At 41.6% G+C, this 144179-nt stretch overlaps 2 protein-coding genes and 3 long non-coding RNA genes across 8 annotated transcripts; 2 read left to right on the top strand and 3 right to left on the bottom strand.

Annotated features, from left to right (window-relative positions):
• Window positions 1–7986: 7986 nt before the first annotated feature.
• Window positions 7987–15201, bottom strand: LOC147756072 (uncharacterized). Its single transcript, XR_015326464.1, has 3 exons — window positions 14920–15201; window positions 8724–8855; window positions 7987–8513 (listed from the first exon to the last, which is right to left on the bottom strand). It is a non-coding gene; the product is annotated as an uncharacterized LOC147756072 (long non-coding RNA).
• LOC111249570 (uncharacterized) lies at window positions 15201–28505 on the top strand. The gene is made up of 4 exons (XR_002672978.2): window positions 15201–15332; window positions 23576–23747; window positions 25436–25799; window positions 27658–28505. It is a non-coding gene; the product is annotated as an uncharacterized LOC111249570 (long non-coding RNA).
• A 9007-nt stretch (window positions 28506–37512) lies between these two features.
• LOC111248947 (uncharacterized) lies at window positions 37513–47949 on the bottom strand. Of its 2 annotated transcripts, none has more exons than XM_022802090.2 (5): window positions 47641–47949; window positions 45460–45603; window positions 44854–45318; window positions 42603–43065; window positions 37513–41466 (listed from the first exon to the last, which is right to left on the bottom strand). In XM_022802090.2, exons 1-5 carry the CDS (start codon window positions 47947–47949, stop codon window positions 41084–41086), a joined length of 1764 nt encoding a protein of 587 aa, XP_022657825.1. In that variant the 3' UTR covers window positions 37513–41083. The 2 variants fall into 2 exon arrangements, with proteins under 2 accessions (XP_022657825.1, XP_022657826.1); XM_022802091.2 differs by having other exon boundaries at window positions 45478–45603.
• Window positions 47950–47969: 20 nt separating this feature from the next.
• LOC111248948 (potassium channel subfamily K member 18-like) lies at window positions 47970–91049 on the bottom strand. 2 transcript variants are annotated; one of them, XM_022802092.2, is made up of 7 exons: window positions 84079–91048; window positions 58610–58751; window positions 56085–56205; window positions 53815–53936; window positions 48933–49000; window positions 48621–48785; window positions 47970–48110 (listed from the first exon to the last, which is right to left on the bottom strand). In XM_022802092.2, exons 1-7 carry the CDS (start codon window positions 84530–84532, stop codon window positions 47986–47988), a joined length of 1197 nt encoding a protein of 398 aa, XP_022657827.1. In that variant the 5' UTR covers window positions 84533–91048; the 3' UTR covers window positions 47970–47985. The 2 variants fall into 2 exon arrangements, with proteins under 2 accessions (XP_022657827.1, XP_022657828.1); XM_022802093.2 differs by lacking the exon at window positions 53815–53936 and having other exon boundaries at window positions 84079–91049.
• Window positions 91050–91144: 95 nt separating this feature from the next.
• On the top strand, window positions 91145–122037 carry LOC147756071 (uncharacterized). Of its 2 annotated transcripts, XR_015326042.1 has the most exons (6): window positions 91145–91651; window positions 92210–92297; window positions 104491–104578; window positions 105923–106168; window positions 114033–114144; window positions 121903–122037. It is a non-coding gene; the product is annotated as an uncharacterized LOC147756071 (long non-coding RNA). The 2 variants fall into 2 exon arrangements; XR_015326041.1 differs by lacking the exon at window positions 92210–92297 and having other exon boundaries at window positions 91153–91651.
• The last annotated feature ends 22142 nt before the right edge of the window (window positions 122038–144179 follow it).

Here is a 144179-nt window from a genome sequence, read left to right as displayed (position 1 = left end):
TATCACCAATCGTTTGACCCATATTTATAACGTACTCGTGGTGTTAGTTATATTTGTAGCACCATACTTTCTTTTACCTAGGCTAAACCTCTATGGTTCGAGTTTTACGTCCTATATCGCCATTAAGCATTTCGCCAGACGGCTGGCTTCCAGCGTGAAACAAAAGCTCGGGTTCGAACCTAAACCACAGCGTGTTTCCTTACGTACGTTGGCTTCGTGCTGGGAGCTATCCAGCCGTCTGATGGAAACCCGAAACACCGAGAATCTGAACCTAATTCGTCTTGTCTGGCCGTGTCACGCGACTCGAGCTTTTTCTTCGTTCGACTTGAGATGTAAATGGCGCATCTTTTCATCAAATCTTTTTCTTGTTTTTTGAAAGGCGTTGGTTGGGTCTCTACGGGCCGCCGAAAGCTCTGCTACCAGCTTTGCTGTCTGTTCCTTCAAATTGCAAACCCCTTACCCATCAACCTAAGAACTTACGGGGGTTGCTGGACAGATCTCCTGTCTGGATTCAGACAGAGTCTTGCCGGACAGGGACTAATAGTCTGCAGGACTCGGTGCGGACCTCTTTTACATTGCGCAGCTGTTCCGCAGCGAAGGTTGGCGTAACTAGCCAACCGAGAGCAAATAATCAAAAAACAGAATCATTAGGAATCGTTGACGCAGGCTTCGGAGCGAATGACTTAACGAGCAATGGATTTCAGTGTGAAACAAATATATAGACGCGCCCGTACATATGAAGAGTGAGATCGCAATGAAACGACAAAGAATTACTATTACGATGTACACAAACGGAAATCCTTTGTCCTTTTTGTCTTTAAAATATATTTAACTTAGAACAAAAAATGGCATATAAAGTAAGTTTACTTGCGCACAAATACCGGAATTTATTTAGCATAATTCATTCCGATAGTGTCTGACGTTGCTATGCGCCGTTTTCAATGCGATCCATTTTCTGTAGAATAACTTCTTTCGAAGAGAACGGGAAAAAGCAATATCCAATTGCAGTTTCTCTAAGGTGGTTTACCGTTTTAGATCCGTTCCAGCTCGTCGCATTGTCACGCTATTGCCTTGTGCCCGAAGCTTTGCGGACGCATATCAATACGTTATACGCCGAAAAATTGTAATTTATGGAATAGTGTTGTTTTGCCAGTATCGTCCATTTATCGCTGTGATCGTGTCATCAGTCAAAATATATGTTGCATACTTTATGCCTGTCCATAAAGTAGGAACGAAAAGGACACTAGAAAAAGCAGGCCCATAACCAACGTCTATTGTTGGCTGCACTATTTTATAGCTAATCGTATATGTTCTTGTTAAATATCAATAAAGAACAATAGTTCTAGGGATGTTTTTACTGAACTTTGATAACGTCTTTATATACATCTGCATTCATACTGATGTTGTATCTAAGGGGTCGACGTAGTGGCGCCGCAATGTGCGACTACTCGGAAAATATGTTTTTTGCGTTTGCCGTACGAGGGGAACTAACGACTGTAGGATATTAGTGTTTACGTGAATGAAGTAATTGTGCGCGGTAGGGGACGCTTTCCGTTCAATTCTAATAATTTACCAAACAAAACGTTTTCAATACTGCCGTCAAACATTACTTCAGATTTTAGTATGCTATTTTACAGAACTATTAGATATTATATTAGGTATAGTGTTATGTTTTTAACACCTTTACGATTTAGCTTTAAAATTTCTTTTAACCCCATAGTTACTGTATCAGAGAATGAGCGTACAACAGGTAAAGGGCTGATTTGATGGCCCTGGAAAACCTACCCTACAACCACTCTGTAGGAAGAACTTCAAGATTCCTTCGATATCAATGAGTATTTAATGGAAAGAATAGCATGTTGGAGTTTTGTTATGGATTCAGCGTATCGCATTGTTGTGCATAACCTGAGGCAGTCTGAATCGATTGCGACGGAGATTCTGCACTGCCGTTTAGAGGAATCTTCTACCGGGCAGTGTAGTAAATAATCTTTGACATAACACCAAAATCTTATTACTGCAAAAACAAGGCGGATATTTTCGTATCCCCTTATGGAAACTATATGAACACCAACCACCAGCGACGCCATCATCAGAGTTTTCTCGATCTTTGCCGGGTAATTATGGCCTGTATGTGATCTGACATGGCCATGGCAGAAGGTGACATCTTCTCTGTTCGTTTTAATTTTTTACACAATTTTTAGTAATTGCCTAGTTTAATCTTATCAGTTGTTGACTTCGATCATTTTGTTAGAATGCAGCAATCCATCATGCACGATTGTTGTCTTCTAATCCTCTAAAACATAACAGGCATCGGTCCAGGCTCTACCGTAGACTGTGTAGCGTTTCCTAGCTTTAACAGTGATCTTCTTTGTACGTGACTATCGTCATCCAGTTTCCGTCACCCGTGATCAACTGCTTCATAAACGGTTCAACTTCGTCGAGTTTTACGTATCTAAGTATAATAGAGTAGATTTGCTTATGTAGATTCGTGTCACACCCAAATATTGAGCATTTTAACGATGTTTATTTCGTTGGTGATGCCATAGCTTTACGTAACTTCCGAAGTAACTTCATCAACTTGTTTTTTTCATAAGTGGTCGATTACTAAAGCGTTTTCAGAACAATTTCAGAGCAAGCAGATAGTGCATTTTGCGTCGTAAATAGCTGTTTTTGAAGGTGGTGTTTTATATGTGCGTTTTTTATCGTAACAAATATAAAGTGATCATTTACAAGAATTTCACCCGTCTTCAAGGCACCGTATCGTAAGTCTGAATAAAGGCTGTTAGCGCATAAGCAGTGACGCCGACCCGTCACGACCCATATGACCTGATCTGTATGTCTTTAAAGTAACTTAGCTACACGTTTATTATCTAGTATTATAATATAATTAATGTGCAGTTTGCAAGTGCACGACGTCTCATAAACAGCGTATAGGTACATCTCTGTAACCAGTATCTGTGTAGCTAATTATTTAACTGTCAAATCTAAAAAAAAAAAAACACGTGCTCCCTAGTAACAATTGCAGAAATTTTAGTAGTTTTCAAAGCCTATTACCATCATTTCGACAACCTGAAGTTTGTTACGAGAATTTGTTTTAGGCTGCGCAGACAGATGACAGGATGATACAACAAGGCCCACTATAGACCTGAAGTATGAAATGTAAAGCTCTTATATATACACACCTTTCATATGCTAGAAGAAGACTGACTGTGTTGATAAAGTGAAATGTCTAATGGGCCCAAAGTGAAGATGCAATTAAGCTTGTCATTTTTATTCAGGCATGACCATATCTGAGTGCTATAATAAGTTCGAAAGGTCGCCTGAATCCTATAACCTATTTTTATTTGTTCGACTGACTCCATCTGACTACCAAGCTGATTCAGCAACGAAAAGCGAAGCAGACCTTACTTAAACTACAAGCATTTGACTACTTGTAACCTATATGTTTCCTTGCCATTATCGAACCATTATCGTTTAGAGAAAGCTTAGTAAGCTCCAAGCCATGCTTGAAGACCTGTGACGGGTCGCTTTCTAGTTCTGCATGATAGAGCTGCTCGAATGTGCTAGCTAAAAAAAAAGAACCAGAATCTAAAGTAGACCAACGCCGCGGCCAATACTTTCCATTTCAGCCATCTCTTTAAAGATATTTGTCTCAAAAGCAAAGCTTTCCGTATAATGCGATACCATTCCGCTTCTTTCATCGCCAACAGTATTAGTATTATGATTATTTCTCTAACTACTATGGCTGCTATCGATATGAACAGATGCCTTGCAATTCGATGAAGGCCTACGAAAATAGTTCCATCTGTCAAACCTGAATAAAATAAAATCCAATTGTAAGTAAAAGGCGCATGGACAAGCGTGTTCGTTCCAGCCGTTCGAGTACACTGAAACGCTACTGAGTACATCAGGATCTAATAAAAGTACAATGTAAATTTTTATATCTATTTATACTGTCGGCTTAGCTAGTATAGAACGTTTTTAATTAGAGTAGCAAGGTAAATTTGTCTTGTTGACAGTTGGGTGACGTATGTATCTACTCCTAATGTAGAAGAAGCTGCGAGTCATATATGATATTTGTATATGTTGCACCGATATTAGTTAGTTGCATGGGTCTGACGTTCTTGACACGATCATAAACGTAGATAGATGAACAGACAAATCAAAATAAATATCGGCAATGACTCGAAAAGCGATATTCTAAATGTTACAAGTTGTCATTCATCACATAAACAGGTTTTTTTACGTTACTCATACAAAATCCAGATCATCCCACTTGATTGACGAATAGGGCATTTCAGATCGGAAAACGTATTTGTCTATTGGGGGTAGATAGCACTAATATAGATACCGGACGCACCTGTCCTTGTTTTTTTTTTTTTTTTAGCGTAAAGTGTGCAAAAAAAACGAATTCAGACATGCCGTGTCCAATCCAATGTATAGGAAGATTGATACGGACCCATATTTTCAGTTGTCTCTTCTTTACCAGCTGGTACATGGCGTCCTGAAAAAGTTCTAGTAATACTAGTGATTTTTAGCATCAGCATTGCAGACGAGGCCATTAATATTCTTTGCCCATGCTAATGCTAAGAAGTTAGTGGTATACATGTTTTGTGGGGCAAATAACTGTGCAGGCAGGCCATGCACTTCGTAGTATAAACGTGTGCCGCACACAATGATCTAACTGTTGAGTTTTTTTGTTCGAAGTTTTCGGTTCAGCGTGTACGTATACAGACCATCTGAGAGGATAATAGTCACGGGCCATTTTTAGCAACTGTGTAATGTGTTTTTTTACACCGATCTTGCTGAACAGCCGTTGCTAGTACCGGTTTATAGGTTGGAGGGATTCTACTGGGTTGCCCTTAACAAGACAATGTAAGCCATTACATGTCATGAGAATCATATAGTGGGAAATTCCTTCATTATTTATTTCCTCTATTTGAAACAGAGAGTGCTGCTTCCAGAGCCATCTGAATTAGTCAGAGAACGCCTTAGAAGACATCCGCTGTGCAGGTCTTTTACAGCTATGCTCGAGCAGCTATGAATCGAGAAACCTGCTTTTTCCCTTGTAAAAACCATTTCGCATGGGCCTAAGCGGTACGTGGCTGAGCTACTGCATGGCTGCGTCGGTCCTGCAAACGAGACCCCTCAAGCCTTCGAGTGATGATGACCAGCTGGGACGTTCCTAGAGAGCGTCGTCTCCTTCCTTTCTGAGCAGATGCAAATTAATATCCAGAATCAACCTTCTTTAGAATATTCATTCTTAGAAAAGGAAATCATTATTTTGTTGTTGAGAGGCTGAAAGGAAAACAGGACTCAGAATGGAAAAGATGTATGTTGTAGCATAAAACCCGACACAATTATCGCCACGAGAAGGCTTTTATCATTGTCTTTTTGCTTTCAGTCTCCCAATAATTTCGCAGTAATTTGCCTGACGGTGGGCAATATCAATAGATAATTGCTAATACTATATTTGAATGAATTGTTACTGCTTTATGATAAACAACACAACCGAGTCAGTCAGCATCGCTTTCAGTTTGCCTTACCGTGCGGTCTAATCACATTAAATTGACGGTATCAAACGGGAAAAATTGATCGATGCTGTCCAAGTTGAAAAATTAGAACAATATCACGTTTTCTGACGATTTGAACGCTTTCTCATTTTTATTCGCAAAACACAATGTTCTTATTTTTTTTTTTTGGAAATCCGGCATTCAATTATGGGCCTAAGTCGGTGGGGCGGAAAAATGGGAAAGAACGGTGGACCGCGGTGCCGATACGCGCTCCAAGCAGAAATGAGGTCCTCATTCAGTAGCGAAAACTGCTTGATGAAATAAAAGTGGCATCTAAACGTTTTCGATGTTTTTTGGGTTGCTGTGGCTAACAAACTGCAGCAAATTTAATATTAAAGCTAATCGAAGTTCGTGTCTTCTGCGATTCGAAATGCCGGCGTAAGCTGCATTCTATCGAAGTAAATACCCAGATACGAGGCTTGGTGGGCTTACCTTATACATATATCTAAGCCCCTTAGACAATACACAGTGCGGCCAAATAGTGTCTAGGACCAGGTTATTTTTTATGCATAAATAGTTTAATGATATCTAACAGTTTTCGAAACTACGCGTAGGCACATAGTTTTTTTCGTATACTCTGTACTGTTTTGCTATTTTCGATATTAGAAAAACCGCGAACTGCCCTTTCTGGAGATCAAATTTTCCCCTTATATATGAATATTATCCGCATTCAATGAGTGCTTGTTACTCAGATGTATAGTTACAACAATGGCCGCTATCAGGTCAAGCATCTTCGCATAGAAATCATGTTACACAATATACGATACAACGATATTACTAAAGATTCCTTTAGTAGACGTAGCAGTCGTGTGTCGATTGTTAATGAATATATTTCGTGCATATGTGTTTTTTGTTTCTTACTACCCCTTGTCATTTCTTACCCCGCTGCCCTTTGTTCAACCAAACTCTTCCCCTTCCCTAGAAATCCATAACGTACTCGTGCAATGAATATTTCAGCTGAAAAATAGCGCACTCTTGACGCTTGCCCTATCACCCAGCTACCAAGCAGCATGCGGCCATAGGGACAGGTTCGCCCACATTGCTAAGTAAACACAGAGTTGAAAATTACAAGAGTCTTAAAAACTAGCACTACCGATTGCTTGACACTGAAGCCCGAAATCCTATGGTAAGACAGAGGAGAAATTGTTTGAAGGTTAGAAAAACATCGTACAAATAAACAAATTCATAACAAATCCGTTTGTCGTTATAACGCGACTCAAGATGCTCAAGAAAAGTAATTAAAGGACGGGCATTGATCATACGGTAACTAGTACTTTTCTTATAGCAGAAACGTTCCTGTATGAGTAAAATGGCAAAAAAATCTAGAAGCAGCCTAGGTAAGCTAGGTAAAAATACCGGCCTCGATCATGGGCATCCCAGAGTGCTCCCTGCAGATGTCATCACTGCATACAGCCGCGAAGTCTGCATGTTGTTTCATTCGTACAGTTTACCATACGAGCATACGCTGTTTATTTACAATTAACATAGAAATAGTTGAGCCATCGGTATACAATATGTAGGGTACTCTATTCGAAACGACTTCCCGCATATCAGTCATGAGGATTTCAGTAAAGCGTACCTGATTCGAAACGTTTACTACAATTTTCAATTCGCTGAGGCAACTACGGCTACTCTGTGACGTGCGATAATTCCAAAAGGTCAGATAGTGATAAAAATGGATGCTTTAGAAAAGGACTAGGCCTGCGTACCACAATAATACGGCGGTAACTGCACTATGCTTTCGGCCTCAGGCCAATAAGCTGTATAAAAATCCTTGATAATAGGCAGCGTCCGGTTAACAACCAACCTATTTTGATATGGCATCTTAGGTCTATTTTGCAAACGATAAAAACTATCAATCACACCATCCTGGAACATAGCTCTGACGTCATCTGTTCTATGGTAATGTGTTGAAATAATAGTTTTCATCAACCTAGGTTCGACATAGATTAGATATCAGTACGCATATACATACCCTATGCTAATTCAATGCAGCCACCGCTCTCAGTCTCGGTCCAGCCAATGTAATTACAAATATCGAATGCATTCGATTGTAATCCTGTTTTTTTTTTTAATCTGTAGCATTCGTCTGCTGGAACTTTCTACCGAATATCGAACAGCGGTGCTACGTGTCTACTTTCAGGACAGGAACGGGTCTGCCGCCACCATCGGCACTAGGATCGCCGATAGAGTGCCGACATTCAGATAGGTACTGCCACGTCTTTAAATGTCGGCCGACGCCCCTGTTGTTCGATTTCCCGCCCTCATTCCGCTCCAACCTGCTTCCAACCGATTATGTACCCCTTCCTCTGATAGAGCAGTAGCAACAAAAGCTTTAAGCATTCATATCCCAGTTTAATTATCGTTAAAACAAGTGAGCACTTCTATTAGGTCAGTCGAGCATGGAGTTTCTATGGAGAGGTGTTCTTCTTTTTGGTTTTATTTCGGGGCGACAAGCATACATGTGCTTGATACTTGTAGCTAGCTCTATACCACATGGAGAAACCTTTATGGGCCAAGTTTTCTCGACTGCTAGCCTTTCTGGGTGCTATTATTGTTATTACTAACTGTTCATTTTTATCAACGAAATGAAAGAGGTAGCCACATTGTCTAGAAAAACAATTCTGCGTAAGTACAGGAGACTGAAAAAATGATAGTAAAGAAGAGCGTATCCATTTCTCTGCTCTGCGTCTGCTGCCGTGTCCTCCGTCTTTGCGAACAGTTGAGGCTGTAAATGGTGAACCGGTAATCTTCAAAAGAATCATCCGTTTCGCTTTCACGACAGTCGCTACGAATATTTCCCTTTGTCGCGGTACGGACGCTGGATGGGTGACATTCGTGTCGTCTCTTTTTCGTTACTGGAACTTCGAAGCTTCGTTACTGGAACTTTCCTCTGTGTGTTTCGGTGCGTCCTCAAAATTAAAATAGCGATGGCATACCCTAAAAAACCAAGGCATTCATGGATGCTTCGTGAAATGTCTGCTTCATTTGCGAAGACATGTATAACTCAGGATATTATGTAGACGATGACTGTACTAACTACACATGAGTCTCTTGAAGCGGGCCGCATTCACTGCTTCATTTTCGATGAGTACCTTATAGTAACAGGTGCTCCTGCTATCACTATTATCACTTTACGTCCAAACTTACTTGAAACTGCCACCGAAGTCAATTTCCCTCGAGGGCGACCCACTGGTTACTCTCTAGCTGGCAACAGAAATTGAACCATGCCTGGTCCATGGCGATCGTGTACTCTAGGCAGGTTTTTTGTTAATTAAACTTCTGAAAATTGCACGTGAAAGACACCAAACGCATTCTTAGCTTATCTGAAGTTAATTCGCAAAGCCGAGTTTTAGTCAGCTCGGCATTTTCGGTACTTGGGTAATAAATCTGTAAGACGTTACATGTAAAATACCAGCTTTAGCTTACAGAGCCATGAGACTCTAAGTTTTCCTTTTGTGAATAATTTTCCCGATTGCAACAATGCATTTTTATCCTTACGGTCCTGACATCAAGTTACCTTCTCGCCGGTATTCAACACTCCAATCTTGACATATTTGCGCTATTTACTTGCTTTTGCACTTGCCTAATGTATTCGCAGGTTTTCGTAACTAACAAATGTTCTTCCTTCTGAACTTATTCCTTCTGGAGTAAACTCAACCGCCTTTCACTCGCAAGTTTCTGAAGGCGAAAGGGATATATTACCCCCCAATTTTATCTGTTAGCGACGCGTAGTTCAAAAATAATTTAATAAGAAATGGTAGCTCTGTTGTAGCAGTTACGCGTGTGCGTGAACTACATATCGACAAGTGGTGGGGTGAAAAAGCTATTATCTAAATTAGCGAACCAACACGAGTCGGGAGACTGTTTCCGGCTAGAAGATCTGCCTTACCGTCAAAAGCATCGTGTAAAACACTACAAGAGCTCTCTGTTTTAGTGAAAACACACAACCACGTTGGCGATCATTAATTAGACATTAAGTTTCCTAAGATTTATAAAAAAGAATTGGGAGGAAACATTCGTAAACGTTCTCGCCGTTATATTAGGTCGGGTGTATAAGGTCAAGAAATGTTAAGTTCTTGTCAGTGGTTTGACTTATGGAAAAAGGGAACTGTTATACCAAGCTTGTGAAAAGGTCTTTTAAATGCAATATCCGTAATTGCCCTATCTCTGGAATGATTTTGTACCCAGACTAGAAGATTCTTTCGTTAGATCGAATTCGTCGATCTTAGCGTATGCAAGAGGTAGGTCCAGTAGCATTATGAATCGTCGAATACGTGTGCTATGTCATGGTCATTACCAGGAGTTATTCTGTGGAACCGTCGAAGTCTGAACTCTTCCGATAATATCGTTTTTAGCTTCAAACCGAATGTATAATCGGCCCACCACTCGAAAGAACCTTGCGCTTCGAACTAATAAACCATCTTCGCCAAGGTTAGGTCTGGTGATGACGTATTGGCCTGTTGACCTTGAAAGACACGTAGCAGTCTGGGTTGGAATCCTACTGCGGGCACACTTCGTATCGCGGTGCTACCCAACCGCCTGGTAGAATTGCTAACGGCTCTACTATACATAAGACTTGAAACATGTAAGCTTAAGTAGAACTGAAAAGTAAGCTCAATTGTCTGATTCAGCATTAATTGTATGCTATTTTAAGCAGGGCCGCTTCTAAGGGTGTGGCATAATACGTGGCAAACGTATTTTGCTCATCGAGGTGATTATCGTGATCCGATCGAAACCATAGCCAAAACACAACGAATTCTGCCTAAAAGCTCAATGGCGTTCCTATTGTAGTAAGGAAGGATTAAAAAAAAATTTGAAAAAAAATGGTTGATCGACGAACCCGTGCTTTTTCCCAATAAATTCATTGTCCATTTAAGTGCGACAATAAAGCCTAGATGGACCAATGTTTTGATAAGAGACGTCGTCGGAAATTTGGACAAGACGATGACGAGGTTCTAGGACGAGGAATATTCTGTGATAATTTACCACCCTCAGAAGCAACATATACGTTATTATTATTATATGAATTAAGTACAAAAAGTCTAACGCATCTATCGAATCTGTTAAGTCGATTTAACATGTGTAGCTAAAACAACCTGTTATAGTGAACATGAGCTGTTAAAACAATATAACTACATTAGATCAACGCTTCAGTATTTAGTGCTTCATCTAAATATATCAGATATACGATGACATAACTAGAATATGCTAACGTGTCTGGCTGGCCGTAGCATCTGTGTAGTCGTATAATGCCAATGCCTGAAGTTATTTACGGTCCTAACTCCCTAACCCTTGGACACTACCCTAGGCAGAATGCCAAGCTGACCTTCCACGATGATAGGCGGACCGACGCCGACCTATCGCGCAGTCTTATGTGCGGTAAAGTTATGTGCAAGTCAGCGGGCAAAACTCGAACGTAAAACGTAGGAGATAGTCCTACGTTTTACGTTCGAGCTTTACGTTTGATGTTACTATTGAACTTGAATGGCTCGCAGACAATGCCCACAATCTGTCCGTTTGTTTCGTTCGTTCCCTGTCTCACATCGGCCCGATCTTCTATGAATAAGCAAATATCGGCGGCCTATTCTGGAATCAAGTATGAACAAAGGGGAAGAGGAGAAGCCAATTATCTCTGCTGCCATTTAAGCCATTCATGCTGAATAGCAAGAAGTGACTGGTAAACGATGTAGCTTGCGTATGATAGCAATTACGCAACGTTTTATAATACATCATATATGAGTAGTCGTTTACCGTCGAAGACGTCACACCTCACGTTGCATGATTACTAATATTTATTTAAGTCACTACTTGTTTGAGTGTGTATAATTAAGAGGTAGCAGAAGATCTATGTATGACGAAGTGTATATATATACAAATGCAGCGTTTTCTTGCACAGTATATTCAGCAGTATCATCAGGTGTGGGGTAAGAATCAAGGGCATTCGTTCATAGTCGCCGTGTTTGATATGAAAAGCTTAAACGATTCGGTTTCAAGTTAACCGTTAGAGACAAGTTGAGCTATCAAAAAAAAGTTTTGCTATGTTCAAGTTATTCATATGCGAAGACAAAATAATCAAACTCTTGCCTCAAGTTATCTAAAAAAAAAAAAAAAAAAAAAAAACCTAGAATTTTCAGTTCAATTCATACGAAACCGAATATAGTAAAAGAACGGTTGTAGTAACATTTATCATGCGCAGCAAATCTGCAGGAATCGGACGCATCCGAACAACTACGGGTTTGATAGTATCAATCTCTTCATCTGACGGTGAACGTGGAAACGAATAGCCGACAGAATGGACTTAGCAGGCCGTAGTTTTCTTTTACAACAACGACGACGGCGATTTGGCCTAAACCTAAAAGAATATACAGATCAAATGCAGCAAGATCAAACGATCCTTTACAATTGGGTTGTATGATGATTGATTATTTCAACTCGTTCGTTTTTCCTTCAAGTCGTAACGTTCCTGTCACACGGCATGAAGTCTTCCGAAACCTCGCTATGCCATTCGAATCGGTGTTGATGTTCTTCGCCCGAGTGGTATTTTCGTCGCAAACGGCTCCAAACCGAGAGCTCAAACTGATCGATTCACAATATCATTTTAGTAAAGGATTTCAAGGTTTGATGTGGCGTGCTGGTGTCGAATGGACGTCGCCTGAGAAGGTTAGCGAGTACGGTTGAACGAAGATTGGGTCGCCAACAACGATGACAGGCGAGATCAAGGAGCTCGCTTGAAAGCGGATAGTAGAGAGCGGCGCGACTTCTCTTAACGCAAACAAATGGATTCAAAAATATAGTTGCTGCAGGTCGCGCTGTACCACTTGAGGAAAAATTTTGATAATGGTGACTTGTGATAGAGGGTTATGTTCGTTTCATACGACTGTCTGTCGATGTCAGCGTGTGCTCGTGCTCCATAAACCTTTCTTCATCCACTGCTGTTGAACTTTTATGTCGTTGCGAACCGGGCCTCGGGTTCTTTTGCGCGGTTGAGAATGTTCCGACGTACCATCACGCTACCTCACCATACTATGAGGTAGTTTTGTGCGGCGTTCAACACTGGCCGGCGAAAAAAGCTTCCGTGACGTGTGCTAAGCTGAACAACGGAACAGGAAGTGACAGGCTTTCTCAGGGACAGCCACTGGCATACATCTCCGATAGATGTCTTCGAGGTTGAGTGGCCTTCTCCAGCAGTAAAAATCCCCAGAGAAAACAGATAGAACCGTATTGTTTGTTCCGTATAGGCGCGCCGATGCACGGCGCTCGAAAGTGTATATGACGGATTCCGAATGCGTTGGGGCTACCCTGTAGTGGTAACACAATTAACCCTTCCATCTTCGTGCTTTCAATAGTTGAATACTGTACTGTTTCAAAATACATGCCCCCTGCTTTTTGCCATTGTCTACTATAGTTGTCTCTCTTCCTTATGCGTGCTACTTCATGGCGTGCAACGAATAGATCTAGCAAATGATACTATACTTGTAGACTATATGGCCGTAATCGCTTGGGTAGCGTATATACCGCGGAAGTGGTATTTCACACCGCGAATTGCGGGTAATTAGCTGATATATGTACATAAATGGGCGACGTAGACGGTTATCTTTTAAAGAGCGCGTAAAAATGATGACCCGTAAAGGTCCGTATACTGAAACGTCTTACTTCACGATGACTGGTATTTTATAAAGCAATCTGTAATAATATAAAGATGACGCAGCACTATCGCATTTTCCTATCAAACTTGAGGACATGTGAAATGGTCTAGGTTCAAGGCTGGGCGTAATCAGGTTTCGTGCAGGGAATATGCCGTCTGTACGTAAAATGCAAAACATTTAAAACAATCACAGAAGTTTATTCTGTATAACTACCAACATGAGAAGGTCTCTTTCATTCAAGGGGTTTGCATACTGGTTAGAATATAAGGGCGGCCATAATCTTGTCACTCCAGGAACCCAGGAAACCATTTTGTTAACAATGTTATGAGTGGCTTCTTCTAAAACAACTAAAAGTTAAGGCAAAATAAATTTCAGAGAAGCTACTAAGAAAGTTATGTTTGCGCAGTTTGCGGAGCATTCGCAGACTATTGGTTCGTGAAGAGATGCAATGTTTTGCAGTTCAATAGATTTACAGAAGACCATATTTCCACGATAGAAAGTTATCATGAACACCTTGTAAGCTGTTCTTATGATGAAATGGGGCCGGTCTTCTGAGCAATGTAACATTCAGGAATAAGCAAGGCGTGATAAAGGTTCAAGTAAAACCTAAAAATCTATATATATATATATAAAATAAGAGTTCAGAGTAAAATTGCATAGTCATGATGCAGCTTTTAAACATTTAACAGAGCTCTCAACTTGATAATAAATAAATGTTTATATCCAGTACACACGGCTTCTGATCGTCGTCTAGAAAATCAATGGTATTATTTGACGTAGATGACATCATTTTGTCTTTTCATCCAGGATGCAACTTATACAGCCGGCTCTGGGACGGTAAGTACACCTGCTGTCCTATTCATCTCGAAATAAGTTTTAAGGTCATTGGTGTTACGTTTAGTCTGGTAGGGACGTTTCCGAATAGGAGCTTGAAAACCCAATAAAATGTGTAGGAGGCCAAGAGAAATGCGTTTCGGGACTCCGGACGAAGGCTTTGCAGAGGCTAACAGGGAGTGCTGAATTTTCACTTTGAATAAGCCAATCGTGAGAAAGGCAACATAAGTTTATAGTTCTGGGGCCTATATACCAAGAGCACATGCATAACTAAACCCTTAAGCTTAATAGGCCGTGATTCACTGTAAAATGCATGGAAAGAATCAAAATCACCCTGCTGGAGTGCAGCGTAATCGTTTTTGGCGTGTACTGAATCGTGGGCTACCCCTAGCACTTGAATGCAGGTTGATTTCATTCTGATAAACCTATGTTGGTCTAAACCCGAGAGTCGGTTTAGGTAGATATGTGATTTACAAAGATGCTTGCCATGGCAACGCAGAACAAAAATTAAATAGAACGCTCCATAAAACCGCGAATTGAAGTAGACCCCTGAGCACTGACCACTATTACATCACCATTATGGTAGAGTAATAAATTGTGCAGTACCCACAATTTGCAAATCGTTTCTCGATGTGAATTACTGTCGGCTAAACTATAAGCTTATTTTTGCTTCTTCCTAAATATGAAACAGCGCCTTTTATCACAGATGATACTCGACAATCCCAATTTGTAGCTTCTTATTGGGTTACCTACTCACCACAGCAGAATTTCGTTAAGGGTATATATTCATGTTTAGGTTAGCGCATTTTCAAGCAAGCATTGTAAGGCAAAGAAATCCGTATGTGAGTGATGCCAATACATACCATCTAGGCGTATACTTCACTTTTCCACCAGCCTAATCCAAAGCGCCTAGACATTGAGATAGACATTGTAAACAAGCGCGTGAACTTTACTAGATATAGGCCACAGTGAACGAATGGATCAATCAAAGAACATGCCCGTCAAGTAGACAGACATAGCTGGCTTGTTGCAGAAGTCTATAAACGGTATAAGTCGGGCCCACTTTTCTTCCCACCAATCAAAAAGCCCTTAGCCAGCGTCTTGAGATTATATCTCGATCACCCAATTCACTGTTACCTATATACGATAACCGACAAGACGATAGCTGGATCGACTTGAAAAGCTTGCTCGAGAAAATAGCTGGTCCATATATTTGATTAAGCTGTCTGATCTATATCGTGATCATGGTAAACAACGATCTGCAGGACTAAATGTGGTAAGTTTTCAGTGGATATTTGAGCTTCAGGCAGCAGCAGATATAGGCGCACAAGCCTTTTCTCCCACATTTTCAATCTTGAATACGAGTGCATTTAGTGTGGCGGCGAACACAAAACGAAGGCCTCGTGCGATGGGTATTACGCGAAAAATAAAGTGACTTATTAGTGATATTGTAGAACGCTTTATAAGCCATCCTTGAGTGAAATATACATACTTAGCATAAGTAATAATAAAAGCGACCATATTCTATTTTTTTTGCCGAGGAATCTAACATGGATGCCGCATTATTAGACAGCTGCGGTTAAGCAGTACTGGACGTAATCTTTCAGTAAAGCTTCAAGACAAACAAGCAATGTAGAACGGGGGTTGCATCGCAAAAACTAGTTTTGTGTCTCAGGTCAAGTAAACCTAGGAAGACGAGAACTCGCTCATTTATAGGAGCTGAGTAGGGCTAAAATGGTATTCAAGCTAAGCTGACTAAGATGGTCGTTTGTTCCTTGTACCTTTGGTGCCTTAAGCTATTTACCCTGGCCTTAGGTTACCCTCTTAGGCCATTTAGCAATAATGGTAGCGTAAAAAATGTGATTGTATACCATTCTGAGGCAGCAAACCATACCTTTATTGACAAAATATTAACGATCTGACTTCAAATGCGATGTCTTTTTCTAAAGCGGAACATTACAAATCTATTCTATGTGAAAGAAGCCTTCTTTCATAATTTTCATTGGGCTACAAATAACTTCGCTGGTACATTGTCTCTGGCATAACCGTTTCGTTTATTTCGGACGGTGTTTAGATCAGTGAGCGTGTTTGTTTTTCGATAGAATTCCAAATTAGGCAATGAGCCTCGTTTTTGTGCTCAGGTTGACTTTCCCTGTAAACTTTGCGACGTCATGTAACGCTCGTCAATCTCTAAGGAGAACCTTGCCGATTAACGCAATCAGAAGATGCGTGCGTACTATATTTCAAGCCCCGTTTCCGCCAACAAGCTTCATGACTGGCAAGGGTTAACTTATAGCTTATGTAAAGACAATCGCTAAAACATCTGTAAAGATGGGTAGACGACGTTCGTTTCGGAGACGTTTGCGAGATTCATCGATCTTTCAGATAAGCATCTTTATACCGAATTGATATAATAGCTATTAAGGCATAGCGCCGCGATAGATCGGCCTTTAACGATTATGTCCCCATACAATCGCTGCCAGCGTCGCCACTGCTGCGCTTGCCGTCCAGACAGCCGGCCTTTCTCCAGTAGTCAGGACTGTATCTGCTCGGTAATTATTAATCCTTCAACGTTCAAGTTTGTTCGTACCGAAGGGCGCAGCTAGAGTGGGAATGGACAGGGCACTTACAGTATGGTTTTCGGTCAATTACAATGGTCCTTCCTTCGAGCCTGATATTGCGTGTCATATGTATACTTGATACGTTGTACATATTTAAAATTATATTTTACTAAGTAGTCTTATGTGTCGTATGTATACGATAAAAATGTAGAATAGGATTTAATATCACATGTGTCGGTCTCAAAACAATAGCCCCGTTAATATCGCTTTCATTGACTCCGTCTACTTATATGCCAGTAGAATGGCTCTGCGCATGGTCTATTATCTGTATTATCCTGTGTACGATCAGAAAGATAAATACGGGATACATTTCGAAGTTGTATTTTCTCCGTTCCGTTTTTCCCACCCTAATGTATGCACGTAGTTTACTCCGATAGCATTTTTTTGCGAATCCAGCAACCGGATACAGGTATAAATGTCAAGTAAGATGGAAACGTTAGAGAATGTCACTGCTCACTTAGATTTTGCGTAATTGACGGAATCACACCTGTATAGGGATGAATGTGATTTGTGTCTGAAGCGTAGAATATAAGGATATTCGAATTACTGGACTAGTGTATCTCTATAGAACTTTCGTTTTCGTTAAACAACAAACAAATTGTCCGTTAGTACAAAGCGCAAACGCAGTCTTTTTTTTGCTTTTTGGCGTAACAACGATCTCTTGTTTTTTTTCCTTGAGAACCTCAGTGTGCTTTCGGACAGACAGCCTTGCAGCAAGCAAAAATCAAAAGGTTCTAGTAATACAACAACGCCGAAGTAAATGGGTACGCGCAGTGTCGGCAACGCACACAAGAAAGCACCAAAAGGCCATCGGATTGTGCACACCCTTTACATGCGGCCAGCTCGACCAAGGGACTGTTATTAGCTAGCAACTCTTGATGAGTTTCTCTACCTTGTAGTAATAGTTGTAGCAGCAGCAGCAGCAGTTACTTATCTACGAAGGAAGCTGTTTTAGTGTTTCGGCTCAATGTCAGTGCCTCCTCACTTCACTAGATCTTCACCTCAGCCGTTATCAAGGTCTCAATTGCTACACTATCCTACTTGGTCCGCGTCCGCTTTTCTGAGGCAGTCCAACTTCGCAAACCAGCGAGACACGAGCCCAAGCCAGATGGTAGAGAGGAACACCTGAAATTATTCCACTGCACGCGGATCTGAACACATGCCTAAACTGCTTAGCCAAAGATTACTACTTTACCACGTCAATCTCCTACTATCTGTCTTCTTCGAAAAATTTCTACGGGTTATGCTCTCTACCTGGGTCCCAGTTAACCAGCACGGGGCAACGGTTTAAGCAAGGCGTCCTTGCATTGCCACCCGGGTCTGTCCACCATCCCTTTTTTACATTTCTCGCTATCCACTCAAGTAGAATCTCCATTGTTACACATTTCACGTATCTGCAGCGTGAGCTATATTCATCGCGGCAAGAGCTGCAGCCTTACATGCCACATGCATCTGTTGGAGGAAAATTCGTTGGGGTTGTTAGGGGGTGCGGTGCGCATATCCACTGTCGGCTGTATCTTTCTTCAAAGTATACGTTGTCATTGCAAAACTTCTTGAATAGGAGCTAGCCTGTTCCGAACACGGTACACAGGGCTGTCCCGCGACGTAGAGTATTCAGCACGCTATAAAACTAGGACAGCAAGAATTGCAAGCAATAATCAGCCTTGCAAAGAACAAGTTTGTACCCGAATACTATAAGAAAATAAGCTCCTGTTCCTTTGGGCCTGTATTTGTTTGGCCGAATAACTTGTGCTAAGTAAAATAAGTGCTTAACACCTTTCTAAGGTTCGTAGAATCTAATTGTTATGTCTTATATTCATTTACATGTCCCAAAACAAATGTTTACATCCGATTCTGTCGTGAAGCGTTGTTTCAAACTGTTTTATAGCTGGACTACCATATTAAGTGTCTTTGTGCGTAAAAGCCAAATCCATCACCACTGCATCATCACAGCGACTCTTACCTAATTCCAAGTTAAGATTGATAATATTGAGTTTTGTGAGTTCCTTTATATAATATACCGTAATAAGTTTACGGTTTTGCTTTAAGCGAGACTGGCTTTTCAGCGCATGGACTCTTGTTTGCTCAACGACAGCCCTTGAAAAGTGTATCCGAATTTATTTCGAAAACTCTGTACCCAAAATTCAATTGCTTTAACTTTAACACTGGCGACTGTTTTCAAATCGAATCCCACATATGCCAAAAATCCTTTGCAACGAGTTCCTAAAATCATCAATAGTAAGCACTGCGCCTAAGCCCTACGTATGCTATCGTTTATACCTCTAGACAGACTTTAATAGAATACGTCATACCTGGTCAAAACGCTTTATTAAGGTCATACGTAGCATTGAATTGTTCCAATGGGTAAGCGTTAAAATAACTTTGTTGACATGTCCTAATTTTCCCTAGTTTTGATTCAATCTGGAACTCGTGTTATCGTACGAGTTTTAACTGATCTGTTGATATAGTGATTTTTACGTATAGGGCTGTTCTCCGTCTGCGGACACCACACAGGCGTTGCTCTATATTTAGGCAATTCTTCCCTAAACATAGCAGCCGTCTGTTAGCTACACACTGACAAATTTTTTTAGATGGCAAATGCATCATGTATGACATATATGGTTGGGCAACTGTGTGTCCCTCAAAAATGATTTCCTTTTACAGCCGATACGGGCAGACAACGCAGACCGAAAATCGTCGTGGTTACGTGGCTAACAATATGTTAAGGAATTCTACCATGGCGAATTTGGGTTCACCTATGCATTGTGCTGCCTCTCGTTATGTTATTTCTCGTTTTACTCGTTTCTCTCTGCTGGCCGCGTCTTGTTGTTGGGATGTAGCCAGTGAAAATATGCGTGAGAGTCATATAATTTTGAGAACGGCCAACTACCACAGTCAAATAGCCCGTAATGGCGGTGCCTGTGTGTGGATAGTTGCGTTTTCCCCTCTACGGCCAGGCCCCGGCTATTAGGTCATAGAAGCGTTAGTTCCTCGGACGTTGTTGAAACCCCGGCAAAACGCGTGTGGTTCAACCTTAACGTAGGCTAGCTCTGATTCTGTACGCAAAGCGTAAACGGGCAGAATAGAATACAATAAAAATATGTTGATAGATCATGGTAGCGAATGCGTCGGCACTGGCGGTATAGTATGAAAGAACGACACAATTTGTGACTCAAAAGGCCCGGCGGTTTTATGCCGTTTCAACGTCAAGACTAGACGTCTACCCTAGGAAGCAAAGTCCTTGTACACCCATGGCTGTTTAGCGTCTGCGGCCAAACGAAGTGTGGCCGCTTCCATTCATAAAGTAAAAAAGCCAAGATCCTGTCCCACGTGGAACGTTCCATCTCTTGCCTAACCATTTTTTCCCTTATTTTTTTGCTGTGTGTTGACATACCCTGAATGAGTGGCTAGCCTTTGCGATGACAGCGGAAGGAGGCGACAGTCGAACGACAGACCGTGATCAAACAAACAACACAGAACAGAAGTTTTTGCCAGCTAAAACAGAAAGTCCTCACTTGACGCTATCTTTTAAAACACAGCCTTCCTTTCCGTGCTAACGCGCAATGAAGAAAAACTTTACTGGATGACATTAACAAGTTATTCTTGGAGCAGTTGAACAAACGAAGAAGGAATAATGGAACATCAAATGACTTGCAAACAACTAAAATTATCGCCGTTCTTCTCTTACTTGTATTCAAAACAGGGATAATAATGGGTTTCCTTCCATTCATTGGCTTAGTAGCGCAAGTGGTAAAAGAAAGTAGATTTTTCCCTGTAAAAGGCTACAAATAGAAGGTCTACGAGGACGTGGAAAGTAGCCACACGTAACAGTCGAAAAAGACCCTTATTTATAGGCTTATCAAGTTTTTGTGTTTGTTTGAGACAATGTGATGTTCCAACTGGATAGTCTACAAATGGTTTTAATGCCAGAGTCCAAATGTACATTTTGATAGAACTCATGGCTAAAGTTACGTAAATATGGCTAAATTCTTATTAAGGACGGCTGCTGACAAAGGCTCCGCAACAGCACGCCAAGGACTCATTATCAATTCTTGTTCCTCGATAGCAGCAGCTCCGCTATTTTTGGCTGACAGATCCATTATTTATGCGTCATGTTAGGTATTACAGTTGAGGAAATAAAAAGACGCATATTGTTATGGTTTGTTATTTGCTGTTTTACAGCATGTATTGATTACTTACACAGTTGTAACGTATGCATGCGATCTTTCTTGATTCCAAATTTGTGATTTCGCAGACTTCTGTGATAAACACCGTTAAGCCAGTGTACCAAACCTTCCTCCGCTGTTTTTCCGCGCGCACAATTTAAGTTTATTACTAATGTTACGCCCTTTTACTCTGTTAGATTTGTTTAGGCTTACGCTTGGCACTGTTTTGTTCAGGTTCCTCCCTCACGTTCTTTCAGCAAATCCACTGAATTATTCGAGTCAACTACCTTACTGTATTGTACTATCACCTTGTTACCTTACAGAAAAAAACAGATAAAACGAACCTGTTCATATCATTTTGAAATCATCAGAAAATCCTATTTCGTTAAGTAACCTAATATAATAACTAGTAATTTTAAATTTTCCTGCAATAAAATAAAAGTAGATAGTTTCCTTCAAACCGAAAGATGGTCATCGTTCTGTTCTACTGTAGTTCTTGTCACCCCTTCACATTCACTCGCAGTCAACATATCTATCCAGAATATTTTTTTATCCAGAATTTTTACAAAGAGTTGTAAAAGTAAATTTCTCGATTTGAAGTATTCTAAGTGCTTATCAATAGTTGCATAAGCGGCTTATAGAAAACAATTGGAAGCAGGCAGGAGGATCATATGATACGAGGTTTGTTACACTAACTACTAATACCTACTAAAAGACAGATTACCGATAAAAGCGTTAGAGGAATTGCGTAAACGCGGGGCCTGTACTATAGTATGAAGCACTGACGCGTTTAAGACTATAGGTATCTTACATACCGACCCTACATAGATAGGTATAAAAGGTTACGTACATGTCTAGTGTCTATGTCAAGTAACTTCTCGATCACTTTTTTAATTGACTGGTCCTGTTTTTTTTGTTTGTAACATATAGACTTAAGAGGCTAAGTCAGCCACGTTTGTGTTCGGGCATATTTTTGTAGCAGGGGAGAACGGCGAAGAAAGGCCAAGGAAGGAAAAGCAGTCAGATTAGCAGAGGAGAGAGCGAAAGATCTGATATGAGAGCGCGGGAGATCTCTAAGCCAAATGGAATGTTAGACGGCGAAAAAGCCATTACATGTTAGACCATCCGGTCAGCACAACTGGATTCCTAAAACGACAGAAGAGAGAGCAGCAGGCAACTAGGGGGCAGAAAGCCCCAAGTCCAACATAGACACGATCGAAGGACCCGCCAACCCAGCGACGACCGACTGCAGAGAAAGCGCTAAAAGCGCTAGTTGGTTCCCTCATCATGGTCGCTTTCGGTCAATCAACGGCCTCAAGAGCCCATTGCTGACAGAGAGAAGGCACGAAAAAGAAAGCAAAGGTTGAAATGACGAGGCAAACGAGGATAAACGAAGTACGTCCAATACTGCTGCTCGCCCAATGACTCAGTTACGTGCCTGGGCTCACGACAGCGTCAAGCCTGCCTCTCTCGCCCTTTTTCGAAACCCCTACTAAATATTACGCGCTTATCCATGTTTTCCTCCTAACGTGCCACTCAGACCTCCTCGTTCCTCCTCAATAACAGAGTCTGACTAACGAGGGGAAGCCGGATGAGATCTTATTCGATCGGTGGGAACAGCTTCTCTGACTGGCTCTTTGGCGGCTTGATGGACAAGGTCAATTTTACCGGAGGTGCCCGCAGGCTTTCCTTGTTTCGGCAAACTCGAGTGGCCTGCGGGAGGACATAACATGAAGACTTGCCTCCGACTGATGATCGAGGGCCCGGTTTTGTACCGTACTGTCCACGACGAATTAGATGATCGCATCTACGATTTGCTTTTACGCCGCTGCTGCTTTCCCTGCTCGAAAACAGGGACGATAAAAGCGGAGGAAGTAAAAGCGATGGAAGGAAAAAAGAGATGTAAATTTTGATAGAGTTTTCGAAAGACCTCTAAGCGTCCGTTTCCTTATTAAGTATGTTGAAGCTTTTGGATGAACAAACCTGTTGTGCCAAGCATACGAACCTGGCACTACTGTGTCGATGTGGAGGGTGTGATACTGGCGAACTTTTGGGATTATTCTGGGAACTATTGGGAAGTAGAACTTGCCTTTCATGGTGTATTTTTGGTTATTTTTTCTGCAGCTATATAATAACTGCATATTGAATTCACAACAATTCGACAAAGCATAGGATTTAGAAAAAAATTTTATTACCATTTCTTTGGTGGTATGCATCGACAACTCGTTGAGATTCAGACGAAATCTATCTAAAGATAATATCACGATGTCAAAAGGAGTGTAAGCTAGTACCCAGCAATGATGAGTAGATCTTGAAAAATAAATGAAGTTCGGGATTATGACATCGCTAAAAACTAGCACGTGATCAACCCGATCAAACAAATGATTACACGCATGACAAACGTGTGCTTCGAAAAGGGGTCAAGCCATTTCTACGTTGGGCCCCGAAAATGATCCGACTGTTCAGGCTTGCTCGTATCGTAAAAGCGTATCTGGTGCTTCTTGTTTTAATGGCAACATGCTCTCATCGGGTGATGCCATAGGAAATATCTAAGAGCAGGAGTAGTTTTACTGCCTTAACAGTATACACGACTCCATTTTCGGGTTTATGTGCCTGTGACTAAATTGTTATTTAGTAACAAAGCGCCAATGTGGCAATTGCCATTATATACGCATTCATGCGTTGGTGAAGTTTCTACCGTTATAATTTTTGTTTTTTTACTTCTGTAACAGCGTCATACACCTACCCTGCCACATAACAAAAGCGTAATCTCAGACAAGACAAAATGTCTTGAGTTTTATGTTTGGCACCGCCGTCAGACGTTTCACTATACGGCTGGCTCCTAGCACACGATAAAGTGTATATGTATCCGGATTCGAGCGTAGACCTTCACGCGTTTCAACGGTAAGGCGTTCGCATATATATTTTTTTTATTTACAGTTACTCGAAAAAAACCAATAGTGAGATGTGTTTGCCCATCTGTTTCTCTTTTTAAGGTATAAAAATCCCTGTGATCAGACCAACTGAAATTAGAAAGGTAAAACAGTTGGAGCTGACGCTAAATATTCCTTGGCTTAATCCAGAAGGTAATTAGGGCATGGCATATGGAATCTGACATTGTCGTCGAGTAACCAGACTACTTGCTTTCGATTGCCGCGTCAAGGGTCCATGAGCCTTTTGAGAAACTTGGGGTACCTGTAGATTGTTTCGTTTTTGACTAGTACCTTATATGATACCTATATATAGATGACACTAGGCTTATTTAACGTTCGAAGACCGCTACCAAACTCGATTTCTCTCTCTAGAACGACGCCATCCTCTAGTTTAGTCTGTTTTGGGCTCGCCATAGAGGTTGAAGCATGCCTCGCTTAGAACGGGGCCGGGGCAAATACAGCCGGGCTTTTTGTTAATTAAAGTTGCGCAAACTGCACATAAACTATACCACACACATTTCCACCTGACCTAGAGTTAATTTTCTGGCTACTAATTCTTAATCAGTTCCGCATTTTCAGCATTTGGATCATAACACTAGAAGACGCTGCATGTGACATACCAGTTTTGACCGACGAAGCCTTTAGACTCAAAGATTTTCTTTCGTGAGGAACCTTTTCGGTTGCGGCTATGCGTTCTTAGTTTTCGGGTCCCGACATTTGGTCGCTTCGTTGCTGGTCTTTGAGATGCCAGTCCCTGTTCTTAAAACGTTTGCCCCATTCACGTACTGTTCAGCGTATCCTATATATACATATACACATGTACAATACAGTGAGATATTAAAAATTAAAACAGGTTGTGATGGGCTGCCCATCGCAGTGGGCAGGTGTTAATTCGCTAATGTGTGTATTAAATCGAAGTAAAATAACAAATTCATCATGCCCGACGCATTTCATCACTGCATTTCCAGAATTTAAACAAAGATCATCTATTATCTAACCTTTTTGCGCTAAATAAACTCCCACTACCTTTTTAAAATCTTCCTCTTTTTGCTTTAAAACGATGTCCTATGTTTTTTTCCTTTTTCACGCATCTTCTGGAAAGTGGGAAAAAAAACTTTTATGGGGCGAACCGGAAGGCTTTCAATAAAGATTTGCATGGCTCGAAAATAAAAAGCCTTTTTGATACATCTGTTTTTTTTTAAACACAATCAAACAACAGTTTCGGAGAGCAGAATATTGACGGCCAGTTTAGGCTGTTCAGATGAGCCTTAATGGCTGGTTGTTTTGAGCCTTTTTGTGTCTCTCAAGTTTCTTGATCGGTTTCAGTTTTTGCATTTTGTAATGTTCGGCAAACAAAGAAAAATCATTGAATAGTTAAAATCTTTCGATATGCATTGAATGTAGTATCGAATCTATCTCGCTATTAGTTTTTTCGGTTTTTTTTTTAACATAGTTTATAAATAACACACATTGCATATACTCGAATGGGTGCAATCTTTGTACAATATAGATATGATTTCTACTAACAAAATAGGTAGGATTTCGAATGGAGCTATATCAAAAGATTGCACATGATTATTTGTAGGCATATTTTGTAGCTATTGTTTGATAAGCGATAATTCCTTTAAAGAGTGTGATTTGATCGCTAAACTTTTAAAGGCTGCTAACCAAAGGGGCTGTCAGTGACGTGGCTACAAAGTTGACGCAGACCGTGTTTTGAGAGTAACGCATGTAAAAACAGTTATCCGAGAGATGGTGTGAGACTGCTCAGTGCATGAAAGGGCCCCCATATTTGTTCTTCGAAATTTGTTCACGCCCTTTAGCTGAAAAACTGAAAGATCTATTTGAGGCCGGCGTCACTAGGTCGGAACTCTAACCATGAGGAACACAATGGTACCAATGATACCCCGCAAGTGGACGAGAACATCAAGGTTTAAAGCAGGACAACGCAGGTAGCGGGTTTTTGACGCGAACCGCTAGAGAGCTGGAGTTCGTTAAAGGCTATGAAAAAATACAGAATCAAGTAAATATACGTTACGCCATTTTAAATCCCCATTTGACTAACGACAGATTAAAAATTACTTGAAATTATAGTTCCATAATCGATTCTCAATAGGAGAAAAGGCCATCTTTTGCCTTAATTCACTTATAGCGTGTTGCTACAGTCGATTTTGCCGATTTCAAGGTGCAATATGTTGATTAATTCTTTATTAGAATATGAACGCCGCTTGCAGTGCGGCCTGCTGTAAATCAACAGAAAGCCATATCGTTGCCATTGGAAGGCAACAGAGGGCAGATCATGCGTTAACGAAGTGTCCGTTAAGAGGATCAAGTTAATGGGAACGCTAAGCTGTTTTGCACGCCTTTTTTTATATACTGATGGTGTGGATACGTACACAAAAGATATAATAATGGTTACATAACTTCCAAGACATTGTTAGACTGACACCAAATTTCCCAGCTAAATATCTCATAATTATGGTGCATATTTTTCCAGTATAATTACTTTCCGCGGTCTCGTACCTTTGCTTTCTTCAATCAGACAGATTCAGCGAAAATTTTAAAATAGTTAGTAAACGTTTCCATGAAAAATGGGGCATGCCTGTTGCACCGTAGAGATGTTTTTCGTATCATGTACGGACTCACAGCTCTGCGACGAGCACGCGATGACGTTCGATCGTTGCAGGCTTGCATCAGGCAGCTGTAAGACATCATTAGTGCCCAGGCTTAGCTTAATGTACCTAGTTCAAACGAAGACATATATATGGCGTTATTTTATCAATTCGAAAGATGCGGAAAGCCTTTCTCTCGTTACCATTCCTATGTTTCTTGTGCAAATAATTATCGTTCTTTTAGGTCAGTGTTTTAAGTTTGGTTGGGCAATTTTTGATAAATTTAGCAAAGCGTGACGGCTTTTAGGTCAGCATACACGTCCACAAGGCCTGTTCGACATCTTGCATTTTGTTGGCTTGTTCAACAGCATTTTATTTTCACCGTCGATTCACTCATTTGGTCAACTTAAGCTTTTTAAATTAACGAATATGCAAAGATCATGCATATTGCCTAAAACATAGATTCTAGCGAAATTTGGAAAGAGTAAAGAATTCGAAAGTAGGCAGGTCGTCGCACAATGGACCAAGTTATATTTACGGGAACTTCAGCACCTTTTCGGTCACTGCCTATTAATGGATCGTGCATAGAATCTATTTATGTTCTTAAAGTGAATGTTGAAACTTTGCGGATACATTTACCAGTGACAGTCGGCTACCCGCTTTATTACACCTGAAATGAGCGCAAAATAGTGGGTTATCCATTAATACTTTCAACAGAAACACAAGATAATGGACGGAAGATGGTAGCGAATTTTCTGTCAACTCACTGAGTAGAGGGATGTTCCTGGATGAGCTGTACTCCATGAAAAAGGTTAATCTTTGCCGGACTTAATATATCCACTGTAGTTACTTGACTCGCCATTTTGGGGCTTGCCGTGTACACTGATAATGTACACGGCATCCTCATTCATTTATAATAGTAGTTGCTTAATCGACCCCATATGTTAAACTACTATTAAAACGAATAAATGTATTGTAGATTGTGATGTAGGACTGCTTGTTATTGATCTACGTTTCATTCGTTCTGTCATTTGTCCCGAAAAACAGGCACAATGGTACAGATATAGGATTAGAATTGAACCCGTTAGGTTAAAATAAATAATCACGAGACAAGGCAACCATTCCGACTAGGAAAATTTGAAGCCGCAGCGTACATACACATACAGTTTCTTTACGTACCTTAACTTTCTTTCGCTGCCCCACGTATTTTAATGTTATATTTTTTTCTGTCCGTTTTGTTCTCAAATGGGTCGAATGGCTTTGGAAAAGTGGACTTTGACCGGTGGCATGCGATTACCTCGGCGACGGCTGTACCCTACTCCGGTGCCGACTGTGGAAACGTAATTTCCGTATGCTGGACACTCGAACCCGCGCTGTTAACGCTAGCACCGCCTGAGCCAAACACGAAAGAGCGTTCCTAAATAATTTATCAAAGTAGCCAGCGTTCGTTGCATTATCAAAATCGCAGTGATCAAAGCAACCATCAATCTTCTGACGACGTTTGTTAGAAAAAAAAACCCTGAAAAATTGTTCTTTCTCAAAACTTAATGTCGCCGAGTGGCCCGCAAGGCAGACACGAAGCAGAGTGTGAACCAAAGCTGGCGGGGAATCGCTTCAGCGGTTCTAACACAGATAGATCTGCCTACTTCTCCTATACATATAAACGCATAGCCAGGGAAATAACTGCGAGTTGTACCTAGAAAAAAAAACGAGATATAAAGAAAAAAAAAAAGAGAGAAAGTGGAGAGGTCTTGGTTCTACGGGAGGTTCACAGCGATAGGGATGGCTCTATATGCGGCCGCGATATATTCGGAGAAAGCGTAGAGGGCGGAGAGGGGGCGTGAGGCTGACGTCGGCAGTGGCTTCTCCTAAGTGCATTTTGCAGTAGCATTCGAGAGACTGTTGGGTGAGGGAAATCGGGTTAGGAAAGATCGGCGGTGGAAATGGGGTTGTGCACCAAGCATCGTAAAGGCAAAATGCGGTCGTTGTGGCGAGGCGCAGACGACGATTTGGGTGCACCGCAAGAAATAGTTTGCGAAGGCTGACGGAAAGAATTGCGATGTGAAGAAAACATCGACCAAAGCGACGATATATTGGGATGGGGTATGGAAGATTTGATGTGCAAGAACGAGTTGCAGGGATAGAGAAGATATTTGTGGAAATAAAGCCAAATCAAGCACACTCGTTAAAATACAATTTATTAATTAACATAGAACCCGGGTGGTAAGGAGCTATTGAGCAAAATACTATTCGTAGTTACACTTGTCTAAATTTATTACTCCGCTCTTGAAATACACTCAATGGACTTAAGCCTGTCACCCTGTGCTCGATTGGAGTGGATGTAACGATGTTATTCTAGATGACTGATCCCTAGCACCTAATGAAGTCTGCACCATGTTTCGAATCTAGATCATCTTACATGTCTTTTAGTTTAGTAAGCGAGCATGGTAGTGCTGCACCGTGATAATTCACAGAGTCTGGAATCAGACGATCTCCTGCGAAAAGCATTTTTTTTATAGCTGGAACTGGAAATGTTGTTATTTTGTATGAACAGTAAGTTCAAAGTAAAAAGGTACCGGTCACACGTGTACAGTTACTCGAGTAATCCTACTGATGCCTTAAATATTATTTGGTATCAAGCGCACAAAAATATACTGTATATTTATTTTATTACTTTGATTACTATATAAGCAGCGATATATCTATATACTTCTTGCTTCCATTAATTATGCCTAATTAACTTGTGATCACTTTAAATGAAGCGGTCGAAGCGATCAGCTAGATTAAGAACACAAAAGTTTTACTACTCAAGTAGACATAAACAATTAACTCGAACGAGCACGCTTGTTCTCTCTCCTTTAGTTTAGGTTAATTAAAGTTACTCTGCAACTCAAGCGTGTTTTAGTGGCCTCTTGTAGCTACCTATTACTGCCCTGAGATGTAAGCTTGTAAGTTCCTCTACATTTAACAGTGAAAAACTCTGAGCTAAGTACTGTTGTCTAACTATATATATATATATATAACGAACATTCTTCGAAATAATAGACGCGTACTAGTTATCAGACATTTTCTACTGCATCTAAAAAGCATTTGGCTCCAGCATATGTGAGTCTTTTTAAACATTTTTTCTCAAATGGTGTCTCAGAGACGAAAGCAAGACCTAACCCTACCGGTGACCGGTGAGACGCCCGGTGGCACACTCGGACATTTTTTACAGACTATTTTTACTTTATTTCTTGAGATTCTACTTTAATGTCTGTAACCGCCATTATAGGTAAAGTTGACGCAGTACGATTGGGTTTCAAATTTTTTAAGACTTTTCTCTCTTGTTTGTACGATTTAAGCGGCTACGAACCACTTAAATGCAATGCCCGCAAGGCTTATGGCTTAAGATGGCCTTCCATATCGTACAACTATTCAACATAACTCACCATAATTAAATGATACTTCGCTGTGATATAAACGAGGGCTATCCGTGCGACGCACATGTGATGCATTTCTGCTACGTAGAGGTTACCTTTGCACCTGATGCACAGTTAGGTGAGCCCTGAACTGAATACCTAGGTTATTCCAGATTTAAAGAAAATTTTATATGTAATTCCGCAGTTGGTAAGGTGTGCCGAAAAGTAACTTGTCTGATTCCTTAACGCACATATGAAGTGCATGATTCCCATTGAACTTCATGGGAGTAAAGTGTCCCGCCTTCTCGAAACGGCGTTTACGTTTAACGTGTGTAACCAACACAGGCCACGACTCTTTAGCTGAAATCCTAGACATCCTTAATGGTAAATGCTAATTAATTTTATACAGCAGAATAACTAATAACCATAGAGCTTATATATATCACATCGAATTTTGTGTAATTCTTGCCCAGCATTGGCCTGAGGTAAGCTCTCCTCTACCATTTATGTACTAATATAAAAGTCTATACGCATGTTTGACTTAGAATAGGATACTGGTCAGTATATGCGATTTTGAAAAAGGCTATCCAGCTTAAGCATTTATCTCACGTTTAGTAAAGGGAGAACGAAGATCAGATAGATTATATCAGAGTAACGTATTGTATTTTTTTCAACCTACCTTTGATAATTATGATAATTCCAATGGGTGTACAAACACTTTTACTACAACCATAAAGCGGTGTTCCAGGGCACGTTTGCGACTTTTGCGCGAGCCTTTTGCTGCTGAAGTATAACCAATTTCTTCTTGAAGGAACTGGGCTATACTTTAGCATGCACTGGGTTATCTGCAGCGCTGGTCCCATTCAAGCTGTGCAGAGTAGACTCACCCAATAATGAGTTAGCCAAGCCTCAGAACTCATAGTAAACTATGCTTTTATAGGGTCAGCAAGGGTAATTGTGCCTTTTATTGCAGGCTCGTCCTTTTATCCCCTTGTTTATCGCATTGAACCCGCTTTTCGTGATTGCGTAGCAGCAAGAAGCAAACCTAAGAACTTAGAAGTTTCAACCTGAACTTATCAGTTGACGAGTCAGAAATCCACTTTCTAATTGTGAATGCTTTACAATAGGATCTGAACACCTAAATTTCTTGATAGCAACGGCTAAAAAACTGCCCAAAATCGCTCATAAAAGATGCCCATTAAAAGTACTCGTAGAAGTGACAATGTTCAACCAATTTCATGTGTATAATAGTCAACATTTCTCGTAAAAAGATGACGTCGTTAAGGGCTCCAACGGTGATAGCGAAATCGAAAGAAATAGAAGTTGTCCAAGACGCTTCTCCATCTCTACAACCGAACGTACGACAACTGGATAATGAAAAACAATTACTATAGTTGGGAACTTTTGTGTTATCTCGGACCTAGATTTTTAATTATTTATAAGAATTTAATCTGGGTCTTAAATTCATGAGTTGAATACGCTTATGTTGAACAATTGGCATAGAGTACACAACGTAAAAGTGTATATCTAACATTTATACTAGTTATGAGATGTTTTATTATTTACCAATGGCCGTAAACGTATGTTTTTCATCAAATAACATATCCGGCCAGTCTATCCAATCCTGTGTGTTGTATAGAAAATTTATGATGTTTATACTTGCGCCGGCTCTATTGGGCTATAGCGACTGCTCGCTCTAGACAAATGGCAGCGAGTTTGTCATCGGACGCGCATCTCATCTTATCTTGAGGTACCATTTTCTAAACAGGCAGATTAAAACAGTACTCCTTGCCATTACCCGATGAGCTGAAATGTTTTTGATCTGTTTTTCAAAGCCTCCTATTTATCTATCAATCTCGTATACATATCGAATCAGATATCGGCATGCTGTAACGGCATATATTATCATTTTAGCGTCAAAAAGAAATATGTCGTTTTGTATTTCATTAAAATAGAGAACGAAAGTCGGGATCGAAGCTCATAAAAAAGTCCCCAAGCTCATATTAACAGCATAAAGGTTAAACTGTATAGTAACTGCAACAGCGAGTACGAGTAACGATAGGAAATAGAATCAGATCAACCAGATGGCGCCCAAATACTACACTATGATGTACCCGGACTATGCACAGTCATACAGAGGGCTACAGTGCTACAAGGTTATTTAGCTGGCTGGTCAGTCATAATGCTTTCTGCAGAGATCCAAGCTCTGGAAATGTTTCCGCCCCCTAATCCTTAGGAAGACAGTCTAAGAAAAACGTCAGGCATAAATTCGCAATGAGTCGCAGCCCGAATCGTAAGGACGATAGTACAGAATAAAAAGAGAAAACAGGGGAAGAGCGCCAATTGGTGCACCGTCGCCCTTGCCCAAGCGAAAGTTATCGATGATACAACACAGCTTATCGGCGTCTGCTGAGTCTGGCACGTAACGGCATCTTCTATTCCGCCTGTGTATTATGGAAGTACCCTAAATGTGCTTGAAAATATCGCGGCAAAACGGCGTAGCTTTCATTGCGGCCGTCTTTTGCAAGGCGGTCGACCGAGTTTTCATTGTCGAAAGGATCTTAATAATAAAAGGGCAATACACAGGGATAGCCTGATCACCGACTGCTTTAAGCATAGAAATAAAGCTAGGGGGCGCTGATAGTAACTGCGGGCTATCCGGTAAATTGGGACATGTTGAAAGAGCTTCAAAATCAGTTGAAACAGACGAATAAGGGACTGCATGGATTGAATGATAGAAGAAAGGATACAACAGCAGAAGAAAATATGAAGTATCCCTTTACGAACGATGTTTGATGAAGTGGAGCTGGTAAAGCTGCACTACTTATTCGAAGCGCCGAAGCTAAAAGTAGAATCCTGGGAATTGTGAATTGTTTTACGGGGATGATAAAGACGGAGTACATTGCAGAACAGCACCAGTAGGAAGGCGAAGATGAAGGCTGATGATGTCCGAGAAATGAAGAAAAATGGAAATACTCAATTATGCAAAACCAAAAAGAAGCGCTCAAATATTCTATAAGTGCATGTCTGTGTCCGCTTGTGCACGAGAACATGCCCTAGCTTATATCTGTCCTGCAGGTACCGGTTAGGGCAATGGTAGAGCAAGGGTAAGTGTAGTTTGTACAGCATAGATATTTGGCTAATGAAATGGCTGAAAGAAAGGGAAGGAAAGAAAAAAAATCGAAGGGACCGACAAAATGGCGTAACCTGCCGGTAGGTATGTATTCGGAAAATACACAAAAATTATAAGTTTCGTGAAATCGTGGTTGATAGAAGGGTAAAGAAGTTGTCTCGACTACCGAGAAACAATTTAGCCTATGGGATCAACTCAAGTAAATATCATCTTTCTATACTTACCACTGCGATGGCAACCTGCTAATAGAATCTGCCTTAGTTACTAGTTAAAGCCAACCTAAACTATGGGCAGTGGTGTACCCCACAACGACATCTCAATGATGATACTGTGCTGACGTATATGTTAGAGGTACAAGTGGTCTGTTAGTTGTGTAACGAGGGCAGATACGATCATCGGGGGAAGAGGAGCAGCCATCCCACGTGAAAATCTGATCTCTATCGGAGGTTACCGTCACAAAACCCAAAAGGTCTGATTTTTAGATTCAGTTGTTTTTGATAATTTGACGAGAAACTGGCCTGCGTGCTTAAGAAAATTCATTTTTATTTTGCGAGAATTTAGTGATGATATAATTAATGCGCATAGCTTAGAAGTAATGTCCGATTCTTGTATGTGTCATGCCGATGTTGCGTTTCGCACTTTCATTTGTTGCGCATTGCACACTATGATCATTGTGATGACTAGAAAAATTATGCATGTATCACGCTATGCTCGTTTGTCAATTTTGTGCAATAATTTCAAAGGCGCTTTTCCATGAGATCTAAAGGATTACGCATTGTACCTTTTTACGAGTCTAATTTAGGCCACTTGTAAAGAACATTTTTTTGTTTTTACCGACATGCGACGATATACAATAAACGGTGTGGTCTTCCGAAGTCCGAAGGGCCAACGAGGTAAAAGCAAGACGTAAAAGCAAATTTCCGTCATCTCTAACAAAACGCAGTGTTAATGCCTCGACTTTCAATAATTTGAATAAACCGCTCTGATGATGGAAGCTTGAAAGCAGCACTGCTTGCTATCCATCAGTCAGCTGCTATTAAAACCAGCTTTTTTAGCTAACTTAATCTTTAGATATTATGTAGAAAATCTTCAACACGGACGATTTTAACGAAACGAATAATGTGGCAGAAGAAAAAATATAAGATACAATTAAGCAGTCTGAAAAACTGCTTGAAGAAGATCCATATAGACATGTATGTTACATTTTTTCGAAGCTATTTTCAGCGGCCGCATAAAACGTGTGATTAATTAGAGAAGGTATTAAACTGTAAACAAATGCGTTCCATTGTAAAAAAGAATGCAACATTCACCTGCATAAAACGTCTAACTTTATATATATATATATATATAAAGATATAAAACATTACATTTTTAACATTTTTTTAACATAAAATTTCCGCGGCCAGCCGGTGCCACTCAATTTCTTCAACCTAACAGCTTCTCTAAAGTTCACTGAACGATACAGGCAGAAAAAATTATGGCGAAAGAAATATGCTTTACATTCGGCTGACAAGATACTTCCTTTTGCGTAGAATGAACCCCCATATTGGTGTCAACACTTGTGCCAATTGTATCTTTTTCACTAGCTCAGAAGTTCGTTTCAAATAAACCCCCCAGCTCACGCGTAGGGTTTGCATTGGCGATATATATACATATATATACATCATGAGCTGTCTTAAATAACCCGATGTGCCACAGCCTATTTTAATAAGTAACTTCATGGCTGTTGCCGAGGCCCGAGCAGATGCTAACCTGGGCATCTGATTAGATGTTGCCGCAGTCATTTGAACTTTTATCCTTCAGCAATCTTCTCCCTCGACCTCGTATACCTTCGACCTCATCATACGACATTGGAGGCCGTGTGTGCTGCGTTAGTAAGTATCTGATCCTCGAGAATTTCAAGCAGAGAAACATGAAAGGTCGGTTACTCTCGTAATCCCATCCACGTCAGTGTATTTGTGGTACTCTTAAGTAACTTATCCACTTCTACGAATGCACACAATATGGGTCAGAAAAAAAATATAATTAAGAACGTTGTTATCAATTGGAAGCAGCTTGCAATATGTAGTTGAAGCACCATAAGAATGCAAATACATAAGAGCCCTTTGACATTAAGTAAATATCCTACCATTTGTAGAACACTTTTGTTAGAGTTACCGGGCAATAATTTTCAGGCTATCAGGCAAGCCCTCAAACGATTCAAAGATCCCATGAAACCTCTGACACTCATGAAAATGTTACCCTCAACCTGATGTAGACCATATTCCCATAATAGAGTAAATTACAGGTTTGGTCATGTTTATATTAGCGTCAGTTGTTGGATTAAGGTATTCTGTAAGACGGCTGCTACTGAACTTGCGGCAGGCTAAATCTAATGCACTCTTGATGCATTGTTGGGGCTTGGGAACGTGCATCAGGCTAGTAACACAGACGTCTTCAGCGGCCATTTATCCTGCCATCGCGGCTACGGCGCGTACTCCTATGACGTTCAGTATGGAGGAGGACCCTGTTTCCAGTACGCGGTGGCAAAGCTGTACACCGTGCTTGTTTCTCACTCATCATTGCATCTCAGTTAAATTCCTGGGAATTCCATTCTTAATGTGATTAGGACCACGAGTGCGGAAAACCCGCGGCGGTTTGCTCTGTTACTAATAAGGTTAGTAGATGACACGAGGTGTTGATTCGGTGTCGAAAAGTGACGTACTCAATTGAACGTCAAACAGCATGCTTAGGATCTAGCAAAAGTTAAGTAGTAAACTTTTTCCAGGGTCGTAGTGTCGGTAGCAAAGTATCCGAGAAAAAAGTGTCTTTCAAAGCAAACCCTCACTTGATTTGTAGATCTAATGAAAGTGTTCTGAGTATTCGCATTTGCTGCCGTTAAAGCATGTTTTTTAACATTTTTTTATTGTTGCATTTGAGAACAGCTTGAGCATTCGTAATTTTCTTTTCTGATTTCGTACGCATTTGGCAGATACGCCTTTTGGCCCCCCAGATGCCACAGTGGCAACGTGTCAGCCGACTAAACTTACGAGGGTAATTCAGGTCTGCAGCAAGGCATAAACGCATGTTAGCGTTGAGCCGCTTAAAGCACTGCTTAGCGACAATACCTAAAATGTAAAAAAATCTTTGTTCTTTTGGATATGTTTCGTTTAATAAGCCGTAGACTAACGATCTTGATCTGTTTCGAGTATTTTTTGTAACTTTTTGCCATGGCTATCTGATAACCTTGGCTTTCGTCTGAGCCTAATGGTCGGCTTTAGTCATGAAATACATGGTGCACCTTTCAGTCGTCAGGATATCGACATCTAGAATATCAACTGTTAAATATGCCAGTGTAAATAAGATTGAACCTAAATTGACTCAGGTTTGAAACAGGAACATGTTCGACGGTAATAAGGATGACTGGGACAGATATCTTCAACGCAGAAGCATACAGAGCTGCCTCTCCAGGAGATTCAAAGTAAAAGTGAAGGACATAGTCGTGGGCTATCAATAGCAGCCTTTATGCATTAATAACCAGCGGTTGCTCCATAGTGGCTATTCATCTACGGTGACTAGATCATCTATTTGAGTGGATTCTGATTGCGCGTGAGCGAGAACTTTTAGTCGAGACCAGCAAGGGCGATCTAAGGACGAAGGGGCAGTCTGGCGAGACATCTATATTGCCAGAAAAGCGCCGTTTATTAAGGGCACTAAACCAGATGGAGTCCTCGGCACGGCCGACGGAAATTTAGAAACAATTTAAGTGATGTCTCGTTTCATATAGCCAAGAAGCATAGACCGTTGTAAGTTAAATAGCCATTTGTCGATGATACAATTTATTAAATGTGGCTTAGTGAAGTAAAGCGCCATTCGCCTGCTGAATAGCATTATAGTGGCCGTATAACAGAAGCAGCATTTGGACTATTGGGAAAGATTTAACTTACGTATACTGATTATGCCATTCTCTTTGACTATTCGCTAGCTCTGCAAGTTATAAACTGAACTTGCCAAGTCATTTTGTCGTCTGTAAGATACTAGAGAGGCTGCTATTATAATACACAACACAACCATGCTCCTCATTGGTGGGGAGTAGTACGATCGTCTAGGTCGATTGACCCCCTGTAGGAGAACAGATTGAACTCTAATCTACATTAGTTAGAATGATTACTACGTTGAGTTTTTAATTTATCTTGCGATAAGTTTTGGAGAAGTGATGCGATGATATAAATCTCGCGCCGTATCTGCTAATTGTATCCGACTTGCTCTAGGTGACAACGTTCACTAGGCTTCAATACATTTTCTTGCTTAATATTTCATTTATGCTCTTTTTATTCATCTGAAGCTCTCGTTTTTGAGGGTAACAATGGTATTGAGCACGGTTTCAGATCATTTTCGTCCAGAGATTGACTGTACGTTCCGTACATAATATTAATTTGGACCAATTTGACACCCACCAGATACGCTACGACTCTCCCGGGTCATATACGATTTTCTCCAAGTACGTGATTGTGTTTAAAATAAATTAGAATCATTTATTTTACCCTATAGTGATCCTGTTTAATTTACTATTGGCCACCACACAACGAAACCCAATAAAGACACATGCTATTTAGATTTTCTTTGTTCACGAACATTACAAAACATAGAATTTATTTTTATTTATCTCGACTTCTCTAGTCTTCAATTTGTGATACTGTACAATAGTTTCTTCTTTTTTGGCATTATAGTAGCCAGCGTATCATTATTGATTTATTATGAAATGATCAACCGTAAAGTACATAATCTTCATTTTTTCTAAGTCAGCCATAGCTGTTTCGTTTCTAATGTACACCCACGCCTGCCCTATTTCCTTTCGTACTATTTTATCTTCAGCATCACTATAATAGTTAGCATTTCGAAAGCTGGATAATGTTCAGTTCTACTCTTCGTCACCTCCACTCACCCTCCGGAGGGTGTACTCGCTTCCTGCCTAAACAAGTTGGTCTGTTCACCTGACTGGTTACCTGAAAGCAGCACGTGATTTTCCCCCGTTGTCTTGGACTTTTTTCCTTTGGCTTTTTTTCCTCTGCCCGATCTTTGTCATCCCAGATTTTTTTTTTACCCTAACCCCCAATTGCCGCTTCAGTCTTCATAAACAATTTTAGATTATCTATCGAATTTTTTTCCGACTAGTTTTAGCTTATTTTCAGTGGATCTCATGTACACTGGCGCAAGCTGTCTTTCTGCTTACCATTCTGTGAGGGGTCTATGTTCATTCATCGCTCGGACACTTAACACACCATGCCGACCGTCACCATTCATTGTGACCCCTTCGCGATGACCACCTCATTAACTGCATTACAATACACGGGTGACGACACGGAGTTGTGCGACGACATTTTCCATGAATGACTATTGGTATGGAGTCTGTATGTTTACGCCTGTACATCGAGGTGAGATGTATACGCTCATGTAAAATGATGTACCAATTATGTACAACTACGCAGACTAGGTGTTTTCCTCGCCAAACTTTCTATTGTTGTTGTGGCTTGTTTTGACTTAATTTTTAGTCAACCTATTCGGTACTATATTAGGACAGAAACAACGCGACGACGATGGCTATTATTACCAGCGTCAATTCGAAGCGCTACCCGCTTGTCCGTCTATATCTTGCCCTTCCTTGGCTTAGCTGGCAATGAAACAGGTTGCCTTGCAACTCCCTCTATTCCGTCTGTGAATATAAGGCATATAGTCAAATGTAAGTAGCAGTTACTTCATTGAGTTCTACGTAGCGCATTATAACCTTTCACACTAATAACACAGTGTGCACGACAACTTACCATTAGCTGTAGATTTAAATTGATAATTAAAGTTCCTACTAGCGTTCATTCTTATTGTATCCCGCGATTCCGGCCAAGTCGGATTGAAAATTTGCTTCTGAAATGGATGCTTTGTCATTTATTTGGTATCGTACGTTGAGGTTAGAACTTACAATTCGTCCTAACAATTTCGACAAACGACCAATTATAACTTGTGGAGTAATTTTATCTTTAATAACTATTTGCCACAGGCACATCGATTTAGTGATCTATAATGACGATACTGCAGCGCCATTAGCTCTTTGTTTTTTCAACAAGCGAAAGGATCACAACAACGAGTCCTGCATCGCTGACTAATTTTTACTGACCACGTGGTTCTTATATGTCCAGCACAGGGAAATCTTTGTTACTGAAAATCTCATAGGAGATATAAAAATTCGCAACGTATGAGTTTATTAGTTCCTAGCAGAACGCATTCATTCAGTGTACTCGAATTTATCTTAGTAGTTTACATGTATCTACCCGTTATGGAACGTTAGGCCGGCGACCGATTCGGGTGCATTATCATCAATACGAAACCCTAATACTAGAAACACAAATATGAGCCACTGAATCGCTAATTTTCTCCCAAATAAGTTGTTCAATACATGTCATTCAACTTACACATGAACCATACCCCCCAAGCAAGTTACTATCGTTACCTCAGAATCGCTATATACAGTGTCCTCAACTGCAATGCTCGCGCGCTGTCGTTTAAGTGTTCGGTAGATTTTAGGTTGCCTTTGCGGTTTGATGCTCTTCCAACTCCAGAATGCTATACGGATAATCCATTACAATCATGCTCGACTACACACTTTGACGACCTCTGTGCTTTATCGATGCGTCAATCATTTACGCGCTGCCTAGACCTGTTAGAAGGAGTTCAGTTTTACAGGACCTGTTGAAGGTCATGCGAACTCACTGTCAAAAGCTAGTGCTATACAACTTGTCGTTCCTTCTCCGGAACTCTCTCTCGCTTTCTATATAGATATATATATATATATATATATATATATATATATACATATATGTGTATATATATGTATATGCTACGTTTGTCTGCCATCATCTTCTCTTCTGTTTCTGATGAGCTATTACATGAATATAATGTGCTCAACAAAGCGTGTCCACATAAAACTGTCACTTTTGCTATTAATGATGGTAATAACAATAATAATATACTTTATTATCAATATTTGTCACTCATTTCAATATACATATGCAAGGATTGTGAAAACCTTAATTTTTATTTTAGTTTTTCTGTCCACATTAGAAATCGAGCTCGACGCTGCGTCTGGCAACACAGTTAGCGCAGCGTCACGCTCCATTTTACAGAGAATTAACGAATTCGTTCCCGTATCTGTACATTCAACGATAGTGCACCCGCGGTCTTCACGATGGGAAATTAACCTTTTTTTTTTTTCTTTATACTTTGCCCTACCATTCTAAAATTATTGTGTTGTGTGAACTTTGTCATGCTGTTTCTTGCCTTTGTGATTGGTTTCATTCAATCTACTGTTTTTTTTTTTATATATATGTAGGTGTCTCTGTTGTACATGATGTTACTGTAGTAGCCTATGGAACGATCCTTTCTTTTAAACTATACAATCAAGTTCTCTATTACATATAAATCTGTCCGTTAGTTCATTCGTTAAAACCTTCACCTTCCCAAACACTACAACAAGTCGGATTGATGTCTAGTACTTGTATGATGTTCGCTGTCTTTTATATGGTACTTACAGGGTACCGCTTCTTGTATAGGTTCGCCGTAAGCGGACAGCCGATTTGTTTCTGCGCCAACCTTCATTTCATACTAAAGATTTCTATAAACGCGGCTGTTGCCAGCCAACTGGACTTGCCGTTAGCGTCTATCTGCATCTGCTCGTCTCTACAAATATCTGCCCATTAACGTCATCGGTGCTTTGGTTTCCCGTCTCTTTTATTTGCTTTCCGCTGACAATCAACGTTGTGCCAGGTTCAAGTGTGCGGGCTCGGGCCACCGCTGAGCTGAGAACGTCAATTTGTCAGCTAACCTACCCGCGCGGTAGATTTCTGCAGTTCCTTTTGCGGCCTTCCTTTTCTCAATTTTTTTTGTTTATCAGTTGCTTTGTTTGTCTGTGCTTTACTAGCAGTGGCAGAAACTGGAAAACGTGGATAATCAGCCACTAGATCATCGAGCCTAGATGCTATAGTCGCGGAGTAACAACTATATACGGGATCTAGGTCGGACATTGTCGGCTTTTCCTAAATAGGCAGATAGGTAAATTCCTTGCCGGTTAGTCTTCGGGTTTTTCGCACAGCTGACATATATTGCTAGTAGTATAAGTTGAGCCTAGGCGCTATCACGTACAGCCAGTGGCCGGCGGAGCTGTGCTTGTCTGCAGAGGATGATGCAGCACTGCTGTTGAGGTAGGAATCGGAACCGGGGCGGTCATCGCCAGTTGACCCTGCATCGCAGCCAGCTGGGTTTGGTTCATCGATCCCAATTTCTCCGAGGTTGTGGTGTAAGCTTCAGAAAACTGACCAACAATTTGGTTTTGCATTGATGGTGACAGAGTTTGGGTCTGATTTTGAACTTGACTATTGTTTTGCTGTTGGCTTGTAACAGCACTCGAAGGGGGCAACTGGGTTTGGCCAACAGAATTTCTCGGTGGATGCGATTCCTGCACGACTTCAGTCATTGTGCCTGAAGGACCGTAGAGTAGCGTCCCTCCTCGGAGCGTTCCTACAACAGTCAAAAAAAACAAAGGTGACGTGAGGAGGTAAATAGGTTAACATTAGCCGTTTGCAATTCTACGTGTCAGGTCTTCGGACATGTCCTAGAAAGCGTATTCAAGTCGTTCTAACGGAAAACATCTATTCTAATAATCAGTTATCAATTAAACATAACACGCTATAAAATTTTATTACTTATCGGATTTTCTTTAATTCATTAATAGCGGCTCCAATAAATGTGAAATTAAAATATTGCATGTATAATTGCGTTCACGTTGCGTGAGTAAGTGTCCGGCAGTAAACAATAGCTAAATCGACTTTCCACTGCAACGACCTAATTCGTAGGACAGAATGGGGCTGCAAATAAGGTTCGAGAAATAGGGTTTTGATACATGCTGTCATACTCTAGTAAATTTAGGGGAAATACATTTCATCAAGAAGGGCTGGAAAGGCAGCGAGTAAACGAAGTAGAGGAAAACTCCGACAGCACAGTCGTGCCCTTTACCTGCGAAAGATGCGTTACTGATATGGCCTCTGTGTATATTGTTAAAAAAAAAACACTACTTTGGAATTATAAGGCGCGATATTCGGTAAACTCTCAGACTTGATAACATTCGGACCGAAATTTAGATTACACATGGAGCTAAATTGAGGCTATGTGTCGCGAAAACTTTGTTGCAATACTTTCACTGCAAAACATAGGCAAGGTATATAAGCGTGCTGATGGATTACACTGCTTATCATGTACTCGGTTAAACCTTCGAGGATCATTTTGCTTTCTGTAAAAATACCGAGCTGATTTAAGCGAAAAAAAATAGTCTTTTTTAGCTTATTTGAGTTTTGAAAATCTATACAAGCAACTAACTCACAAAAAATATCAAACGTTTTCATGACGAAAAGCAACCATGGTAGTTTGTACAAAACACATGTTTTTTCTTTTGAACAATTGGCTTGTATGAAACTACCAGAAAAAAAACTACGTAAATAAATTTATTAGAGTCCGCTTGACTGGGAAAAATAGAAATTACTTTTAATGAAGCTAAATTCTGATTTTCTTTTATTTGTTTGTATTATATATATATAGTAAAATCTAGTTCGACTGCGTTTGTGTATAGTAGGCATGGAACACTTGCACGGCGCACTTGCCATTTACGAGTTGTGTCTGCTGCTGTTGCTGAGTATGCGTGTGATGTCGTGGCAAGGTGTGGGTGGCGGTACCACTTCCATCAATAGGCGCTTGCAGGGTCAAAGGAACCGACTGCTGCGGAGGTGAGCATCCGGTCAGAGCGCCCACGGCTGCAGCAGCCGCCATCGCTGCGGCATCAAGGCTGGTGATTTCCATTTGAGACGTGGGGATCGTCACCGTATGACCACCAACTGGCTGATTTTGTTTTCCCGGATGGGACGACGGGTGCGATGGATGGGGGGGTGGTGGCTGGCTCAGGTTCTGGCCCAGCGAGATGAGGTCGGTGGGTTCGCCACCGGCCATCGATAAGGACGGCATGGGAGCCAGTTGCGGCAGGACGTCTAGAGGGAACTGGCCGAACATAGCCTGATGTCGACTACAGAGTCCTCCAACCGGTAGACCCAAACCGCTGCCAGCAAGAAGCTATAGTGGGATTAGAATGAGAAAATGGTCGAGAGGAAAAGTACAGAGGTCAGTAGATGAAGGACAGGACAGGATTGCCATATAGACAGAGAAATAACGTTAGAAGCATACCGCGCTAGTAAAAGGACACGGCAGGCCTAGGGCAACGGAGAGGGATAGAGCGCAGAATTGAGCAAGAACAGTGAACGTCAACTGTGTCGTCTACTTGTTCGTGGTGCAGACCAAGGTCGGTCTTGGTCTGGGGCTCGAACATGAACCTTTGAGTTTTGTCTCAGCAGATCCCCCGTCCGTTCACCCCCATCGTCAGATTAAGGCCCGCCGTGATTGTCGAATTCAGGAGAATGCAGCCGCTATCCACGTTGAAACTCTACATCCTGCTAAACTAGCAAAGACACGCCGAATGCACTGCGCCACAATTAAATGTGAATATGGCGGACATGTCCACATTATTAGTCTCCAAACAATTGTGTAGAATTCATATTGCCTAAAGACAACCGCTGTTATATAGCGTGTGCGTTTAACATTCGGCTGGTTGGCTAGAGAAGTTGATCCTATTTGGTGTTTCAACATAGCTTTAAGCCGATTTTTTTGCGCATCAGAAAGTAAGATCTGGTCTGCTTATTGCAGAGTAGAGACGAACTCGAAGTATTTATGTACACATGACCAAAATTCAATGGCGTAACAATGGCTATCATAGGTTCAAAGATGGGCGATGTCTATCGTTGCCTTGGCGCCGAATCAATTCAATAGAAGGGTTTAGATAAAAAAAAAAAATTCGAAAAGTTTATCGGTTTTGTCGCGAAGCGAATCAACTTAAACTTTCAACTTAGACCTAGATTGTTCTAACACGTGTTCCGAGGGTGTGCAGGCTCTGCAAATGCCACATATCATACAATAGATGTAGTTAAATGTATCGCATTTCAAAGTAAGATCATAACGATCATAAATTACATGGGAATATTGACTTGTGATACCGACATATTACGGCTTTCCAGGACAGAAGGAAGCAACTCCGAATGATAAAACGAGCGGTCCGTGCTTATTTTTACACACACTATCTATGCCATTCATAAACGTTGCGTTGAAAATACGCCAATATCATGTAGGCGAGTACGTATCACTGAGAGCTTGGCTGCTCGGCCAAATAACCACTGTAACAGTCAAAACGGAGAGTTCGTTAAAGCAAAGAGGAGATGTGTACTTTTTTCAAATTGAACAATCGATTTTTAAAGCGAGCAACAGGTGGGTACAACCAAACAAATATAAGACGGCCCGACTGTTTTTTGGGAAAATGCGATTCCGATAAATTAACGGCGGTGAGCCGTACGTCAATTGAACTGAAACTGAACAAATGAGAATAGATTATCCGACCTTTCGTAGCCTGTATATTTATATTAATGGTGACGGCCAAATGGCAAAAATGGTTACGGGTCGCGATAGCTACCCGATAACATGATGCTAGATATAAATTACGTATAGAGACCGAAAAATAACTGTATCGTCATTAAAATAATTGTATCAGAATGTTGATTTTTTTTTTTCTCGAATACTCCCGCCCATTTCTGTTTTATGTTTGGCTAAACTCCAGGGCAACATAGGCTTTCGGGAATCTAGGAGAGGAAGAATTATAGTCATGCGAAACGTATAGCGCTAGAGACTTCCCTATAAAGCCATTTTACAATTTATCTTCGTACTGTAATTCGGTGCAATATAAGCAAACAGAACTTTTGTTCCCGACGCACAATGACACCGAGACAATTTCTTGTACATCTACACAAGCGAACTGACCTGCTGATGCTGTTGTAGCTGTTTCTGGGCAGCTGCATGTTGCCTTGTCAAGGTACCCATCGAATTCTGGTTATCATTAACGCTGGCGTGGTTGAAACTGTTGGCTGCGGCCACCGCCGTCGTTAACGTAGCCGCTGTGACGTTGTTGTCTGAGTCCTCGCCGAAACCTCCCACCGAACTTCGGCTATCTTGCTCTATTTCGAGCTCACCTGCCTGGTCGGACGGATCCGAGTTATCGTGGCCATCCGAAAGGGAACCACCAGCGCCCTGCTTCGTCCTAGTGACTGCTAACGTCTGAGCGGTCACCGCCAAATAGTGAATAGGCACAGACTGAACAACAACTCCGCTACCTGTGTTTGTCATGACACCCATACCACAGCCGGCAGCAGGCCCTCGATGTGCCGAGAATTCTTCGAGTTCCACGCCAACCTCTAGACCACTACTAGTGATGTACGGCGTTTGTAGCTGGATGGTAGAAGTGGCGCAGAAAACGAAATAACGGAATTGTTTTGACGAGGAAACATGCATGAATATTTAGCTCGAGGTTACGAGCGATCAAAATAATAATAGTAATTTATAACAAAAATAATAACCATACGGACTCACATGTGGAAGGCAGCGTACCTCAGTGGTGCCTGGCACGTTTACTTGAGACATTTGTGAGGCTTCTATTGTCCCTGCTGCAGATTGATGACTACCCAACGAGGCGCAAACGCTTCCGAACGTTGCGAGCGCCACCAGATCGCCGTCCTGGAAAAAACACGAAGTATAATTGTGCAATGATTATTACAGTAGAAGAATATACACATGTACCTTCGATGCTAGTGGGATCCGTTTAATTACTTAACGTACCCTTGCTATTTTTATCCTAAATAAATTATGATTAATACTTCCTGTTGCGGAGGTCAACATCGAATGGCTGGTATGGGACCCATAAACAGCGTTCAATTCCTCTCTCCATTTTCAAGTGAAGAGAACCAGTTTTGTATTGCTTTGATCCCAGACGGGTGCACGATGGTAATTGTATTGTGGACCTTTGACAATTGTAATAAACCAGCCTCCCTATTCAATTAAATGGTCGATTTTTTTCCTTTACACCTTCCTTTCACTCTAAATACGTCAAATTCTGGTGGCAAACAATAATTTGCGGGCACCGCGTAGCGCTATGACGGCGCAATGACACAGCGAAAGATAGAAGACAAATCCAGCCACATAGTGATTGAAGCCATAAAGAAAAGTTGATGTGACGAAAATCTAAATAACTCGTTATTGAAGCTGTTCTTTTTCAGCCAAGGACGGATCATTTGTTCGTGAAACAAGCGTGCGGAACCCAGGAAGGGCAAAAGTTGAATCGACACTCAGTTCGTTTGATGTCGTGGTAGTCTGGGAAGTGGAGCTCTGAAAATCTAATATACGGAAGAAAGCGGCAGGCAGCCTTAGATGTCGACGTTTTTTTACAGCTGCACAGTCTATCACCGTCACGATGACGATCCATGCGTACGGATCGCGAACTGCCAGTGGAACAAGACCAGTGTATCGTATCGCAGTGTTCTTCTATAGGTTTTCGGTGTCTAGTCCTGTTCAGAACGATGAAGAAAGTGGGTAAGAAGACTTGGATGGTGCCAGGGTGGACTACCAAGGCGAAAGTGAGTATTTGGAATAAGACGGCCTTGACTTGGTGACCAAGGAAAGAAGTGTTTCTCAAAAGAGAACGCTATTTTACCGTCTCGCCAAAGCAGCGTCCTTTCGTGTTTCTACCTCGGAAGGAGAACTACTGCCCTCATATGGACACACTATATTTCAAGCGTAGATTGCGTCGGGCACGGGATAGCATGGCGGGCCAATGAAAGGCAACGCACAAATGATAGATCTACCATTGGTTTAAAGGCGCCGCACGTGGGCGCCAAAGCAGACAGGCGCCGCAGGAACGTAGAACCCGCCAGAAGGAATAGTCGTGCTCATGGCAGATTGACGAGAAAATTTCGTACTTACGCGACAATGCATAGCCAGCCGGCAGCGTTGGTCCTCTAAAAGTATCACAGCAAATAGGGCTGCGAAATCGAAGTGAGGAATTTGTTTGAGAGAAGGTCTTTGTACGAAATGACGTGTAGATGATGTGTACCCCAGTCGGTTGCATAGTAAACAGGAGAGACCGAACGCATTTGTAGAGATGTAGACAGCATAAAGTACACTTCGACCAGGTGAAAATGGATAGGGAGATGGAAGCCTTCGCTGGGAATAGGCTACGCGGAACTCTTCGTAGCGGTAAGAAACTCGTGTGATCACGACAATAGAGAAAAAGGCAGCGAAAACAGTTTGGCTGGGACGTAGCGTATGGTGCACGCTATAGAGTGCAGCCATTTTAGATGGTTGTGCCAGTAAGGTCACCTAGCAAATCATACATAGTCCCAAGTAAAATCATTGATTTTCTTTTCGTCTAACGGGGACACTACAGCTCATACATATTGAAACACAAAACATATGCTTCATAGATAAAGGTACAATTATACGTGCCACTAAATATATACACGCGCAACCCGCTATAAAAATCAGCCCCCGGTTGATTCATTTCATGTCAGCGTAAATCGTTTGGACCTACATCGAATACATACTGGCACTCTTGCTCTTTACGTTACCTCGTATCATCGATACATATGCAGTGATTAGCGGCCGACGCAAACTGAGATTATGGTGCGCGGCTGACCTACAAAGTTACCGTTTAAATGCTTATCAGATACAGTTTATATAATGAAAACTAAGAGCTTTCGAAAAACCTATTCTACCGACCTTATGCTTTGCGCAGGTGTTACTACCGCTCGTAGCATGGCCGCCCATGGCCAAGAGATGTCCGCCGATCGGAGCGACACCTGCATTATTGATCGTTGTGGTCGTATTGGCGTCGGAAACTGTCACCGACTGTATCATGCAGCTATTGCCCGTACTGCTTTGCATGCTCGTAGCCGTTGCCGCTGCTGTGGTTGTTGTTGTTGTCGTCGCTGCTGCTGCTGCTGCTGTTGTTGCTACTGCTGCTGCTGCTGCTGTTGTTGTTGTTGTTGTTGTTGTTGTAGTTGTTGTTGTCACCGTCGTAGTTGTCATCGATCGTTGCTGGCCGAGAGGGTCCAAATCGTGGGGTCATTCAGGGTCGCTACTATCCAACTCGGAATCGGAGATCACGCCCAGATGCTTGCCCATCTTGCGTAACTTATATACGACCTGTTCTTGTACCAAGTTGAAGCACATAGCAATCAACGCTAGTCCTGAAATCAATGAGAACGTGATATAAACATAATGGTAAACTTCGCAGACATGTCATGTCATATTTCGTGCATCTCAGTCACGATTTTCTACTTACTACGATTTCTACTACGACGTTAAACTTGCGAAGTTCACAATCGATCCTCGTCACACTATTTGCTTGACTAAATTATTAAAAGTTTTTACTTACACTTAAAACTGTCATACAGAATCGAATTTTCTATCTGAATCACGCTCGTGTTAGGACCGAGCGGGCAGTTATTGGACAAAAAGGTCTGTGAAATTATCGAGGGCTGTTACGTGAAGCAGATAGGTAGTTGTCTCACGACACGATACGAAGTGCGATATTGGCACGTTTACCTTAAACATTCTAGTTTTATAGGCCTTTAAAGATGATCACCATCGTAAAAATGGATAAGACGAAAAAAAACGAGTTTAAAACTTGAAAATATCTTCAGGATTACAAAAGCAATGATATATTTATGCTATTATATACCGCTGAGAAAACTAACCGGCAAGTAGATAAATCGAACAAATAGCAAGCTTCTGCTCGGACCCCTCGATGTTTTGACCAGGTACGAGGTCGCCGAAGCCTATCGTCGACAATGTCACGAAGCAAAAGTATGATCCCTCCAGATAGTCCCACTCTTTCTCCCAGAATGAAAACAAAAACGCACCTGAAATCGTAATCTATGTTATGTAGTCCTTCATTAATGCTACAGCGACATATAATATATAGAAATAGATTTATCATGTTCTTCCGAAGCGGGAAAAGTTTGCGCACGGGAATGAGGAGAAATGTCATAATGACAAGTCATACGTACCAGCGCATATGTACAAAGTGATAATGGCCATGCATAGGCTGATTGGAACTGACACACGGTCCACGGACCTAAAAAAAAAAGAAAAAAAAATAATTAAAATTCGAAGTGCAACTATTTGTTATCTAAGTATAGAATAAATAGTAATAAGATTATTGCGGTTTCGGCTTAATTCAAAAGGAATGGTCCTTATCCGAAAATAAAGATTGTATTGCATGGTCTACTAGTATGTGTGTGCGTGTTACGTCCATCTAATGTATGATTTGCTACTAATCTTAAAGCAGTAATAACTCCACGTATATTCGGCCATTTAGCAAAGGGCTACAAATGGTGCCCTGTTAAAATGCCTGCAAATAGTAAGATGTTTCTTAACTGATGGGAGCTTGGGAAATGAGCACCTGTTGTGGCGAAGAGGTAAAAGCGGAACGGCGGATGCTGCAACAGGAAAACTATTACAATTTGGAACGCAAATCTGCTTTAGGCAGGGTCTGCGTGAGTAACATTGCTCGGGTGAAAGCTTTTAGAAAAATCTAGCACGATGAAAGGTATACTGTACGTTTGGCATCCAATCACGACACTTTGGATCTCCTATAAATCCGAGTTCAGCCTTAAACTGACCGAACCAAGTTAGGCTATGGCTAAGGGACAATTTTATTAGAGATAAGAATTTCGTCTATCTGTCATATGGGAAAATAAACTTAGCACCTTTGCTGGTCCCATCTAAAACTTGCGTATGACAAAGACACCTTAGAAGTGTTCAGTATGACTGCGCACTATACAATGTAGTAAAGAACACTAGAATATAGGTATTTGTCTTCGATTCATGCCAGCGCGAAAAGTACTTCATTATTAACGCCTACTACTATATAGTAGTATAGAAGCAAAACCTTCCACAGGTGTATGCCACCTTAATGGTTTATCTAGTAGCGAAAAGGAAACTTCTCGTCCAAACGATAACCACTATGTTATACAGCCTTATCATCAATTTACACTGGCACACGCTGGCAGGCACCAATTTCTTATTATACCGGCCCCACATATTTAACATCTAGAACGTAATTAGTTTCAAATAGTTGTTTTCCTGTTTATTTCTTTCTCATAACTGTTATTTTAATTTCTATCCTCCCTCCCACAAGCGTTGATTCTAACGTCTAAAAAAATCAAACGCAAACTTTTCCCGCTCCCAGACAAACAAATCTACGATTCAGTTGTACGCGACGGGCAATACCGTCACGATAAAGCTATCCTAGCAGACGTACATAGGTATAAACATAAGAATTGCTCTTTCAGAGTAGACAGCAAGCCGCTATAATAGGAGAAAATCTATCAAACTGCTTGAGTTATCTAGCAGGTCTGTCTCAACTTGTGCGGTCTGCGTGCACGAAGAGAAGACAGCGGTAAAGCAGGATGTAGGCTGCATTGAGATCCAAAGTGACGCTGTCATTTTGTGATCTCTGTAACGGCACGACAAGGTAAGAAAAATCCCCATTAGTGTCCCATGCAACGTCCTACAAACTTGTTCCTTTATTTTTTCACTTTCTGTCTCTTCTCCATGGTTCTCCCCGTTCCTCTGCCGCTTTCCTCACTCAGTGGAAATAAGCCGGCGCTTCACACAATGTAGCGGACTTGTGTCGGTGGTCGTACTTAGAGTATCCGTAGACGGATTAGTTGAAGCCAGTCTTGTCTATGCTTTCCTTGATACCGCTGAAAGAAGCTGCTGAGTAAGATTTATACAGGGCACATCCGAAGCCTCTCCAACAACCTACGACTGAGCCTCGGTCCAGCCCGCTACCACTTGCACCACTCAAGCTGCTGCTGTTTTTATTTTCTCAGTGCCACTTTCTTTCAAACAAATCAAAACAACTTTTTTTGGATGTGTGGCTGGGCAGAGAGGGGATTCTAGCCTACAGCGATAAGGTGGAGTTTGCCTTGAGTATTTTGAAAAAATTGCGCCGTTCTGGAGATTAGCATTACATTACAATATTTTACTACTTCAGGCACACATTTTTGCAGGTTAATTTGTTTAAGGGACAATTTTGTTTATATATATATATATATATATATATATATATCTCGATGTCATACCATAAAAACCAATTTTTTGAGGCGCAAAAACAACGAGAGAATCCATCACTTACAGCTTAGCATAACACATCCTGCTGATAGTCAGGAAACCCGCGCTACCGCAGTGGACTGCACTGTGTTGAGCTTACCGGGCACATCTACAAAGAACCCAGACTTCGTACGAGCCTAAATGCACTCAGGAAATATGCTTGGCTCGTGTATTTCCAGCGGTAGACAACAATGTCAGAAGGAAATGAGACCCATTCACATCGGGATTTCATTGATGAAGTGTGGCTGTGTACGTGCTAAAATGATGGACGATGAAGCAGGCTCTCTGCAGCGCCTTGTCACCTCGCTGTCAGCTGTAGCCAGTGACGGTGCTGTGGAAATGCGTTCGTGCATGTACAGGTATCGCACAGAAGTACGATAGGCAAAACTCGACGTGCAAACTTCCAGGAAGAAGCAGTGTGTTCATGACAAAATGACCAGTACTTTAAGATTCAATGTAGCTAACCTCTGTTATGAGCAATAACCATAGTACTTACAAAAATTAATTAATTTTCTGTACTGAAAACATCGCATTTACTCAGATTGATGAGCGCTAAGCGTCTTACATAGTGGCCACTAAAGTTTTCCTAGACGTGTAGTTCTTTCTACGTATTTAGTAAAAAGAAGGAAAACGACTTTTCATTTATGCTCTAAGCATTAGATACCCTATTATGATTACTACTGAATAGGGCTAAACTGTCAGAAAACAGCAGACACTTGTTTCATATTACCTTCATAATCAAAGCTAGTTCTTAGAAAGTAACTAAGCAGAGCTATTATCATAAAATGGACATGAGGGATTTCCAGACATGCAAAGACTAGGACTGTCGCAGAATCTGGTAAATTTGGTGTTTATAATCATTTAGCGAAAAGCCGCCCCCTGGCATCCGACACATTAGTCCGATATATGCCAGACGCACTATGCATAAGACCAAATCTTTGACTGGCCTCCAGCCCACATCTAGTTCATTTCAGTTCTATCCTACTCGATTATATCGGCTAGGACCCATTGTTTTCTATTCAGACGCCAACGGAGTTCGTTATTCTAAAGGAACCGCACAGCCAACAGCAGGACACTACAGCCTACTTCGTCGTCGTCGTCGTCAGCTAGCAACAATTCGGTTAGGTCTCTTTCCATGTGGATTGCGTGTTTACACCTCCAGTGCTATGCAGGCATAGAAAATGCCGGCACTAGTTATAGAGACGCCTTCCAGAACCAGTGGCAACTTTGATAATCGTGTCTGGAGAACCGCCAGCTGCATCGGATACTATAATGTTCGGATACGTGCTTAAATAAACAGGTGTTGATAGCTTTTGTAGTAAGAATCCTGATACTTGTGTACCGTCTGCACAGTCGGCTTAGCTACCACGGGCTAGTAGAAGACGGAAGCTGATAGATCAGACGATTCCGGTCCAGGCTAGTGACAAATATAAGGCCAGATTCTTCGCCACGGAGCTTTTCAACCTTTCGTCGATGGGAGTTTTTCTTTTTTTTTTTTTTAATTCTGTTTCGTTTTAGAAATTGTCAAAAAAATAACATATTCCGCGTCAATGAACGAAATAGAAAAACGATTTTTCCACTTAAATCTAGCCATGGCAAGCCATAGGAAGTCTAGTAAAGAAGCAAAATCGCAAACGAACCCATCGTTCTTCCTTCCTTTTCGTGTCACGAACAGCGTACCTGATTACTACTCGTGCTTATTATTATTTGCCTAAAAAATCCCGATTCTGAACGAAACCGTGGAATAGACAGTGCTCCTATAAGTTAGGGATGAAAGGCTGTTGTGGTATTGAAGTCAGTCAAACAAAAACCACGACAAGGTCCCTAAGGCACGCTCCAAATTCGCATCGGTTTGAGTCGTGGGACTAATTAGGCAATGAGCTTTCTATAGCATCTCTGTCCTGGAAACCTTTCCGGATGTTGCCTTTGATTACTCTATCTTTGCTGCTACGTAATGACGTTGATGGCAAAAGGTAATTTTAAAGGCACTGCCTGTTTCAACGAACGTAAACTATTGTAGAAACGTGTCAGACGTTACTTGTAGCGCCACGTACGAAACTGTGTCATCAGTACAGGCTTCTGACACAAGAAACTGACCTAACCAAATTTTAACTCGCTTCAATCTATCACGAATACAGGTGATATGGAGGAGCTAATTACGTAGGTGGCGCAGATTGAATCAGCAATTCAAATATCAACGAAGTTGCTTCAGAGTTACTTGACAGAGGCCTTCCGGAGGGTTTACTAGCGTGGTATGTATAGAAGTATTTAGGATACTCTATTTAGTTCCGATCGTGAATTGATTTGTTAGTTGCTAAATATGCGTGTTTGCCCGTTGACTTTTTGCCCCTTTGCCCATATGTAGACAAACGGTAGAAAACTTACATGAATAAATGCTTTTAGACTTTTTTTTTATATATACGCACGTGGTTTAGACAAAGAAGACCGTTTGTTTCACGGCGAGTGCGGAGGGGCCGAAAAGTCATCCAAGTTTGAAATAGAAATTGGAGTGCTAAGATAGCAGAAACTTTTTTTTCCAAAGGTACCCTACATATACCCTCCCCACCCTATATATATATATATATATATATATATATATATATATATATATATATATAGGGTGGGGAAAATATACTTGACACTTTGGAAATATCCCTTGTTAATTTGAGAATCTTCCTTAAGAAGAAAGTTCTTTTTTTTGTCTCTCATACATCATAATTTTCTGGCACTCTTTTGCCCGATCTGTGTAACACGTTTGCTGGTGTTACTAACCTGTAGTAGTCGCTGCTTCCACTGTGATGCTGGGGATATCCCGTGCCAGCGGCGACAGGGTAGCTGTATGCGGACGGCACAGACAAATCGTGCAGATCCAATTTGAGCGACGGAGGTTTGAGCTGCAGATAGAATAAATACGATTGTATAAAATCATCAGATTGGGATGGTATGAACTTGAAGAGATTTTCCGGTGATCGGTCCCTAACAAACCTAACGGGTGCGAGTGGAGCGCTATCAGAAAGTCGCCTCGCTCCCCAACAGAAGTGAATTAGGGCCGCAAATCGGAGAGCCCAAAACAACGGAAAGGATTTTTTTTACAAATAGGCATTTTCGGGGTAGTCAAACAAGTGCGTATACTAAATGGTCATAGAAAATCGAGTGCAAATAACCAGAAAATTGAAACAAAGTCCTAAATGTAATTCAGCAGAGTGGAAGCAAGCTTTTAAACGTCTCATGTATTCTTCGTGAAAAGATGTATACGGGACTACATAACTAACGCGGCTGGCGAAACGAATCGAATAACGCAACAACTCGGCATGAGACTGGGCAAGGGCCAGCTATTGATTTCGAACGGGCAAGCTGCTACAGCTAAAGACGTGCGTGACAATTTCCTATGAATAATCTTTCTCGCTTACCAGTCTTCTTTCGTTGGCTTCCCTTATACACTAATATAGCTTTATTTTGTGCATCCAAGTTGTAAGGCCTGTCACGAAGTAAAAAGACCCTCCACAGGCAGCAGGCTGACCGCTTCCAAGTTAGGTGTTAGTTACCCATCAAGTTATCTGTTTAGGCCACGACCTGCGGTAATTAATAAACGGTTGCTTACCGACCAAGAACTACCGCTGTGGCCATAGTCACTTACGCTATTAAAATTATGCTGTCATGTTTCTGTTTCGGATTTCGACTACGCGAGTTTTCTGGTCAAATTACTGGTCTCCAACGACGCTTCTTGGCCGAACAAACTTCGGCCCTTTCGTAACTGCCTGATCTACTTTATGTCGCCGGAGAAATGCATGTGTCCTAGTGCTTCGTCGAATTTCTGGTGACACTGTTGTCAGCCGAAAGTCTACCAAGGTCTTTTGCAATTATTCAGTGGGCTAAAACTGTGTTACGTGATTCATTCATTTTGCAGAGGTGTGTGTTCGTCCTATCTAAACACTTTTGTTGAACAACGGCACCGATGACAGTAGATGACCCATGTCCGTTGTAGATTCTGGCGAAGGCACTAGCGAATGTCCCAAGACGGTTTCACGTAAGCGTCCACACGAACATAGGTACGCAAGGACATTTAGCGCGGAGAAACTCGTACATCATTTTTTGCCCATTTGATGATTGATTCCAGCTACCAACTGATCCTCCGTTTTCCTGATGCCGGTCCAAACACGAATCAAGATTGTGCCTGCCATTCGGCTACACGAACACGTCGTTGTCCACTTTTCTCGCTCATGATGGTTATCTCGGAGCCACAGCATTCGAGGCAAGCGTAGCAAATCGCGGCGACCGCACGGTTGTGCAGGATCTGTCCATAGGTTTGTCTATCTTTGTTGGTGGGCAATGATGCGTGAAAGGGTTAACGCTGATAGGCCAAGAGGCCTGCAGACCAGCCTTGCCTTGAGTTTGCTTTTTTCACCGGTGATGTGGTTTTGTGACAGGAAGAACAAGGGTACAACATCGCGCACAGTACCTCATGTTAAGAGAAAACGCTATTCCGGACATCTATACAGTTTTGAATGCTTGAGGCGTATAGGTTCAAAGTCCGTATGATAGAAAGTACTGTAGCATTTGTGGTAGAAAACAACCCTCATGGAGGAGGCCGACTACTGCGTTGCAAACGAAAGAGCCGCATGAATACATATATGCAACACAAATTATATCTACGGGCTCGGCTTGAACTCGGCTATGCTGGCACAGCTGGCCCGCTTATTTTAATTATCAGAAAGAGGAAAAAAAATTGATATAAGAGGCAGGCAAGGGGAGGGAGTGGGGGGTGATCAAGGGGGATGAGGGGAAAAGCTATACAGTGAAAAACATTTTTGGTAAGGTTAAGTTAGGACCTCAACGAAGGCCGAACTAAATTGGACAAGACTGCGTTAAACTGCTAAAAGTTTTACGAAAATCAGTGCATTTTTGAAAATAATAAGCTAGCGGTAATAATGGTACCGTATATGAGCTACTAATGGATCAGGCTTTAGATTGAGCGTTGTACGCCTACGGTAGCAGGCTCGAAGCTCTCTATGATTGGTTAAATGTTACGAATGCGTACTTACCATGGGGTTTGGTGTAGTATGTCCCAGAGAAAGGTTTCCCGGCGGGTATGAGTTGAAATGGCCCCGAGATGCTCTAAGTCCCTTCGGCTCTCCTCGCTTAGGACCCCGACACACGCATAATCTGCTCACGACGTCCATACAGCAAGTAGCGTCCAGATAAGCGCCGGCGTCGTCAGGGGCAACAATGATAGCATTCAATCCCGGTAGCATAATTTAGTCGAACGAATCCAAGCAAAGCAGTGTGTCAAATGTGTTAGAATCGACTTGGTACTAGTATCTGTCACCTACTATGATTCCATATAATGCTAGGTACACTCACAGAATCAAATTTAAACTCCTTGAGATATTGCGCGGTACCTCCGGTAAATAAAGGCAGAATAAAAACAGCTCATATACATTATGTTTTTTCTGTGAACGTATTTAGAAACTATACTTGTTGATACTCGCTTTCATTTCCAGTGTAATTTTCGGGTCTTTCGCCTCCATTTAGCATGACTTTGTTGTTGCAACATTGATATTATAGGTGCTACCGTAAACCTCGCGGCGCTGTCATCGTGTAATAGTTGCCCACTAATAAATTGTGATGAAGTCAGCTGGCCGCAATCATCAGCAGTTTACAGTGTTTACCTTTACAATTTTTTTCGCTTAGCATCCGTCAAATTAATCCGAGCTATCGGGTCTTTTTGCTTGAAGGTCCGCTCGATATATGTAGCCAGAATTGCGAGAAGCTCAACAAAACATGGGGAGAGAGACGGGGGGATACAATATGGACGGTTAAGAAAGCGCGAGAAGGGAACAAACGCAAGAAAAGACAAAGCTCATCTCTGAGTTTCTGATTCTAGGCATTCCGTTGTTGTTGCTTTTTCGCTGCCTATAAAGCCTGTTAGTTGCAGGCAGAGAGGCTTTCGACTGGCGTGGCGACAGCCGTACGATAGTAGGAACCGACCGAGGATGCTGGCAGAAAAAACAGTACAAGGAAAAATATCAAAAGAAAATAAAAAAGAATCGGCCCGGTTCATTAGAACACATTAACCTCTAACAGCAGCAACAGATACGGCGGTAACACTCGTCGAGACAACAGCAGAAGCTGAGAAATGCTCTAGACTTTCCCTTTAGTCGGTTTACTTTCATTGTCGGCTTGCTTGTTTCCCTGAACCCCGGCTACTGCTAGCTGTGAGCATTACTTCAATACATCGCTTTGCGAAACGCCAATGCTTATAAATTAAGAGATTCTTTTCGTTACTCCGTCGAGGCGTCGATGACCGAATTGCTACTATGACCAGGCAACTTCCCAAGCATTCGTTCCATCGTGAGCAATCATTAGTAGAGGAATAATCAGCATTATCTTTGTTTTTGACAACAACAACAACAACAACAACAAGAAAATGATGACAATGACAAACATGGCGATGTCTTATGTGTTAGCCCGGCTTCCTCTAGCCATTGCCACAAACAGCAAGCTACCAAAAATTTTCTGATCACGTTTTCTACATATAATTGCCATGTACGATAAAATACAACAGCTTCGCCTAGACCTCCAGGGCTCTCGACTGTTTTATATACCCCTTACCTACAACCTAAGGCGAATTAGAGTTTGTGTGTGCCTGTGTGCAGAAGGCTAGAACGGGTAAGCATTCAAGCCACTAAGAATGAATCTTTATATGGTGCGATAGTTCACGTACTGGCAACAGATTTAGGCACGATGTGAAACGTATATAAAAAGGTTCAAACCGCAATTTGATTCATACTTAACAATGTGGACTATAGTGGTAAGTGAAGATCGCTATAGCTTACAGATACGAAAGGATATATATATAAACGAAAGTAAATAAAGGTTCTCAAGCGGTCAAGAAACCTTTGCTTTACACTGCACAACAACAACGTCAATCTATCCAGGGCGGAAAAAACGAAAATAGCTAAAAAAAACGACGTTTGTTTACACGGATTGTCGGTTGTCTTTGCAGGTATATCAAATCTCAGAAAAAACGAAAGATTACTCGCAGTGTCGGGGTGGGCAGTTGTTCAAAATTGGCGAGCAAGAAAGAGATAAGGGCTGATTCTATCGTGCTGTAAGCGCACTCTTGGTGGCCCCTTATCCACCTAAGTTTCGTCAGTCAAACTTAGATGACCTACATTAATTAAAAAGATAATATTTCATCATTGCGATGCACTTCTTTGTCTAAAGTCAAGCTTGAGCTATATCGAGTGCTGACAGCAGAATCAACAACTGTGAATACGCAACCTGTTTTTCAGCCTCGTTTTCAAATGATCTTAAGTTCCAGTTAGAACTATAATAATGAATTTGCTGAAATACAGGGCAGTACTCATGAGTTTCCTGAAATCCATGTCAGCAGCAGCAGCTTCTCATTAGTTAAAAACAATTAGAAATTCGGTGCTGTGGTAAGCCCCTGCAATACGAGCGTATATCGAAAAAGCACGGAATGAAATACCCCATCGAACCTTGCTCATCGTCTGATGGGCAAAAAAAATATTACTTGTCAATCATGTACAAGATATAAGCTTACCTTACATATGAGTATTTAAACGCTTTGGCAAGTAGGTCGCCGATATTTGTGAGGTAGAGAAGCATTAAAGGTATGCCAACCAACGCATAAACAATCGTTGCTACTCGACCCTCTGCTGTTTTCGGGCTAATATTCCCGTATCCTGAAAGAGGTAAACGAAAGCAGGGATTAATATATATGCTTGGCACAGTTCTATAGCGTGATTCTATTGTGTAAACAAGGACAGTTCATACAGAGATCTGTACGCCTAACATTTAACACATAATACATGCGTTGAGACTGTGTTATTTAAAGTAAATAACGCAAAGGGCCAAGATTCGCAGTTTAATAGGCTATTACTTGGACTACTTGCACCACTAATGCGAAGGATCTTTATTATCTATCTCTAATTATTGGTCCTACTCAAAAAGGTTCTCACCGAACCGAAAACAAAGATATTGCACCTGCATATAATAACTGCTGCCTACAGCGTTTGAAATTAGATAGATACGTACATCGCGATGCCGCTGGCGGCGCAGGTTAAGGCCTATCGTTCCAGCTATAATACTAGTAATAACTAACCGAATGCGTTTCTTTCAACAACCCTGTTTTCGTCTATTTGGGATACTCAGGCGATAATTTGTTCTCGCTATGAGCTTGTCTCAAATGGCAACTTTTGTTTGTATCACTGGCGTACTCCGCGTATAATCATAGTACAAGTATCGTCCACTCAATAGGAGCATCAATTTTTGTATCGGTCGGTGTGACACTGGCCTCGCGGGAAACCATCTAAGCCTGATGTCTCGCTAATTGCCCCAGGTCAGTTATGTGCCATTTGATTAGAATCGGATATCATCGTTGGGAAAGGTAAACAAGATTGGTTATTATGGCTTTGCTGCGTCCGTCGGGCCTCAAGAGAGAATCGAGCTTACGAGGCTACCACCCAGCCCGGCTTACTGGCAGGTTTGCAAAGGCAATGGCTTTACTACAACTACAGCTGTGAATGCCCTCATCGGCCTCGCAGATACTTCTTGCTAACACGCCAGTTACTATAGCCAAAATTATCCTGTCTGACTCTGTGGCAGCGAACGGATGTCAGGTGTGTCGGAACCTTATCACATGAACGATGAACTAGGACATGTTGTCGAGTAACGTTAACTACAGTATTCATCCTTTGTCCAAGCTACGTCAACAGTTCAATCCCTGCATATTTTGCAGCTTCAAAGAAGAAAAGGGCGTAAGCAACAATAAAGAGACGACAGACAGACAGGCAGGCAGGTTCTTCGTGCCTGAAATTTCCCTCGTCTAACCTTTCCTTTGTCGTTTTTTCTCCAAACCGACAACGACAACAGCAAACACTGTGGACAGGCCAGGGGAAAGGAGGAGGGCTGGCTATAGGTGCAGCCAGGCACGCAAGCACAAGGGGCTTAGTCGGTAGTATCTTGTTGTTTCGTCGATGTTTGAAAAGCTGTCGAAAAATAGTTTGCCTTTTGCAGATATTGGCAATATATGGCGACGCAGGTGCTTTGTTTTGAAATTGACGAAACCAGCAGCAGCAGCAGCAGCAGCAGCAGCAGTAGATACTATAGCCAGGCCACTAGAATGGAGAATAGCTACAAGTAGTGCCAAGCACGCAGTCATAGCACATGCAATCAAAGCCTCGCCGTTTTGTCAGTGTCTGACAAGAATTCGATGAATGGTCTGCCTTTGGCAGTTACAGGTAGTACAGGTCAGCAAGATCTAATCGTAGACCCTAATGGTAAGGTTAGTAGAATTCAATCATATTTTCCTGGAACGAGAATGGTTATTTTTGGTAACAAGCAGACGAAAATTATGGTAATCATAAAATGAGATCAGGCTGAAGAGGCGATATGAAAAAGGCAAACAGTCCAACCAATACTCCAATCTCATGGCTAACTCTATAGATTTTTTGCTCATACTGCCGCCCGCATTTACGCAGCTTTCATTTTATCGAATTATGGAAACACACCAAAGTGCCTTGCGCTAAGATAAGTTTGTTTTACTTAAACTTAATTGTGGTTTATGTCCTAACAGCTAATTAAACTACGACTGACAGGCAAACGAATCCCGCTCAATCCACACCCTACAAGTAGACGCTTGCGTTATACACAAAATAGTCTATTTTCATCCGCATAATAAACCTTTAATTGTAGACACTGTTCGGTGCGAAACTGTTGTGTTTACAAATATTTCATTCAAGCGACGCATCCTAAACAGAAACGATAGCATACTTCGCTCCCCAGAAAACACTAAGCCACAAGCCTCGTACCTCCCTTTGGACTTCTGCTCGAGGCGATGGATCGCCACATATAGAGCTTCCGCAAATGGATTTCTGTTCTTTGGCGTATGCTATTCCATACGGGAAAAAAGCGAACGTGCTTTGTGTACCGGTGAAAAAAGTACAAGTTCATAGATGTATAGAGCGTTCCTTAGACCTAACGAAGATCACATATCCTTGTATATCTATGGATGCGCATTATTTTAGATGTGAAGCTTAACATCAACGTTGCAATGCGACATTAGCAAAAATCGGTTGTCTTTCTTATTTCTGTTTGAGCGATCAAATTAAGCAACGTTCCCAGTAAAATAAGATCAGGTATAAGACCTACATATTAATATTCCGTTACAGGAAAGGATGCGATATAGTTTTCCTGCGTAGACGAGTTTTGAAATGACAATTTCGAAGAAATGCTATTGGCTTTTACGGGGCAGACTGTCTTCGATAGCTCTGATCCACTGCTGTGGCCCATTCCCGCTCAGGTAGAAATCTATCTTGCGAGTTGGAAGAGATCGTGGCTTTCGCACAAACGGAACCTCTAAGACTCATCGTTAAGAAGTAGTAAATGGGCAAAACACATCGACAGGGTAAACTTTGCTCAAGCTGTTAATCTTTCTAGCGGTACAAAGTTTTGGCGGCAACTTCACTAGCATACGCTGGCGTAGCTCTAATACGAGCTTGCAGGCGAAGGTATTCCGACATAGCGTTGTTTCTATCATGCTAAAATAAGATTCGGAATAGCCAGCTGCGACTGGCGTGTTGTCCCATATATGCAGGGGTAAAGTGGAACTTTAATCCAGGCTCCTTCTATATTGCTGATTACGCTTAGGGGTCACACGAAGTCCTGTGATAGGCATGTCCTAGACGGCACGTGTCTTGAAAGCCAGTCCTATTGAATAATTAGTTCTAATTTGTTAATGAATTGCCTTTTGCCTGCCATGCATACTTAAAGAGAAGCAGGAAGCTTTGAGGATGACAGAAGCAGGTAATCGGCATAATTTGTGGTTGCATCTTGTGATCATTCTGCCACAATTTCCATACGAGTAGTTATGATGTGACCAAGCGATGTTATAGGCTGAAAGTGTTTAATCTCTTCGAACTTTCCCCACCCGAATGTCTTCATAAAAATCATTCATGATACAGCACGTTATTATACAGTAATCCTACGGTAAAGGTGATTTAGAGTCGATATGGAACAAAATCGACGTCGTACTTTGGTGGCCAGCTGCCTAATTTACGACAGCAGCGACACAACGGAAAAAACCGCGAGGTCCGTCCTCTAGCTACCGGCAAACGAAATCACTGAAACTAATACGTTCATTTCAAGTAACGATCGTTTGGTTCAGCTTTGCTTCGAAATAAGAATTGTTAATGAGGCAGGCGCTCATTAATGTCAACGAAGTGTGTGGACGAAATAGCGAGCGCTACGAAAATACGCTAGACGTGTACCAGTCATAAATATAGAAGATCGGTTGATCAAAATCTGCCTTATATGCTTGCCCCAAAAGCCTGCTTTCTTTAATATTTCGCGTGTGCTGGGCTTATGCTTACATGCCAAACGAATAGGAGGACTATTTAGGAAGTCCACAGATGGTGCCGCTAAGATGGTGCTGATGGTACAAATAAATTTTGATTGAATATACGGGGGGCAAACTATTCGTAGCACACAGGCCACCTAACTCACCATGAGGTGCACACGTATGGGAAGGCACTTGGTTTCATAAGTTAGTTCTGTTAGGCGGTAGGGCCTACTTAAAGAGAACTATATTGATCCATGCTCATACGAATTAGTTGCTTGCTGGTCACTGCCCAGCTAACCCTGTGTAGCTTTCACGGCAGATACTTTGGAGAATTTTTCATTACATTGAATCTTAAAAGATTTTTAAAAAAGGCCAAGGGCAATTTCTGCAGCTGTGGCACCTTTCTCCCTTCCCCCTGAATGATTTTCTCTTCTTTCCCTCTAAGAATACTATAGATTGTTGAAGAAATTAACCAAACGTTGAATAAGCGGCACTTGTGAAAACCATAGAATCACGTAATTAGAGTTTCGTCGAAGCAGCTTTGTTGGTCATATAAGCTCTTATTAGATATATTGTAAGATGGCCAATCAAGGAGATATGCCTAGCGCAAGTTTGTGGATGTTCTGTTCGAACTATCTATCGATATATAACCCACAGTAAAAATCTCTATCCATATAGCCGGCGAGCTTTCTATATGCCGAACACAAGTTGAGCACACATCCAATGCTGAATGTTGACCATATATATTGAATATATATACTATGAATATAGGGGACGAATTGCTTTAGATGAGCTAATGCGCAAATGAAGGGGAAGGTAGTGTTCTTCAAAACTATTTTTATCGGTATTTCTTTCTAAGTACAAGACCTTTCTATAAAAGCTCCATTGACTATGTAGTTGTATTCCTCCTTCTAGTAAGAATAAGGTGGAATGTCAGGACAAGCAAGCCTGAAGGAACTGCTCTACGTACAGCCGAATGAGTGGCTGAACAAAAGCAGTCAGTTAACTATACATCAAAAAAAAGAACGAATAATGGTAAGTGTGATACATAAAGCCCGGCCCTTCACCTGTCACGAGGAGATATTTTTAGATTGACTGCATATAATTTGTTGTTGATAAACTCAATTTTTGCTTGGGAGGATCAAACAGCGTTCGTGTATGTTTATCAGGTATCATAAGATTTCTATGTAATGTGTTAGAGAATACACACAAATCGATGAGTCTCCAGCGAAAATCGAGCATGGAAACCGAGTTGGTAACCAACGATGGGAATAAATTACTAACGTTATATATATTTATAAAGAATAAAGTAAATAACAAAAAACACCAAATGCTATTGCCTCGAACTAAATTTTGGTCAACGAAAAACTACCTCAGCAGAAGGTGTGCGGCTAATAAAGGTTCCCAAATTACGAGTATTTTTGCGTTGTATCATTTGAGTACTATTTAGTATATACTATTTTTGTATATATTGACGGCACATCAATTTGGGCAGACGCGTCAAAGGTAACGGGGTCATATATATATATATATATGTGTGTAGACTCTGCGTGCATCATACACATTAATAAAGCTAATATTGTTACCTACAGTATGAGCAGGTCAGCTTACTTCAATCTAGATCTGCTTTTATAGGCTGAAGTAGGTTTGCAAAATTTTGGCTGGCCACATGTCGCATTAGGCGTTTCGACGTGAGGATGATTGAAACTAGATGAAATTGTGGGACAAAGGTCACTTATTATCTGCTACAAAAAGCCTACTAAAGATCGCAGCTAGCTGGGGTCACAGGCCTAGTCAAACAGCGATACACTAAAAGATACTGGCGACTTCGGCGAGGATGCAATGATAAAACGAAATTATAGTAATATGGTAGCACTACCGGTTTTAGTTCACTGGATTTTCTTACGGCAGCGATCGGTGCTGTCCAATTAGTGTCAAGTAGTGTTTATAGATTTCGACGTAATCTTCGCTCCATCCCAGTAGATTTGACTTAACGTTTTAGATCAAATTATTAGCAAATGTCTACTCTGTCTCCGTGGTGCTCGCTCGATCTGCCCAAGAGATTCATGTGTTTGTGACGTTTAGGACGGAAGCGGAGACAGTCGTATTGTAGGACATAAAACTATTAATTATAATAAAATGAACTAATGATTGTTGAGTACCCATTATGCCGTTAGATTTGGGTGTGGTCATAATTGCGCCAGTGATGTTTCTTAAAATGTCCACTTTAATCGTTGTAGTTTGTTTATGGCGTGAGAATGAATTTCTACGGCTGCTCATAGTTCTCGCGGCTGTGTCCCTCTAAAACTGAAACGGAGTAAGCTCATGCTACGTATAATCATAAGTGTATAAATTGATCCTGCTCGTATCGGCGTACTGTTCTCCCAACTATGAAAAGTTCTTCGCCCTGCGTTCTCTATTCAAAGTTGCACCGATACTGATATCAGATTGACGTTATCCTTAACAGGGTACGTAGCGATGCATTAAGGATTGGTTGAATTAGCCTTTTATCGTTTGGCATCGCGCTGTGATGTGCCGTTGAAGAAACGCTTGTTTCAGAACACTAAGTCTGACCAAGGTCAGCCGGCCAAATACTCTGGCTCACTCGATACTCGCTGGTTATCTAATAATACCCAGAATCAAACCGGCTGGATCACCCCCAGGCCATTTACTCGTCTATTTATACCGAAACCTTAAATGGCTTGTATATGCCAAACTCAAACATATGATACATCGTTCATAGGGCGAATCTGTACGCTGATTCTAGGTTAAGTATCCCGCATGCTACCGTCCCACCGTATGGAATCGGAACATCATATCATGAAAAGCAGCGATGGGATTGTAATTTCTATTTGGCTGACGGCCGCTGCTTGCCTCTGTTATTGCGATCGCTAACCATCTTCAGAAGATTCCTCAGAAGCTATTTCCCCTTGCGAGTTCCTGCTATTTATTTCCTGCTCTCTTTTGGTTTAGAACTGACCTACTTGCTTTATTCTATTACTACTATTATGGTGAATGTTTATATGTACGATAACGGCAACGGCAACGATGACGCAGACCCAAATCGGACAGATCTACAACACGGGTCGATGCCAAATAAGCTCTACTAGGACGACTCGAAAAAGGACGAAGTAAAAGAAAATTGCCCATACATACGTATGTACACAGACATGATGGAGCAAACGTGCGTCGATGTTTCTACCCGATGCCACTGCAGGACGTCCGGCCTGCTGAGTGGCCTTTGCTACTATTGTGACCGCCATGAAAGCACTGTCCAATCCACGCACACCTTTGCGATAGACAAACGTCGGAATGCATCGTCACAGTAGAGGCCTATAACTACCCAGCCTCGGATATGTACATAAAACAGTTGGAAAAAACAACTAGAAATATCCCGGAGATATTTGGCATACGAAGTCAGCAAGAAACGGATAGCATTTAGTAGGATTTTAAAGGAAACCTTAAGAACGACTAATACAGGACTTTCGGACGGCAATGAGGGTGCTGTGATTTTTCTCCTCGTTTCTTATTCAGATTTATAAGAACCACGATGAAAGCCGAAATGAACGTGATTTTCATGTTGTAAATAGACTCTCACTCTAGCTATAATTGGAAAAAAAAATAGTAATTTTCGTTTGTGCATTTGCCTTGTAGGCCAGCCAGGCATAGTCGTATCGGTGCGCTACGGTTGGAAAAGAATAACACAAATCCAAATTCAATACAGATCGAACAGCCACCTGAGCTCATCGGGCTTGAGCTTATGCTCGTATAGATTCATTAAAACTGTATAATTATGATCGTTGCGTCGTTTCAACGTCTCCCCTAGTATTATGTAAATACGTTGTTGTGACAAAACACATAGAGACCGGTATCGTTCGAAACTCGGGCCTAGCAATAGCAATTCAATGCATCAGATTTTAGTCGCGTCATTCACCGCAATGTAAATGTCCATAAAATTTAATTTAATTAATAATAAAATAAATTTTAAATTTAAGAAAATTAACTGTGTCGTCGGAAATAAACTAGTTGGAGACAATGGTGCATGACGTTTGGAGTCACAAAATCAATAAGCTAACTAAATTAATTAATTACCTAATACGATTTAATTGCTTATGTTGCATACGATCTGCTTATTGTCAGACGACTGGATTGGTAACCCGTGAATATTTGAATTTCGACAATAATCTATTCCGTGACCTTTTTCATCTACTAAGAATTTTTCGTCGGTTTGAACTATCTGAATCATTTGTAGGCGACGAACCATTAATGCCCTTTTGTCAAATGTATTTTTTACGGCTCGTCGAATCCGGCTCCTGTTGGCCGGATGGATGGTGGTCAGGCCTAAGTGTCTTCCTATTTATTATAGACACATGCACACCGTAGGTGATAATCGTTCGATAGAGGTCGAATAATGTATGTTATATATATATAAGTGAGCATGTCCGTTAAAGAAAGTACTTAGAATAACAGAAGTTACAACATGGACGCTCAGATGTACATTGTTTACGGGGATGTTTCAGTCTAATTAAGCTGATAAAAACGCATAATAGTTATCGAACATTTGAAGTTATTTTGACTTACTAGAAATTTTGATACCGCTGATTCGTCAATTAACTTATGTTAGGCAGTTAATTGACTTATGATGTTATACGATATTATTCCATATAGTTAACATGTCATCAAAAGATTATTTTGCCATATCGGAGTTTACGTGAACGCCATTTCTACATGTATGTATAGCTACCATCCGTATGACACACGATACAGCATAACGACAAATAGTGGCTAACTAGACACAGCTAATTCACTGCAACTGCTACTCCTGCTAAGTGAGCGGTGTGTCCTGGGTGTGGCCTGGGGATGGCCTATCTCCTTGATTGCCATACTACTGACCATAAACGTGCGGTCGGTGGTCGAAATTTCAGCGTTAGCAAATGGCATATCGTTATTGTGCCGTTTTATGGGTCTGGTAGAGAGAAAACTCAGATATGTGCAACAAGACCCACGGCACAGATAGCCAACAGGCGTCTGAAAGAAACACGTCATATAAGTATCGCACATCAAAGCTAACAGTTTATAATGTAGCTCGCCTCTCGCGGGCTTCAGCGGCAGTAGAACATGGGGGCTGGGCTGAGTTATGCCATGGACGCTCTTTTAGATGACCCTCGTAATAATACTTCATAGTTTCAGATCCAGGGTGATTCAATATACCAGGAAGAGAGGCTGAAAGTAAGCCATGGGTTAAACGTTTTTATCTGTCCTGCTTATACTAGCGAGGGTTCCGTTGCGTCATCAGAAACATAAACAGCATGTGAGGAGAAAGTGCTCTCTATACGGGTTACTACAAATCTGATAGTCATCCAGAATCGAGCAAACCATGGAGTCCTCTTGCTAGGATTCAATGGGCTCATTTTGCCGAACAGACTAGCAGGTCCCGGCCGAAAGGACGGAGATAGAGAGACCGTGCTTTTCAGTAGTGCGAGTTACCTTTGCTAATTCTCAGTGATATTCTACTTTGTCGCAATCCAATTATACAGCGTGATGGACAAGTTATTACCCATCAACTTTTTCTCGAAGAATCTCTTATATCGATACGTAATCTTCATTCCAGGCACTTTTGAATGCTCTTCGTAACGACCCCGACATGCCGGATGTGTGACGATGGAGTGGAGATTGAAGAGAAAAAGCAACAGCTTTGAAAAATCCCCATAAGCGGTAAATGACAGCACAAAAATAAGTATATACTGACATCTTAATGTGACCGATAATGACTGAGGATGAATGGGTCACTTTATAGGCACATCACGGCCGCAAAAATCACTGGGTTATAGATCCATATGTTGAGAGAGCTGCGGAAACTGAAGAGCCGGAAAGGACAACACATTCCTGTTATATAGGAATAAAGAATTATGTAAAAAATAGACATAGAGTCTAATATTCATTACTAATTTAAAATTTTTAGTCCACCCTCATTAAAAAAGACCTATAAATTTGAATAAGTTCGTTTGAATAACAGTTGATTCTGAATATGAGTGGTCAAGTTTTCGAAGTCATAGTGAGGAGTTTCCGTAGAACCATATCTTCGTGTTTATATTACTGAATGATCTTTCGGATATAAGTCGTTATCCTTAATCCAATTAGTTCGCCTATCCAATCAGTACTATGTCATTTTCAACTAACAATACACGCGGCTTGTTCCACTAAAATGTCAAATACCATAACAGGTGTTGGGGCATTGTTTCTTTGATAGGTCACGCTAAATTTAAGGGTAATAGTTATCGTGAAATTTTTTTGATATTAAAACAGGGCTAGCTGGGAGATAAATGTGCCTTTTTCACTAGCGTATTATCTTATGGTTGAGACTCCCTTGCTGTCTATTCGGCTAATTCAGCTGGCGGACTTTAAGGTACTGTCGTTACATCCAGGTTCAGACTTGAGTTATTGGGCTCATCAAATCGCTAAATTAGCTTAAAAAAATTCTCAGTTCGTCAATCAGCCAGAAATTTATGTAGCAATAATATTAAATCTAACATGTGTCGAAATGGTAGATCTAGTCAGGTCACTGCCTTGCACATAACAAGGCAGAATATTTGCCCGAATACGTAATTTGGCTCATTGCAATTGCACAATTTCGTTCAGTACGGTACACTATACGAGTCATATACTAGTTGTCTTACAATCAAATATTAGTTTATGCAGCAAGCCACACCTCACTACAGGATAAAAATTTTAGTTTATCTTTGCCACTGATCCTTCGAATTGCCTCGCAGGTCATAGGTGCTTAGGGAGCCAAATTCTGATTAACGGGGCCATCAGCAAGTAAGTGCTAGAGGCATTCTATAGTTTCAGTCTAGTATCAAAGCAAAAGGTCTTACTGGACCTTCCTGGAGGCGGCCATCTGTTCAGAAGTATACATTTAAAATGTACCTTAAGGAGGCCGCTTTTAAAAAGAACTAGGCCTGTTTCGATCGTTTCATATCAAGTAGTTTAAGGTCATTTTAAACCAATGTGTCTGCGAATTCACTGATGTAGTTGGTGGCGTATATGTTTTCAAACTGTTTCTTTGATCTGTATATTGAAAGCAAAACCTGGCAAAAGCAGTACGCATCTGAGATAGACGAATCTGTGTAGAAATCTCAGTCTTCGTGCGTTTGGGTTGAACGCAGTCTCGTTCAATATTAATCCTCATCTATTCTTTTTATCTATTGCTCTCAAGATCTATTGGCGAACGTAATGATGAAAGTCTTCAGAAAACGTCATCAACTTCGAACTTACAGCGCCAGTTGTGAAAACGCATTCTGCGCTTACTTGGAACCACGGCCGCTAACACAGCCATAATTCCAAGAATTGGGCAGTTCTAGCAGACGTTTTGATAGATATAATAAGCGTACTCGAGCGTTCTAACTGCTAGTGCTTTCGTGATGATGCTGTGTTAATGTGCTTGCCTATTAGACTTAGGGGCATTTGCGGCGGCAGGGGTTCGAACCAGGGTTCTTCTTTCGTTCTGGGAAAAGCTAGTTGTATGGCGCGAAACTGGTCGAAACATTTGTTTCATTGTTCTATATGTGTACCAAAATACACACTAGGTTCATCTTATCTATTTAGGGCGTCTATTTTTGTTTGTGGTAATTGGAAGAAATCGTCTTTCGCAACTGCGATTATAGATTAACACGTGTGCATACGCCTATACCACGTATATTATCTTCCTGTCTTCGTCAATACCAAATCCTCATCTTTTTGCTGAATAGAAGCAATGCATTTACGTATCTAAAATGTAAATACTGCCTTGTCACTTCATCGCTCCCAAAAACGGTTTGTGCCGGTAATTTTAGGTGTTCCCATTGCTATAGACGGACGAGGTGTAGGGCAAATAAATCACAATTGGTTGGCATACGTACGTCGTCACCACAGTGGTTGACAGTAAAAGAAAAAAACTATCGAAGTTGAGTTGGCAAGCGACTGCTCGGAATGGGCAAAGTAATCAGCCCACTTGCAAGGCTACAATCTGTAGCGAAGCGTCTGACTGAATGTGAAGAAATTCTCTTTAGTGTCGAAGCTACCATCGTACTTGCTATTCAAGTCCTGGGCGATAGATCAAGATTTCGGATACAGCAGCAGGTGTTACGGGTCGTCACATAAGCGTCTACTCGAGATCGGTTTTTTTTTGCTAGGCTCAACGTCACACTGGTTCGAATCCGCTCTGGGTAGCCGGGTGGCTTAGAATGAGCCGAGGCTCGTCTATTCGAGCGGTTTCCGCGAAAAGAACCACCTCATGCAAGAGAATATTATGCGTAGGTCCAAGAAGGTGTTGGAAACCTGTGTGCGTGCACTCAGGAGAAGCGGTTTCTGCTGGAGCGTGTCGGGTTGTCATTTGAGTTTAGGATTTTTTTACGTAGAAAACGTAAAGGAATTATGCTAGTGCGAAGGCTTCGTGAAGGATTTTATTGCAGCGTTGCCATTTGACCTCAGCGCTTTTGTAAAGCCTGTGCGCGATTACCGGGAGCACTGATGCGTACGTCGTCACAGTTAGACAACAAAATAGGTCAACCTTCTGTCTAGGTTGTGTTGTGCAATATCGTTTCCACGCTAAGCGTCGTAACATTAAAAGTAGTTAGATTTAATCTGCTAGCGTGGCATGAAAGAAAGAAAGAACCTTAATTGGATATGAAGCTTGTGTTAATGCCCACTATAGACTGCAAGACCCTGAGACAACCAACATCAGGGAAAATCAACTGACGGACTTTTTTCTTATCTTTTAACTTGACGAGAAGCCAATATCTCTGGATACGTACTCGTTAATGGTGTTCCATTTCGAATAAAAAATAACACAGCGCTGCTGTGGATCGTGCGATCCTAGGCCGTAGCCGTGATCATATCCTATAATTTTGGTAAAACAGGTGAACGTGTAAGCATTCAAACGACTGTGCAGTCGATAATAAAGCGCTTCTTTTTTGGCTCCGGCATATATCCACAGGTGAGGGAGATGGGGGCTCTGTGTAAAAATTGCCAATGTCTAAACCTTAAGGGGCGGAACGCGTGTGCCCCTGTTCAAGATTATCTACAATTCCAATGGTGACTGATTGCAAAGGACCCCAAAGCGCGTACGCTTTAACGCAATTTAGCATTAGCGAATGTGCTCTCTAAGGTAGCTGCAGTGGGAAAGTTAGTTTAAGCATATAGAGCAGACCTTCACAAGATGCGAATGCCCTTAGAGCGAATCTTGAAATATATAGACCAGTTGCTACAAGTGTTACGGTGTGTAGCCATCGTCATACATTTTACCCTATGTACTTCCATTATTTGAGGATGAGGCGTAGGGCCAATAAATATATATATTACCCTTATTATATGTATTCTCGTAGACCTAGTTTTGCCTTTCCCAATGTTACATTTTAGTTGGGTTTTATGAAAGTCCTTACACCGATACCGTCGATGTCAAGGAACTGGAAGAACTAAGTACAAATCAGTTTAGTAGAAATACGGGTAATTAGGTTGAAGTAGGGTATCGTATTGTTAATACCGCATGTCGCTACCAACGTCTTACACTTGGCCCATTTGGACGACTTCATTAACGTAAGACATTGTTCGGCTTTGTGGACAAATCGTGACCTTTAACTTGCCTAACTCGTTTAAGCATCGTCTCTGTTTGGGTCACAATTACAGCCCGCTCTAGGAAGAAAAGCATCTCCTTTTTAGGTTTGATGAATGATGGATTTCTTCATAGGAAATCATTCGGATCACCTCTGGCCCATATTATTCCACCTTGTGGGGTCATATTGACCAAACTCATAGGTGTTTTCAATTGATGTTTTTTCGAAAATTAATTCATTCTACTGAGCCACTTAGGCCATGTAATAGAAGAGTCTTTGACGAATGTATTGGTGTCATTTTTTTCAGAAAGACATTTTGGCTTATATAGTTTCATTTCCTGTGTGCCAGCTAGATGGCTTTACAGCTCGTGTATCTCACGTAATACGAGTCGTGTCAGATCAGCGTCGATGTCGTTGGAAAGTTGAAATTTGGCAAAAAAAAATTAAATTGGGAACAATTTCTACCGTTTATGGACAATGTGCCTTGTCGGAAAGAACGCCTAAAAATAGTTTTGTAGCTTTTTTTTTTAAAATTTCGATGTGAACGATGCTCTGCGTACTAGTTAGTTAATTGCTTATCGAAAAATTTCATGTAATGATCGTGAAAGTGGACCAAGACCGGCACACGAGTAGTCATGGTATCGTCAAGGAGTTAAGCATACATCACTAAACAGATCTGAGTCATTTGGCAAAAAAGAACTGGATGTTTGGGTATCGGACAAATTGACACAAAATAATTTACTTGACCGCGTTTCTATCTACGAAATTTTACAGAAACTCAACAAACCAGAACTATTTCGAAAGCATCTGATCACGTCAGATCAAAACTGTATCATAATGTACATAGTTAGAAAAGTAAAAATGATGTTTTACAATCTGTAGCGAAGTCCATACTGGCGGACAATAAGATGATGCCTAATAACTATGAAAAAGAATCGGTATTATGAGTTGCTGCCGGTCGGCTAAATGCAAGATTACAACAAGCCATTGAAGAAATCGATCGCAACTAGTGAACAGAAAAGGGGTTGTTTTTTTACTACATCTATGCCAGACCATACACGTTTTTAGCCACCCGGCGAAAGTTGAATGCACTTGGATGCTAGATCTGGCACCATCAGACTACCTAATTCTAATTCTACCTTTACAGAACTCTCCTAATGGCGTAAAAGTCATCTGTTCTAACTCCTCGCTTCAAAACCACAGAGGCTTTAGAGCAATGGAAGTATGGTGTCACCAGAAAAATAGCATATAGACATCAAAGGAAAATGGCGCATACCTAACTTGGTGATAAAATTTTAAAAAAATATTTGCCTAAGTTACGGTTTAAAAATAATCAGTACGTTCGTTTCCCGGTGAGTTTCATATTTGATTGGGTATGCACTCGTTTTATCATAATTATTTCGATGTCTTCGAAGATTTACCGCTCTGCGTTTATGTTCATACGGTTTGTGATGCAATTTAGAGTGTCGTTTATCATGATCACAATATCTGATGATCTTCGTTATCATTATAGTGTTATCTGCATCACCATCAGCGCGGAGGCAGGGCCTCTCTAGCTCGTTTGACCCTCTGTTCTTTATGTCATTAGTCTAGCTTGCAGACCTGAGACCTGGGAAAATAGCTTTGAATCAGAGAAGCTGTGGTAGGCTCATAGCACAAATACTTCCCATGATTGGCTTTCTCGTCGTAAATGGCCCAAACGCCGCGTGTACAAATAAGTAATAAGGGAAATAGCGTGTCAGTGTCGTCGCAAAACTTCTACTTTGTGTCGAATAAACTAATAGAAAGTAATAACTATAATTGGCATTGTAATATAATTGTGTTGTGCAAATTCTGTTTCGCGCTTCAGACCCTTACCCGACGTTTTTTTTTATCTTCATGACCTAGTTCGGTTGTCCATCTATTGGTCATAGTGAACGTGCCTACGTATCATAACAACAACGAATGACAACACCGCAACTAATACGCCAACAACTTTGTTTTCCGGTGCGAGTAAAGTTGTGCATCTTCACATAATCAAATAAGTTATTATTTATACTGTATTGTAACGGGCATAAATGATTCGCCCTAGGGCGTTTGGTGGAACACGTTGGCTCCTGTGAGAGGCCTGCGCGTGTCACCGCCGAAGATCAGGGCTGACGGAGATAATAAATTCAGAGATTAGAAATGTTGGCCGGATCATGGTACAGACGTACGAATATACAGTAGCTGAACGAAAACTACGAAGAGAAATTACTTTGCATATGCGGTAGGCCGAATATCCACATACGGTGACTGAATTAAGCGTTCGTTGTAAGCGAGGGTGGTAGCGGGACGAGAGCTCCAGTATACAGCACACTGTGAGAACGATATAAACCGTAAAGAAGTTCATTTACCGTGTCAATCCAGTTTATGGTTTGCCTAACCGCGTAATGAAAACGCCGAGCTCCACGCTGAGGTAATGATCTATATAGGTTTACATATTCACATGTGTGTATAACTCGTGACCAGACGCGCACTGTTAATGGGTGGCTTGTAAATCACTTAAGCTATTTTTTACTACTAATGGCGTATATTGTGTGTATATATAATTAAGTGAAGAGTTATACGGAACATGACAAAACCGGTGTACCTTTTGATACCGTGTACGATATTCAATCTATATATAACTATGCGAACGATCCAAGGGGCATCAGTCACGCCACCTGCGGCTCAGTTGTTTGCCTCGAGTTAGCCTGTCACCTACACGTCTACAAACAATATCAACGGCGGCTTATAAGCGGTTTTTGCCGACGACGATGGAAGATCTTTCGGCAAGAAAACGGCAAGATCGAAGAGCGATTTACATCCTTCAACCATCTACAGAACGTGTCCGTGAATGCCTCATTTAGCCTCCATATATTCGGTCAACACATAAAATGCGAAAAAAGAAAAAAAAAAAAAAACTACAGATAATCAACGCAGAAAATCCATTTTCCGCCAAATTGTGTTGCCGAGAGCTCAAACAACAGACTTCATTGATGAAGCAGAAAGAGAATTAGCGGCTCTTAATATTGAGACACATGTTCAAGCTAGCATTAGAGTGGAACATTTGAATAGTAGAGGCCCTGCTCTTATTTGGCCACCGTATCACACTCCTAGTGCTGTTGCAAGCCTTATAAGATCATTTGTAGAACCATATACTTTTATAGGATTTTACAGACGCTGCTAACGAGAACATTTCAAAGCCGACTAGCATCACTATGGTTGCATAGAAAACGGCCGAGTTTATTATGAAAGCATCATATCGCGTACGAACATTAGCAAACGCAGCTATCTGCTGACGTCCTGCTGGCCTATCAAAAGCTTTTTCGTAACTTTCCAAGTGGTGAGAACTTTCTTGACCAAGTTCCACTGTCCTCTACATAATAATCACATGCTGTATTATTTAGAACGTTAATCTTTTTCATTCACAAAGTATCACATTTAGCGTGCTTCAACCGTTCGGGCTCCATTGGGGGTAGTTATATCATTAAAACGACTATTTGATTGCCGGGTGTTAGCTAGTACGGCAGGCTGTAACGAATCAGCTTGCCGCTCTGGCTAAGGACGAACTGGTCACGCGCAAGGGGATTCGTTCATCATTTGTTATTGGATAGGGGTTCAGGGTGTGTCACGAAGAACGCATTTAATATGAGAGCTGCTAGGATTTACTGGGGAAACTCGAGATGAAATAAGAAAAATGCAAACAAAAGGCGACGTTAATTTTTGGCAAGCTTAATATAAATTATATAGGAGAAACCTTTTTCAAAGCTAAACGAATACGATTAGTGGTATATATATATATATATATATATAATAAATAGGGCGGCGGAAATTTTGCATAAAAGGTACATCAGATTTATTTCACTTGAACTAAAGGTTTTTAGAAGAATTTCCATTCGAAAACGCTACTGTTTTTGCTTGAAAAGGTTCAGGGACATATTATTCGCAAGTGACAATCCGCTCCTAGCGGCGTGAAGGTACGTTTGAAACTTCGATCCATACAGAGGCAAGACTCTGCACAGCCAAACTTATTTCCCAAATTGGATCAAACTTGTGCGCCCTTAATCTTGTGCAAACGTGCCCATATATGATACCGTATTATTACAGACCGCCTACCATTAATACACTCTAAATGATTTATCCTTGAAAAATACATCTGCCTCGAATTACATCTAAAACCATTGTGCCGCTTATACATTTTTCTATATAGTATCAAAGTTCTATATTAAAATCTTACACCTACTATTCAATACGTGTCATATATATGCTCCATTGTCTTTTAGCCGTCTTGCTGCTACGTACAACTTTTAGCCATGTTTCTCGTAGTTGATGTATTCTGTGAGGTAAAAAAGTTTCGTCTACAAGAGCGGTCCATTCGACAAGCTACTTGCGGATTTTGGCCCTTGTTCTCAAGTGTTTACCTTCGTGGCTACACCACATTGACCGATGCAAACGATAATCAGATGGGCCAGTGTTCGATCTGCACAGCGGGCAGCAAAGGGTTCCCATTGGAGGTCCGTGATTCTTTGCTGGGTCGCCAAAGCAGCATGCAGTAGAATGTTGTCATGCAGCCGTTTGTTGTCGTCCATTTTTGCAGCCGTTCAGTAAATTTTTGAAAACTAAAGTGTCCAGTTCTGAAGCGTCTAAGCTGAACTGACAGATGGTAATGCTTACTTTACGCTTGCCTGGCTTCGACTTCGCAAACAATTCATTTTCTATTTACCTTGGATTGTTGCTGAACAGTTGGATGCCCTTCGGCCGCTCGCCTCTGAACAGAACGTCACTTCTTCTATAGCCTTTCTTTCTTAGGCGACGGCCTATTTCGTTTGCTCCAATTCAATATTTTGCTATCATCATCGTGGAAGCGCTCCGTTGCTTAGCATTACTGTCGTGTTCTCGAACGTTCTGTCATTCACTGATCTCACCTCGCGAACGATGGTGGTCTACTCATTCAAAGTCAAGGTTCTTTTTGCTAATAGAAAGAATGGAAACACGGAAACTGAGAGAAAGGTTTGAGACGACTCAGCTTCCCATTCGGGAAATCGCCACCCGCTAGCTAATACCGTGATTCTGGCTTCCTGACTTCTCAGCCCCCTAGGCTTGTATTTGTCCGTGTTCATTAAGATCGGTTCTTATCTTTATACGGTTGTTTGGCTACTTACTCCCCTGAATTGTCTTTGTTACTCTACCCAGCAACTGCTACACAGCCAACGCTTGCGTCATGGATAGAGTTAACACCAGCTGGGTTACTCTTTAAGATACCTTTCCCAGAAGCGTATTCCTCTATGAAAAAGTATGCTCCCGTGTCGTAGCAACCCCACTCGGTGCATGTGGTACATGCGGCGGGTCGGATAGTGTCGAAGCGCTTGTGGGCGAAGCAGTAACCGATGAGCTGCAGATTTGCGAGCCAGGAACCGTAGTCGCTCCGCTGTTTCTGCTCACGTCCATTATGATCGTTTCTTATCTTTATATCACCCAACCGTTCCTTGCGAGCGTTTTCCTGTCTCCTATGTTCTTTTTCAGGCTCAGTTTCATTGTCCATTGCCGAAGCAGTACTCGGTACTCCTTTGCTGCTGGAAAGTTAAGGTTTCGAAACGCGCAGCCGCCATCTAGAGCCTGCCGCTCAACTGTACCTCTGAAAGAAACAGCTGGGTTCTATTCCCCGATAGCTATTGCTTCCCGGTTGCTTTCGTTGCAACTTCCGTGCTCAACCATGACATCGACGCTTTCGTCTGTCAAACGTTGCTCCGGCCTTTTTATCCAGGCATCTCTTGTTTTGGCCTCGTTCAGGAAACGAAAATATGACGCTTAAATCCTTCATTTCAGTCAGTCACTGAGTTGACTTTCAATTATATGCGGTAAGTGAAACTTCCATAACCCGAATGTCTCCCAATGTGACATTTAGCTGTAGCAGCAAAAAAAACGATGCTTCTCTTTCAATATCAAACATCGTCATTAGATGATCGGTTACTAAAAATCACGCTATTTTATATGACTACACTGCGTTAGCGCTTATTATTCAATGGTAAATTCTGCAACCGTAACTCTTCGTTTTTTCTAGCCACCTATCTTCTACATGTCGGTAGAAAAATTCAAGACGAAAAGGTTGTTTTTTATCTTTTTCGACGATTTCACCTAACACATATAGTGTTTTTCAGCATAGAGGCATGGATATTATAAATGCAATTGTTAGAATACTTTCGAATTTGAGTTAGCTTGCGTAAACGTTGCACGCAAAACGTCGCATAAATTATTACTCAGACCTTGTCAAATCAAAGCTGTATAATGTCGTACATTTTATGATGTGCGAAGTGGCCGTAATGACGGTCAGTCCCATGAAACAGAACCGCATTCACGGTACCGAGCATCCAGTGAACTAATGCCTTGCGTCATAGCAGTATCGTTGCCAAGGCGTACGATAAAAGAATCCTTACGCAGCCGTTAATTCGTTTTTGTCCTTCTAACGGGTACAATGCCAACTAACGTTATTCCGTGTAGAGCATTGGCTTTCAACTGTGTAAACGGGCAGATTCACTAACAATAAAGCGTACAGTTTATTTTGAGGGGCCACATAGTTGGGTTTCGGATTCTGCAAACGCTAAACTTGCCACTTTCATACGAAACGCGGTCCCGAATACGCTTTACTCGGCCGCAGGCCCTTCTGTGACAAACGTAAGTAGCCATCTTCGTAGTCAACCTCTCTGTTGCATATTCATATACAGGAAAGTCTAAACAAATACTAACGTTGAGTCGATTTCTCTCTGTGGCTCTTTCTTTCAGGATCTCAGCAAAAAAATGTCCGTTGGCTAGCTACAACAAAATATTTAAACGTTATTAGGACAGGATATATGGACCTAGAAATTATATTCGTTTACTCTTTGTCGACGCGAATTATTAAACTGTGTCTCTATTTTCTATATACTCTCATATATTTAGTAATTCGTTTATGGCATTTTCTACAGTCCTTATAACCTCGTTCCGCAAATTTCCTTTAGCAAATCACCTATAACTTTGCATTGCGGGCGTTCCGAAGGTAGAAAAAGCATCGTCTATGAATGCCTCGAATATATAATAAGCAAAAGCGGAGCCAGTAAGCAAACGAGGCTTTCTTTGCCACTGTGCACCCGTGTACATATGTGTCCGTTACAGACGTCTTTAATCGCCAAATGATCAGCTCCGAATATTCCGTCGCAGGTACCTATGATTAAGGGACATCAAACTAGATTTAATGAAGCCAAAGGAATTTCTCAATACGATTATCATTAACTACCGATTCAACGAAATACTCGATCAATATCAGTTAGTATATATCTTGCAGTCATTTTAACCTACGATAACTGTGTTATTGGCAGGTATAGACAAATAAACACATTTTACTATACTGCCAGTGCGGTATCTATTTTAGGGAGTAAATCGGGCATTTGTACATTATGTTTAATGTATTTTGTTCCATCCTTTGATGGGAACAACTTTACACTACGTGGATATTTTATTTCAGGTGGACCAGCTGCCTTCTATTCGCATCCGAAATCACTAACTTTATTTGAATATTATCGTTTAAATGAAATTCGGTAGTCTAGCACCTCTTGTAGAGGAACCTAATCAAATTTTCATGTCCTATTCTACCTATTCATCGCTTCAGTTTCAGTAAATGTTAACTGCTAGAGCTCATATATTTTGTGACCGCTGCTGTAAACGGTAGATTGCCAGCTTCATATTAGATTCGTTTATTTATGTGTAGAAGATAAAAAAAATCATTTAGAGCGCTAGCAATAAAAGGGAGTAATAAATAAAAGGGCATTTTGGTTGCCTTAGTGTTAATCAAAAGCTTACCCGGATCGCTGCATACTTGAAGGATACCGCTGCATCGAGAAAACTTGACCTATAACAATGGCTGTATCCCAATTCTATGGCCTAGTTTACCAGGTCATTCTTAGTCCATTAGAACTAGGCCGTTAACCGGAAGGACGCTGGAGTGCCCACTGCAACAGAGGACTAAAGCCTTAAAGCAAAACGATATATGGCTCGAACGTTAGCGTCTCACCTTTAATCTCGGTCGCCATTCTCAAAAACCAGAAAACGAGACGGCTTCACTCCGAAAAGATTCTGAGACAGAAAAGCTATTCGAACCATGTCAACTATTATGTCTCAGAGACATCATCAAAACCCAGACCAATATCTCTGATCGTTCTGTCGAAACTTAATTGGTGAGAGAAGTTGTTCGAGTAGCGTCATTAGTTCGCTGTTATCGACATCACCAATTGTATATCGAGTTAAATATTCGTTAGTGGACGTACAGAGTGAATGACGCGCTGAATCAAAAGGCCCACTTAATTGAGACACGAATAGCAACGGTAAGATGGCTTAGAGGAGGGTGAGTTCTGACATGAAAGCACTGCCGTGGGTGGTCCTCTGGCTTGATGTGCGACAGCTCAGTCGGCGCCTGAATAGCAGTTTCCGAACACTCGACCTCTGCTCTCATGGCAGTGATGTCAACTTGTCAAAAGCATTACAGCGGGCAATTATAGGTTAAACCCATTCGGTAGACCCAGTATTCTATTTATGACCCCATACAGCGATGAAGGAGCAGAATGACAAAGAAAAATTTGCCCAAAATATAATTTACCTTGCATCTGGTTGAGCTAAGCGGCCTGAAGAGTATCCATTCACACATGGCTTATGACAATAATCATAACAGAAGTATCGGTGATTTTAATAGTACTGACAAAGAGTGTTAACGTTGTATCAAATTGTGCTGGTTCCTGCCAGATGCCGGTATCATACATATTCTTTTGACCATATACCATGCTTATATCTGGTTAGTCCAATCGATCTGAAATGCAAAAAGAATCGATCCTACAAAAAAAAGTTATTTCAATATGTCTCCGTTTATGTTAAACTAAAAATTGGACCGCGTTAAAAACAATTTCGTGCAATAAAACTGTAAAAAAAACTTGTTAAGAAGTGACTGGCTCTTTTTGAGACAAATGAAGCACTTGGTTTTGCCTGAATTTACCATAGCACCGCTGCAGCCATCATAACAAGCTCAATCAGATGGGCACTTTTTTTCTTATAGGGTGCCTTGTGGTCAGCACTCATGTGTTTAGAACTTATTAACTTGCGAGCCAAGCTAGAAGCTAATCGAAATTAACGAATCTAACATCGCTTCCAATAGCCACATCTTTAGCTATAACATAAGAAAACCTTCCAGTGAAGAGAATGAGCAATCATTCTTGACCTTCATCGAATATGAGTCATCTCCATTACGCCACAGTTTTCCTCGTGCGGCGTACCTTCTCTCGATGCTCTCCCCTGGCGTGGCTCTAAAGTTATCCCATCTCCATGATCGTTGCATAAGCGGCATGCCAATGGAAGCCATTGGTTAACTTTGGATGTTTCCACCGGCTGCAGTGAGCGCTGTCCTGCTTTCAACGTCCAACCTGTACGACAGCCTGCGATTCTCCAGGCTAAGCTACCGTCTTGCACTAACCGGCCAGGGCAAGTCACCGCTGGCCACCATGGGTTAATATTGATGATATACTGGAATAATTCATTGCAGAGGCGGAGCGCTGGCAGACATCAAAATGGTTAACCAATACAATGCCATTCTTCGTCAAGGCTGTCGACTGGCTTATCTGACGTGATGTTGGGCCGGATGTGCTCAGAAAAGAGTTCAGAGCGCTTTTAGGGAAGGCTATGTGAACGTGTCTGGGTCGGATAATAGTGAGATAATGCTTAGCTTATTGGTGAACCTGTAACTAATCAAATGCCTCGCTCTCTTGGCAAAGGACATGGTGCGCGTGGCATTATTACCACCGTCAATAGTCTATACGCTGAGCTGATTTTAAGCTGGGGTGGTTCATGGACCACTAGAGCTGCATAGGGTTTTGGCTGGCACACCGCATTGCGAGATTGCGTCAAAGCGTGTGAACAGTAGCAGCAGAACATGAGTCCTAATGTCGTCTTTCCATATGACGGTACCAGAATTACTGTAATCAGCGTGGGCCGGAGTCCAGCGAAGAGCCAAGAAACGTAGGCTGAGAACACCTGCTTGCGCGATATGGATTTTACACCTACACAGTGTCACTTAATGCCTTCAGACCTGAAAGATACAGCGTTTGCCGAAAACCTCCAATGTAGATTACGACTTAACAGGCCACCGCGGCTAGCAGCCAGTGAGTTTATTGAAAACAAGTAATGAAAAAGAGTGGAACTACAAAGCCTAAGACTAAAGACAATCAAGAACAAAAGTAATAACTTACAATTGTCGCAGCCGCCGCTGCAATTGCCAACTGACTTGTCGGCGTTTGTCATGCGTTGCTTACCGGTGAAACCCAAATTTACGCGATGAAGCACGTGTTATTATACTAGTGACATTCTCAAAAAAGGGAAACTAACAGATGTCGACGGACCAAACGGTAGCAGTAATGGCACTATTTCGAATTTGTTATCTGGTGGTAACGGCCAAAATAGGACATTTACTTGTAGGATAAAGCTTTCCTAAAAATCCTTACACGGTCTCTCATAAGTATAGATCACACAGTTGTTGCCTGTCAATTAGCTAATTATGTTTTTCAGCTACATATTCATTTTTTTTTTTATTTTCTGCAAACCGAGTTCTCTTCCATGCATATGTGGATATCATAAATTCATTAAGGCGAGGCAGAGACAACTATACTATAGTCCCCACAGAACCACATACACGTGCATTCTGTGTAGATCGTCTTGCGGTCACCCGCTATTGAAAGGAATAGAAATGCCATTATTACGGCCCCTTTTTCACCATTACCATGGTAGGCAATCTTCTAGAGAATTGCACACCAGCTCAACGTAATGATATGATGAGTTGGGCTGAGTTCGAAGACCCTGCTGGCGCTAGACAGGTTAACAGGTGAACGTAGCAGCAAGGGCAATACAGAGTCTTTTTATCCTTATATCCCGACACATCCGTAGTCAGGAGGACATACGTTACAGGAAAACTTTCATGATAAAAAGAGACGGGAGGAAGTGTAAGATGCCGGACTAGGTTATAACGTATAAGAATCCCATCGTAGCAGAAGACAATGAATCCAAAGCGGCGAGCAGGTGACTAAGCGAGCAAACCAGGAGGGTGAGAGAGAGAGCGAGTCCATAGACGAAGAGGCGTCTTCACCACCGCACCCCGTTTCGCTACTCTTCACTTGATCGCCTTTTCTGTGGGGAAAAGAGAAGATAGCGGAAATAGTTTTGCAGTTGACGAATACTCTTGCTACAAGAAGTTCGTCCACGGATTCATTCCTGCCTTCAGGCAGAAGGTGGGCAACTACGAGTCAGTCGACTAGGGGGGATCGACGAAAAAGCAGAACAGATTTAAAGGCCGGGAGGAGTGCCGCAGGGATCGGTCCCGATGAACGGAAAAGATGTTGAAGCAGACGCGAAAACTAGTAACGGAAAGATACTTTTCGAAGAAAAGACCCTTCCTTTATTCTCCCCTCCCATTCCCTCCCTTTTTCCTTTTCTCCTATATAGTATCGTTGCCTCCGTGTCCTCGTAAGCCATGAAACGGACAGAACGGTCATCGCTTTGTTCGAACAAACCATTTGAGGTCGATTTAGTTAGGTCAGGTTTTGGTACACTCGGTGCGGTCAAATTTGGCTTGAGCCTTTGTGATGTTCACAGATTTCCCTCGCCCCACATTTTTGGATTGATGGTACTAAGTTTCTTGTTACGTCGCGCGAAATCTTGCTAGTCAGTATTACTAGGTAGCGACCACCGATGGCACCTAAACAATGGCTCAATGACTAGACCTTGGGTCTACAAGATAACCCATCGTGACAAAGAAAAAACATTGGAGGAGAAAAAAGGGCTAGCAGGTTAGAAAAGGTCTTTTCTTTTGTTGTAAACTTTTTGCGGAAACGAACAAATAACGCGGTAGGTTGGATGAGAAACTGATTCACTTGTAGATAATCTGATAACTTGGCCATGGGTCTTAATTGGGTTAATTAACCAACAAATATATGAGGAAAGGAAAAAATTTGCTGAACGAAGTATAACCTTATACGTTTGCCAACACTGGTGTGTATCGTTCTGACAACTTACCTATTGTAGTGATGACTGTCAGTGAATAGAGGAAGGCGCTGCCTAATGACCACTGGGTGCCCTCTTTTCCTGCTTCTTTACCATCGTAGCCTTCCTTCACGTGACGCACCAGTTCAGCCGAGAAATTTCGCATCACTTGATTAACTGCCACTGTCCAGTTATCCTTAAAGAGGACATTGAGTTCCATCGTTATGCTCCAAAGGTGATCAATCGTTGTATCACGCAGATCCTGGACTTCTTGCGCTTTTTGATCCTCGTGATGTGCCTCAAGGTGGCGGAATACGAACGCGCCAAAGATGGCATAAGCCACAACTAGTGCGCACAGTCCTATATGGGAGAACATGAACGCTGTAAATCGCTTGCAGCATCCTGCCAGTGACGGATCTTTTGGTCGGCGGGGTCGCGACGGCGCTCGAGTGCGCCGGCTCGATGGTTTTCGTGTCGCCAAGGCCATGGTGCTGAGCGGTAGCTCTTGTGGTTTCTATGAGATAGCGGGACGTCGTGACGTGCGGTGCACGCACCCAACAAATGATAATGAGGGCCGATCTTACGGCGTCCTTAACGGTAAAGTGGATCGCGATGAACGACAAGCCTTAGCGAACGGGCTCGCCGGTCTGCAGGTTCAAAATCCTGGCGATGCTAGCCTGTTTGATATTCATTGGCCCCCTTTAGCGTGGCTATATTTGATGCTGCTTAAAAACCGACTCCCCACATTTCCATCGCTGTGAATTGAACACCGGAACCTGTCACAACTCGTAAGCTGGCTTGTTTCGCCATGCTATTGTGTGTCTTGAAACCACGTTTTCAAACAGCTGGTCGAGGTACCTTGCTGCGCACTGTTCTTTACTTCACAGTAGTACGCTGAAATCAGGCAGTCCACCTGGAGCTTGCCGCTTACCAGTTATTTTTCGTTTGTCTGCTTCCGTTCTTTTTTTAAATTCTTTCTATTGTCGGTCTCGTCGGACGAGCCATTCAAGTGTTCGCTAGTTGCCTAACTGCTGAACCCGCGGTACTCACAGTGGCGAAACCCGTTATGTTGCACCCGTTTTCCTTTCTTTAATTAGTTCACTTTTGATAGTAACTTAGATCAGTATCAGCAAAGATGCATTGGCTACCAGGATAAGACAAAATACATGTGTTCGTTAAGAGTGATATTCGTTCCCGTCGTTTGATGCCTCCCTTACGGTTAGTGTCTGTATAGGGAGCTTTTCTCGTTCATCTGGTGCAGTTCGGTATGCAGGACACTGACAACGATGACAGCAACGGGTTTATCTTTCGTTTCTGGCCGCCCTGCCGCTTTTTACCCTGACGATGACTATACGATCATTAGCAACTCATTCTGATTTCTTTAAAGGCTCCTCCAGAAACCCTCATCCACAACATCGCTGTCTGGACTAATTTTTTTCACGCCCTCTGCGGACCTCAGTTTTCTTGGTCGTGCCTGTATTCTCAAGTAGCTGCCTTAGGTAGTTCCTCTGTTCAATCCTTCTTTTGCTCTATAGTTTCCCGTCCTACTACAGATGAAAATTCACTGTCATTTCGGACCACTATCGTCGACTGAAGTAACGGAGGTTCTTACCGTTGATACTGAACCTGAATAAGTTGTTTGATTGCCCCGTTTGTCTAGCGAGCATATAGACGAAAATATGTTAAAAGAGTCGGTTGAAAATAGGAGCGAAACGAGGAGCTTTATGTAAAGCGTCGTCCGCACGAGAAAAGACCCCCACACTGGACCAGGCTCTCGCAAGCACTACATTCATATGTGCTCGCAAACCGAAGGTTTGTTTACTTACCGGCTTTCAGTATACAAAGCGAGAGCAGCTTCTTACCCACTTGCGGTTACCTATAGCACACGGGGAATACGTGTGCTTGTGTGCGTGAGCCCGTTCTACGGTAATTGTGTACACCAAAATACCGACCAAAGTGTAGAAAACTAAAAAAGGCTTACCTACACTTCACACAGTACTCTGGCTATCATGTTTTGCCATTTTCTCTAATTGCGAATAAGGCAACGACGCAATAACGAACAGGAACGTGATTTTGCTCTAGACAGGAGTTTCATTGGCCACGTGCTGTTTTAGGTTGGTCTTCTTTACCTCGCATTTCATGTGAGTTCAGGTGAGTTTGAAATGTTTTTGTTAGTGCGAGGGCTGACAAAAGACTGCTGTAATATTTATAACTTTTTGATTAATGTTAGCCGGAAACTAACGTATCGTGGACAGAGCCGTACCATCGACAGGTTTGCGGAAAAAAAGATGCTTAATGCTGATCCTCTCTTGCGAAGCATTCGTTGAGACGTCGAACTCATTCCAGTTTCAACGGACTGGGCTTCGAGCTGCTTGTCTTCAGCCCTCTTCGCCTACCGAAGTAATAGAAGTAAGCGGGGTGAAAAAAGCGAAAATCCCTTTTTTGTTCCTTGCCATCTACCGCGGTCGTTGCCGCCGCTTGCAGTTACGCCATCGACGCCAACGCCCTGATCGGTGTATTACGGCAAGAGAATCGAAAGACTCTTGCTTCTTCTTGTGCCCCTCTCGTGGTCTGTCGGCTTCTGCTAGGGGTCTTTGATCGGCCCTCGGTGCAACCACGACGATGAGGTGAGTCGCAAGCAGGAGACGAACCGTTAATGCAGCCCACGCACGGTTTTTGTTCGTGGATAGAAGGAAGTTCAGGGGAAGCAAAACGGGGTTATCGACGGTGCTATGTGCTGTAAGCTATGAGCAAAAGAAATGGCCTCGATGCTGGTGTCCGGCGTCAGGTTTGCTGGGTTTGTCAGCGTTTGTGCCCTGTGAAAAGGGCACCCGGTGGTTGAGGTTCGACGACCGTCTCCTCCCCCGGTAAAACTTCGTACCTTGCTTAGTTGCTACTTCTGCTTAGCTTGCACTAAATGTGCAATTTTGAATGGTATTTAGTTGCGGTAGAAAACGCGGGGAAGAGTTTAGAGAAGCTAGTAGAATTTGCATGGAAATATCATCGAAGCTTTGCCCCGACACAGCGTTCGGCTTATCGTGGCAGGCTTAGGGGCATTGGTTCCTCTTCTTCGTTCGTCTGGCTAACTCTACGTTACCCATGCTTGCTTCGCCCTAGCTGCATTCGACTCGAAGCAGGAATTGGAACACTATCAACTGTCGTTGAACTTTTTCCTTCACGTTCTTCTTAGGCGTGGCCTTTGCTTCGTCTCTTACTTAATGCTTCAGTCCTGAACTGGACCGTAGCGTTGACCAACTCGAGTCAAACAGATTAGTGCTACCTTTTTCATCTAAACTCTGTAGGTTTTACTTGTTTAGATCTTCCTTTGCTTTAATATCAGGCTTTTCATCGAACCATCACTGGCTAAGTTGCCCGTATGCGAGAAAAAGGAAAGGTCGGCAGGATGATGGCTTCCACGAACGTCCGCTGCCGGCTGGGGTGCCGCTCAGGCTGGCGTTTATTGCTGCCGGATGCTGCTATGGCTCCTGCCCTGCGATATTTCGATTAGGTGATATTTCATTAACGCCACTACTGCTACGGCAAAGACAAAATTCTAAACAGCTGCTGACTGTCCATTCACTCCTTAGTTGATTGCAGGGGATGGCGGTGCGGTGAGCTGAAATAGACGGGTGTGTGTCCAGGCTGTGTGCTGGGCAAAAGGAAGTTGGCTTCGTAGCCACTCTACAAAGGTGGTAAGTTACAGAGTTACCTCTTTGACTGAATCCTCGTCCTCATCAGTGTCGGCGTAAGGAATTCTTTACGGGGGAACTTGCTGCCGGTTGGCAAACCGGCCGTGTACTTTCGAACTTCCGGTGCTGTCGTGGCCGAATAAAAAATGCGAACCAAGATTCGCGCAAGACTCTTCTCTTTCAAGGAGGCGACTGCTCTACCTTGCGTACGTTTGACCACAAATTAGCAAAGAAATGTTTGCGTGTGCCGTTCCGGTGCAACGGCACGTTGTTCTCTACCAGTCCTCCACCAATCGGCTCGAGGTGGCAGTAATTCGTCGTGGCCTTCGGGCTGGAACACGCGTGTCAATTCCCGATACCTTTTCTTTCCTGGTCCCCTCTTATTCTCTTCTATTTCTGTGTGTGGACCTCCGATAGCCCTTTCTCTAATTGCAGCGTTATTCTCTGTTTTCTAACTGTTTCATGAGCTTCTAACCTTTGGAGTTTCTTTTTTAGCGGCCTTTGCCTGCCGTGTGTTACCGGCAGTGTAGTGAAGTGCACTATTAACGTTGCTGTCGTCACCGTTGTTCACAAGAATGTCATCTTCCAATGATTTATGGACGGTCGCCGAAGGCCAAATCACATAGTTTATGTTCCACAACCTACACGAGTGCTAGCGCAAGAAGATATTTTCACTGAGCCGTCCTGAGGCCTCATATCCTCCGGTCTCTAAGACGTCCCTGGCTCATGAGCAAACGATATGTTCGGTTATGTGGGAGTGTGGCGACGCGGCCTGAATCGTGTGCCAGGGTTCTGTCGCTGCCCAGAACCAATATTTGGTCGACACAGCCTCAAGACCTATCTTTTTGATGTTTCCACAGGCCTTGATCTATCAGGACTCAGGCGAAGGACGCACGCGTTCAATGATAATACCACTGAGATATTTCGAGCCAACGGTTCGAAAATCGGAGGGTGAAAGATTTTAAGGAAAGATCTTACAAAGTATTCGACAATATGCTTTTCGCGGGAGCAAAAGGCCCAAATCAGTTCCTATATCTGACAGCTCTACTTAAATTTCATAGGCATTTTCCTTCGTTGGCAAAATCATGCACTCGTATCGTGCGGACCCTTTGGAACCATCACCATAGAAATTAACATCAGGATTGCCTCCGCTCCTGATGCTACCAGTGAACATTAATTTGGCCTCTCGCTAGTGCGTCCTTCGCTGCGTGCGCTTCACTGATCAAATTCTGCCTTATGACTTGCCGCAGTCGGAGCGCCCTTCCAAGGTCCTGCAATTTTCGATGCGCTTAGATATGCTCCGATGTCACGGCAAAGGCAAGACTTGCATTTTCGATCACACTCGGGTCTGCCAGAGTCCACAACTAGTCTAACATCAACTACATTCTCGAATAGAACAGGAGGCAAATGGACTCCAATCAATCTACAAACATTGATGATTGGGTCGCCTGCGCTATGCCGTATGTTGTGCCTGCCTAATCGACATTTGAAGCAGTGTAACGCTCGTTGCAGCCGAGTCACTTGTGAATTCGAATCGCTATGGTCGTTGTAGGTTGATAATACTTTCAAGTGCTTGTTGTTTAGCTGAGGTCGCTCGTAGGTATTACTCTTAAAGACGGGTACATGGGTAACAAATGTCTCTCAATAACAAATAGATAATGGATGCTGTTGAGAACAGTAAAAGTTCATAAGCGTTCAACGATACATAGATGTAAACAAAGAGTGAAAGCCATCGTTTACTGTTAAATGAACCTATACCATAGAAGTTCCGGTTTCATATGTAGAGAGGCTGTAACCATCGCCTTGATGGCGTCCATAACTGAAAATAGTATAAAAATATATTCTGGCATTATTCATATGAGTTAGGGAGCAATTTGTTGATTTTGCTTTTGATACGGTCGTCGCTGAACATCGAGCTGGTAGTTTTACAACTTTTATTATCACGTCGGAATTTCTTGTTCAGAATGTTTGGTCTGCCTTGTGAATCAGCGAGCAGTAAATCACGCTTCGTAACTCCACGGTAATGCAATATCTAAATAATCTTCGGGCGTATGATGCCTCGTCTCGAACCGGGTATTATTCAGCAAAATGTTTCACCTTGCCGCTCACAAATACACAGACACTCATATCTCTCGACAAGGTTTGCATAGGTTCCACTATTGTTTTTTCTCCTTACAGTATCGACAAATAACCGCAATAGCAACGCAACACTTGTTGATGCACAACAAGCACGTAACGTTATTCGAATCAAAGATATATCCACGATGGGAACAAAAAAGGAACTTTGAGCCACTTTTTTTCTACTTTTCCTTAGCGTTCCTCTTTGAACAAACATATAGCAACAGTCGAACACTGATCATCCACTAGTCTTGTTTGCCATTTGGCACTGGCCCATTTCACAATCGCGTATACATCACAAAAGTCTTATCTCTGAAAAGCATTCGTCTGATATCCAAAAGAGTAGGCCCATACGATTTCCCTTCTGGGGCGGTATAATCCTCAATGATTTCTCGCTACCTTTTTTCGTCGTTATTCGCGCTGTCTGGGCCCGCCTGGCTTACCGCTAATACACTTACATATATACATATATATATATATGTTCATATATATATACACATACATACAATCACATGAACTATTTAAACGTGACCACTTTAACAAAAACAACGAGAGTTGTAGTAGTAGTTAAGATGAAAGAGCTCGCTGGCAGGCACGTCCCGCTTTGAGCGTAACAGACCCAAAAAGAGAACACTCTTACCCACACCGACGATGCTGTTTTTTCCGACGACTGTCTGAAGGTGCGAGTTGAATCGGACAAGAACTTTAAGCTTACTCTATTCGCGTCTATACCGAACGTATAAATTCAGTTTTACTTGCTTTAGTCGCTTGCTGTTTTACTTACTTCCTTATTTGAGTATCTTGCCGACATTAGATGTTGACTCACTAGTGATTTATTCGAAGCACCGTCGCTCAATGTGCCACTGCCTCTTGTTATCAATTCGCTTGCCATGAGCTCGGCTGGGCATTCGCGTCTGCTGTATCCTGCAAATCAGGCCGGGCAAACAGTCTCTGTCTGACTACTTTCGCTCACTAAAAGAAGAACATTTCGCTTGTTCCGACCCAGCTTAGTCGAATCGGTGATGCTGCCAAAACGAAACCTTTGTGTTGCGCGATTAGTTAGCGGTAGGTTACTGTTTGTTGGTAATGGTGGGCAATGCTTCCTCAACGGCGCACAGTCGGGCCACGGTCCACCGTCCACGCGCGCTCGCCACACAGGCTGTCCCGTGTAGGCGCTGATTCCATTCTGACCATGGAGATCGGACGGGTCAGAGAATAGACGGCGCTGCAGGCGCCGTATAGGTGAGGACTGCCCGACCGCGACGAAAGAAAGGGCAAAGCAAAGGCGACCTCTAGAACACGAGGGGCTGCTCTTTCAGTGGGGAAGAGGAAATAGCTGCTGTGGCGGCCGTGAACGACGCGGGCCTTTAAAGGAGCTGCGATTCGGCTTCCGGAAGGGGACAAGCCAGCTGAATAGCTCGCTGGCGAGCTAGCGAATCGACAGGCAACTCGGAGACGAGAAGGGACATCAGTAGATGAGCCGTCAAATCATGCTGGGTTTCTCTAGCTTTACTGCATCTAGTCTATCTACAGGTTAGATTTTTGAACCTAAACGGCTGTTGACTAAATCAGCCAGTACGTCGCAGCATCTTCGCGGTGACCGAACCAGACTAAGTCCAGCCTTAGTTGAGACAAATGGAAATGATGATGGCCTGTCTGGAAAAAATAAAAAGAAAGAGGTGTGGCAAAGATGATAGCGAGCTTTGCCGTTCGTTCGGAAAGTGAGAATTAGGGGACTTCAACTTGGAGAAGGAAACAGACTCACTTTGATGCTTCAGTAAACACCCGTGGATCGATCGGTGACCACTTTTCTTTGCTTTTTTTTTTTTTACTTGTTCGTCGATTTCTTCTTTTGCCTCGCTTTATATTTATATATATAGTTATGCCCAACACTGTGCGATAATCAATATTTATGGTAATAATAATTGCTGTCAATTGTTGTATGTTAATAATAGTTTTGGCTGTAACTTTTGTAGCGTCGTTAGCAAAGTTAGCGTCAACTTTTATAGCTATCTTCAACTAGGGGTAGGTTTGTGTAGTGCATGCATCAATTCGATTAAAGGTCGAAATAGGTGACACGTTTTATTTTTAAGTCAAATTAACAGGTAAAATGAAGTTTCTCTACTTTTCTTACGTGTTTTGTGTATGCGTACCTGCTTGCTTGTCCTAATCGCTTTACTGCCTGTGACCAGGCATTGTTATTTCAAAAGCTACCCTATTTCAAACTACCACCATAGAGTACCACGATGTCAAGCTCGGTGTTACAAACGGATGGGTCATTACGGCAAATACTGCAATTTCCTCACGCAGCGTCACATCGGACTCCTTTAAAACTTTCTTTTTTCTCTATATTTCAGTCGATGTCAGGTATGTGCACCAATGCATGTTGGTAACGGATCAAACGTGCTAACTAACGTTTCTTGCACTTAGTTGACATCAGTGATGGTGCGTAACAAAAGGTTTAGCAGACGAAATAATCGTTTGATTTAAGTATAAACAGCTTTAAAATATACAATTTTTTTGTCAAATTGCTATGTATTCTAGGAAATAACAATTTTGGGAGTAAGTATATAATACGTGTGACTAAAAAACAATGCTTAGAAGCAAAATAAGTGAAAATAAATATGTGGACATCATTCTATCTTGGACGAAACAGAAGTTTCAGGGCAGAATTACGTATTAGGCTATGTACATACAAAACGGAATTTGCTCACTCAGTAGTGAGTTCTCGGTTTCATCCGACCGAAGACTATGACAGGGTATGGAATCGACTCCAGTTGATTTGTCTGAAAGCTTGCCCGCGGAAGGTGTTTAGCGTACGAGATACAAGCACACGCACACACAGAGTTTCAGTCGTATATAGATAGATATCTAGGACAACGCTAAGACGCTTCAACGCGTAAGAACTCGAAATATCTATTCATTAGGTAAATACATTCCCTACTTCATATATATGAAGATCCAAAAAAGCCGTTGCACATAAACATAATACGTTTATACCATAGCAACTGAATAGGTTTCATAAATGTTTGGATAGACCTAACTACTAGGTCCGATCACGAACGAAGTAAAAGATAATCAGGAAACATTTTATGGCTACATTTAAACAGCTTTGCCAGTATAGTATTTATGTCGCATTATTTAATACTGTCAAAGCTGTATCGGCGACCTCTTAACTTTATTAATAAATTAAAAAAACTTTTCATTTCTTGGTTCAATTCCAATTGGCATTTGTGCAGTTTGTCACAGCTGTCATTTTAGAAAGGTGCAGAGTCATAACAATACCGTTCTTCATTAATTTGCACAGTTAAAACCGTATCGCTCTGTATTTTCCTTGCGAACACCTTATGACTTCCATCCCCCCAGGCTTTACCCTACTCGAGCTAATTGATGATTGACAGACAGAGACTTTTTCCTTATTATCCCAATGTGTGAAAGCGACCTACAATCGTTTTCCTAAGATTTTTCGATACGGCGTGAAGTGTGATAATGACAGCAGAAAAACATGCGTGGAGATCCGAACTAAGTTATATACTGTTGTGGTTTATATTTCCCTAGCTGTTTTAATTCATTGGGTGGTTTGTGCTTGATTACATTTTTTTTTTTCTATTAATTACATCTTATTTTATTTCAAGCCTATGTCTTCTTAAATAAAAGGAAAGCATTTTTTTCGGAAAATATATTTTAGTCTGTCTAAGACGAGAATCTTCACTTTGTGAAAGCTGTGCAGATTCCGATGAATTAGAAACGACTTCACATTGGAATGATTTGCAACTTTGAAGCAATACCGAGACGATCACTGCATACGCGACGACTCATCCCCAATCTGCACTACGTGTTGTACTAAAAAAAAGTACTCACAAATGTTTACAATATCTTCAGCTAGAAGGGTGCAGCCTAGAGTTTCGGATGAAATCTTAGTGGTTTACAAAGAATAAACAAAGCAACATTCATACAAAGTGTGTCTGGTTCCTGAAGCGACATCACAAACCGTCCAAGGAACGATCTGCGTTGATATGGGTCCGCTTTTGGTAATTTAAATAATACAAATAGATAGAGAGTGAACGTTTAGAGCCAAAAGTCTCGTCTACTCTGCAAAATCGTGCTTTCCCTATATTGGAACTTCGTCGAGCTGGCTTTGAATTTGATTAGCTTAGATAATTGATAGATATAAAGTAAGATTTATTGCTTAAATAAAAGGCTTTTGCAATTCGAAAGATTCAATAGATACATTCAAATAAATTTAAAAAAAAACCTATTAAAAAATCGGCATCAACTGATCGTCGCCAAGATTTACCAGGAGCTCGTTTGTGTGTTGTAATGTATTAATGACAGATATTAACTCTCATCTAGTAGGTACAGATGGGCGTAAACAATAAAACATTCTTGCACATATACTTACTTTTTAAGAAATAGAGCTCACTGTCTAAACGTATTCGGCAAGACATATACGTGGACATTTAAGGGACCAGCGCACAGTGTTTTACTCTCCAGACTTTGAAGTTCTCCAAATAGCGATTGGGAAAAAAAGATCGTTCTAATTTGAGGCGAAAACTCGCTTTGATGTCCAATTCAAAATATGACTTCATGTAACTTAGCAAAATGACTGCGACTGGTCGAGTGAATGGCTGATCGACGTTTAAACTGCAGGTCCTTAATTTCTGCCATAGGCCTGACTGCTACCAGTTGGACACTCGACGAGCCCGAACCGTATTCAGTCCGGTAGTGACTTCAGTATGGTAGTGACTTCAGTATGGTAGTGACTTCAGTATGGTAGTGACTTCAGTATGGTAGTGACTTCAGTTCGTTGAATAAAAAAAATCTGCAATCAATTTGAGGAACCCGAACGCATTCATCACTCATGCGATATTATTAGAACGAAGACGCATAATGTTTACTGAGGCAATTACTATTGTAATAAATACATTTGTATACACCTTATATCGTGGGTGTCGAATATTTGAAAATTACATCGTTCGCATATAGTTTATTACAACTGAAGCTTCAGAATTACGGCTAACGTTGGCACTCCTTTACGGACCTATATTTTTCTATTTTGTCAAGTTTCCTATACTCGATTCTGTGTACACCGTAGGTGGAGCTTCTTTTGAGGAAGTAAGAAGTGATGAGCCGAATTTATCTTAGCATCACTGCTCTACAGCCTTTTTCGTTAGTGCACTTATTTTTTATTATGAACCCGAAAAGCAACAGTAGTGCCGATGCAAAAAGCCAGCTCGCGTTCTCTGTATCATGTTTACTATAGGATAGAAGCAAATGAGGTAGTCTGTGTCCTCGGGCGTTGTCTATTTTTACGTCGGCGGCCCGTTGGCGACTTGGATTGGCTTTTCCAACTTCAACCCGAAGACCATCGGTGGTGATGGTAGTTGAGAACGCAAGAAACAAAAAGCTATTCAAAGAAAAATAATTTTTAGGCCTCAGCATCGTGCCTGACTGTTGATCTCTTTTCTCACGCCTCGCGACCTGATGCGTCATGGTTAACACCACCGAAAAGCACATGACTACTATTCTGGCCGACAAGATAATACTGCAACGCGTCTATGCTGTCACGGTTGTAGCTACTCAGCTGGTCTGTTCTGGGCCCCCTTCAAAAGGCGTCCGTTGCAGGCAGTGACTTTCTCCGATTTCTATTGTTAGCTTTTTCAGTATCTTTTTAGTCTTCATTCTCAATTTTACAAAGTGTGGGACTAATCCAATATCCGATACCACATCGCAACAGCCAAAGTCTATACGGTGCGGACACGCTTGTTTACTGTATATATCAGCTTCTGAATCGCCGTGCTCTACTCTGTCCAACTAGGCAGCATTTCTAGGTGCTGTCTTTCTTCCCCTCTTTATTTCGGCTGCAGTTTTTATTACGCACAAATTAAGTGCAGTCTCTGGTCTTCTTCCACCTAGACCTTCACCGCCATCACTAGCTCGATATTTCTTCTATTCGCTCACACTTTGAAACAAGCTGACATTTTGTACGGCGACTCTCGTTCAAATCGTTGTCCACTTACTTTACCTAGTCATGGTGAATTTCTTTACATCTGTAACTCTAGTTTCCATTTTTCAAGATATTGTCTGAGCAAATCAGTTTTCTATTACATTTCTCTCTGTCTTTCCTCGGGCAGCCTTCGGCCCAAGAAGTCGTTTGCATCTGTTCCAACAGGGTCATCTACACTTTCTCCGTTACTCACTGCGTCTTCCTCTCCCTCTAAGTTACTTACCATCTTACCTTGGCTGTAATTTGTGTGGCCACTTCAGACTTTGTTTTCTTCGGTCCCTCCTTTGTTTCATTTTTTGTCTCACTCTGTCACTGGCCGATCGGTTAGCCAAATTCCACCTGTTTCTGTGTGTAATTCATCGAGATCAATGTAATTGGCAATGGAACGCGTTGTGAAAGCGCCTTATCAGGTAGCCAGTCAGCCGACGCTTCCAACGATCCAGCTAGTTCCACTCCGTTGTAAATACTGCTATTGATCGACATCGGCTGTGACGATAGCAGTCACATCCCTGGCCGCTTATTGAAGCTATCGTTTGTTGACTCTCTTTGGTTTTTTTGATGCCGGCAAAGACAAGCGACCGTGGCTAGTGAGAAACATGAATTTGGTCGCTTCCTTCTTCCTGAGTCGCTGTGCTCGTGTTTCCTATCACGCACTTTTTCTCTCTGTGTCCCTGTTGACCCGGGACAAGACACCATTCTCATCGTGCGGAAAAAAATCGTCTGCCCTCGTACGTGGAGGCCGGCTGTTCTTGGGGCCTGACATCAGCGGAGGTCTGCATGCTTTTCCAAGCGGATGTCGTGCGTGTCCCTTATAATGATGCCCCATATTCCCCGTTCTCTTAATGGCCCTCTGGTTGTTTTTGTTGTTGTTATTGCCGTTGTTATCGTCATCGTCCCCGCTCGATTTGCCCGTTGGCGGGACGCACCGCCAACAGCGTCTCCGCCTAACCTTCCTCTCTCGTCTGCTAACCTCCCCTGTTCTTTGACGTGCTCTGTAAAAGAAGAAGGTGAAAAAACACAAAACGCCGCACCTACGCTATATGCTATGTGTATTATCTTATTTTCTACCCATCTCTTTTGCTGTATTCGTTTCCTTGTGCGGGTTTTTTCTTCCTTGACGATGCTAAGATCAGCTGCACACTGTCGGAGCCCGCAAGACGAACGCAGCATGCCCCGACGTCCCGTTACGTGCGAAAAACGGTACGTTGTCTACAAAGCGAATAGCCAAGCAAGATGGAGGTGCCAGTGCCACTGATGTGAGTGGTAGCCGACCAGCAACTGTTCTGGTCACTGCTGTTGTTGATGTCGGAGAGCGAGAGCAAGATGACCGGCTGCGTACAGCAAGCAGTAAGGCCACGTCAGAGATGCGCCGTTGTGCCTGGAATGTAAAGACACACCGGATGCGACATGCGCTCCGACGACGTGCACGGCTTGAACAAAAATTCTGTTCTCAATACGTTGTCGTCCAGGCATGTATGCATCAAGAGCCCTGGCGTTTGGCTATCGCCTATGCTAGGATATAGTAGGGTCGGATAGGATGGATTAGGGGACTGAATCGCCTACACGAAAAGCATGCTGGACGGTCGGTGATAGTAAGCACAAGGTATTAAGTTGGAGGCTACTGTTGTAATGGAAGGAACAACGGGACAGAATAGGACTAACGAGGAAGACGAGGCGACATAACATCCGTAGAAGCACTGTAGAATATGGACATAGTAGGAAAACGATCCGCGGCCTCTAGAACACATGAGCAGCTGAAAATCAGCGCGGTGTTGTTACGGGGCATTCGATAGGGTTCACACGTTTGTCGTGAACTGTCTATAATCGTTCACTGGAACTTCTAAACGCCAAGTGTTATGAAGCATGAAAACAACACTGAGCTATACCTCTGAGCTGGGTGGAGGACGAAGTGCCCAGCCTTCTCGGTTATTCCAAACATCGAGTACTTCATCCCGGCTAATTTCACTATTTCAAAGCTTAGAACATGATGGGCTTATGGGATTATATGTTGGATTTGTTATTCTAAGTTTCTTTCCTTATTTAATTATAAATGTATAAACTGTAAAGGTGGCAAATAGGTATCCTCAGCAATATGTCTCAGGAGCCATCTAGGACCACATCCGGTCTCGTTTTTCCCCTTTACGCCAGATGAAGGTATTACCTGTTCAAAAGCGACAGGAAAAGTCAATGGATGTATAGTGTATAAGGAAAGCAGTTTGATTTATCATCTTTTTGAAGTGGCGAAAAAATCTATAATTTCCGTGTATGCTTTAGAAAACGTCGGTCAGCTATGTGGGGTTGTTATCTCGGGAAAATAGACCCTGGTTAAGAATGGCAGTCCTTATGATATATTCGTTTGAAACTTTTTGTTCATGTCTTTGTTGAGAATACACACCTGTGCCTTTATAATGAATAATGTACTCTGTATAGAACGGGTTTTCTTTTTTAAATTTGCCTCCAGTAAACAGTATAACTTCGAAACCAGCATAACCAAGAAACGTCGAGATCTATTCATTTCAGTCTAGAACTCTAAGTCTATGATATTGATGAAATGTGTTTAAACAGGGAATACAAATCGCTTCGAAACCGCGTGCCAAATACAATGAAAACTACGTGAACCGAAAATCATTCACATTAGATTTACCGCAAGGACCTTCTTGCGTATGTTGCGCACATCAGCATGCATCACTCTAGACAACGAAAAAGAGGTCTAGAGGGAAGTCCTTTAGAGGAAACGACGTCGACCGCCATCGCGACACTAGTCACGGCGACGTCAAGCAACGCTAGACTAAGCATGAACGTCCTTTCTAAGTAAGCTCCTTTGCATTTTTCTAGAGAAAATCAACGCAATCTACCACTGCTGTGATCGCACTGTTCGATGTGTACTCGATAAATTAAGGAAAAGACGTTGGGACTAGCACATAATTGAGAAGAGCTATCCGGGTGTGTAGCGCAAGATCTCTACGTAGCAGAAGTGCAGGACACGTGGATGAACGCAGAACAATAAAAGTGCCGATGAGTTAATGAGACGAGTTCCTAATCGTCGTTTCGTTGGCCAATAGGGTCCGGCGCCGATCGATGCCAGGCATCGAGCAGCATAGACACCTGCTCCGTCGTAGGCCGCTGTGTATTGTCATTAGTGTCCCATTAGGGTAATGTAGCTCACAATCTATTATTTTTTTTTTAAATACCGCTGCTGCTCAAGAAGACAACAACACTGGCTGCAGTTTGAATAGGGTAGACGAAACGCTACGCCCTTAGGGGCTATCTTTCCCGCTACGACAACTGCTGTACCAAGTTAAGATAATCGAATTACATTTGAGTTTTTATACTTCTTATCAACTTCGTGGGAGTATCATTGTACTTCCCATTGGTAAGGCACTGAAAATAGCTACCACAGGGCGCACAAGCAATTGGCATTCAATGTAAAAATGAGTATTTTATGAACTGATATGCAGCAGCCATCACGACGGACTGAAAAGCTCGATCCGCGAGATATAGCAATATAATCAAGATGGGTCGTGCCTCTAATATCACAGTAAATGCTACACACTTGCCGGAAGAAGTCTTGACTTCTATCCGACATCGTTGGAAATTAGCACATAGACTTTGTCAGAATGTCCAGTTATATTACTGGAGGGTCCAAATGTTGCGGCTGGTACTTCGATGCACATATGTACTATATGCAAATCTGCTTTAAGTACTTCATCACTAGTCAAAGTCATAAAGCTTTCCTTTACTTACAACGCGACTGCAGTCTATCTCAACACCGCGAGCTTACGCCATTAACTCCCGCGCTCAACTGCTGCCACCTAGCGTGTTATACACCGGAGGTCCTAAAAGACATATAGCCATTTTCGTTGTCTTTCGTATGAACTTGTTTCGTTATCGGTTAAGTAATGAACTTACACATAAACAGCTGGGCCTTAGCTTTTACATGTTTTGCCCTCGAATGTGCTCAACATGCTGTAAAGTGGTTTATGCGAATTGCGGTTATTATCAGAGTAGCTCTTCCGCCATAAAGCTTTGTGGTACGATTACCTGAAACAATGAAGAAAGCTCTCCATGGGAAACATGTAATAGCTTTAAGCAATAATATACGCCGTTTGCTGCTAGTGATCTTATCTGTTCATGGCATAATGTGCCCAAGATGTGTAATGCATGAAGCATCGAAAGAGTTCGTGGACGAAGCAGGTTTTCAGGGGTGTCAGAGTCTATGGGAAATCTATCATTTAGTAGTAACAACTTTCTCAAACAATAGATTTTTAATGATACGAACCAAGTACAGTGGTAGAGGACATTGAGCTTGAATGGAGGGGATTTACTCAAGTAGTGGCCTAAAATGGGGTGTTCAAAGAAGCATCACTGCATTCGACTGAAGTCAGATTTGACTATCTCGAATAATTATTAACTGCTATTGTAGTTTACTTCAACACTAAAACCGTGCGCCTTGCGAAGACTATTCACCGATGTCAAAATCGGTGTGAATATCTATTCAAAATAAACGTTTTTTTTTTTTTTTTTTCGTTGGGATATTAAATGAGCCCGACATCATGCATTGATACTAGGAATTTTCCCTGATTGTTTGCTACATGTCTCTCTTACTTATTCAAGTATTTTGTAGAACTATGGAAATAATTTGGTTAAACTACGGTTTCTGAGTTTCCACGCATGCGCCATCCGTGCCCACAGGTATGCCCATGAGTTACATACTACCCGAAAATTCTACGTTTTGAGTAGAAATCTCTATACGACTTTGCATCAATGGAGAGCTCTGACAATAATAAACATGTTTTCATTTCAATTTGGTACATAGGTAATATAATGATATATATATATATATGTTGGACCTTGAACTAGTTTTTACTTGGCTCTAATCATTGAAACTAACCTAAGAATTTGTAATACTGCGCTCAATCTGTTTCATATTGGACGAATTTTTATTGTCTATTCGGTAATTCTGCCTAACGTTCATTGAGTTTACGATGAAATCCACGAAAAATCATTAGCGAAATTGGGATGTCTAACTTAGGTATGATTCCCTGTGGCTTACAGGGGGGCGAAACATGCATATTCTCCAAGCATATATCTATATACATATTCGCATTTCTCGCACAACGTGGATATCTTTACGTACGTAGTTGTAACTACGCCGACCACCGGCTACGCGTTCTCCTCATAACACAGGGAGAATACATAAATAAACGTTTTTGTAAAAAAAAATACTGGTAAGGTATATAATCTTACCAGTGCTCGCTATATATCGTGGTCTATAATGAATACATTGTAAAGATACACATACTAATTGAATTTATTTACATACAAACCTGACTACGCTGGCTGTTTTCTTTACGAAGCTTCTTTCAAATCTTGTTCCTGCTTCGAATGGTTGTTAGTGCAGCTGTTGTACAGGAAAACTTCAGCCTAGGACGCCGCATGACGGTTTCATTTTGGGCCTAGAAAGCTGTCGCGACATTGGGTGTTCGCGTGATTGGTCGACATGACGTGCATCTCCCTATTAGGACTAATTTAATTCTTTCAAATGCCAACGTCAGAAATCTAGTTCTCAGGCTCCTATAGTTCGAACCGATCGGTAAAAAAGTAGTAGTTGTTTAGCGATCGGCAACGTAAAACGTTTCTCAGCTTTCAGTCCTTCACATAGTCAGTAGAAGGTGTAGGACGTTGTGTGTGTCTGCTGCCATGTGTTGCGTCCATCCTTATGAGTGCGCTAATCCAGATCGTATATAACCTCTGATCGACACAATGGCTGGATACTTCTGGTGGCATCATGGTGGATGCAATCGCTTACGCAAATAATGATTTTATTGTGATGCCCGCAAAAATATGAAATATGGAATTTCTCAAAGTCGTCCTGCAGCGATGCTCATAGCCCGAACACCTGACGGCCAAGACCGATTCGGTCAATAGGATCTTATTTGTTTGACAACAATCTTGCAGTCAACCGAAATTTAGGACAGGTACGAAACGTCGCTTTATACTGACATCAAGAAGATTCTGTCAAGGGACTACAAACTACAGGTAGAAATATGAACAAGTATATTTTTCTAGCAGTCGCTATGTCAGTATATAGTTGTTTGTTTATTCAATATTCTTTCCTTCTGTTGAAGAGAACGCCCTAACCATATCTATTTGGGCATAGCATGGTGGGCAGTAGGCGGACGTATTTGACCAATGAACTAGCAAAAGGGTACTACTAGGAATTACATACGTTTTAGGCAAAGCCTGGAGAGGACCTTTCCTTAGACTATATTAGGTGATGATCGCGCAACAAATTATACTAACAAGCTTGATGAAACGACGAAGCCTTCTTAGGCTTTTTAAAGTGGTTCTTACAGCCTCTGTACGCTGAAACATTCATTATACACTTAAAGATTGCCATCACTGTATCGCTAAAATCCCTATCATAGCTTATATCTCAGAGACAAATATCCGAGCTTGACAATGTCAAACACTAGCCTTTATGACAGCTAACAGATAACGAAGAAACCCACGAAGATTTTGTAATAATATAAGCGACCTTCACGCAAAACGGCTTTAAATTAGCAACTAAGCCAATGTCACAATTAACCACATTCGTCTCCGATACTACTGCTGATCGCGTCTGGCCTGAATAGATAACAGATGCTTTTCGTTTTTTCCCTTTAATTTCTCGGATTCGTCAGACGTATATGTGTTCGTGCATAGCTTGCACTACACTCTATACGCATAACGACATAGGCACACATGTATATATGGTATTTTACACATTATATTCTATATTTTGTTTTATGTGTTATGTTCTGACAACTACGACATTATTTTTGGGAAGTCAAGCCTCCATATCTCAGAGGTTTTACGGGCTCGCTTTCATCGCGGTACGACGAGGGAGGCAACATCGTCAATGTTGTTCTCGGTGACAGGACTCGAGAAGAGTCAACGGAGGAAATGAGGAAAACACGCGCCGGTGACAGGCACAACCCTCTAAATGCTAGAGACCGAGAAAGAAAGAGAGAGAGAGAGAGAGAGAGAGGGATACACTCACAGACACAGAGAGACTCACACATACACACACGGAGAGAGAGAGAGAGAGAGAGAGAGAGACTCTCACACACACACACACACACACACACACACAAACACACACACACACACACACACAGTTGTACAGACTGGAGCATGCTGACGCTCTTAGAGAAACAGCAGAACTACTCCTAAAGAGGTTTGTGGCTAACATCTAGGAAATACATCCACGTACCGTAAACGAGATGCGGAAAATAGCTCCTCGAGGGCTGATGCAACATAAACGCGTACTGAAAGAATACTTACGCAAAGCTTGTGATGTTGATTAGCAGCCGGTATTTCTGTTATACTTAAACGTTTATTTAAATGTTTTCCAATAAATCATTTTAATTATTTTCTGTGATCAGTTTGTGTAATTTACAAGAAATTACATTAAGTGGCAAAAAAACACTGCTTGCTTGTCAAATATTACTTTTAGCAGCCATCTCGTGATTCTTGATTGTCACTACGCGTAATTCGGCCTCATTGCTGCCGTACAATTACTTTTTATAGTAAAGTTTTCTCTGAAATCACGTAGCATGCAGCCAGCCAACTGGCTAAACAATGCACGCTAGCAAATCGAATGGCGAATGCCTGATCATAGTGTAGAACGTACACAAAGCACGTCGTCCCAATCGGGCTTCTGAGGCTCCGCTGGTTTGCTTCAGTTTCAAAGGTCTTAGCAGAATAAGCCAACAATAGCAGAATAGACACGCAGTGCCATAGTGCACTCAGTTACGATGAAAGAAAGCTCGTTCTCTATAAACGTAACGCGAACCAGCTGTCGTTTGGCTCAATTTTCGATCGGAAACTGGGGCGACAGGCTAAGGCCAATGATGTTTCAGTACTCTTAAGGCCACCTTAGTATTAGCTTTGATGTCATCTATTCCAATAGTCAATCCACGACTCGAAAATAAAATACGCTTCATAGTAAACATATTAAAAAGGAGTGGGTGTAGAAGGTCGAATGCACAAATGCAACTAAATATTATATATGAGCATAGGTAAACCGAACGACGAACGTTAATGTATTGCTTTTACAATAAATCGGCGAGGTACTGATGAAGACATTTATCTCAAATCAAGTAAGGCAAAACGTCTGAAGTCTGATGCTATTAAAAATGAACTATGGCAAGGTAAATCTATTCAACAAAGATGTCTCGGTATTTCGGGTTTTAGCCCAAGTAATTTAATAGGCTTAACACGACATTTATAATATTTCATGAAGCTCACATGATTAGCTCAACAAAATTTGACTTGAGGAGAAGTTGAACTTAAGGAAACCTAAGCAGAACATAAGTAAACTTCATAGCACAAAAGGCAGTTAAAGAATTCACAATTTTTATTTGGACAACCTTAGTTTAATATTAGCCACGAAAGCTTTTTTTTTTTTAAATTTTGCAAGAGGTTGCAGTATCTGAGTCTAGGTTAGAATGTATAACCACTTACAGGCACACTGAACATTGGAGAATTCTGAACTTTAATCAAAACTACAAGTGAGTGTCGTTTTTGTGTAGTAGATTTTCTACAGCAAGTTTCAACAATTCCAAATTTCCATTATTGGGATTTCAGGTGTTAAGGATCATTCCCCGTAGTTGGGCAATCGTTATACTTGGAAACACATGAGGTGGTCTGGGTTTGGGATCGAGCATCTAACTTGGTAAGAGCCAACCACCTGAGGCAAGACTTAATCGCAATACCGGACGTGAAACTGCAAACAGCTTTTTCTTGAGTGTTAATCATGAAACTATGATTTGTTTTTGATGGCTTCCCATTATAGCAGAAATAAAACGATTGGATAGTCCTTGTGTGGAAACCAAGTGGTCCTCCATGGAAACGAATCAGAATAGCAAAGCTAAAAGCCCGTAGTCCGTTAGCCCATTGTTCATTAGTCTATCATTAATGATGATTAGTAAATAAGCTATCGGCGGGCTCTAGACAGAGGCCCTAAGACTCGCTGATAAAACATTCTCGCTGAGGCGAGGACGTGAGATAGTAGAAAGATACTTGTAGCATTGTTCTAATCATTACCTGTTTCATGTTGCCACTTATTTAGTCTTAAAATCTACTTTGAAGGAAGTAGAATATTTATCTCGTAGTGTTATTATCATAATCACGAAAAGGAAACCATGAAAATCTGCCTTTACATTTTACTAGTGAATAGGGCTGTTCTTGGCTGCAAAAGGTTGATATTTGATTGGGTGCCATATATACAAATTGAGACCTTACCTTACCGTTATCAGGACCTACTACTATCAGTTTCGGGCAAAATTACTGTTGACCTCTATAAACAACAAAAGATCTCGTTTGTGTCTACTGATGCTGGACTGCTTTTTCAGTTATTGAATAGCCTCAATTTATCGGTGCTTTTTACAATATTTAAATGGGGCGCTGTTAAAGAGAGGTATTTCAAGTACGATGCCAAAGAACTGACATTTGCATTTTGTGGCCACGTATCCTTAGGTCGCAGGTCAATCAATCTGGTAGAGAGAAAGAAGTATGAAACGAGACTGGACGTCCTACAGGACGTCCTATAGGCAATAATCTGGACTCGTGTAAATTGCTTTTTCTAGAATTTTTAATTTTTATGAGAAAGCTCTTAGCAGGGTCGGTGTGTAGCTCAGCGGTGTGGTTTCGTATACGTTGTTCATTATTTATGCTTTAAATTCTTCTCAACTTCTACTATTTTGGATATACCATTTTACATTGCTACCATTGTAGCTGTTTTTGCTGCCTTTTTCACCTTGGTCCGCGTGAGCGCTCGGAGGACCCCAGTGACAGTTACGGCACTTGGTATCGCCGGCTGGGATTGACGACACCTAGAGTTAATCAACCATGATAAAACGTTTGCCTTCAAAACATAAGCTTCCACGATTCATCAAATCATTTAAGATTTTTGATTCTATGTACCTTTAGCGGCGCAAAAAGTCCACAGCGTATTCTCAGGTCTAAGAGGGTGATTTAACGCTTTTTCGTTATTAATAGAAAATGTATTTCTTTACAGATGTTGGTGCTGGTAAACTCTCTACTGTCGAAGCAAATGCCCAACAAAATGCTTATGGAGGTCTCTTAAAAACAGCTAACAAGATTAAAAAAATAATTTAACATTATAGTTCATAATCTCATTTACCAGAATGAACGACACCGAAGACGTCCATGCGTTTCCCTGCTGAAGGCGAAAGGACTACTGCATCAATGCAGTTAGACTAAGATCAGAAAAAATATGTACTTTTCTACAAACGAAACTCAGGTTTGTTTCAGCAAAAGCTTTCTCGTTAAGGGCCCATCTTAGTCTATTGCTTTGTTGCACTAATTCTGAAACGGAGTTATTAGCTACCGATGAAACTAGACCTAACAGAGGAAAAGGTACGCCAAACTTTGCAAAGATTCGCCTTTTCGGGGACAGTTTTTGAGGAGAAGCTTGACATTGCCTTGCCCGCAAATACTCTTAATATATGGCTTCACAGGTTCCGACGATAGCGCTGAGACTTGAAAGCAAAAGATTTCCGATTGTGATCTGGTTGGGTAGCTGGAAATTTGTTATTAACGTAAAGTATTACAGTTTTTATACAGCAAGCTTAAAAACGTAAAGTAATCATCACTAAAAACTTTATTAGCACTTGGGGAGATGTCCCTTTGTGCTTCCTCATATTTGGGAAAGTTATTTGTGGATACATGATATACCATGATGACCAGCGTTTGACCGACATGCGTTAAGCTATGAACCCATGTGATTTAGAACCTCTCCGAAACATCGGTCGGGGGGGCTATTAATTGCTTGCGTTTAAGCAATATTTAGAAAATGTAATTTGCTTGCTTCATAAAACTGTTCTGTTTTGTTGGTTTTATTTCTGGGTCACGAGACTAAATATAGCATTCCGACTCTTAAATTTGAATACGTGGATACTCTATACTGTTGTATTCACCTAAAAATGGCGTTACAACTATTTCTGACTAAACGTGCCCAGGACTCATCCTAAAAAGCGTCCGAAAGCTGCCAATCATCCGACTGCACATTGGCACCACGAAGGGGAAAAACGATAGCCCGCTGCACTTAAGTACAATGTTCATGATAAATGCATATTATCTTGCTGTATACCGACTGATAGCCGTTACAACATGGAGGATCCATCGTTTGGGTCTCCTGTGGCTCCCGTTCTAATGCGTACACTTAATAGGCTCTAATGGAGCGTAAACACAGTCGAGAAGGCTTTGCGATGTTAGTCCTGGACACAGCGCCTTGGATTTTGTTTTTCGTCTCCTGCTACTGTTTGGGCAACTTGTTTTCAGGGTATTTGTTCATTGTTGTATTCTCGAAATTCTGCAAATTTTCTAGGCGGGTCATATTTATTCATTCCGGCTATTTTCTATCACCCCAAATTTACTACTATTTCCTACAGAAGAAGTCCTGATCTACTGACGTCATCTTTCTTCCCACCAAATTAAATTTTTTATATGTGAAAGACTCAAAAATCTACATTCTACAATATTTAGTTTCACAGTTTAAATGGTGACTGAAGGAAATATGCCGGCTGTATGCGAAGGTTCACAGGCTTCAAGGCCAGTTCGAGAATGCCGGTTTTATCTGATGATGCGGCCGGGTCAAAAGCCTATTCTGTACCAGCTAGATGCCATATGATGTAATATGCTTGTTCACCCTTTGTTTATTCTAATTTAATTAACATTTTTGTTTGTCAGGGTATCTTGAAGACTGTAAATGAGGAGAGCTTTCACCTTTCATCTTAGTTTCGCCAGCCGCAGCTTAGCTCACAACATTGCTTATTTAAGTTTTACGATATATTCGAAATTGTTGAAAACGCGGGTTATTTACTTTATTTCACTTATACCGATCTACCTAGAACAAAATCGCTTGATATTGCCCCCATAGCTTGCATTAAATTTTAACAGCTTGGCTGCATACCAATGCCACTCCCCGACTGCTACCAGATCGACAAGATGGATAGCGTGCTATATTGATCTGAGGCTCAGTATCCTTGCAATTATTTGAGTTTCCAGCGTGTACCTGCTTTAATTTATGTAAAATTATTTGCGTTTCCTATAAGTACCATATTAGGATTCGTCTTTCGCACGCTACGTTAATATTACTGAGAAGATCTAGCCATTGCAGAAATGGCTATATTTCAAAGTTGAAACCCTTGAGGACTCTCTTTGGGACTGTTACTGCCCACCATAGGCATTAAATGGTGGGACTATTTCTTATAAGATAAATAGGAGAAGGTTTGCAGCGGCGAACTGTAGCGTTACGCTATTCATAATTGGCAGCAATGCTAAATGGGTCGAAGCGCGAAGTTGGCCATAGGATTGACTTGCCCCCAATCTTAAATGCAAAAAGTCTTACTTTTGTCAAGCCAATGCTAGAGAAGATTTTTACGTTTTTCGCCGAAGTCGGATGGAAGCTCTTGCTACAAGCACTAAATTGTCAGTGTTGTCTAACAATAAACAACAAGCTAATATGAGCGATTTTTTGCGTTAGGCATATAATTGCTCAGTGAACAGGGAAGCACTAGGCTTCCTATATGCCATGCGTATGCCGTGAACTCATATGTTCAAAATAGAAAATACGTATCGTTTTTCGTATATGGAGATTTATGTTTCCAAGGAGCGTTGCACCATAAACCGCCGCACAAAATTATAGTAAAAAAAAAAAGAGCGGAAGAATTAAATCCTACCTGGAACATGAACCCGGTATGAAATAGATTGACGCGATTGCTACCCGTATGAGGTACACTCGTGTTTGTGACGCCTATGCAACACCGCGCGGTGGATTCCTTCTCCGCGAATATAACCTGTGAAAATTAATAGCTAATTAGAAAAAACTAATTCTGACATTTCCACGGCTATGAATTGCTTCAGTAGAATCATACAATAAAGAATGTAGTTTTTTTTTCACCATATATTTTAGCCAGTTCGTTTGGCTGTTTGCGTCAAAATTAAAAACAGTTACCCGCCAATTACCGAGAACGTAATTACATTATAGAGTCAACTAGACAATGAGAAGGACGCCGTCCGAAGTACGATTCGATTCTGCAGTTCCGGTTTTTCCCTTACCGTATCCCATCCAACCCAGTTTGTCTAGCAGCATCTGCCACTGTTACAAATGTTACTGTTAGCTGCATAATAATTGCAGAGGATCCGAAAATCGTGAAATCGTGCTAATTAAGATTAATAAATAGATTTCTCATGAGCGCATCTAATTGATTCTAATCGCCGCCGTTACTCCCTGCTGTTAGCTGGCCGTAGTTCGTCGATTCGACGTACAAGAGCTTTCGATCCGCTATAATGTAGCGCTCCGTGCAGCGGTCGTGCAGACAGAGATCGTGTCAGCACAACAGATTTCCGATATTGCTCACACTGCCAGTCGTAGCAAATCCCCAATACGGACTCTTGAACCCTTTGGGAAACACCCTAGCATCGGAATCTCTTATGATGCGGCAACGCCCCCAGCAACGGAGTAGAAAAACACCATGGATGTGATATCGCACCCAACCTCGCGCGTCGTTAGGCTAGTCCTCGCGGTCGATAGGATGATTCCGGCAAAGTTCTCAATCTTGTTTACCGTGCGTTGTTGCTGTGTTGTTTTGGTGTCGTCAAGGCTTTCAACACCATCTGTGGCCGAACGATTCCTCCCATGAGGAATCATTTGTACAAAAAGGTGTAAATGTAGGGCCCTTCTAGCCATCTACATCGATTTAATTTTTTTCCTTTAAAGAGCAGTGGTCTGGGGCCGGTCGAATTGGTTTTAGACCAAACATCAGTTGCCCTCTCTTCTGATATCCGTGTCGCCTTTTTCAATGGTGATAGCTATCAATTAAGATAGTAATTGTAGATGGCAACGTGGAGGGATAGAAGGCCCGCGCTACATCAATACAACTATATAATATTGTTTTTGTCGCTACCTCTGCTGCTCGTATCGTTGTCATAATAAAGTAACGAATAACGTTATAACATTGTAACGAACTCAGTACACGCTAATTCCAGGCCACACAGGGGTTCGGGAGTATATGTTTCTGATATCTTCTCTGGGACACCTCCTGAAAACGAAATAACATTTCGTTCTTAGCACCGCTTCCCTCGAGATCTAGAAAAAATGAACCCTTCTAACTTCCCGCACCGTATTTCTTCTGTCTTGCGGCATTCCGCGATTTTAAAGGATGCGTTAAGTATACATTGAGAACGAATGGATCCACGCTTAAGCACGTTGCTCGGCTGGAGCAAAGTGCAGGGCGTTCCTCATTTGACAGCGTGAATTAATTAAGTTTAGAGCGACCCGCCATTTATTCATGCATGTGTACGTACAGGCATCGGCAAAAGCATGGGGACGCCCGTTTCCGGTACCAAATCCCTATACGTTAGAGTGGCGGATTCGTACGAACGAAACTGCAATTAGTATATTTGAATATCTAAATGATGAAATAAAATGCCACAGCGTAACCCGGTGTTGGAAAAGGCATCTTGCTATGACCATAGAGTGTACGCAGTTGTCTAGTAGGCCGTATGTAAAATGCCATCATGTAACAAATTAGTTAGAACGATCCAATGCATAAGGACACCGACAGGACGGATAATGAAGTAGTAATTAAGCGATCTAGTTTTTTGAATGTCCTTTCAATAGTTGTACGCTCAGATCCGACGGAGGAAACTATGCGGTTAAATAGATACGTGTCGATCTGTGCAACGGTAAATGATACACAACGAAGACGCGGAGTTAATCGCAGATGCACTATAACTTTAAAAATTTATTTCGACGAAAAAATTATCGTCATTATCGATAAAATATTTTTCGTCATCTTCTGCAACTTCATCATTTATATTTGCCTGTCACTTTTCGCTAAATTTTATAACATGCCTAACAGAAAAATCTAATCCCAACCGCAGAGCCTTTAAATAGAGCTTAATCACTGCTACCGTCGACGCAGCTGAAACCCGCGGCCGAACTCAAAACCAGACAATATTTGCCAACGAGGCTTTATAGCGGTTGCTTTTACGGTCGAACATTGTATCGCATTGTGTTACGTTAGTCAGGCGTAGTTTTTTGAGTCCCGAGATTCCGGTTCATCGACAATTTAACTGATTACTAAATTATTCAGGGCCCCAACTTGCCTGCAATATACGCAAGGATTACGCAAAAATAGGAACGCGGGAGAAAATATCGTGCAATTTCTTGTCGTATCGATCTGATATGCGTCTCTATATCTACACAAAAGGCACTCCGAACGCGACTTGCTGAGTTTTCCAAGAGCAAAATTTTTCCATAGCTGAACGGAGATAAAGCGAAGACAAAATCGGGTAAAGGGTGGTCATAAGCGATCGCGTCCGGTGGATATAGATTTAGTGATATAAAATAGGGTGTCTGTGTTCTCAGGATTAATCGGGCAATCGAGGAACTCGTGGGGAACAAAATCGGGGGTTCCATCTGTGCAGCTGTTGAGTCTACGTGAGTTAGAAGGGTGCAGATCTCTTTCACGTTCTCTAAAGCTGAGGCTCATAGGGTCTTGGCGAGAAACTTGACAAAGGAAAATAATCGTTCCTATGATCTTAGCATAGACCCTTTTGGCCTCGTCCTTCCTTTCACTTCGGGGGAGTCAGCGACAATCCGTCAACAGAAGAAGAAAATCATCTGGCTTGGGTAGCTTCCTGCCTGATGGCCGGCCGAGCAATGTCACTCCGGTTCGGTTTTACTCCTTTACACGCTCCTTACTTGTGAGGCTCGAGAAATCAGTTACCCACAGTCGAAATTCCTCTTGACTGGCGACGTCCATGAAACAATAGGAAAAGCAGTAGCAGCAGCAGGATGGTTTTCAAGAAGGGAGCAGGGCAAGTGCGATTGTAGCCGTTGGATCGGTTATCGTGATTGGACAAGGCTCAAATCCCCTCCTTAACTTCCAACCGAATTGCAACGCTTGTCTATGTTTTACGCCATACTCTTCGAGTTTCTTCCTTTTGCTTGGGGATTGGTATGTAGTTGGGGTCTCTCCATCTAAGTGGACCCCATCTGAAAGCGATTCGCTGCAACTGCAACCATTATACGGGCTACGTTTCCTATGACTGCCTCTGCACATCAAAGCCTCTGTCGGTCTCGCTTTTGCCGCCAACTTTCGGTCATCGCTTGCGTTCGCACTTATGGGCGTCGACTATAGAAGCTGCCGATTACAGCCTAGTACGCTGGGCCACTTCCGCTGCTGATGTCGATGTGGGCTGAGCCAACGATTGACTTTTTAACGTTGCAGGCCACGAATCAGGCCGATTTAGTAGTTGTAGGATACCAGTCTCACTCAAATCGGCAAGGACGGATGACATTTTCAAGTTATAACTGCGTTCATCCGTGAGTTGGGGATGGATATGAGTGTGCTTGTTGAGGGTCATCTATTATCAGGTTTTTCAGTCAATTTTTATTTGTTAGTTTTAAGAAGTTGTCATTTAATGGAGAATCAATCCAGCAGTATTTCAGTGTTTGCGGTACATGTAGCAAAAATACAGAAGTGCGCTCATGAAAAGCAGTAAATATACGTTCCTAAATCTATGTTTAATAACCTAAAAGTAAAACCTGAATTGGCTGGCTAACGCGAATCGCTTTGGGTACATTGGCATGCTAACCTCGACTAACAGATAGGTCGTCTTACTAGTTCAGTTCTTAGCCTTATTAAAAATTATAACCGTCAGGAAAATAAGGTACTAAAAAAATAAGGGATCCAGGAGAAAACTATGAGAGTTAATAGCTGCCTGTATGGTTGCCATGCTATTTCATAGGTTAGGGAAGCCACAAATAAATTCTGCAAAACCCAGGTTAGGCACCTGGAAGGTGTAAGTTCCTGATACTGTACTTGGAAAGAGGTAGTTCCCAAGACAAGAGAAGAAAACTAATTTATATGTATATAAAAAGTATATATATGATAAAGTATATATAAATATTGATTACACAAAGGTTGAATAATAGCTAATTGATTACCGGTGCAGCATGCAATGTATGCAATGCCAGACAGCATTTCATGGGTGGTGCGCTTAGGTCTTCACCTTGAAATAGCCACTAAAGGACTTATGAACGAATCGTTTTTAAATGTAAACAGTTTAAAGTTGGTGAGTGGAACTTGTTTTTGTGTAGGTAGTTATGGAGTCTCTAGCGCGCGTATTTTTGTTATGTCTAAAGACCTGCCGACGGTATCGAGTGATCTAGCGTTATAAGTCTGTACATGTATATGAAATGGCAGTATTATACTGACTTGGATCGAATGCAACATACAATCAATAGAAATGGATAGAAACGTGTAGGTAGCAAATCGGATTAGACGAATCTTTTAGCTTTCCATGGAGAGTTTTAGTGTATCTTAACCATCCAAATTGTTTATCCTTTTGAAGAAGTTTGTCAAGGGCGTTTCCAGTTTCATCCTGTTAACCTAGAAATTCATAGATATTGTTGAACCTTTTGTTGAATCTGGTGTTCCATTTTTCAGAGTAAACGCCTGGTTAATGAGTCTAGATGTGAAAAGTTTTGCCTCTCATGACATCACTTTAAATCCCTTTGTTCCAATAAGATAAGATCATTCCAATGCTTAAGCCGCTTGCAATGATCTTATCTAAACAAGCAGATACTTTAATAGAATCATTGACGAATCTACACGTTACGTTTCTGTATTAAAATAAAATTAAAACTATTAAATAAATTGCTGGAGCCGAAACAGACGATAGTCTGACAATGCAAGGCTTGGGCTATACGATGAACGCATTCCTCATCGAAGCTCGCTCAGTATTTTCCCGGTAGCTCAAAATGTATACGCTATAACATTGTCATGGTGGAAGGTGGCGTTTTTTCTGTTCACGGTCGATTTTCTTTCAATAGCTTGTCGTAATATTGTTAGTTGTTGACAGTAGAGATCAGAATCAGTCGTTTTTGCTAAGGGGCAGCAGCTCATAACGCATGATTACTTTCCAGTTTCATCAAACACACAGCGCAACGATCTTGTTTGGCGTCAGTCTGAGCTTTGCTGCAGACTGTAGAACACATTGTTTTTGTGTGCATATTATTATTCTACACGATCCACTTGTTATTACCCGTAATCAACTACTTTAGTTCTATCTGTTTTGTTACGTTTTTGTAGGACTTCACGGATGGAACTACGATCGAACAAAATCCTTGACTCGTCGTCGAAACTTCGACTCTTCTTGTAGCCAACTTTCTTCATGTTGTTTAGAACTGTTTAGTTGTCGATGGTAAGTTTTTTGACGATGCGATGGTTATTTACGTGTCGTTTGTGCTTAAATTTCACGATAGATTCAACAGTTTTTTTCTGTGATCGATTGACCACTACCACGAGCACGTTTCAGACCGAGATTCTCAGAGCAAAAGCGATGAACTTATCTCCGGGCTATTTTTTTTCAATACCATATCCTGATCGTGATCAACATAATTTTTGTATGGGCCCGAGTAGCATTTGTATTTTTTATTGTAATTAAATTGTAAAATAAAGCGATTTTTGATAGGAATTTTGCGGGCGCTTTATTATAAGTTTGAAAAAAAGCATTCTAACAATATTAGCACGTCTATTATAGCCAAATTTCAGCTCTGAAAGGACACCATTGCCGATTCGACGCGACACATATTATCTGAGATATGTGATGTTAGAGCCTTCCAGGTAGAAAAACGGTCAATACTTTTTCGTCAACCCACTAACTTAATGATATAATTAGAGCATATTTTAAGCTCCAATATTATATATCGGTTTACTTTAGCTTACTACTATATTATATCAGAGAATCGAATTAGATAGGCTGCATAAGAAGGAAGGTCATACTAATATATGGACATGCATGCAGTGGAATCTGGAGTAACCTGCTTCAATAGTTTTGTTTACCTCGCTCCGACTGGCATCTTTGGATATCCTCCGTTGACACTATAGAGGAATGTATTGGACATATCTTAAGCAATGTTCCATGGTTCCCTCTTTCGTCATCAAACCTTACCTGCATCTTACCTGCATCAGAGAAGCTCGGCCAAATATAATAAGCACCTGTTTGTGCCTAAAGGTAGACAGCGTTCTCTGTGCCGTTATTAATCAAAAACTACTCTACAACGCCTACTATAGTAGCTAATGTGCGTTTAAAAAGGAATTTCACATTTTCAAGGATATATGAAGGAAGAGGTGTTTCTAGGAAATTTGCCACCGCTGGACTGGGGGGGGGGGGGGGTGAGAACACGAGTCTGGTAAATACGTTTGCGTTATTACGCAAAGCTTCGAATATGGGGAGAAGGTATAACGCTAAAGGCAGGATGTTTCCAAATAATCGATTTATAGACATAACTTATCCATAGCCAGTGTCAATGCTTCATCATGCCCCGTAAGTCTAGCACGTGACACTGCAAAATGTATCTCATACTAAAAGGCTGGTCGAACAAGCAGTGGGTCAACAGTGGGTGTTATGTTTATGTCAAACATTTGGAGATTTCTTTCGACATCAGAAGTTTCGTTATGCTAGCGCATTTGCTCGTCGTCAGTTTGCGGATAAAAGCTGCTCAGGAAACCATTATTAGACAAAATGTGGTGCAAGCAGTAATAATAATAAGCATGGCGTTTTAGCCAGTTTTCCACAATTTTTTGATAGACCGGTTGGGCAGATTGGCCCTCTGTACACAAGCTGGAGTCGTTTTTTGGTGTCGATATGCTGAGCAGGGTGGCCGTTTGTATTAGTGGCATGGAAAAAATGGGTAAAAACCTTTACTATCTATAGAGTATTGTTTATACCTTTCTATCTGCGCACCGGTCAATACCTAATTGTATACTTTATCTCTCATAACCACGGTCATTCGCTGTGGCAGGCCAAAAAAAGTAGTTTTACAGTTGAATAGGACACAAGTATTTACTCGGGAAAAATGGATTGATGGACCCATGCTTCGAAGAGCATCTGTATCAACGAAAAACCTATTTGTTTCCTAACTGTTAATTTATGTCTTTTAACGCTAGCTGGCTTAGTGGAACCCCGACTAAATCATTCCTAGCTGTCATAAGCTCCTTAAGAGTCACCCATGTGTGAACTCTGTTTATTAATTCAATAGATGCGTCCCTGAAGCATGATTTTATTCAATATATATGCCTGCGACAGGCTTCCTAACTCTGAGTTAAATCGTCTAAATGTGCTTTCGGCAAAATCTCGTTTATCGTGCGCCTTGATTGCGAATGGAGGCACAGTATTGACAGGTACGTAATCTCTATGTGGCCAAGTGCCATTGCGTATAAGATGATCCAGTGAATATAAATAGAAGGCTAAGGTTGTAGGAACACAAAAGGTTACAAAACAAAACAAGTTAGAAGTATTCCTTTCTCCTTCAATACAAACTGAACTGATTAAAGGAATAAAGAAAAATGTAAGTGTTTATGACTAAGAAATCTTTAAGGTATCGCCCAAAACGTATCATATTGAGTATGCGCACAATTTCCTCATCGTACGCATATATTCCTGTTCGATGGGTCAGCTGCTAACCGTTGGTAACCGGTAGTTTACTTTCGTGAAGTAGTAACAGTGAAGATAAATTTCCAAGCCATAAGAAAGTAACCCGCGGAATCATTTCATGTTCGGTCTGTCGCTAAAAATAGCGCGCGAAACTATCTTGCGGTGAACTTAAGAAACGAAAAGATCTTGCAATTGTTTTCACTTGGATTATCTCAACCGTGCTTCGAAATAGAACAGAATTTTAAAGGGCACTATACACACATGTTTTTTTTATCATAAATTTCAATTGCAATGAGAAGTATGCTCAAAAATCGCGTTCTACCTAGGGACGCATTTCTGTTTATCGTCTGGCTATAGATGACGTTATTTGTAACAGGGCTGAAGCAGAAAAAGTTCTGCTTCGGCATGGCCTGGATTTTGAGCCAGAAACAGAAATATCCATAACAAAAAGCAGAGACTACAGCGGAAACAAAGAGGTCAGCCAAATCCATCTGCGGATAGCTGGTGCTTACTGCACTCCGTTTTCATCACATATGTTATTCCCGCAAGCCTTCGAATGTCGCTCAGCACTAACCCGAGCTATAATCAACAACCCAGAGCGTGTCGTTAAGTAAAATGTTTGAATATAGCGCCCTTGGCCTATTTGTGCATCAGCAAATCCAGCATGTGTACTACATTTCAGCCCCATTTCCTGCTAGAGAGACTGATACGAGCGACTTTACACTGCATTGATCGTATACGACAACACATAAAATCTGCATTGACATTACGCGAAGAAAGCATAGAGTGATATGCCAATTTAAACAACAAAACGGGGCGGTACCTGCAGTCGATGAAATCGGCTGACTACGCAATTTGGCTTGGAAAACGTGAAATCGTGTCATTATATTTAATTAATTCAATCTAGCTAGCGTCGCAACAAATGGTCAGAAGGGGTGTTGGAAAGAGAGCTTATCGGCTGAAAAACCACTGGTACCTGTGACAGTAATGCGTTTGTTTAAAGACACCTGTTTATCAAAGGGCATATTCGTGTAGAGATCTCCTCTTAACTAGAAGCACTATTTGCCATTGATAATCTGATGCCGTTTGTTTAGCACGTTATCCTGAAGAAGGGCCAGCGACTCTATAAAACGTTCTGGTTAACGCTTGGTCAAAACTGATCACGTGGGCGGATTGTATTAAATTAATCGACGAACGTTTGCTATTGTGCTATTATCACGAATGTTTTGTATGTTATAGATAAAGGCTTACAATAGCGCCACTAACATAGACTTCAGTCCAGCCTCGTGAGGTTTCAGTGTAGATTTACTTATGGAAAAGTGTTCTTTAGCTAATAGACTTTGTATATATTAATAACTTTTATGTACTAAGAATTTTTTGAAGATGAGTTTGATGGAAATGTTTGCTTAGTAACGAGACCCCAGTAATACGGTCAGGCGAGGAGAGGTTAATATTTCGCATTATAGGCGTAGTGCAATTATTTTTTATATATTTAGTTCACGAAAGGGTACTGATTGGCTGTTTCAATATTAAGCCAAATTTCTTATATTTCAAAATACCATGATTAAACTAAGTATACCTCGATGGCATTCCGACCTTTTGTGCAATACCATCATCTTATAACAATTTTTGTGGTTTCTGGACAAGAAATAGTGGCAAATGACTTTTGTGCCCATTTGCTGAGACTGTATTAACACCAATAAGGGTGTTCTATAGAAACCGAAACAAATAATTTGATCCGGTGCAAGATCCGGACTATCCGATAGATGCGTTAATGCAATATTCCATTGAGTTTTTTCCCTCTTTGGCGTGTAGTTAAAGGTGTATTCGGTCGGGCATTGTCATGGTAAAAGATGACGCTTTTTCTGTTCAGTAGTTTCGGTCGATTTCTTTCAATGGCCTATTGTAATCTTGTTAGTTGTTGACAAAAGAAGCCTGAATCAATCGTTGTACCAGGTGGCAGCAACTCACGATCCCATACCATAGCATTACTTTTTTTGGCGTCAATCGCCACAGACTGTGAAGGACAGGTTTGACCTTTATTTGTACATTATTATTATATACGATCCATTTTTTACCACCCGTGACCAATCACTTTAGGAACAGTTCAATTTCGTTGTATTTCTTTAGCGTTCCTCAGGTGGAATCGTGATCGAGTAAAATCTTTTGCGTCTATTCGCGTGATATTTTCTTCTACAAATAGTGTAAGACCGTTTGGTCTAGATCCTTGGCGTTGTGATGGCCTCTCGCGTGTCGGTCGTGCCTAACCTACCTAATAATTTCATATAGTTGGTCGATTACTACGAAGAGCATTTCTATGCGGAGATTTTCAGAGTAAAGAGCGTCAGATCCATTTTCGGACCGTTTAGGACAATAACGCATCTTGACCATGCGGAACAGAATTTTTTTGTGGGCTTCGGTAGCACCCTGGCCTTTATCTTGAATCCGAATAATGAATCTCCAGCAATATAAGAAATGTGTGACCAATTTGTCACATTTATGCTGTTGGTTGATTTTTTATTTTGACGTACATTTATATCGTATGGGCTATTTATTATTCATCATTCCATTATATCAGAACACAGCGGACAAAGATTTTCATTCTATCAAGCTTTTGTCGGATATGTGCTACATTGGAGGCGAGTACCCTTTTTGGGTGACTACAGTAGTTTTTTGAAAGCTATTTCTACTGTTCTAGCAATGGGGTAGGGCGGGCGGGGAATCTGTAAGAAGTTCCACTTGAACACGTTTTTTTTTTTCTTTACGTGTTATTTTAGTGGTAATAATGATAACACAGAAGAATCTTATCTCAAGTACTCTATAGGGTGGTAGCAATCGGCCACATAATTGCAATATATCGATTTGATCACTTTCTACTTACGCCACCGGCCTTTCGATTGACCATGTCATATTTGAATTAGGTAAAAAATGGTCAGTTTCTAATAACGCATGTGAATTTAGATAAAATTTATTGTTGCCAAGAGTGCTCAAACGTAAGCGATCCTTTAATAAATGCCGAATGTACTCCGCCAAAACGTTAAACAAATAGAGGTTAGTGGACCTCGGAACGCGTTGCTTAGCCCGATTAAAAATTGGCCGACTACCCTTACGTAAATGGTCCAGCTGTTTCACCTTTTCATCTAATCCAAATCTTTCTGCGCTTCGACATGCCTCTTCTTCTATATTCTGCCTAACGTATCTGTTCTGAATAATAGCTCTTATCTATCGTACCCATATTCATGCAGAGTATTCTAGACTATAGCTCAGACAAATTCCACTGACATACAGAAAGACAGCCACACTCTCTCTATTCTGCTTCGACTCTCTTAAATTCTACTTAGCCGAGTGCTATCTATAATATAGTTGTCACTCTTCTCACCAAAAAGCTCCATCAAAAGAAGTGGTATGGCTTCACCACGATGACGTTTAAATTTATCTAGCCTGACATTTTCGTCATTATAGTGTGCCTAAGGCGTGCCGGTTAGAAGTACGCTATACGTGGGGTTGAAAGCGTATTGTGAAACGTAGCCGCAAGAAATGACGTCTACCTTAACAAAACAGTACCGCTGGAGACCTCTGTGGGGGGCCGGAGACCTCTGTGGGGGACCGGAGCCTGCGTTACCTCGCAACCGGCTTACAGGAATAAAACAGAGAAAAAAAGAAAGTAATCCGTTCCCAACGCCTCAGTCATTTAAGCACGTTTAGGCCCCTGTCTCTCACACTCACCTTTGTAGCTTTTGCTTTCGCTGTGAACATCTTTAGGAGAAAAATTGTGCCTAGGCTAATTAGATTCGTAAACCCCTACGTAGGACAGCGTTCACTGCCTCTGCCGCTCCGCCACTACTATTGCTCTCTATAAGGTTACGATTGTCACTGAAACACTAGGTTACCAGAGACTCAGGCGTAACCAGCCGGACGGTTTGCCTCGACAAATAAACCCAACCTAATACAGTGAAAGCGATCAAATAGGAGAAACCGTTTTTGAGAAAAAAAAAAATGCTTCGAGGGATTTCAGTGGACAGAAAAGCGGGGGACTTGAAAGGGGCAAGGCGGCCGAAATCGGGACGTTTAGAGACTGAGGACTGGCCTGAGTCGCAAAATAGATACTACAGGCTGCCCCCTACTGTCCAGTGCTCACGTAGTGGTCGCGGTACACATGACCTTGACAAACCAGTGTATAATAACCGGTCGAGATTCGGTTAGATTGCTACATGCCGCTAGATAATCGTAGGGCACAAATTTGTACACAAGGCGTACGATGACTGTGTATTCATGTATGTAGGCCAGCAACGTTTAAAAAAAATCACAGTTCATTTTATATAAATATGCTAGAAATATGCTGAGGTGACGGACGTACATTGAATTGGACAACTTTGGATCGTAATATACACGTTTACGACCTCACGCATTTTTCACGGTGCTGTTAATATAATAGTAATTATTTAGGCATCTTTGCTTCCCTTGTTGCTAAAACTCCTACGTACATCCATCCGTACGTGACGGCGTATCGAAACAACCTCGCCAAGATCAAAGTCGGGTTGGCGTTGATCCTGGCTAACCCCACATGGCACACAGCACAATCATTAACAAATTGTTCATTAAATAAATTTTTTAAAATATGACTTATAAACAATTTTTGAATGTGAATTTCTGCAACTCCAATTGTCAGCGTCCAGTCGTATAACACGTAAAATGTAAATATCCGCAGAGTCGAAGTATCTAAACGTATTTCAACATTTCCTATGTAATATTGCATCTTCTACAAAGCACAACTGCATTCCTATATTTTCCCTTCGTTTCGCTTGGCAAATCCATATGCGCCACAAGGTTCAGGCGGATAAGGTTACAGTTTTTAAGAAACCAGGAATTATATACTCTTTTTGCGGATTTGGCAAAAAAAAAAATACGTAAGAATAGAGTAGCAGAACACGGTAGCCCGTACTATGTTTGTTTTTCATCTGGTTTTAGATAGAAGTATTTTGACAACGACACATTGGAAATTCTGCTATAATCTGTTTGGTGGCGTCATCTAACAATAACAAAGCGCGCCCATAATGGTTGGAGGCGACGCTCAGTCACCTTCACGAGCACCACGTATATTCTCGATCAACGACTCCAAAAGTGCAAAACAGAATTGTCTTATGCCATTGTGGATCAGTTGTGTTCCATTTTGATTAAGTTAATAAATCACTTACAAGGCAAACAGCTAATGGATACAAAACGGTCCTTTTGAAACTAATTAGTGTAGACAAGTTAAATGATTTTTACCTTTGCTCTATAGGCGAGCCCATGAATAACTAACTTACCCAATGTAATTAACAATGATAGAAAGGTCGTTTTCGAGCTGGCACCTATAAAGATTAAATTTACAAAATACTTCCGATAACGTGAATGTTCAAGTTGTACGTTGTTATGAAGCAAAAAAAACAACAGATATTAAGGTGTCTTCAATAACTGCATATGTACGAAGGCATAGACTTCAATCCGAACGAAGTTATAAAAATATTTGTCAATTCTTTCTAGGTACCACGATTACGCGGATCTTCCTCGCATAGGAATAACAGTAAACTTTAAAAAGTTTTAAAGTGAAGGAGAGGCCAGATTTGTGACGTGCACATCAGAAAATAAAAATCTCTGTGAAATGGAAAAAGCTTCAAATTTTTGTTATATGTGCCTCTATATATATGTATGTATGTATGTATGTATGTATTTTCGGTCCCCTACGTATTCCTTGCGAAATCGATTATGAACTCAAGCTTGAGGCATCAAGCAGTACTGACGCTGCGCACAAAAAGATGCAGACTCGACTCCGGGAGCTGTTCCCAATCTTATCGCTCTGACTGTCAATTATTAGTCTTCTTGATGCTTTTCTTCTCACTCCAACTATAAACTACCTATAACATAGTCTTACAAAAATTATTTATAGTACTGCCTATACGCAAATTAACATAAGTGATCTTAATCAATATTAGCTTTCTTCAAAAATCTGTAGGAAACACTTAAACGGTAAGCATATTGATGAATTAAGCGGTTCATCACCAATAATACTTAACGCAAAAAGTGTTATCTATTAATTTTAACTAATCTATTAATTAACAATCTGTATTTAGACGTAGGAGCATCAATACTGCACACGTGGCAAGGTCGGTATGGGTGTATAGATTACCGTAATCGGTTCACCTCAGCAATCTACGTCGCCGTGACTGAATACCCTCTTATCAGTCACGCTAACAGAACTATCTTAACTGCTTACTACAATATTATAGGCATAAGTATTCGATTGATGTTCATTAACATACCAATCAGGGACCCTTACACATTCTAACCATCGGATGTATTTGGCTAAATTCAAGAGCTTACGCTCCGGTGTTGAGATCCTTCTCACATAATTCTGCACTCCACGAGCCAATCATACCCTCGATGTATATTACTATTAAAGGTACTGCAAGTATTCAGAAATAATGTTTTTTTTACGAAACTTAGCTAAATTACGCCTGCTGTGTTAAGAACCTAATATCCCTTTGTGCCCATTACTCTCTATTGTCGTATGCACGTTCGCTATTAACCCTCACCCTTCAGTGGTTTCAATTTAAGAACCTGAACAAGTAACTTTTTGGAACTCTTTATTCAAGTTCCCTTTAGTGTACTCTTTTCATTCATTGCTCTTGGATTTGTTTCCTTTTTAGGGGAAAGTCATGCGAAGGTTACAATCGTTCCTCCCATGATCCGACTGGTTCTGCAAGGGCTCAATACACTCTTTGTGGCGTTTTCTGAAGTTGCGTTCTTATTCTCGTTGTCTCTTTTTACCCTATCCGTTTCCCCTTGAAGAGCTAATTTCATTAGACAGCGCGCCCAGCTAGCCAGGGTGTTAAAGGGGAACCAGTTGATTGAACCGCCCATCTGCGAGATTCGGAGTTCGCCAGCATACCACCTCCCTAACCTTATTAAAGTCGTGATACTTTGTTTTCCTTTTTCTCATCCTGACTATCCCTATCGAATAACACTCCTGGCATTAGCCGCTTTTTCCATTCCCCCGTGTCACACCCACATAACGTACATTATCCGTACCGCCACTGCTCTTCCTCACAACAGCTTACAGCGCACTTACCAGCTTCAAAGGTCATCCTGTCATGCAAACACATTTTAAGCCCAGTTGGCGTCCAACTTTATACATAATTCACCCACTTTCAGCATCGTGCGTTAACCGTATGTGTATTCTGGCCTCTGCATTCTGCATTATAATTCGTGTTCTGTGCCTACTTGCCCTTTCGGCGGCGTCTGGAGGCATATCTCCTCTTTACCCTTTTTTACGTTTGACGTACATCGTTCGTACATTCTATGTTACATTTATACATAAACACGGGTGTGAGTGTGGTTTTCTTCGCATCTCGGTGTTCCCATATAGATGCGTCCTGAGCACTACGATGGACCGCGCGAATTCTGATTCCGGAGCGTCCCGTCGTCTCCTTTACACACGGATACATGTACATATGCATTTGAGCAGGAAGACTGCGTCACTTAGCACGGCGTTGACGTTATCGTCATCGTTAGCGGCAGATAGCAGCGGCTGGATGCGTGTTTGAATTTACGTGCAAAAATGCTTGCTCCACTTGCTGTTCGTCTGTAAGCACGCGATCTTCTTTTTCGTTAAGGAGAGATCCATCGCCGTCGAAACAGGAAGACAGGCAAGCGGCAAATAGGGTATTTTCAGCCTTCTATCCTAAGATGGTTTTAACTCCTGTTCACTCCGCATTTCTTGTTTGCCTTTACCATGACAATGCACATCCGCGGAACGAGATAGGTTTCATACAAAAACTACTACCACAACTATAAGCCTCCCTCGTCGTTGTCAGGCTGCGTCGCGTCCGTGAGCGTGTTTCTCCGTTGTGTTTTTAGAGTAAACCTGCTGCTGCTGCTGGGGCGAAAAAAAGCAAGAGGAACAAGATAAAAAGACATACCCAGATACATGGATACACAGCCATGTACTGATGAACAGAAACGTGTCAGATGAGGTGTCAGGGTAACGTCTGAGCCCCATGACCGACGTACATAACCAGCAGCAGCAGCAACAACTGATCTGGTATTACCCTTTCGCCGCGTCTCAAAGCGGTGTTTGCACTTCTGACCAATTTTCGCACGACTGCGGTCTCGTCCTGAGAGCACACTAGGATATCTTCGAGGTTAGAAACGGCGAATCGAGAAGCACTCATATTCACGTAATTCAAGCTAAGCCACCAGAAAATTTCTATAAACAGTACCTTTTGATATTTCTGACTGATATATGTTTGTTTTATATCGATTGCTTAATCTACCTCTAAAGATGCAGTATCTAAGTTCTTGATAGTGGTATACTGAGAAGGGATGTTTGCTACTCTTCTTTATACCATAAACTAATTTGCTAAGATAAAATATCAATTGGTAATAGTTTCGCTAGAAGAAATGTACTGTTTACGTCAGTAATGCGTCAGGTTGTTCTCCTTAGTCATTTTCAATAGCCTTACGTAAGCACTAGAAACGAGTATATACTCGTCACAGTATATGCTATTGAATAGAGCTAAGAATTAAACATGAAACAAAAATCACTCCTATGAAGTATATGGCGGTATCACGTAGCCTTTAATGAATGGTCGTCGTGAGAAGATAGAGGCTCGACGGAAATAGTTTTCTATCGGAAAGCGAAACATTGATTTTTACATTAGATTCCTACATCGAAGAAAACAAAAGACGAAGAGTAGTTTCTCAGTGGGTAGCCACGACACGTCAGCGCAAACATTTCGCCCTAGTTTTCAGAGAAATATATCGATAAAAATATCAAAATTATGCGTATCCGCGATCGGCTTCCGTTCTGGAGAGTGCTAGTCAATACTGTGTTAGTTAATCATGCGTATCGCTAAAATGTAATACTAAATATTTCAATTTCAGCAGGCTGCTTTCCCAGACGTTTTTTCAGGCGTTTAAAGCACCGCCCTTGTTGCCTAATTCGTTTACGATGAGATGTGGTTCTTACGAATGTCTAACCTCTACCCTCAATTTCGCCCTTTGCCGGCAGCCGTTTCGTACAATAGAGCTGAAATAATTTGCCTGTTTGAAAGATGCTTGGATCACATGATTTCCTAATTTGCTTATTTTCTCTTAAAGTATTACTTTGCTATGAACAACATAGCTTAATTTTAAAGCCTCAGCTGGCCTTATTCCGGTTGGCTTCACACCCTTCAATCAGTTGTCGGATCGATTTCACAGGAAATGCTTAGAATTAAATCTGTGCTTCGATTTGGGGATTTCGCTGCGTTTCGCGCTGTCGAGAAACACAAGTTCCGCTGTATCCGATAACTTTTCTGAGCTGAGCTCTGTTAGCGGTGTACGATATGAAAGTCAAGCCCGGATGTGAAGCGATGCCATGAGGATCTAATGGCATGAACATTCGATAACCACACGTTTCTCAGCTCTGATGTTGTCATTGAGGACAGGCTTAGTATATCACCTTGTAACTTTGCTACAGGTTTCTTCAACGCGAACTTCCTTTTTTTGCCGTTTAAGTCAACCAGGTGACCCATCTATCTTTGGTATTACATACGAACGTGCAAAGCCGATTATGTCTGTAGAAATACCGTTATTCAGCAACACGATGCAAATCATTGGGCATCTTTGAAGGGTTGTTTATCACCGGGTTAGAACTGGTCAACAATACCCAATCCGTCCATATTCGATGTGCGATAGAGCGAAAAACAGAGGTAAATAATTAATATTGCGTCGATGTCCAGGCTGACTTAACCCGTCGCCACAACTAGCAATATAGAAACGAATAGGTCTAGGTAACAATATTTATGTGGTTCGCCGATGTAGTGTCCCTTGACATTTGCCCGAATAGGTTTTTGCTTACAGTCGGCCTGGAGACAGGTACGATGAAGCGACGGATAGTGCTTGAATGCATGAAATAAAAATCACTTACGTGTGTATGCATCACTGTTAGTATGTTAATATACGGTGAATATCATAATGGCAGTTTGTGTGTGCTGCCATGCCACTAACAGTGGATAGGGACGGGGTCGCACTGTGCGCTTTTGCTCAAACGGCCCATTCTCTATTTACTATTCATGGCGGGCTTCATCAGAGCTTCTTCTCGCATTGTCCTACGTTCGTTGGCCTGCTGTATGTTATCTCGATCTAATACATGGCGTACGCTCCTCGCTACGATATAGCACCTAGCCGACATCCCGCCTAGTTGCGCGCTGTATTATCCGATATCCTGTCACATATACGAGTCGTTCTAATGTCGCGCAAAAATATTGCGATAACCGAATTAACAATACGAGAAAAAAACTTCGGTATTTGTGCGACCGGTGATGGTAGTCGCAGGGTACGAGACGTGGCGGCGTAGAAGCATCATAGCAGTATCGGTACGAGGGAATAAAACATTACACTGGTTCGAGGATTCTTTTTCTTCAGAGATCTTTGTTAAACCAGTGGAAAACGTGCCACGGATCTGACCTACGGTCGTTCGCGGTCCACAGAGTTGTAAACTGAAATACAACCTTTCACATTTAAACTATTCTATGGATCACAATAAAGATGGAACTTCACTGGCGTGAAACGTCACCGCCAGGGTTAGCCTTGATACGGCGCGACCGCTCGGTTAAACGTTCTTCTAAGATAACCGACATCAGGAACACCAAGGTCTCAAAAAGGAAAGTCTTCGCTTGTTCAGATGGAGCGGTTCCCATACGTCCGAGCAGAACATGTTCCCCTTCCTCCGCAGTACGTGTTACGCGCCGTTGAAAAACAACGGAACGTCTTGAAATAGATTACCCAACTGTCCCCAATGAAAGTGGGCTTTAGCGCTTTTCCAGTGTCACTCTACAGCCGACAGATTTCACTGGAATGAGCAGACTTCGCTGTTAGTCGAACTGAGGAAATAGGTGCCAGCGCTGTGGAAGCTCTCGCCGATTTTGTTTCCACTTCAGACTCCAATAGAGACCAGAGACACAATCCGAGAATAATTCACCGAACGATAGATAACACATTATTTGGGCGCCCTGATTCGTATCAAAAACTATATGAAGGTGCAGACCTCTTAAGATCTGTTTATCGAGCGTACATATTACCATGCATGGTATCTTCTTCGTACACATACGTATGTGACTTGTTACCACTACTGGTTATGAGCAAATATCAGGGCATACCAGGTACGTTATCGCCTCGTTACCTGCTGCCTACAGCCAATCTGTTTGCCGATGTACGTTGTTAGTATTTTTAGTCAAGCTTTATTTTTCTCTTCTAAGTATCAGCCACCTCGCCAAGACTATGCACAGCACTTGCAATATCCCATAGTTTTAACGCTCGTGTTATCGGGGAATCACATTGAAACGCAGGTTAGACAGTCTTGCCAGTTTTTTTTCTTACGTTTTAACAGACTGGACCGTGATTACCAGTCGTCAGGCACGTTAACTGTGGCCTAAATATCGAGCGGGTATACAGGATATACAGAGGAACACGGGCGCTACTTATATACGACACCAGAAGACCAAAATTCACTTATATGTACGAGAGACTTCAGGATAGGTGAACCTCTCCCGCTGCTTGGTATATCCCAAGCAAATTTACGCCCGAAGACTACCATTCGACGCACTTGACGTTTTGGGGCGGTGGCTGTCTAACCGTCCCCAGGGGCGCCTACTATCCAAGGCTTTTTTTCTGGATCATTACTGATTAACTGCGTAATTATCGGTACGGATGTAGGGTGATAATTAGGAATAATGAAGCATGGAGCTATAGAGCAGCACGCACGCGGTCGTCGGCAGTTCGGTGCTGCCGAAACGCCGACCCACTCGTCTTGTCGGCGCTATAGACCCCCCCCCCCCCTCTCAGGGTTACCCATTCCACTATCGCATTCACTTGAGCCTCCTTCTTTGACGTTGTTTCGATAAGGTCTAGGTACAGATAAGTACACGAGTCACTTTATGCACTTTAATCTATATCAAAGCAAGTTTATCCATGTAAATTTCAACTTGAAAAACTATTTGTATGAACAATGATCGAACGCAAGTGATCTGCCAGAGCTAAGCTCGACTAGTATGTTCTAGAGAGGCGAGCATATTCCAAAGCTGACATAAACTACTTGTTCCCATAAAGGTGACTGGGGTCTGCTTAGCTTGTCCTGTATGTTCGGCATACCCATTTTGATGGACTTAGCGTTCCTATTGGGAATATTCTGATAAGCAAGTATTACTATTCGGTGTAGGACAACTCCATCTGGAAAGATCGTTTCGACGCAGCAAACAGCTATTGATATGATAGAAATTTACGATGTGCTTGTAAATCATCGTAATAAACAGAATTGGTCCGGACAGAATCCGTACCATTGTATGATTTGCGACAAAAACTTAGTTACGACGAAATATCAGTATTAGCTTGTAATACTTAGCTTCTGGGTTAGCAAATTGAAAAATAGCTAATACAATACCCCGCATTAGATCGGATTATTCAATGGGTTTTGCAATTGCAAGTACTGAAAACAACGGGCATTGCGATACATTTGTAGAGTCAGCCATGAACTCTCAATGGTTTTGCAGACGCTGACACCTGAGATACTGATAGATGACTATATTTCTACTAGCTAATTCTCCTCTAGCGAATGTTTGAACGTTGCTACGCCATTCTTCTAGCCGCGCATTGCTAGCATATCCATATTACCTAGCTAGTAGAACGATCGTATCATCAAGTAGTAACATTGTAACGATGATCTCGATGATAAAATAGAAGTTGAGATACAATCGAAAGTTTTCCTTAAACTTCTAGACTCGATAGCCACATGCATAACGGAAATTGTCGGCTATCGATGAGATTTTACGGAAGGACACTGACGAAGTTTAGAGCAAGCTGGAATACCATACAAACTTGATACCACGTACGCGTCCAAGCACATTTGATACATACTTCGACATTTTGAGGCGATCACTTCCCTCTTATATTGAATTTTTAAGTTCACTAAAGCTACTATGGGTGCTTGTTAATCAGCTGATTCATTTCTCGATTGGCGTTTAATAAAAATAGATGCCAATCATTAAATGCATACGGGATATGTAATACGAAAGATCGATTTTCTTCGATACCAACGTTATGGTCCTTCGAAATACACCTAATAGCCGTCGTGGAAATTGTTTCAGCGCTCGTACAATAGGTACACTGACAACTAATGCACATATGTTCGTTTAGGCTCGCACCTGTAGGGAATAAGATAAACGATATTATTAATAATAATGTTTAGTAAATTGTTGTTGTCAAATCATGTTGTTTCGCCTCACTCTGCTGTGCCATGTCAATACTCATCGACAGCTGGCTACAGTCTGCCTGTTCAGAACAGCGTATTCGTAATAGAAGATCTTGATCAGACAATGCTACCGCCGGATATCCGAGGTGAAACATTGAGGTAAAAGAGAACGCATGCAAGAAAATCGTAATTAACCGTCATAATGACCACATATAAGCTAACTAGTGAAATACTAGAATTTCTCAAGTAGCTCAATAGTCTGATCGTTTTAGGGTAAAATTTTCTGTAAGTAAGTGAGCTTGCTTTCGTAGAATTTCGAAGTCGCTAGGAATACCCCAGCGTAAAGCAATTCGAAATCGGTTCCTAGTTGTTTTGCACAGGACGAGCACGTAGTATCGATTAAAGAACATGTTCTTTATGAGCCAACATGATGAAGAAGCATATTTAGTTATCTACGATACTTAAATATTTCTCCATGACACTGCTTTTATTATAGATTGACACTAAATCAGTCATATAACTCAATAGAATAAAAAAATCTGCCATATAATCGTACCCTTCGTACAGCCGTATCTGTTCGTATTAGAGGAAAAATATTAAACATATCTGAGATTACCGGTGGGTCGCAGCAGAACTAATTAATAAAAATTGTTGAGTTTATTAATAAACTTCAATAGCTAAACTCACACAAAATGATAATATCCAGAGTACAATGCCCAAAATTCTTTTTCGCTCCGTGACAATATTCCATATAATTGTTTTAGTTTTCTCCTTTCTTAAAGGATTTACTTGAAAATCAGACGTAGGACTCAGGACGAAATTCCGTTTCTGACCTCGCCAAAGCTAAGTAGGCGCTTTTCTGACCTGACTGACTGACTGACTCGAGACCAAAGGACACTCTGACGACCGGGCGGACCAAAATAGTCAGAAATATAGTAGCACTCCAAACTCCATAGGATTCCTTCTCTCTCTTTAAATCATTCTAAGGTTTTCTGGCTTCAATCGAAATCAGCAAAACCAATTCTGTCTAGCGAATCAGTATAAACTGTCAGGAAGTTTTTGGTGGTGCTCACGTTCTACTCATAAATATAACTTTGGGTGGTCTGAGCTGCGATCATAAATGGGGACTGGGAAGTGCCTAGGTGTACGAGGATAGGTCAGTGTGTCATCGCATCTAGAAAACCGTCTAGACGCCGCCAACCTTGACAACCTAACTCGTTCATTCCATTACACCCCCCTGACTAAACAAGGTCCACCCTCTATTGTAGATGTAGAATGTCCGAGGCAAGTTAAATATTCACACCGTGCGGTAAACGCTCGGGCAGGAAAAGAGAATACGGATCGAACGGTCCGATGACCACGTCAGTGTCCTTTAAATACTCATAAAACAGGACGCGTATCTTAGAATAGTTTTCGATGCATACGCCCTAGAAAATTCGACCAATGTACTTCCGACGATCAGAAATGGAAGGATGGAATAAGATAACAGGAAACTGGAAAAATAGGTCAATCGTGTAATAGCTTAGTTTTAGGCCATGATGATGCCCTAATCTCATAATAATCACAGGACAGTAAATTTTGACTGAGAGAATAGTCTGAATGCATCAGAGATAGCAATAGTAAATAACAGTGTATTTGTTTCAAACGGAAGTTATTATATTTCAAGGTTGTTTTTGATTCACGCAGCGTTTTTAATCGAATCTGACAGAGTCTGATGTATAGGCTCCAGTCCGACCGCCTCAAAAGACCACATGTCACACAGATCAGATATAGCAATGCGTTTTGGCGCCGAACGCACTTCAGCGCAATTGTAGGGTCTTTGAAATATTGTGTTTAGGGAATGATATTATAGATTCGCTAGTTCTAGAAATATATAAAATAAAAAAAGGTAAACGGGATTAGGATCCTGAGTGTTTATTTTGTTCTAATATGCTTTATGTGGATTTCTAGGGGCACTGGACGGTATAGGCATAACATAGGTTTGAAAAATGCACTGAAATCAAGAACTCGAACATAGTTAAAGATATAACTTTAGTAGTCATCACTATCATCATTAGCAGAGTAAATTAGTACGCAAATTCGCTTGTTTCTGTTACGATTGTTGTAGCAAAAAGGATACATGGTAGCTCCCTGCAGGAAAGTCTAAAAACAAGCGCGTTGGTTATTTATAAAACAGTACATTGTTTGTAAAAAAAAACATTTACTCCTTACTCGGGGCTGCGCTTCTAGCTAAGACGTTGTTGTGGCCGCAAAAACAATTTTGAAGAACTGATCAATCCGCGGCCTCGTCCAATTAAAGATACACCCATGGAAATGAAAAGCCGTCCGATCCTTAGCTTTGCTCAACGTCCAACTTAATTCAGCGTTTTCAACTTCGGTCTTTGGAGTCTCTTAACTGACCAGACTGATACTACCGAGGCTGAGTGAGTAGCGCCCACTTTGTTTAGTAGCTATGCAAATTATTTGTAGCTGTCCCTCTGGCTCTATCGCATTTCCTGCTTATTGAGGCAGTGCTTCCTTTTTTTGCGTTTTGCGCGAATATCCAAATCCCATATATATATAGGCAAATCTACGATATGGTATAAAATATGCCGTGGTGGTAAACTTTGCGCGCACTACGTTGACAGCTAGCTAGTTGCCATATAGCTCAAGGTCATGTACGGCATATTCTAAAGTGTCGAAGAATTTAGAAATGTTTAATGTTGTAAAAAGCCTGCGGGCAAGATCGATAGTTTCTCACATGCGCGCACACACAACGCAATAAACATAATACTGAGATGGAAATTCTACCTGGGGTTTGCGTCTGCAAAAGAAAAGTGCTTTTGCTTACTCGTGGCAGAAGGAAGCAGCCCAGATTATAACCAGTGTGTGGTAGTGAATGACGGGTAGGTTTTTTTACAATTTCTAATTAAATTATCTAATATTTAAAAATTTTATTCGAATTCGGAAGGCATGGCAATCCAAAAAAACAGCGTCTGGTTAGCGTGGACATGAGACCACAAGTGGTGCAGTCCTTTTGAAAGAGGCACCCAAACAGATTAAGCTCAAGCAAAATCAGTAAGTTCAGCGAAGCATCTTTTTTATACGGGTCACAAGTCTGCCATGGAACGGAGGGTTATTAACGTTGGCAACGACGAAGTTGGCCGCGGGACTGCTGCGTGGCGCGCAACAATTCAGGCCTAAGGCTCAATAAGCAGACGAAATCTGGAAGCCCCTCTACGTGGCAGCGAGACGCAGTAAACAGCTTTCAGGAAACTGTAGATCCGGAAGATTGTTTCGTTGTGTAGGTATATATTAATGTGCATTAGATTAGAACAAAGTGAGAATAAAGAACAAAAAATAAAGCAACGAAAGTCGTTTGTCAATCACCTATGTACCGCTTGCGGAGTTACGATAATAGTTTAATTTTTAAGTAGGATTTGAAATGAGAATTATACATTATTAAAGGCGATGATTTTTGTTCGTTCTTGAGTGTGATTTAGGATACTATGTAAAAGATGACAATAGCTTTCATATGTATTGTATATTTAATTCCATTTAACGTTAGGCACATATTCCGTTTTCTTTACACGATCGCTTATCGTTTCGGGGTAACAACTGGGTAACTTGGCTTCGGTCGACTACATCAGCTAACGTTATTATGAAGCTCATGCCTAAATTAGGACCGGCCTAGAACCTTTTATGATACGCACAGCGAATTGCAGTCACAACAATAATAATATTTACATTAACAAATAATACCATTTGCCTATATTGGTAAAAACAATAACTCAAGACAATGTATGGCACGATCAGGAGATCATCAATAGCTCTGACAAATCTCTCAATACGCTACGGTACCTTATTCCTGACAGTCACCGATGGTGTATGCAATCACCGATGCACACACATGTACCCACGAGGAAAACACAGTTAATATATGGAATATATTCGTTTTTACGATGAAAAAAGGCAGGTAATTGTTAGAAACATTCTGGATATAAGCACAGGTTAACTGCACTCTCTTAACTTGCACCATTATAAAGCTTGCGAACAGCAATAACATTAACTCAGTAAGAGCGTGAAAAAACCCAGTAATGGCTGAAAACTTCAGGCAGCACTTGTGGCAGGTAAACGGACAATGGACGGCCGAACCTAGTTTAGGCGTGAGTGCTTTGTTTACGGCAGATCGTTTGCCTGACATAGGACACCAAAAAAACATTGCAATACGACAGTACGCGTACCATTTTGTTCATTGATCACAAGTAAAGATGCAATATGGCAAATATGTAGAAATCATAAGGTATACTGGTTTCGACTCTATGGGCAAATATCCAGTTTCAAAGAAAAGCAATTTCTCTATTGTACGTTTAAACGCGATAATTTTTTAAATCGACTTAACTGTAATGAAATGGTTAATTATTGTGTAGCTAGTAAAAAAAAAATTGTTGTACTTGGGGAATGTCTAACTTATCTATTCATTAACAATGTAGATAATTGAGATTATGCGCAAAATTTAGATGAGCCACCTACTGAAGGCTATTTCGCGAGCTCAAAACTAGCTTCGTTGAGCTCTTCATTCTTGCGATACTGCTGCGATATGAGCTCAGTTTATCCTTAATCGTTGCTCCTGTATCAACCCAGGCCTCGTTTACCCGTCTAGAATGCTAAAAATCACTGATTCAAAGCCCAGCAGCGTATGCAGTCCCATAGCATTTATTGCCGCTAAGCTGTAAGGCAACAATCACACAGTCATTTCAACACAAGAAATCTTTTACGCTATGTTTTTACATGATGTATACATCACGTCGTGGCATTGAATTTCCTCTCGCAGGCGCGTTTCGTTTTTCAAACGCCAAACAGCCGCGTCTCAACGATCGTGAAAGTCGTCACAATGAGACGCACCGGACGGTACAGCACAACGGCACGCATTTGCTGAACCAGAAGCGGTGTCGCGTTGTTCACTGCCTGGCGTTTGCGCCCTGGCTGTTGATACCGTGAACCATAGATTCCAGAGCGCGCCCATCCTTTAAGGGCACGACACGAGAACACAGCATTGCCACCCCAGCAACGCGGCTCTGCGTAATTAATCTGTTGTGGGGGGATATCAAGCCACCTCAGTACAATGGCAGAGTTACACGCACTCACCAAGGGTATTTTATGATGTCTGGTGCTCAACGATCACAAACGAAGCGGATGGTACAGACGATAACAGGACGGACCTGCTGCGGGTGACCCGTAGCAACGGCTTCTTTCGATGGTCTCGATAATAAATAAAAAAAAAAAAATAGTTATTTATCAGCGCATGGCCGAACATTTTATTACGACAATTACTAGTAGTTTTAGCATTATCTAATCGGTTCTGGAAGAATACTGAAATTACGCCAGGTGCTGAATACGTCTACGCAGATAAACGCACAACTGTGCTAAAAGCTGACGAGGAACTTGTGCCTTACACGTACCGCGTCTTTCCACCTCTGAAACGGTCTGTAGGGCGAATTGATCAATTGCCTACTGCTGCTGTAGGCGTCAATGTTGTTGTTTTAATAATGTCCTATCGGGAAAGGCAGTTGTTTCTTTATTGAGAAACTTGTACATGTATATTGTGTATAAGCAAGGATTTCACTAAAAGTATAACATACAGTTTGTTATTTTATTACGATATCTTCAACTTGTTATTCTTCAGCCTATGCCATGCTCGTACTAAATCATCAAAGAAGTCGCAGATAAACAATCTTCTTAAATAGTGCTAGCGCCTTTGTCGTTATACCGGTTCTAAGTGATCGATTTACAGTCGAAGCATATGTTAGTTTCTCTTTAGTGAACACTATATATGCGCATCTGTTTGAGTTTCCTAAAATTGGCCATGGCCCACACATTGATCCTCGTCTATTTTTTCGTGACAAATGAGTAGCAAAATATATAATGTACATAATTCCCTTTTAGCATAACGTCCATGTCACACCAGCCATTCTTTTTTTAACTAAATCAGTCAGTACTATATCCGGGTTTTTTCCAACTCCGTTCACAGATACCTCCTCCTTGTGTTTTTCATATCCTTCATCTCTAGCACATTCGCAATGGTAAAGCTGTTTGATTGTCGCTGTGCAGGGGGGACGTCCTTGTACGTATTCCTCATCTTGATCCTCATTTTAACGCACTGTGAGACTTTAGCGAATCAGCCATAAATGCATTCCACCGTCAACACCAGCCCTCCGCGAGCACGGCTGCGATCAGCATCGCATTCGCTTATATTGAAACTCTCGATCCAACCCGCATTGGGGGGTGGAACCTAGGTTTCGTGAAGCTGTGCGGCACGGAGACTGTCTGCGAGTAACCGTTCTCTTTTTTTCTCTGCTGCTGATTCGTCGTTTGCATCTTCATTTCTTGGATTCCATCAATTCCATTGCAAAAAACTGGGTTTGCTTGCCTCAGTTGGGTCGAGCTTCTATTCTTTTTCAAAGCATTCCTTTCTGGCTAAGAAAAGGACAAAAGCAGAGGGGGATAAGGCCGCACCAGGAGAACGAAAAGATTGAGACAGCTGCTTACTTCGTATAACCCGACTTCGGCGCTTCCATTCTCAGTCCTGCGATAGTGGCCGCAAAATCGAGCCGGACCCATTTCTGTCGCCGCGAGTTAACGACTCTATTTAGAATTGCCACACGGCCCAGGCAGTGAACGGCGCGGCTGATGTAACGCGACGTTCGCGCCACATTTGTGCCTACGGCATACAAAATAAAGCCCTTAAAGACACCCTCTATCACATGTCATCTTATTGTGGTGTTGTACGAGTGCGAACGGCGTTCATTTGTTCCCATCAGAAGCTCCCTTCTACGTAAATATACGGTCGAGATTATACGGCAAATTTCGGACGCACATAAAAATTCATGGTGATTGTTATATATCGAAGACTTTCAAATTAGAAGTAGTTTAGTGATCACACAGGAATCACCTCCAAGGGCTACAGTTTGACTGCAATAGCTGCACGAGATACCTGCAGATGCTTTAAATTTAGATGTAAATAGCTTCCTAAGGTACGAAAGGGTAGCTGATAGGAGAGGAAACAGGCTTCATATTTCGCATTTGGAATATAGGTTTAGAATGTAACCGATAACACGAGCAATACAATGTATTTACTTCTCTTTATCAATATCGTTGTATTGGCTATACTATACGTGCCCCAGTACTGGGGGTGCTGTACTTCAATATCAGTTTGTCGTACGTTACCATAATCTATTAGCGTACGTAACTAGCCACACTGCTAAGTTGATTTAAAACTTTGCTAGGTCTGCTTGTGTCTTACGCTGTACCGGAGTGTAGTCTGTGTTTACAAATTCAAGGTCATGATGCAGCTGATTTCGTTGTTCAGCAGACATACTGGCCAGTAGCGGCGGCAGAAGAGCGCTGGTTCGACGAGAAAAAGCTAACAGTCCTGTACTTTACGTTGATAAGTAATGTCCACGATGATAATATTCTGTATTCTCTTTTACACACTAAATACCCTTAGCTACGTATAGACATAGAGACTGATTAATTAAAAATCATAAACGATTCGTTTTGTTCGCTAGCTATTTCCGTCACGGTAGCTGGAAAGCGTTTACCGTCCTAGTTCGGTGTTAGGGCAAGGTAGAGGTTTAGATATTATACTCACATGAATCATAACACACAAAGGTCTGCAGAGTCAAGCAAGGAAATAGGTAATTACGAGCATCAGTCAGCCGGTGGCAAATAATGGCCAACGGCCATTGCTTGACGCCGGCCTCAGTGTCGTCGCAGGTACAAGAAAATGCTTTGAAGAAATGAGGGTATTTCGTCGCTCGCGCCTCGCCCAGTTCTACATCACGTCTTCAACCCATTTTTCCACATCATCCCCGTATTGGGTCTAGTAGCGCTTTCCTTTTGTGAGTCCACTTAGTCACTTTGCGGTAGTCGAATGACGTATCGTAAGTAGCTTTTAGTAAGCTTACCAAACAAGAACCAAGCGGTAAGCGCCATCCAAGTTGTTCCATCTTGACTGTTAGCCTCGACCCTTTTCTCAGCTTTGCCACACAAAAGATTCCGCTTTTGTTATTAGGAACTTAGGTAGAACCGATCGTCGTTATTCACCGATCCAGTGTCGCGCCATCATCCTCACTGAGCAGGATGGGGTCCAAAATGAGTTACGTCTACAATTATACGTAACATCTGCACGACAATATCGAGTGGCGCCATACAGACACAAGCTGACTATGGAAATGGTCAAATTCGTACTTTTGTTCCTTCTCTCGGCCGCTATCTGTATCTGTGTAGTGTGCACGTCTGAGACTGTTAATAGAAAGGGCGTTGCATTGACGGCCCGTGGCTTGTCACTACTTACTGCGCTGCAAATAACAGAGTTGACCGAAACCATTCTCCGATTTAAGGTAGAGTCGAGTAGGAGGCACTATACCTTTTTTTTTTTTTTTTTTTTTAATGTTCCATTTATTTATGCATTAGATACTAGATCGAATCGAGTGCGCTGGATCTCACAGTTTGTTCTATATGTTTAATTTAAACATTCTCGCTTGGCAAGGCTGATATCTCCAACAAAAAGTCGTAATGCGTTCATGCGAAGTCCATAAGCGTGTTTGAGATTACTTTCAAACAAAAGGGGCGAACCATTGGTTGCGACAGGTTGCTAATCCCATGAACAAATGCTGTCACGGTATGTTTTCGTTCACAGATTTATCGACGTTTTTCTCTACCTATCCCGACCGTGGCCAGTGAAAATAATCGATTTTTAAAGAAAACTATCTAAATGTAGATTTTCAGCAGCACTTCAACGACGTAAACTTCGTTAGCGATGTGACAACGCTTAACTATATGGGCTTCTAAAAAAACTGCACGTTCTCAGATTGACCACCAATGATAAGTTTAACTTTAACGTTAACGTTAAGTATTGTCATATATTTATATTATTTAATGTTACTGAAATGGTGGGCACGCAGAGTAATGCTTGCTGCAAGAGAGGCAGAGCACGGGCAATTTTTCTGTGGAGAACGTGCTAAATAGTCTACTTTTTGCTTGTAGTCTCTCGAAGTTCGTTCGAAAATCACGACGTTGCAGCGTTAGAAACATCATGTCTATTTACGCTGAGAAAGCCCGACCTAACCTCCGCGTATAATATTTTCAACCTTGATCGGTGGTCCACACGTGCTTCACCCGTAAACACAATGCTACAATCGAGCTTATGTATTTCATGAATTCATCATATTCTGCGTCCTAGATAGAGCCTGGTTGATTTCGCTAGGAATCTGTCGTACAGCAACAGTTTTAGTCTGACGCTTCGTCGTTACTGTTCAACATGTCCGTAAAGAACGGCACACCTTTACATTTTTCTGTCGAGGATCGTAATTATTATTTTCGTGATTAGCAAGGCGTAATTCTACTCTGTTGGGCCTACGCTATTCTGCTCGTTGGCATGGCGCCCCAACAATTTTACAGGGCAGGCCACGGTTTTCCTACCTCTTATATTGCGCCTGCCTTTCAACAAGCCTGTGTGGAGTAACGCCTTGCTTCCATGTACTTTCGTTAAACAGTAAAAGTTTTCACTGTCGTGTCAAAGACTCGAATTTCGTTTGAGCCGTGCGTGTATTTGAGTACAAGACGTTATGGCACGAAAGCATCATATGACGACTACTTTTGCAGTCAGCATACTCGATCTGCAGGAGTATTCGTTCAAAATAGATCCATATTGATTTATTTTTGCCGCTAGAGGTTGCGGTGGACGTATTAAACCGATCACAATCTCAAATGAAATATATTGAATACGTGTACTTTCGACGAGAGTTTGTAAATATAGCCAGTAGTACTCATATTAAGAATCATTTTTATGCGACAGTTGCATGTTAGTCTCATCTTAGATTAGGACACCCGGTGAATATTTATTACACATGTCAATGTCTGCGCCGTCAGGTTCATTCCGGTTCTACACTCGGATTAGAAAGATCGAAGTCTGTCAGTCTAACAATCTATTTCCTTCATCCAAACTGTGTGGAAATTCGGTTTAGACCGTAGTTTCGTATACCACTCAGGGACAGCACACTCTTCTTCGGAATACTCGCAAAGGAAACTTTTCCTTTTAGCGATCTTATTTAAAAGCCAATCTTATGTAAATAGCATTATTGTTTTAAAAAAAATCGCTCACGTATTAATTTCTACGGCCGAACTCACAAGTGAGGCCAGGCTAGGGCTAGTCGAAGTTGTTATGGGTAGATGCCGCCTCCTCCACGTTCCGCGCTCGTTCCTTCACGAGTAAACGAGTTTTATGGAAGCACACTCGCCAAGCGTCGTGATGGCATGCATGCCTCACGCATGATCTATTTGACTGCCCGACCCATGAACGAACCTACGCAGAAATATTTCGGAAAGCAGAAAAAAGCGTATACTACGCCTCACCTCAGATACTAAGCGAACAATTTTGAATAAACTAGTCAGTCAAATCATTGTCCCAGAAATAATGTCCTAACATTAGAAGTTTATTATATAATCACATGATAACGTGGACATGAAGAACCGATAGTATATCGCAGTATAAATTTCAAACGAAAAATCCTACACGTCTTATTAAATGCGCCGTAAACACGACACAGCTAGCTCAATTATCAGGTTCCTCCGCTTTGCTTGTTAGCTTTACTTAGCGCAATCTGTCCTTACTTATGGGCTTGACTGTCCTAGAGAAACTTGCGTAGATCCTAGAAAATTGAACTTATTCCCTCTTGCATACAATAGATTGGCCTACTGCATCACTGCAACGTTCGACGTTGCAACAGACGGCATGGATTATTTCGAAAACCCAACTATGCCAAAACGTCTAACGAACACGATACCGGTGTAATGGTGAATCGATACTATTAAATGATTGTCTGCGAAGTAAATACCCCGTTTCGGTGTTATTTTTTAATCACGTATGCAGCAGTATTCGGCTTTTGAATATCCCAGTTTTTATATACGGCAGTATGACATTTGCTCTGTATAGCGTTCAGCAGACTATCAGATGGTTTGTCCTGGGCAAAACGGATAGCTTTTGAATAGTTCAGTTTTGCCTCAGGCACAAAAACAAGCTTAACGTGCCGTTTTGTTGTTAGCGATATAATACACAATAGTTTGCCAGTAAAAGCGAGAGTTTTTTGACTACTATTTTCGAGGAGAAACGGAAACCGCCGGAAGAGCACTGTATTGAAAGGAGACGGTAAATGATCGTTCAGAGAATACCGCCAAACCGGCCAAGACCCCGGAAACCATTGCGGGAACAACCGATATCCTGTTTGATCTTCTAAACAAACTCTACGAACGGCCAACTGCTAGTGCGCTTGCTTCTCGTGTAAAATATCCATATAATAGTCAGTAATTTCGATTCGGAACAAGATTAGATTAGATAAAATTGATAACGAAAAATACAGCGATATAACGAACCACATGGACAAATACGTGTTACCAATATCGGCATTATAGATATTATTATTATTAATAATTATATTAGTTAAAAACATTTTAAGGTGTTCTTCAAGCGATAGGTGGTCTTCGAATAGTTTTGGCTTAATGTTCAATCAACGATTAGCGTAAAAGGATCGACAACGGTTTCAACGGTGAGTATTCACTCGAGTCTTTTCGTGTTTTAACTTTGCACCGTACTAACCCACTATGTATTCCTAAACAATCTCAAAATGAAGAGAGATCTGTGTATGAAGGACGTCGTCGAAAAATATAATACGATTAAAGATGCCAACATAGAAGACAATGCCCGATTACTGTTTGTAAAATGTAGTACTCTCATATGATGCTGGGCATTTCGAGCAGTCGCGTAAGAGAGCTCCTTATGATACACATAGCCGTTGAGAAAGGCTGAATGTGATTTGCAACATATGGTACGATATACAGCGTCCCCGTAATGGGTCATTGGTAACGTTTTTCTCCACAAAACTCAGAGGCGGTTTAGGTTAGTTCCTGTGATGACTAGCGCAATAGAGAGGCTGAAATCCTAGGCGAATTTGCCATAAATCGCCTATTCAAATCTACACACGCGTGCAAAAGATTTCTTTAGAAACCTTTCTTTCAGAAAAAAAACATCTACTATATTTACACAGCGAGGATGAGTGATGGCCCGACACGTCACGTCGTTAAAGGGCCTAGAAAGGAAAGATATTTTCTATGAAAAAAAAAAAGTGCAACAATGGGGCGATGCATGGAAGCTAGATGGCTACGAGGCCTAGCGCGAGCACTTCATGGCCCCTGTAGTAGCGTCCAAAGGTTTGTTTTTTGGTTGAAAACTGAACACCTATTTAATGTCTGTCGGAAAGCTGTGCAGTTGAATGGCCAATATTTTATGCTAGGACATGTCATGTAGGTCAATTGTTTGCGGTTCAATAGTCCATTAATAAAATTCGCCTTTTGACAGTGCGTCAAAATACACGGCGAAAAACACCTTCGAGTCAACACGTGCCTTGTCAAAAAGTTCCTCAGAACAAAACGTAATGAGATAGAGGTTAAGACATTTAAGCAATAAGTAAACAATCGTTTCCAGGCTGAAGATAATAGCGCAATCGCTCAAAAGCCGCTTATCACTTAATGGCGTAAAGTTTATATTGATCAAATACATATAGTAACAACGCTTGATGGGGCGCAAGCTGATCCACGAGAGGCTCTTTAGTCTGCTTTGAAAAATTCACACCTGACAACTGTCACGCCGTACGGCACTAAACTGAAAAGTTCACAGTTATCTTATTAGGATATTACAAATATATATACTTTTTAGATAGTAAGGCATAATACATTTTTCACTAGTAAATAAACAAAACGTATGTAATTATCTTAAACCTTTCATAAATCTAATTCACTACTTGACGCGAGTGGACGGAAGAACAGAAAATCATGGTGTAACAATAAAACAAAGCTGTAAAGATGTCACAGACCAAACACACTGGGGAACGACGTTGTGTTTTAACGAACGTAAGATAGGACAAGCCCCTCCAAATAAAATTCTTTTACGACAACCGGCAAGAGTCGTGATCTTTCGTCCGTGAAGTTAAGGCACATACAGACATATACTCACCGAATCGACGTTTCGTTATTATATAATACGACTTCTCGAAGTACGAAGCGCAGCTCCTTAGCGCCTTCGTTGTCGATCGCATCTACCTGGCAGCGTATACCGCACACGTGTCTTTGAACGGTACGCACCGTGATCTATTAGAACCGTCGTTTTAGATTCGTTATATGCTCTGAAGCATTTCTTCGGCGAGGCTTACCAGTGATGCATGTGTCAAATACGCACAGCTGCTTGCTGTGGTTCTTTTATGCATTCGTTCAAATTCTAAACTAGTTGCCCCTTTTCTTCGACCTTTCACTGTTTCTAACTGATCGGGTGATTTCTTCTAGAGTTAGAGTAAAGCGACGCGGCTTTTGTTTGGAACACTTCTGGTCCTACAGCTAATCCATGCTAGTACTAGAAGGGGGTGCTAGTAATAATGGCAGCTAGTCGCACGATCTTGTGACCAATAAAGATAAATGAAAGTTAAACAAGTCTGGGCGAAAAGCCGGTTTTGTCGTATGTGGGCTAAACCGAGGCTAGCTAGCGGTGGTTTGTAGCTGGAAACTGGCTTTAGCTGGAAGCAAGACATACAGTCAGGGCGGGAGCTATAATAGCCGTCCAGTAGTTCGTCACCGAAAACGGTGTAGGACGTGTACTGAAGGTCAGTTCCCTATAGGCAAACCATTTGCACGTTTCCACTTAATCGCAAATGAATCAAGCGATCTCAGTGGTGCTCCCGCAGAGTGATAAATTAACCTGCCAATTTCTTACAAAGGAGCGTGGAGAGATAGAGAGGGCGTCCATTGCTGGGACAACCGAATGGAAAAACACGCTAGAGACAACGAGCGTAGCTAAGCAAAAAAGCGACCAAATGAGAGGTGCATTCTGTAATATAGTCTGTGCGTGTATACGTAGACCTAGTTATTTATGCGTTTTCCCTCTTAAGTAATAAATGAATGCATGCCTTTCTTCCTTAAGGATCTGCCTACTGGGCAGTTCGTAGATTATAGGAGGGCTATTAATCAGGAAATAATCGATGTACAAAAATCTCTACGTGGTATCCACAGAAGGTGGAACGTAGATTATTGGCTTTCGGGCGCAATGTACACGTTAGTTGATAAGCGACATTGTCTTGAGTCCGCCAAAAAGTTACACAAAAACAATGTACAAAGCCGCATCATTAACGCTGAAGCCCGACATGAATGAAATTTATTCGGATTGTGGTAGGTTGAATGACTCTGTGAGCCATCCTGTGTCATTTATCGCTTAGGTGGGGGGTTCTTGAGTACATCTTGTCCAAGTACTGCAAGCATGAACTACTAAGCATGCCTTGAAAAACAGCAGGGAAAGTCAGTAGCCAACGTTGATCCGTTCTTGATGGACGCCAAGCTTCTTATTATTATTATTCGACCGGCGAAACACGCCTGTCTGTGCTCGCAACGTGCGACACCTACCAGGTTATCGTTGTGTAAGAGTGCAAATGAACTTTGTATAATTTACACACCA

The sequence above is a fragment of the Varroa destructor genome, unplaced genomic scaffold, assembly GCF_002443255.2.
Source record: "Varroa destructor unplaced genomic scaffold, Vdes_3.0 BEIS01000004.1, whole genome shotgun sequence".
Taxonomy (NCBI): Eukaryota; Metazoa; Arthropoda; class Arachnida; order Mesostigmata; family Varroidae; genus Varroa; species Varroa destructor.
The sequence above is the reverse complement of the archived record's forward strand: the minus strand, read 5'-3'. Positions and strand labels throughout refer to the sequence as shown.

Bases quoted from the DNA above. Each gene is read 5' to 3' on its own strand.
- LOC111248947 (XM_022802090.2), bottom strand. From the start codon at position 47,949: ATGACAACTACGACGGTGACAACAACAACTACAACAACAACAACAACA. The intron at 45,319-45,459 runs GTGAGTCCGTAT...TCTACCATCCAG, and splicing joins AGGTACGCTGCCTTCCACAT to CTACAAACGCCGTACATCAC. The intron at 43,066-44,853 runs GTCAGTTCGCTT...ATCCCACTATAG, and splicing joins AGCTACAACAGCATCAGCAG to CTTCTTGCTGGCAGCGGTTT.
- LOC111248948 (XM_022802092.2), bottom strand. From the start codon at position 84,532: ATGGCCTTGGCGACACGAAAACCATCGAGCCGGCGCACTCGAGCGCCG. The intron at 56,206-58,609 runs GTAAGCTTATAT...CGTCGTGAGCAG, and splicing joins TTTAAATACTCATATGTAAG to ATTATGCGTGTGTCGGGGTC. The intron at 48,786-48,932 runs GTACGTATGACT...TTACGATTTCAG, and splicing joins CACTTTGTACATATGCGCTG to GTGCGTTTTTGTTTTCATTC.